Source organism: Rhamphochromis longiceps, linkage group LG15, assembly GCF_057381845.1.
Source record: "Rhamphochromis longiceps isolate RC_006_pf linkage group LG15, R_longiceps_female_GT1.1, whole genome shotgun sequence".
NCBI lineage: Eukaryota > Metazoa > Chordata > Actinopteri > Cichliformes > Cichlidae > Rhamphochromis > Rhamphochromis longiceps.
Window position 1 is genome coordinate 16,205,173 of NC_140571.1, and position 107,319 is coordinate 16,312,491.

Genomic DNA, 107,319 nt, shown 5'->3' on the forward strand with positions numbered 1-107,319 from the left:
ACAGGCTGGCAGGCCCACAGTGTTTCTTAAAATCTCTAAAGAAAGAAGCCGCGATGTGGCTGCTTTTATCTCTCACCTGGATGGGTCGGGCTTCTTTGTCCAGTGAGAAACGTTTCAGAGGTGGTGATCCCCATTTGAACGGTGTCAAAACGTCATGCACACTGCTCTGGTCGACTTTGACCATCAGTCCAGGGAAACTTGGAGGAAAATTTAAAAGTAAATGAACAAACTGTTACTAATCCACAGAGAGACTCAGTAGTGTGTGATACCCAACAGGATTTGTGGAATACAAATGTGCCTGCAAACATATATCCTTGAAGGTCATATTTTTTCCCCTGAGTACAAGCTTTGCATCCCAAAGTACTTTTCCTTGTTTTACTTTTGCATTTTAAGGTAGCTGAAATTTCCATGATTTATTCTGTTGTTTTAGATGTAAGATTTTAACTTTTTCAATGTTTTATGTTCTGTTAACATGCTGTCACCCCTCGAAGCATTTTTAAACAGTCCACTGCTGGGAAGGCCAATAGGATGATTCACTTATATTTTGTACTCTCCATATGTGTTAATAAATTCTGGAAAGATTTCCAGCAGCAGTCTCCAACCTTTTTTGCGCCACGGACCGATTTATGCCCGACAATATTTTCACGGACCGGCCTTTAAGGTGTCGCGGATAAATACAACAAAATAAAACTACTACCTGTACCGAAAAAAAGAAAATTTATTCATAACACACGTAAAAAAGACCCAGGAAAACCAAGTTAACGATAAAAACGATAACAAAATAACGCTGAAAACCGATAAAAACCCTGAAAACCATACATTTCACACCTGAGCCTCTACTCTCGCGGCCCGGTACCAAACGACTCACGGACCGATACCGGTCCGAGGCCCGGGGGTTGGGGACCGCTGTTTTACAGGGTCTGCTTGTGTAAGCATAACCATTATAAGCCATCATTTGCCCCTTTCCCAGTTAAACAAACAGCTCCTGCAGGACAGACACAGCAGTGAGTTTTCTGTTGTCTTGTTTTTATGCAGACGTTTTTCAATCATCCTTTGAGAGGCAATAAAGTAACCTTGACCTTTTTTGCTAGACAAATGTTCCCTTGAGGGCAATAAGTCAGAAACTAAGGTTTGAAATCAGTTGTAGGAAATTCATCACACAAAATATGCAAAGTAAAAGCTTCTAATGCAAAACAGCGTTAGTTATTACCAGACATTTGTGGCCGTAATAAATTGTTGTCACCGCGGGAGCTTTTAGCATGCAGACTTTATTTCTTTATTTCTTTCCATTATTTAACGCTAATCAACATCAGTTTGCTAGGTTTAACTGGATCATACCAAGAACACACTCAGAGGCAGGAATCGGACGCTACTCAGGATAAAAGACTAATCATTAATAATTACAATAATTACAATTTAATGTGCAAATGGGGAATCACGCACACAGGTAGGCAGTCAACAAGGGAAAAACTGAGCAAAGGGGTTGGGAAAATGTGTAGTGCAAAAAAACCTGTCTAAAATACAAAATCCAAGCAGTGCAGGTAAATAGGCAAAAGCAAACTGTCAGGAAAAATGCAAGAAAAATTCTTGCTATGTTCAAGCTATGTTCAATGAAACCCAGTGGAAGGAGAGGAGTTTGCACTTTGGGTTGTTATCCTGTCACAGATCTGACAGGAAAAGCAGAACTAATAGCAATTTGAAAAAAATATTTTCAAAATAAGAGTGTAAAAGCATATGTCATTGCACGTCATCGCACGATCAATTTTCTGAAGGATTTTAGAAGAAGAGACAGGAGGGATATAAGTGACTTGGACCCAAAGAAGAACTCTAATGCAGGTCAAGCATTAACAGTCTCCAATAAATAGCGCTAACAAAGTGGGCCAATTTAAAATGTACCAGAGGTCCAGAGATGGACAGGTAGGGCTTCACAGAATCAGTTGAGGCAGGCTACTATACAGTGGGGCAAAAAAGTATTTAGTCAGCCACCGATTGTGCAAGTTCCCCCACCTAAAATGATGACAGAGGTCAGTAATTTGCACCAGAGGTACACTTCAACTGTGAGAGACAGAATGTGAAAAAAAAAATCCATGAATCCACATGGTAGGATTTGTAAAGAATTTATTCGTAAATCAGGGTGGAAAATAAGTATTTGGTCAATAACAAAAATACAACTCAATACTTTGTAACATAACCTTTGTTGGCAATAACAGAGGTCAAACGTTTACTATAGGTCTTTACCAGGTTTGCACACACAGTAGCTGGTATTTTGGCCCATTCCTCCATGCAGATCTTCTCGAGAGCAGTGATGTTTTGGGGCTGTCGCCGAGCAAAACGGACTTTCAACTCCCGCCACAGATTTTCTATGGGGTTGAGGTCTGGAGACTGGCTAGGCCACTCCAGGACTTTCAAATGCTTCTTACGGAGCCACTCCTTTGTTGCCCGGGCGGTGTGTTTTGGATCATTGTCATGTTGGAAGACCCAGCCTCGTTTCATCTTCAAAGTTCTCACTGATGGAAGGAGGTTTTGGCTCAAAATCTCACGATACATGGCCCCATTCATTCTGTCCTTAACACGGATCAGTCGTCCTGTCCCCTTGGCAGAAAAACAGCCCCATAGCGTGATGTTTCCACCCCCATGCTTCACAGTAGGTATGGTGTTCTTGGGATGCAACTCAGTATTCTTCTTCCTCCAAACACGACGAGTTGAGTTTATACCAAAAAGTTCTACTTTGGTTTCATCTGACCACATGACATTCTCCCAATCCTCTGCTGTATCATCCATGTGCTCTCTGGCAAACTTCAGACGGGCCTGGACATGCACTGGCTTCAGCAGCGGAACACGTCTGGCACTGCGGGATTTGATTCCCTGCCGTTGTAGTGTGTTACTGATGGTGACCTTTGTTACTTTGGTCCCAGCTCTCTGCAGGTCATTCACCAGGTCCCCCCGTGTGGTTCTGGGATCTTTGCTCACCGTTCTCATGATCATTTTGACCCCACGGGATGAGATCTTGCGTGGAGCCCCAGATCGAGGGAGATTATCAGTGGTCTTGTACGTCTTCCATTTTCTGATGATTGCTCCCACAGTTGATTTTTTCACACCAAGCTGCTTGCCTATTGTAGATTCACTCTTCCCAGTCTGGTGCAGGTCTACAATACTTTTCCTGGTGTCCTTCGAAAGCTCTTTGGTCTTGGCCATGGCGGAGTTTGGAGTCTGACTGTTTGAGGCTGTGGACAGGTGTCTTTTATACAGATGATGAGTTCAAACAGGTGCCATTCATACAGGTAACGAGTGGGGGACAGAAAAACTTCTTACAGAAGACGTTACAGGTCTGTGAGAGCCAGAGATTTTCCTTGTTTAAGGTGACCAAATACTTATTTTCCACCCTAATTTACGAATAAATTCTTTACAAATCCTACCATGTGGATTCATGGATTTTTTTTTCACATTCTGTCTCTCACAGTTGAAGTGTACTTCTGGTGCAAATTACTGACCTCTGTCATCATTTTAAGTGGGGGAACTTGCACAATTGGTGGCTGACTAAATACTTTTTTGCCCCACTGTAACTGGCACAAAGGACGAGGCGTCTGATGGTGAGTGAATTACAAACTGAAGCTTTGTACTGCAGTTGAGCAGAAGATGATAAACAGGCACCATGAAATACATATCCACACATGTGCACAATAACCTTTTGAATCACAAGATATTATTTTTCTAAATTGATTTTCTGGGCTTTTCAGCCTTTATTGCAATGGGACAAGAGACAAAGAGATAAGACGGGAGAGCTGAGAGAAAAACACACAGCAAGACCTCAGGGCGGATTCAAACCTCACGCTTCTGCATTAGCCTTACAGCATATGAGTCGCCTCCTCAGTCCAGTGACATCAACTGGCACCCGATAATTTTTGTACTTAATAAGAGCAACCAAATGAACAAGTGTATGGGTGCAAACCGCAGACATACACCCCTCGCATTTTTAAAAAAATATTTTGTTATATCTTTTCATGGGACAACATTGAAGATATGAAACGTTGATACAATGTAGTCAGTGTACAGCTTGTACAACAGTGTAAATTTGTTGTCCCCTCTAAATAACTCAACATACCGCCATTATTGCCTAAACCGCTGGCAACAAAAGTGAGTACACCCCTAACTGAAAATGTCCAACTTATTCCCAATTACCCATTTTCCTTTCCTGGTGTCATGTGACCCATTAGTGTTACAAGCTTTCAGGGGGAACAGGTGTGTTGAATTTGGTGTTATTGCTCTCACACTCAATTCTTTTTTTTGTGTGCTCACACTCAATTCAATTCAATTTTATTTATACAGCGCCAAATCACAACAACAGTTGCTTCAAGGTGCTTTATATTGCATGTTCCACTCAGAACAAACCTCACCATGGATGACCAAAGAAGTTGAGTGCACGTGCTCAGTGTCATATCCAGAGGTTGTCTTTTGAAAATAGATGTATGAGTGCTACCACCGTGGCTGCAGAGGTTGAAGCCGTGGCGGGTCAGCCAGTCAGTGCTCAGACCATACGCCGCACACTGCATCACATGGCTGTCGACCCAAAAGGAAGCCTCTCTAAAGATAATGCACAAGAAAGCTTGCAAACGATTTGCTTAAGACAAGACTAAGGGTATGGATTACCTGTGGTCTGATGGAACCAAGACAAACTTATTTGGTTCAGATGGTGTCAAGGATGTGTGGCGGCAAAGGGTGAGGAGTACAAAGACAAGTGTGTCTTGCCTACAGTCGAGCATGGTGGTGGGATTTCATTGTTTGGGGCTGCATGACTACTGCTAGCACTGGGGAACTACAGTTAATTGAGGTAACCATAAATGCCAACATGTACTATGACATACTGAAGCAGAGCATGATCCCCTCGCTTCAGAACCTGGGCCACAGGACAGCATTCCTACATGATAACAACCCCGAACACACCTCCAAAAAGGCCACTGACTTGCTAAATAAACTGAGGGTAAAGATACTTGACTGGTCAAGCACCCTATTGAGCATCTGTAGGGCATCCTCAAATGGAAGGTGGAGGGGCGCAAGGTCTCTCACATCCACCAGCTCCATGATGTCATCATGGAAAAGTGGAAGAGGACTGCAGTGGCACCCTGTGAAGCTCTAGTCAACTCCATGCCAAACAGAGTTACGGCAGCGTTGGAAAATAATGGTCGCCACACAAAATATTGACAGTTTGGGCACAATTTGGACATTTTCACCTTTTGGATTTTCTCTCTTTTGTGAGATACTGTATATATAGATAATTCCAATAAAGAGGCACCAACGGCACAAACAGAGATGTCCAGTTCATTGATTGTAATTGGCGGAGATGAGGCCTAATAAACAGCTGCGGGCTGCAGCTGCCCGTGTTGTTGTCAATCAATGCAACCCCTCCACCCCCCCACCCTCACCCCCCGTCCTAGTTCACAGTTGTAATAAAGAAGGGAGCTATTAATAGAGGACAAAACTGTGAATGTTTGATATGATTCTAAAAACATCAGCTTAAAAAAAGAAAATTACCCTTGGTGCTCAAATAAATGAAAAGACTTTGTGGAACACTGAGCACTCCTGACAGTCCGGCTTGATTTTCATGAGCAGCACACATGCCTGTCTCAGTAGATGGAAGGCTGACTTCCTTAAGAACTTTTTAAAAAATTCCTCATATTCAGCTCAGACTGCAGCACGCTCACCCACATTAGGTGTTTTGACATATAATTCATAAAATGTGTATGAGGATGCTTAAAAAGGCAGTAGGCTATCATCAGTCCGCATGCAGCAGCATCAGCAGAGCACTGCGGCGTTCACCCATGTGAGACATCCTGACTTCATTGCATTTCATATAAGCAGGAACAGGGAGATAAACAAATGCTGATTCATTTTTTTCCAGCTTGGAGTGCATTATGTTTGCTGTTGTCACCACCAATATGTTTCTCTCTGCCACTTTTGACTCAAGTTCAAGACAAATGAAAAAAATATTCTGTATTGCCTGCATAAAGCCTCCTATATACTAATATAATTAAATACTTTTAGTCTACTGGGTTTCCTTTATGCATTCATTATTTTCACCTTTTGAATATGAAGACAGTTTTTAGTTACAGTCAAAAGAAACTTTTTCAAGAATTAGAAAATGATGAAAGAATGCTGGGAAAGTTACTTTTCAAATGCAATAACCCAGTTACCCTGTTTGTCTTTCTAACATATGTTCAGGGACAAAGCATAAATTTAAATTCAGTACTTTAAACCTTACAGCAGAACTCAGTGAAGATTATTTTAAAACTGAAGGTAAATAAACACAATAGAGAAGGAGGTATTGTTGGTGACTGCGGTCATAATGACTTACCTGCAGACTTTTCATAGAAAACAAGTTTTACAACGCTCACCTTCCTTGACGTGGTTGTTGTTTTGCAGCCTTATTCCGTCATGTTAATAAGATTTGTACACATTAAATTAAATATAAGAATTTAGGGAAAGCATTCATCTAAATGGTATTATTATGAGCAGCTAAGGATGGGTTCATTACTGACCAACAAATTTACCCTTAATGGTCTTGATGTTCAATGACATTGAACTATATGCAAAGAGAAATCATTCCTGCATGGGGTAAAATGCAAAAACAACAGAAGAAATGTTATTATTAACATAATATTTTAAATCATATAATTTGTCACGGTTCTGGGTCCGTTGGACCCAGTATTTTGAGTTTATTATGTTTTGGTTCACTTTTGCATCATGGATTATTCTTTGTTTCTCTGGTACTTTGTGTTTCAGTTATCTTGGTGTTTTGGATTGTTTCTCATTCTCTTGTTGTGATGTTTATTATTATTATTATTATTATTATTATTATTATTATTATTATTATTATTATTATTATTATTATTAGAGTTTCATGTTTCTATTATCCATGTTTTAGGAATGGTGGTTTCATGTATAGTTCAGTTCCATGTTTCATTTTCTGTCTCTGTGTTGAGTCCATGTCTCTGAGTTGTGATTCATGTTTCCTGTTTTATTGTGAAAGACTTTGTCTTATGTTAGTGTGTGCAGCTTTGTTCCCCATGTCTCGTTAGCCCTGATCTCTCCCAGCTGTGTCTCCCTTCTGTGGCCCATTTCCTCATTACTACCCTGTGTATTTAAGCCCTGTGTTTTCCCATGCCCAGTGTCGCGTCGTACCCTCAGATTATGCCTGTGTGTTTTTGGTTTCGGTGTTCAGTCCTCACTTCATGTTTTGTTTTCTGGCCAGCAATAAAGCTGAGGTTTTTGAGTTGCATTCCGTTTTCCGAGTCCTGCATTTGGATCCTCCTCTCTGCCTGCCCGCACACAGAGCCCTGACATAATTAGAATTAACACCTTCACAATCACATTTCAGTTGCTAACTATAATGAAATTGCATATCCTTACAAGGTAGCTGATTAAAATCTTTCTCATTGCCTAATGTCTCCAATACAATTATGTCTATTTTATACTTCAGTAAGATTTAACTATCCAACACTTTCTGTCACAGGGCTCCTCTATGTTGTTTAGTGATTAACTCTGCAAAATAAATGACAGACCATTAATGCAATGCTCCATTTTTATTTAGCACTGTATGTTGGTGTGCAAACAAACATATTCTTTTCTCATTCAAAGACAGACCCTTCTGCTAAAGGAGACACATTTAGGCTGTAGTTTACACAGCAATAATTTAACACAATGATGCACGCAATGTAAGCATAGCGAGTTTTGCATTTTCCCATGGTTCAGAGGTTTTGTGAGACACTCACTGTGAAGGATCTTCTGGCATAAAACTTGAATTTTTTTCAGATGATCCATAATTCCATAACTCAGTACTTATAATATAATTCAATACTTTGCTGGGATTAAAGGCAGATGCTCCTTGGAGTGGTTTGTTCTTGGCATGGTTTAGTATGTTTGTGAGCCTTAAGCTTCTGGAGTTGTAGTGTGCAAACATTAACTAATTAGCACTAATCACAATGTAGGCTGATGCAAATGTTCTTTTGCAGTATCTTCCTATAATATAGCAAATGCCTTTTTGTCTGTTTGTTCGTTTCTTTGTCCACCAACTCGACCTAGATCATCAGGAGTTGAGTAATCAAACTGGGGCCCAGGGTACATCTTAGGCCCCTGAAGGTTCTTATCTATATCAGATATTATGATATCAACGTGTTGCCTAGCAACTGTCTAATAACAGGCTAAAAATACATTTATATACCTATAACACCTTGTAAAAGCATCTCAACAGTAACATCTCATTTCTATCCAGAAATCTTGAATTATGCATGATGTATTATGACACCATCATGTTGCCTGGTAAGTACCCAGAAGTGGGCTAAAATAACCTGTTTTAGTCTTTATCTTACAAAAACATAATGAAAACATCCCATTGTTATAATTTCACAGCAAAAGCATTTATTTTATAACCACATGATTTTAATTTCAATACCTAGCAACCACCTAACAGGCTAAAATCGCCCATTTTCAGCATATAAACAACATCTGCTATGATTGAGCATATCATCATGGGAGTCCAAACAGGCCAAACAAGCTGTAGGATGGATATGTATGAGTTAGCAAAATTTAAACCTTGATCTGATGCTTAGGCTGTATGAGGAGTTCATGCACCTCTAAGGTTTCTACAATTCAGCCTTAGGGTAGTAAAATTGCGTACCACATTTCACTCAGTAACTACGTATGCCAAACTCATAAGAAGAAATATCAGAAACTCAACAAAGCCAGTATGATTTATAACCTGTTTAATAAACTGTGACAGCACATGCACTGAAGTCTGGGCCTTTAGCCAAACACTGCTGCCAAACAACAACCAAAACCCCCTGTTATGATAAAATGTGTACAGTTGTGTAAGAAAGTGAATGCTAATTGTCTTAAATTGTAAAGCACATGCACACACAACGGAGAGGAATAAAAATTTAGATAACCAAACTCTTTTTAAAATTCAACACATTGCCTGTGACGAGAAAGAAAACGTGCAGGAGGATCAAACTGCAATCACTTGTTCTCTTTCCCATTATCAACCTTTTATTTTCTGTTCTGTCGTTTTATTGAAGCAAGGTCACAGTGAAAAGGGTTTTCAAATACAAACAATCACTTCAGTAACGACACAAACAAAGGTGATGTTTGCCTGACAGCATTTCAATGTGGGTTGTCCTTCTGAAATGACAGCGCCTCTCAACGGGGAAGAGCTAACAATGAAAACATCCATCTACCAGTAATGTGAACAGAATATGGCCCGTTCTTCGGTCATAATAGATACAGATGGGATTCACCCACAAATGACCCATAAATAGTGTCATAAAACTAATCAGATCTATTCATCACAATTTTATTTATTGTTTAGCATAAATAAGAGGAAGTTTGGTTATTGCTGCAGAGCTGGAGTAAACTGTAATTTATCATGAACTGATGGTGCAGCTGCAGCTCTGTTACATACAGATTTTATAGCTAGTTTGGGTCTATTTATGGAGGAACTAAACAACGGCTCATTTGTCTCGATAGATTTCTAAGCATATTACACGGAATGATGAGTAAGTGCCACATAGGAAAAAAAATAAGCTCTAAGTTAGTTGGACTGCTTACTGGCAAAAAGGCAGAAGTATACATGTGGCCTATTTTCAGATGACTCATCCACATGTCATGCGATAACCTTACTCACTGGTTTCACCTGTTTGAGCAAAAGCATGAGCAACTGAATGCTCGTGTTTCCCAATGAATTTTTAGGATTCAGATCAGGGGAATACCGCTGGGAGACCAGGATCAGACGAATGCAGGAATGTTTTTATTTTTGATGTTCTGTTTGTTTGTTTTTTAGCTGGATATTGATGAGTTTGTTACTGATGTATTAGTGAGGTATCTGGGATTTTTTGTTAGAACTTCTTCCTAAAAAATTGCAGGAAAAAACCTGCAGGGAAGAGGCAGGAAGTTAGGATGGAGTAAACAGCCTTGATGAACTTTTACCTGACAGCTTCAAGTGCAGTGTGATGCAGTCATTTTTGAGGCTCGCCAAAAAAACGAACCATTAAAAAGTTAGATTTCTTTTGAATCAATTTCCCAGTACATGATTTGAATCTCTTGGAAAACACAAACATATTCTGTGAGTAGTTTTCTCGTTGATTGGTTTCACTCAGTGGTGGGAATTTTAATTTGTTTGTCAAACGCAAGTGAATGAATCTGTACACCTCAGAATGTGTTCAGTTTGCTGCATTCTTAAGCCAGTGGTATCAGAAAACAAAACAATAGTTTGTGCAGAACACTGTCACAATGCCACGATGGCACAACAGAGGGCTTGCTGTTGGGATGCTGGATGCGGACTTGCATGCCATAAGTCACGATTTGCCATCCCAAATCTGATCATTCTTGAGGGAAAACTGAGACACTTGTACTTGTGCGATTCTTGTGATAGCACCCTACCCTGTGGCTTTTTCAGCAGGACAATTCCTGTCTCCATACAAGTTATGCTAGTGTAGCACAGGACTTTCTGGACACTTGTCCTGATACGTCGCCAACTGAACATTCCTTAGACAGGCTGACTACTGCACAGCTGCAGGGTCCAACAGCAGGTGCAGACACGTGTACAGTCTATGTGCAGACTATTTGCATTACATCCAGAAAAGGCAGTACCTCGTATTAATCGTCTATCTACATGTTATAGTACTGGCCTTTTACCGGGTTAACACAGGCTCTACAAAACTACAGCAGCAGCTTATTTCATGCACCGTTTACATAAATAGCTGTTTCCTATTTTCAGCCTATATTATAATGTAGACAGTTGTTTATGCACCTTAATGTTGAAATAATGACTTCATGCGTTCGGTGAGGTAACAAAATTACTTCTGACTAAGAAGGTCGTTTTCCATATACGCTTATTAATGGGCTTAAATGGCTGTAAATGTACCTAAACTGGAGAGTTTGACATTTTGTACTGAATACCAGTTAGTTACTTAAATCACATCTAGTAAGACTTCCTTCCTCTGACTGTTTTTTTTTTTTTAATTTCCCCCTGAGCTCTTTGTCTGGTCCATGGACTCGAAGTGAGTCACTGGAGGACAAAATGTTATGTACCACAACTGAAACGCAGATGGCCGTGAGCTTTGCTTCAGCCATCACTCATTGCTCACTCACAGGTTAGCATGCCAACCAAGTCAGAGAAAACTGTCACAGTACACCCGTCAGTTTGGCAAACCACCCTGCTGGCTAAAGTCTAACTGCTCCATGTGGTGGATATTACAAAGTCTCAGAGATTGGGAAGAGAATAATAAACAGATGAAATTCACATGTTGGACATTTTTGCTGGAACATTTTGTGGTGTCTATATATTTAGAGTAAAACTGCAACATGCTAGCGGATGTATGTTATTTTCACAGGTGTTGAACTCCACATAAGAAGGCAGTTAGTATTGTTGAATATAAGTGACATTTTAGAATTTTGTTGTTTCCAGGTGTCAGTCAAATAGATGTTGATGCTTAAAGGTGAGTTCTGCAGAAATGATGCGTAAAAGAAAGAACAGTCTGCCTTGATCTTAAATTTATCCCCTTCTGTTTTAATATTACAATCTGTTGCTGTTGTTTCCATTCAAGTGGCATCAGTTCCTCAAATGGCCACATGAAGTTGGCTTCAAATGTGAGATGGTCCCTATCCACCTGGGAACCCACTGGCCAGTTTATTGACTTCTCTGATTTGCTTTCATGTGCAGCCACAGCCAGGCCATGATTATAGTTTCTGTCAGCTGGCCATTGTTTTCAAATGCAGATCAATTTTTAAAAAGTAAATAAATGCTTAATCGTCAGCGGGTGATAACTGATCGTTATCTGCTGTTTGTGTTTTGCTTGTCACACAGGTTGTTTACCTTAACCAAAGCCTGCTTAAACCTGATGTTAGATGGAACTCGAATAACAAAGAGAAGCCTGAAAGCATCGCGTAGCAAAAATCCCCTCACAGATTCTTATTATTCATGTGAAGCAATATGTATTCATGATAAAATACCCCACGTTTACAGCCAGGACATGTATCCTAGTCCACAAACTAACGCTGTAAACTTTATACTGACATTCTGCATCCCACGAATACAGTCCACCCTATCAAAACTACCACCTATAGCGCAGAATATCTTAACTCAGGATCAATTGTATCTTTCCCGACCTTTTATATAGCACCGCCCTCACCCTGACGTTTCAGGTTGTCTGATATTTTAAGAACAGCTGCACAGTTAATCATACTGTGCTCATCCTTCAAAAGCTCCCTTGGTAGTGCAGAAGACTTTAGAGTGATCACAAAAGACACCCTTGGGTTGCTAGTTTGATTACATCGTGAAGGATGTGGTGTTTTTCGGTGCCTGTAGCTCAAGTGGCAACGCTAAATGTAAAGAATAAAAGCACTCTGCCAGTGTGTGGTAATAGATGAATGTATCTTGTAGTGTAGACAGTGTTCTGAGTAAAACTAGAAGCACTGTATGAATATAAGTCTATTTACCTGTGTTTGGTACATTATAACCTTTGCTGCTGAAGATGGAAAGCACCTACTGAATGTCAACATTTTGATTAACATGAATATTATGCTTAAAGCACAACTGTGCTTTGTTCCTTATTAGTAATTACACCTGCCAGGAAATATTTTCATGTCCTTAACTTTAATTGCATCAAACTACTTCTGCAGCTATTAAATTGTAGGAAATACAGCAAGGAAGTTGACAAAAAGATGCAGTGAAAAGGTGAAGTACAGCATATGATCAAAACACAAGTGGATAGGATGTACTGCAACATCACAGTTGGCTTTTTAGCAGTGAAAGTGCATCTGAGGGAACCATTCTCCTTTCAGAGGGAGATTAAAAACAGTAAGATCATTACCTCAAGCTTGTGTACCAACTGAGAAACCCAGAGCAGACAACGTGAAGCAGCGTCTCTCTCCTCACACTGCTTTGATGTTTCCTAGAACTAGGCATTTATCTCCCAGTTAGTCTTTTAGAGCTTATCAGTTATCAACAGAGGAGGAAGAGGGCTTTTATTTTGGTCTTCACTCAGGTTTCAATCAGTATGTGAAGCTCAGATCTTATCGAATCTAGTCTGGCTGATTGTGACTGTAAATAACGTGTTCTTTCTCAGTTTTTCTACAGATTATTGAGAATTAGCTTGGAGAAAATCTACGAGTAACTCACAGGCTCATACTAACAACCTTGACCTCATTTAAGCAAAAAGACAAAAAATAATCTAAGTTCTTTTTGGCATTTCTGTCATTTCCTCCCCATGACAATAAATGAATTCACACTTTGTGAAACAGTACACTTTGTTCCCTTCAGACATCACTGGCAGCCATGGCGGAACAATATTAATAATTACACCTGTGATGATGACAGAGGCACAGTCTAATTTCAGTCCCACAGAGCCAGCAAGTTGGTTTTTTTAATTGTCTGTCTGCTGAGGCAGCCTGTGACCAACAAATGTCCAATTTTAATGCATCTATTCTGATTTTATCTGCAACATTACTGCTATCATCTCCTGCCTCCTTGGCCTGCACTGCCAATTCTGCCATTGTGCTGGCCTGAAGCCATGTGGGGAGAAGAAAACATCACTAAAATGTCTGAATAAATGGAAATTACATCATTCATAATCAGTGAACTGAATCTTTATTTATTACGACCATGCACAGGGCAGGGCTTTGCTATTGTGATTCATAACAGGATCTGACTCTTAATTTGTTGGTGAGTAATCTGATCGAATGTGCTGATAACTAGTCGGCCTGTCCAGATGAGAAGGGACACTGGAGCAAATATGAAGTGTACAAAGAAAAAACAAAAACAAAGAAAATGTCCTTGAATCATCACCGATCAGGACTGTGTGTGAAATGTGAAGTGTTTTAATGTTAAATGCGACTAAAACGTACTTTTCTTTATTTCTTTCTCCAATTTTCTTTCTCCAAATCGGGATCTTGAGGTTGTTTTTTAAGCTTTAAAAATAGCTGGAAGGCAGACCCGACTGGATAGGTGGGGATGATGGGGTTCAACAGTTAGAGATAGCCAACAAAATATATGAAGTGTGCTATCTGCGCTCTGAGTTTGTCAATCGTGGTTAATTATTCACAGAATAAACAGGCATGGAGTGACTATCAATGAAGTCTGCAACCTCCATCTGTCTTTGAAAGCATTCAAATTAAAGTTAAGCCTACTCAAGGCAACTGAAACGTGCAGCTATTTGTTCCTGTACAATACAAACGATTGTGATCACAATAACGTCATGAAGTAGGAGGACAGCAAGCTTCTACTAAGCTGCTATTTATCTATTTGTTGTGCTGTGGTGATGCTGGTTCTTTGCCCGAGAACATCCTCTGCAAAGAGGAGCTTTGGGAATTCAAAATTCAAAATCCCTTTTCTTTTCTTTCTTTCTGTTTTTTTCCCCACATAAGAACCCTCTGTCGTCTGCCTTGTTCCTATGCACCGCACTTGACAGCTTCATGGGTTGGGCAGATAACGCGGTATGGAAACACGTGACCGGGCTTTGTGGAAGCTACGCTTCATAAGTGTGAAGACAGAGAGAAATAGATTGGAGAGACGCTGGAGGCGGCAGGAGCAGCAGGAGCAGCAGGAACAGCAACCTGTTTCTACAAAGCAGGAGCGCACTCCAAGAGCGAAAAGGCACTTCTGCAGACACCCGAAAAACTTAACTTGCGCAGAGAATTTGAAAAGCAAACTAATTATTATGATAAAAGTGACGAATTGCGTTTAAAGCTTTCATGGTGGTTGTCTCTCCTTTTATGTAAGATCTGAGTTGGTTGGAGGATGCGTTTCTGACTTGGACTAATGCGCGGTGAAAAAGGGCGATTCTGTGCACTTGGGAAAATTATGTAAGGTAAAAATCAGCACTTTTCTATTGCAAGCGCTACATTAATACTTAGATTAGTACTTCAAATGCCTTTTTAATGTTTCTTCCGCCATCAAAGGGTTGGTTTTTCTTTTTTTTCTTTTTCTCTTAAATGTTACGTATTTCCAAATATTAATTTACGCACCGGAACACAGGTTCCAATATACATTCCCACATTAAATGTTTAAATTCGTGTGGGAGTGTTTAAAACTGTATGTGGAAGTTATTTAATAATTATTGTTCTGTAATTTTATATGTCTCATAGTAGACTGCACAAATTTGCACAATAAGCTTAAAAAATGTATAAAACAGTACTAAGAACAAAGTGAGCTACTGTGTGGGTCATGCCTAACTAACTAACTCAGTAATACGTGTGGAAAAAAATCTGAACTGCACAGACTTTCAGATATCTGCAGTGGAAAATTTGAATTATGCGAGGATTATCCATCTTAGAGAAATTTCAGCCCAAATTTTGCACTGCTGCAAACTTGTTTCTGTTTATGGCTTGTATTTTCTTAGATTTTAAAAAAATATTTCTGAAATTTTGTTGTTGTTTTGTTTGTTTTTAAATCAATTTGTAGGTTGTCCAGACATCTTAGACTGCAGTATAACCCTCAGACGCAGCCATGAAATCTGTGCTGGATGGTGTGGCAGACACCACCTTTCGGACTATTACATCTGGTTTGCAGTATCTGGGCTCCAACGATGCTAACTATGATGACCCGCTCAGTGATGTAGACTTCAAGGGCAGCTTCTCTCTGCAGAAGCCGTTATCTGCTTTCCGCAGCAACTCTTTCCCAAACAAAGTACCTCCAGACGAGGAGCTCATCCTCAAGGGCATCCCCTTCTACCCTACCAATGCCACAGACTTGTTTGGCAACAGGAGTACATTCAAAGATGAGACTAACAATATACAGTGTGGGGAGAACTTTATGGACATGGAGTGTTTCATGATCCTGACTCCTAGCCAGCAGCTGGCTGTGGCTGTGATGTCTCTGACCCTGGGCACCTTCACTGTTCTGGAAAACCTGGTGGTGCTCTGCGTCATCCTGCAGTCCCGCACCCTCCGCTGTCGACCGTCCTACCATTTCATCGGCAGTCTCGCTGTGGCTGACCTGCTGGGCAGTGTTATCTTTGTCTACAGCTTTTTGGACTTCCATGTTTTCCACAGGAAGGACAGCCCCAATGTTTTTCTCTTCAAGCTGGGTGGAGTCACGGCATCGTTCACAGCGTCAGTGGGGAGTCTTTTCCTCACTGCTATTGACCGCTACATCTCAATTCACCGGCCTCTCGCCTACAGGCGCATCGTGACACGGACCAAGGCTGTCATAGCCTTCTGTATGATGTGGACAATCTCCATCATCATCGCAGTGCTACCTCTGCTGGGCTGGAACTGTAAGCGTCTCAATTCTGTTTGCTCAGACATATTCCCCCTCATCGATGAGAACTACCTGATGTTCTGGATCGGTGTAACCAGCGTGCTGCTTATTTTCATTATCTACGCCTACATATATATCCTGTGGAAAGCTCACCACCATGCTGTCCGCATGCTGAGCCGCGCCTCCCAGAAGAGCCTTGTTGTCTATTCAGCAGATGGGACCAAAGTGCAGACCACACGCCCTGATCAGGCACGCATGGACATCCGTCTGGCCAAGACCCTGGTGCTTATCCTGGTGGTGCTGGTAATCTGCTGGGGCCCATTGCTTGCCATCATGGTCTATGACCTCTTCTGGAGGATGGACGATGACATCAAGACAGTGTTTGCATTTTGCAGCATGCTCTGCCTGCTCAACTCCACTGTCAACCCAATCATCTACGCCTTGAGGAGCAAGGACCTGAGGCATGCTTTCCTCAGCTCCTGCAATGCCTGCAGGGGCAGTGGCCAGCAGTTGGACAATAGCCTCGAGTCAGACTGCCAGAACAGAAATACCCACATTTCTGCCAACAGGGCTGCAGAGAGTTGCGTGAAGACCACTGTGAAAATAGCCAAAGTAACAATGTCTGTATCAACTGAAACTTCTGCAGAAGCTGTCTAATTGGCCATGACGGGGAAAACTGTGTAAATGTCATCTCTCCCCTCCCCAAACAATGCCATTCCACAACGTAAAGCAGAGGTTTGGCATTCATCTCCCGAAAATTCTGACTTACATCCTCACGTAGATGCTTTAGTGGTTGCATAATTTACGTTTGTGTATGAGTACATAGTGTGCCAAAGTGCCAAATGGTATTGCAAGGTCATGTAAAGGACTCATATAACTGGAAGGGGTCATTAAAGACTATCATAAGTCTGCTGTTTACCAGAGACGTCATGATATCCAATTAGTGAAGGCATATTATATTTTTGTACTGTGAATTCAGGTTTTGAAAACAATATTTCATTTATGGGATAAGGGGCTACTGACATTTTTAAGTAGAGATGTTTTACTGTGTCATTTAGACTTTAACACGTCTTGCACCATAAAAGTATGAAATCCTCGCATCTTGACTTTCTACAGGCTTCATGTACATGTTGCATATCGACATTTCTATAAGCAAATAGAAGGAAAAAATTGATGCAAACTGTCTTTGCCATATAACATGTTACTTTTGTACTTCTGACAACACTCAGTGAGTGGCAAACGTGTGAGGAGATTTTTGAGAAATCAAAGGTGGTTTGTGTTCCAAGACAGAAAACATTATCACCATGATGAAGCAAACTCTAAGGCAAATAGATTCACAGCTTTTGGCATCGTGAAATCTGAAATGGGATCTTCTGCGGGAGAGTGACTGTCCCCGATGTCTGTTTCTTTACTCGCTGGCTGTTACACCCTCAGAGTAACGTGTCTTTGTTCCGATGTATACCTAACAACTGTACAGTGTTTTCTTGCAAAATAAAGTGTTCAGATCGACTCATTCAACTACAAAGCCGAGACAACAATAACAAAAAAGCTTTTGTTCGAGGCTTGAACAGCTCAAAAACTGAATTTGGACGCAGTGTGCTGGTCACTACTGTAAAAAACTGACTCTAGCTGCTTTCATCAAATGTATGATTTTACTGGATTCAGCCTTGTACGTGTGTGATACCTTGTGACTTGGTGATATGTTTCCAATCCTGAGTCTTTTGATCATTGCAGTGAGGTGTTTTAGTGCTACTGTTGCAGCGGGGCATCATGTTGGAAAATAACCCATGCACGGGGCTAGTGAAGTAGTTTTGGCGTAACTCTACATTTAAAAAAAAAAAGAAGTCTACTTTTATTTTATGTATGAAAACAAAGAAACTAAGGTCTTTTCATTAGCTGGTACTTTGAATGAGAGTTTTGTGTATGCGTTCTGTGGAGCATTGACAACTGACCTTACAAAAGAAGCTCAGAAGATGTGATTTTTCTAATAGGTGATGTAGTACTTTTAATCTAGAAATCTCACAGCACAATTGTTCTGTAGACATTTATCTCGGTGTAAACTTATCCAGACAGCTGTTTATCAGTATGCTTTGCTGCCTCTTGTAATTTTGAGTATTGAAGATCAAAATGTCAACTGTCAAGTGGCTTCTGTACATTGGTGGCATAATGAGGAATCTATGACTTTAAAAATCCCAATCAGTCAAGTGTTTTTAGTATTGCTGTTCTCAAACTTTTGAATAAAGTCGCAGCTGGTGGTCACTTTGCGTGCAGTTTGTTTGTTTGATTGATTAATTAACGATGGAAAACAGGACGTTTTGCCTAATCTATCCACTCAGTTGAGAGGGACCAGACGCTAAGAAAGCACAGCGCTGAGCTCCTGAGCATCTGTGATGCTTCAGTGCCCCCTTGTGGAAGAATCTAATCAGCCTTTTTGAATAACGAGGACATTCCTCCTGTTGGATTTAGCTTTGTTACGGTTACTTATCGCAGCCCTAAAAGTGACAAATTGCAAATCACTGGCTGCAAATCATCTCCTGACAGCAACATCTGCTCTGATCTTTTTATCTCTTGGATTACATGAAGAGGGAAATTGAAACATCTGTTCTCACAGCTATCCTTGGGATTTTGTTTAATGCAGATGCTTCAGTCTTCAAAAGAAAAAAGAAAAAAAAAAGCCATGAGGCAGCATACATGAACAGGTCTCTCAGTAGGCAGCATGGTGATTCAACGGTTGGCACTTCTGTTTCACAGCACACAGGTCCAAACCAAAACAGGACCCGGGTACTGATGTGGGTGAATGAGATTCTTAAAAGTTTGACTTCCTGTTTAAATAAAAGTTAATAACCCTGTCAAAAAAACAATAGCCTTTATTCTAATTACATTTTTCTCCTTTTTACATATTAGATCGCTGATTATGCAACAAGTCATACAAGACTAGTGAAAATAGGTCTTTTCTACACCCTTTAGCACTAATATCAGTCTTAAATCAGAATAATAATAGTTTATCGAGCCGCACAGCAGCACAGTGACACAAAGAAGAAGTGGTGAAATAAACAAAGCTAGCATATCTTGTTGTACAGTTCAAACATAGCATATGTGTACAGAGGTTGCTGAGGAAGTGATGGATGGGAAACGTCTTCAGTGTATCTGTGCAAGAGGTTGAGGGTTATTTCAAAACTCAAACCGCATCTCTGAGAGACAGACTTTTGCAATCTGATTGTTAGAAATGAAAATACCACATTTTGTAATAATTTTTTTTTTATTATTCTTAATATTATTCTTTGCATCAAACAACACAAGGCTGAAGCAAAGAGAACACAAGTCTTTGTGTTATTAAAAAAAAAAAAAAAAAGACTAAATCAAAGTGCCACACCCAAGCTTTAAAGGGAGTCCTACAGGGTATCAAAGGTAGAACAGTTCTCGGCTTTAACATATGCGGAGCATTTTATGGCTTCTATATTCTCAGTAATAAGGAATGAGAAGAATTCAATTTGTACTTGGGGGTTTGGTTTTTAGCAAGCAGCAAGCTGTCTGATATTATATCCGACATAAAACACATATCCTAAAGTACCTTATTAACCTAACAGAGCACTTTGCTCACTTTTCTTCCCTAGAGTTTCTAAAAGTAGAATGAGAGGCAGAGCCTTCAGTTATCAGGCCCTCTCCTGTGGGAACCAGCTTGAGTTTGGATTCAGGAAGTCTTTTTAAAAACTACACTGAAAACTTTCCGTTTTGATGAAGCTTATAGTTAGGGCTGGATGAGGCGACAGTGAATGATCCCTTATTTTAAACTGGTGCTGGGCTTCTTTTGATGCACTCATTTCTTTTTCATTTACCTCTTTTCACTCCCTGTGGATTCATACATCACAACTGCATTTAATCACTAATAATGATCAAACTCTACTTTCACTTATTGTTTGGATTTAGTCTTTTCCCTTACCTCCAATCATCTGCAACAGATTCCTGCCAAATACCTGTAGGGATTATTAAAGTGTTTATTAAAGTGTTCCGATTCTGATGATTCTGTTGGAGGCTTCATGTTTTTTTCTTCCCACTGTCACTAAGTGTTTGCTCATTTCTGGTTGTTGAGTTCTCTCTAACATTTAAGTAACTTTACCTTACAGTATAAATTGCCTTGGGGTGACTGTTGTTGTGATTTGGAGCTATACAACAAAATAAAATTGAATTGGGTGAAACCTTAGGATTAATTTAAACAGAAGCTTTTCTTCATTTGTTAGTAATGACACAAGACGAAAACTCTTTTTCTGAGGCACATTCTCAAGTACATAATTTAAACGGGATTATACAATGTATGGACGACAAACAACATAGAGAACATATTGAAATCGGAGTTCTTCACCATTTAAGTAGCTGAATTTTAACTACTTTAAATATTGCTATTAACCAGTTAATTATGTTAGGCAAGCTAGTGATGATTTCGGTCGATATTTCCTCACATATCCAAGATTTAATGCTTTAAAATGTGTACTTTGAATGGTTTCTTCTAGAAAACAACTCCTAAATGTCAAGTCTGTTGCACAAATACTTTTTAAAATGTATTTGATATCATATCCTAAAGTTTTAGACGAAACTGAAACTTCGAGTGGATTTGGTACGTTTTGTGAACAAACAAAAACAAATTTAAAAAGAGTGCGTTTTCTGTGTTTTCGGGAAATGTAGTTTTCAAAATGTACAACCAAACGGATGCGAATGTGTCTAAAAACTACAATTACCTTCAAGAGCGTGTCTTCTTGCACATGCGCATTACCAAACAAACGCAAACTAATAAAAGGTAGGGCTGTCCAGACCGTTGTAGTCGGTGCTCTCAGCTAATGTGGTAAAATCTGTAATCATCTGCTTTAATGCGACGTTTTTTTATCCTGGTCACGGTAAAATATATTCGTTAACGTGAACGTTGTGAGATTTATCAGTGGAAGACAACGGGAGACGAAAAAAAATCCGTATTTGTCTGCAGCCCGGAAAGGCTTCTACCGATCGACTTAGCTAACACTAGCTAGCAAAAGCGGTACATACCCGGGCCCAGGCCGGCGGCTTTCTCGGATACCAAGGAATTTTGAAGTTTCCTGGCTTTAAATATTTAACATATTTAAGCGTGATGGCTTGTGGAGCGACTCTAAAAAGGAGTTTGGACTTTGATCCGTTAATGAGCCCTGCTTCCCCCAAAAGGAGGAGGTGCGCCCCGGTTATGTCTCCAGTGTCTTCACCGCAGAAATATCTGCGCATGGAGCCATCGCCTTTCGGGGAAGTGTCGTCCAGACTCACCACGGGTAAGAAATGATGTCTACGTTTGATTTCACGGCCCTCTAGTTTTCTATATTTATACCACGCTATATTAACAAGTATTTCCAGTGGCGTACATGATGTAACGCTCCAAACACGATTGTGTAAAGTTAAGACAAGCATTGTTATATTTAGCGCAGCATGTGGTGGTTATTTTGTTATAAATTCAACTTCCATCGAACTTTTATGGCTTTATGAAGAAATATTGTTTGGTATTAATGTGCGGGGAGGGGGGGGGGGGGATAGTAAAAGAATAATCTCTTACAGTTTAACTGATTGATTTAATGTATTTGTCTACAGTCGGGATATACATTAAAATAATGCCAAGGCCATACTTAATGATCATATCTGAATACTGCAGCGACTCTGTCTCCATACAATCACAGCACCTCTATGTAAAGATCTCATTTAATGCTGCTTCTGTCTTTTTCAGAGCAAATTCTACACAACATTAAACAGGAGTACAAGAGGTTTCAGAAACGGCGACACTTGGACAGTGCTTTCCAGCAGGCTGAAGGCTGTCCTCTGGACCTGCAGAACATTCCCGGTGGATCTGCCTTACCAGGTAGCTATACCAGGGTTGTTTTTGAATAGGCTTGTTTTGCTGTAATCCATGAACTTCCTGTTTGAGATCAGGGTTTAAAGGGTAATATAAATGTTTAAGTCAGTTGCATGGAGTGTGGATGAGCTTATTGTGAGGGATTGTTTTGGGTTACAAGCCTGATTTTTCTCATTTTTCACACTAAATCATCACTTTTCTTTTACTGCTTTGTTTTTTTTTATATAACATTGCTTGCTTGCTGGGAAATCCTGCTGCCTAAGGCAACTCCACAAAAAGGCAGAGGGAGAACAGATGACATTCCTTCCTTATCCTTTCACTTTCTTTTGATTTTGTGGGTGGGTGGGTGGGTTTTTTTTTTTTAAATTTTTTTTTGTGTGTAATTATCCCAGATGGGAGTGTACAGCAGACATTGGAGACTACAGATGGTAGAGGCCCTCTGGGTCTTGAAATTACACTTGACTTAAAGTGTATATGCTGTACTAATACTTAACTGCAGTCAACAGTGGTGTTAAGTCTAAAAATAAGTGTCAATGGCACATTTGCGTGACACTACTTCCATACATCAGGGTATTCTGTCATCAGTTCTTTATTTGAACTGTTCAGCTTCACTAAAACATTTATCAAGACGTGCGATAATTGTGTTTAGTGTTGTTTTATTGGTAACATAAATGGCCTTTTATTCTACCAATAACAGTAACAGAAATATACATCTTGGTTGAAGGTTGGGATGTAAAAAAAATAAAAATAGACAGCAATCACAATTGGTGTATCACAGATAATTTTCTTTTATATGCTTAAAATGAGTGACAAAACCCATAAACTCACCAAAACAGTGTTTACATAGGAATGTTTGGGGGGTGGACAGATCATAAAGTGAAAACCAGATGTGTTTTAGAGTAAGATTAAGACCTGACAGCAAAGCATATGCACTTGTTTGTTTTTTAACAAGATTTAGGGCAGATGAAGTGTTTTAAACTGTAATTACAGTATGAGGCTCAGGTTAACGTATTCGACTTGACAGCAGGCCTGTTTTGACTATATTTTAGTTTTTCTCATCAGTTTTAAGTTGCTTTGTTACAACCCTCTTTTCTATTAGCGATTTGTGGTTCCTAGCTATTATCAGACAGATTTAAAACAAACTTATAGAAAAACATGCTGGAATAAAACTATTGTGTTGCTCTGTTGTGTTTAACAACGAGAACCTGCAGCCTGCTCGTCTCCTACTTTCCTGAGTGTAGAGAAAACCACCACGAAGTATATGTGTGTGTGTGTGTGTGTATATAGATATATAGATAGAGAGAGAGAGATATCTCTCTCTTTATCTATGTATCTCTCTATCTATAAAAAAATTAATTAATTAATTAGAGGTGGGAATCACCATACATCCCACGATACGATATTATCACAATACTTGACGTACGATACGATATTATTGCAATTTTTAAAAAATATTTTGCAATATTCAGATTCTGTACACAAAGGTAAACTTTATCAATATTCATTTTATCTAATATCAAAGTCTCACACTCAGTCTTTCTCTCATTTCAGTTTTATTGTTGACAAACTGGACGGTTTGTATTACAGTCTAGTCCAACTTAACTGAATGCAACCATCTGGTACAATTATAGCTATTCTGAACTAAGCAATTTATGAAAACTATGCAGCCCCTTCAGCAACTGAAGAATTTGAAAGTAAATTAAAACAAAATATAATTTTACATTAAATAAAAAAGTTTTAAACTTAATTAAAATAAAACATGTCTTAAATTAAAATAAGTAAACTCATGTTTATTGCTGCAAAAAAATAGTTAAACACATTTGGACAGTGAAGGAATGTCAGGATTCTTGCTCAGAAAAAGGATCAACATGCTCTGAAGTCAGAGCATGTTCCAGTCCACAAAAACTTTTTTGTAACAAAATATCGATTTCTGCTGTCCCTGTATCGATACATTATTAGCAAACAAAATATCACGATACTGTGCGTGTATATGGGAGATAGATATAGAGAGGGATAGATAGATAGATAGATAGATAGATAGATAGATAAAACAAACATGACTGTTTTATGCTTACTGCACTGCCACACTTTCTGAAGTAGTCCACTGGTGCTGCTTTTATACTCTTGTCATTAGCTGGTCTCATAGCCCACCATGAAATAGTCTACTTCCAAAAGGCATTTGCAGTAATGGTTCATGATTATGGACACTGTGGCTCTTCTTTTTTTCCCCCCTTAACTCGGCACAATTTTGTTAAGTAATAGGAAATATCTTTGGCCAGAATCTTCAGTGGGGAGGTGTCACCATGGCAACCAGGAAAAACAAGCTTAAAAAGAGCATTGTATTATAAACCTGTCATCTGTCTGGCATGACTCAAAGTGTGGCCTCTGGTGTCAGCAGCGAAATGGTTTACTCTTCCACAAAGCGTGCCAGCCTCCAAATGTGGACGTTTAAAAAGTGGAAAAATATTAATATATATTAATTTTGTGTGGCTAGTATTGTGACTAGTCAATAGATTAGGGGTTGTGACTGTTTCACTAACTGCCGAGCGACTGCGTTGCATTAATTATGAACGTGTAGGCAATCTGTCACTGTCTGTGACATAGCCTCTCAGCAGAGTGTCTATTCACACAGTGAGGGCACGATTGATGCAGCACATCACCATGCTCACACTGTTTTGGAGTGGTTCCAAAAACGTACAAGCACAACACGTTGCAGCTTGTTAGCCCAAACTCTATTGTTAGAAACAAAAGTTAGAAAAATAATGTCGGCATGACTTGAGACTTGTAGGCCGTTTTGCTGGCAGCAGAAATACCTGATTCGTGGTGCAGTGGTATCAAATTAAGGCAAGACTGACTGTGCTTCCTTTGCTTTGTTTGAAGCAGGCCTTTGATTTGTTAGCATGAAGCTGGCAATTTTTTTTTTTTTAAATTTCTTTCTTGCTGCAGGCTGATTCTCTGGGCTATATTTTGCCTGTAGTGTTGTTGTTTTTTTGTTTTGTTTTTTTTGATATATATATATAACTTACATGTGAATTACTGACTCTTTCAACAGGTACATCCTCAGGTGCTTCATCTCCTGCCAGGAAAGAACAGCCTTTGTTTTCCCTCAGACAAGTTGGGATGATCTGCGAAAGACTACTGAAGGAGCGAGAGGACAAAATCCGTGAGGAGTATGACGAGATCCTGACGACAAAGCTTGCAGGTATAGTTTTTTTTTTTTTTTTTTTTTTAAATGTTATGTTCACGTGCAAGTAATCCAAACTGATTTTTTTTTGTTTTCTTTTAAATAATATTTGATTTATTCCACTAGAGCAATATGATGCCTTTGTCAAGTTCACCCATGACCAGCTGATGCGAAGGTTTGGAGAGCAGCCTGCAAGCTGTGAGTGTATATTTTTGCTGTTAAACATTTCTGTCATATTAGCCATAGCTATGGTATTTGCCTCTTGAGAGTGCAGCCTTTTCAGTGTGCCCAGGCATATCAGCTTATGCTGATAAAAGCCTCAGAGTCAAGCCAACATGAATGAAATTCAAATCGTAGGTGATGTTTTAGCTTCTTAGGGCTATTTGTGTGAAGGAAGAACTCACATTTTAAGCGGTAGCAACCAGAACTAGTTAGTTAGTGCTCGCTCATTTTTCCAGAATTTGGTTACAACTGACACCTAGTGACTCATTTTCTATATTCAGGTGCTGCAGAGGTGCAGTGTTTTGTGGGGATGTCATTCAAACAGCCCACCAATCTTAAACGGCAAACCGATGATATAACTGTGATCGAATAAAGAGGAACTGGACTTTGCGATATTTATTTAAACTTCTTCATCTGCAAACATCTCTCAAAACCTACTTTTGAAAAATGTTTGTGGTGCATAAACTGTATATAAATATTCAGTCCCTCCTTGTCCACCGAACCCCTCTATTGAGGGCAAAGCCTGCAATATTTGGCCCCCTTAGTGGTGCTGGTGACTTTTCCCACATCTGCTGTGTGGATTGTGATCAGTTGATCAGTTTCTTGTAGACGTGGTAGGGCTCGACTTATTTATTGACAGGTTGCTGTAGGCTATTTGCAGATGTATCAGTATTTGTATTTATTAATGGCCAGTAAATGGTAGTGGGTAAAAGCAGTAGAGACAGGGCAAACACCCTTCAACCATGTTATGAATATTGACTTTGCATAGTTTGTCCACAAGAGGACGCTCTGTAACTTCCATGTTCCATATTTTGCAAACACAACAGCCAATCCTGTACTGGTCAGGCTTTTATTATTAGCTTAATCATTTACCAACATGCTACAATTACTTTTTTTTTTTTTTTCACAAATAAATATTCATAGAAAACAAAGAAATCTGTTTTTTGCGTGTTAATATAGAAGATGTTAAATTAAAAGTAATATTGAAAAGTAAATTTTTAAAAACAAAATGCAAACAAAATTTTGAGCTCTGCATGTTTGCACGTTGAATCCCATTTATGAAGTTGTCAGTGCAAACATTTTTGGCTGAACTTTTGTTAAATGTCTTCTAGCTTAGACAGGATTTATAAACTGTCTTATTAAGAACAGTTCCTGTCTGCCATCTCTTATGTGTAATCGTTTATTCCTTTTTTTTCTTCCATAGATGTTTCCTGAGGTTGGCGCCCAAATGGAGTACCATTTACTGCAAACTAATCCAGGGCCTCACTGGGTCTAGTTGGACTTTTCTCCTAGCTGTGCCATATCGCCTCTATGTGGACTCTCTGCCTCAGGCATCAGTTAGTGGCACTGATGTTTGCTGTTGCCTCCAGAGTTTGGAGGGCGCCCTGCTGCCTTCATGTCTGAGGACCCGCTGTGGCTCCACCCGTGGCCTCTCCACTGCCGCATCGATATTTATTTGGCATTGTTCTGATGCCTTTGTGAAAGGCTGACTGCCACCACTCATTTGACCTTTTGATTTCACTTTATTCTTTATCATATTGAGTCGTTCCACAGAGAGGATGTTACTGTCGCGGCTTTTCTGTATGTACTTCTTTGAAAAAAGGAATGGCTGAAGGCAGCTTTCAGACTGACTTGAGGAACAGTTGTCTTGGCTTGTTTCAACATAGTTTAAACTGTACTGGTGATTACTGCTTTTACACTTGTATACACTGTATATTTTTATTTTTTTGCTTGATGTGTGTCCATTGTACCATAATTTCATGGTTTTATTTGCTGTAGGTATAAAGGGGCTTTGATTCAAGAAAATCAAACAAATAAAAGTCTTTACACAAATGTTTAGATTGTCGGTTGTTTGTGGGGGTGGGGGGTTCTTTGTTTGTTTGTTTTCTAGCCTTTTACTCTTACTATCACTTGGTAATGGGCTTTGCCATTGTGATTTGTTACTTGGGGGTAGTTGTTGCTCATCTCCCAGGCCACAACCACACTCAAGTCATTCATACGTTCTGTAAATGTATTTAAGGCTTGGGGCGATAACATTCATTAGGATAATAAATGTGAACGCTAAACACAAAATGACAATATTCAGCTGAAAAGTTTTGTTTTTTTTAAATAAAATTCGGCTCTTATATTCTAAGAGCCATAAAAATTGCAAATCTTGCAGTACAGTAGCAGAAAGCTTAAGTAAAAAGAAAATTACATTTGGTAATGAAAGAAGTAAAATCACTGCGATGCAGGGATTATTGAATCATTGTATGTTTATATAGTAGTTATGGTGGGGTATTCCATGCTTGAATTTAACGCATCAATTTGACATTGGTCTTGTTTATATGCATCAAGTTCAGAAAAAAAGCATAAATTTTGACTTTGAAAATCACGCAGAAGCCCTGATATTGATCGGATGTTATCTCCTCAGTAATTCAAAGATGAGAAGACTCGAAAAATGGAGAAATGTAATTACCCAACTTCTCCGTCCAGAGATGGTATTTGGAATAGATCACAAACTTTCCAGTAATCCGCGGGACTATTTTTCCTCCATATTTCTAACTTTCATACCTCCTGTTAAAGGTCATTTAAAATCACCAAAGATCTCGATTATCAATAAATTTGAGAAACCGTACAAATATAACTTAATCCTTCCCTCAATCTTTTTAGTGAGGATTTATATTTTTTCGACTCGTTACTTATGGAAAAAAGGTTTTTCTAAGCTTTAAAGCTGCATTTAACGATATGAAACTGAAGTCACGTGAGTTCTCGAGCCAATTGGACCCTCTGTTACCAGGGAAAAACACTTGACTCAAGCTCCTCCATTCAACGGCTCTTGTTTTAGGACTTGCTCAAGTGCACAGATTTTATCCAGGGACTTGAACTTTTGTCTCTTGTAGTCAATAAAAAGCTACAATTAATAATAATAAAACTTTTTTTCCGCAGGAGCGTTGTTGGTCATTTTTAAATTCACCAGCTCCCTCGTTTTAAGATGGCTGGCGATGATAAAACTAACCGCAGTCATATTATTGTCCGCCCTTTCCTCTCCATGCCATAATATGACCGGGAGCAGCCTAGAACAAATTCGAACAAACCCTTTCTTTTATTTACGCTATTTTCTAAAGCGAAGCCTGTGATTGGCCGAGGAAATCGGAAGTAGTAACAGTAATACGGAAGTGCAGCAGCAATGTGTCAATGTGAAAGCACCCTGCAAGGGTTTTTTTTTAATTTATGCATAAAGGTTAAGTTAAGGTTTTGTTCGTGTGTTTAGAAAACATGGCTTGCTTTTTCAGGAGAAAAATCGCGGAGAAGGTAATGCGGCTGGGAGTCTCAGATTTTCACAAACCTGTGTGCTAATGCTATCATGTTTTGACCCTGCAGGGCTGTGATTGAACACTTACAATGTTTATCTGGTGTTGTGTTTTAATGTCTAGCTGGGTAGAGCGCTGCAGCAGTCAGAGGATGTTTTCATTCCAGCTCTGACAGCAGTTCCAGTCCTGAAGAAACAGTTAAGTCTGTTTGTGTCGCTCACTGCTAACCTGTAGGATGCTATAAGTATGTTTTGTCCTCTCACCTGTTAGTCAGAGACTTTAAAAAAAAGTTGTGATCCTCAGGCAGGGAGCCGATTTCAGGCTTTTAATTGGAACCCTGAGAGCCAGTGGGATTTTACCATCCAGTGGAGACATTCAGGTGCAGACAGAAAACTTGGCCACTCAGGTGAGATTAAACCACCCTTAGACAGTCACCATTCCTCTTCACGTGTAACTCCACCGCATGTATATATTTTTGGTGGAGGTCATGGTAATACCCGCGGCTTAAAGTGAGGCCCTTAAAGAAATTGTTTGCTCCAGACAAAGAAGTTAAAGAAGCAGACTGGTTTAACCTGAAGCCTAACCTGTAACATGAACTGTAAGACTGTGACAGGCTGAGCTGCCTGTAGCCGAAGCTCTCACTGCTTGAGATCTATTTCATTCCTCATTGTTCCAAACAGGCCAGTCTTTCAGCTTAATGTGCATCCAAGTTTATCAGTTCCTTTAAGCACCGTAACCATGTGTTTATGACAGTTGGACATTGCAAGACAGTCATATAATTGTATAATCTGTTCCTACAGATTATACAATTAATCTTCCTCAATTCAATGAGTTCTAGTTTGTGTTTGTCTCATATACATTAGATGAAGCTTTAATTTGTTTTTAGTAGGTAATTCACACTTTATCTTTCAGTTGAAGCAGGACAATGTGGTGGAACACATCTCAGCTGCACGTGGAATTATCAACTTTAAAGTTAATCGCAAGCTTCTTGCTCAGGTTTGAGTTTCCACTCACACAGTGACAGCTTAAGCAAACAAAACAAAATGAAACAAAAAAACTTCCACAGCTTCTGCTGTGATCACAGTCCCTCTCCACTTTATCTGTTCCAGAAATTGTTGGAGCCATTTGGAAATGGGGAGAATGATAAATTTGGGTTAAATAGTGAACTTTTCAATACTCTCACGACAGGAACGACGTTAGTGGAGTACAGGTAAGTTTGTTTTTCAGTTTTATTTATATGGCGATAAATTTAAATGCGGCCTCTTTGTTAAAACGGGGGAAGGATTCTGTATGTCTCCCCCTTATTTTAACGTACACACCCTGACTATGTAACTAGGTACGCCTGTTCAACTGCTCATTAGTGTAAACATCTAATCAGCCAATCACATTACAACAACTTTGTGTATTTAGCCATGTGAACATGGCTAAGGCAACCTATGGAAGTTCAACCTAAGTGTAAGAATGAGGCAGCATAATAACACAGCTTGTCACAAAGCTCAAATGATCTCAAACTGGTCTCTTGAACATGACAGTGAGTTCACTGAAATGCCCTCCACAGTCACTGAACTCAATCTAATAAAGCAGATTTGGGATGTGGTAGAACAACGTGGATGTGCAGCTGACAAATCTTTAACAACTCTGTCATGTCATTGCTTAAATATGGACCAAACTCCCTGAGGAATTGTATCCAGCGCCTTGTTCTTTGGAATAAGAAAAAGTGGCTAATGTAGCTATTGAGTGTATTCATTTCCACTTAACAGACAGAGTTGATATGTTGATATGCTTACAGCTCTCCAAACATTGCCAAAAAATTCCATGCTGGACACTTGCGGTCCACAATAATTGGTGAGTATAAACTAAACTGATAATAATAATAATAGTACAATTATTATTATTAACTGAAATGCATGTGAGCTACATATTAAATCGAGCCTTACCAATGAACTTATTACTGATTACAAAAATGTGCACAAAAGGGTTTAAAATGATTTTTATTTTGTCATCTTGAGCAACAAGTTTCGTTTTTTTTTTAACCGTGAGTCCGCACAGTTTTACCTTTTTAATTATCAGGAAATCTTCAAAATATTTATATTGTTAGCTTGAAGAAGAAAATTAAGACCCGATGTGTCATTACTAGATTTTCAAATTCTTAAATAGCAAATAGTTTTTCAGCAAGTGTAAAAAAAAAAATATAAACTCTATCTTCAGGTAACTTCATTGCTAACCTTAAACAGTCACTTGGAAATGATGTCATTCGAATGAACTACCTTGGAGACTGGGGGATGCAGTTTGGTGAGTTGGTCAGAAAATTACTCCACAGTGAGGGATTATTTTTTGTTTGTTTGTTTGTTTGTTTGTTTATTAAAACGTCAAGGACAAGTAACCTGTCTTGGATTTCAGGTTTGCTGGGAGCTGGATTTGGGCAATTTGGAAGTCCGGAAAAATTAAAACAGAATCCCTTACAGCATTTGTTCGAAGTGAGTTTGGATGTTTGGAGAAAGACCCAATAGATGCTCTCTGACTCTCAAATTTATATTTAAGCACTGAATGAGCCTCAGTTGCATGTTTAGAAGATGTTGTTTTAGTGTTATATTCTAAATGCTGTTTAAAAAGGCATTTTTAAACAGCACCAGTGTTTGTTTTTTTTGCTTTTCAGGTTTATGTTCGAGTAAACAAAGAAGCAGAGAACAATGAGGATATGAAACAGGCTGCCAGAGACTTCTTTAGACAGCTGGAGCAGCACGAGAGCCATGTTGTCTCCTTATGGCAGCAGTTCAGAGACATCACAGTGAAGGAGTATCAGGACATTTATGAGGTTAGAAAGCTGCCAGGCATCTTGGTAACAGCTTGAGTCTCTAAAGATAGAAACTTGAAATGAGAAATAAAAATGTTTAACAGTTGACTGCCATGGAGCACGACTGAGATTGATTTAAAATCTCTCCAGCGGTTGGGGGTCCACTTCGACGTTTACAGCGGGGAGTCCTTTCACCAGGATCAGGCCCAGGAGGTGGTGCAGCAGCTGCAGAGCCGGGGCCTGCTGAAGACATCTGAGTATGTGGCGACCTTCGATTGGTAACTGGTGTGTCTAACACCAAGTAAACATGTGCTAAGAGGCCACTGATTAGTCAGAGTTCAGCTTCCCTACAAACAGAATACAAATAGATTTTAACAGATGGGGAAGTTTATTTGCAAAAAGTGTGTCCATCTTTAAGCAAGGCTTTAAACTGCGAATAACATATATTTAATTGTGAAGGTGTCGTCGATCCCCGATGCATCAGTCATTCATTTTGGAGCCATTTGGAGATGTCACAGAACTTTTTATAGCTCTGTTTTTGATCTCGTTCAGCTCTACAGGGAAATATCTGGCTCTTTGGCTAATACATTCTCCTCTGTGCTCACCTGTGTCTGCCAGCTCTTTGGTGCTCAGCAGGTTGTGTCCTGTTGGTTTTTAGAGCTTTACTTTGAAAAACGAGAGCAACGGCTGAACCAAAACAGTTAAGCTGGAAGGCAGAGAGATTAAATTTGAAAGGAAATACAGATTCACATAGTTATCTACCAGTTTATTGCTACATGCCACCCCTTGTATAATGATATTGTTAAAATATTTACCTAAGCCCAGACTTCTCTCACCCCATACACCTTTTCCAGCTCTATCAGATAACCAAAACACTTCAACTGGCTCATTTTACTGTGCAGGAGCCAGTTGAAGTGTTTTTTTACAATACACTATGTTGACTTAAAAAAAAGATCAAAGGTCCAGTTTACCCTTTCCTGTACAGGATCACCCGCATCACAACCTAGAATCAGGCCCAGGGTACCGGCTCAAGGCAGAGGGTTTGGAAGCTACTTGGGTCTGCCCTCCCGTGAACTCACAGGAGGAGTGTAGGGATTCAGTGCTTAGTAGCTTAAAAATGAAATACAGTAAAATATGCATAGATTCAACAGCTGAGCCTGACCCTATGTCTTCTGGACATAATGATTTTTTTTTTCTGTTGACAGGAAGGGCACTGGTGTGGTGGATCTTTCCCCCAATAGAGACATGACCAACGTCTGCACAGTGCTCCGCAGCGATGGTACGACTCTCTACATCACCAGGTTAGTTAGCAAGAATTGCGATCGGTACAAAATGGTGAAAGCTTTTAGTCCTTGGGATTTAAGTTTATGTGAGCCCACTGAAATTGTTAGCTGCTTTACTCTGAAAAATCGAGTGCACCTGGTAAATGATGTCTCTCCCTCTGATTTGACGCCATAAGCACTTATTTTGTATTTTCTGTTTTAGAGATATCGCTGCAGCCATTAACCGAAAGGAAAAGTACAGTTTTGATGAGATGATTTATGTGGTAAGCACACCCAAGCTCTCTTTTTTTGCCTGCTGCTTTATGCCAATAACAGACGAGGAATAGATAGTAGAAATTGAATGACTTTAATAATCATGGAGCCCAGTTTATTTTCTGCATTATAATTTTTGTTTTTTGCCGTTAATTTTTTTGAGCTGAAAACGGAGCAGAAAAATAAACTACTTTCACAACTGGTCATTTAAGTAACTTATAGCCAAGCAATCTTTGTCTAATTTGCTTTTTTAAAAAAGCAGAAGAAATGTATTGAGAAATACACCTGGACTTTCGTTTTAATGAAAAATAAATAAATAATAATTTTCTGGTAATTTTCTCAAAACAAGTAGTAAATAATCGAGAACAGCAACTGGCAGATTAACTGTTTATGGTTAGTCTGTATGATATTCATATTTTGTATTTAATTCAGTATTTAAACTGAAAAAAAAAGTCTTTATAAGACTTAATATGAAATATTGTATTAGAAACACTAGCAGGACTTTTCTATGGAAGCTTGGAGTTATCTCAAAATTGTAACTCAATAACTTGACATTTGAAATGTTTCTTTTTCTAGACAGATAAAAGTCAAGAGAATCACTTCTCCCAGTTATTCCAGATCTTGCTTGCGATGGGTCACTCTTGGGCAGATGGGTAATGTAGCATTACATAAATTCACCCATAATGCACCGGTTTAATGAAAACTAATGTCAGCTCTCAATCGTATTTTTGCACATTATGTTTATGAAAGACTTGAAATTAAAGATGCATTTAAGGCTGGAATGACAGTAAACCTCGGCTCAGTAATTACAGGATTTCCACGGTCTCTCTTGTAATTCAATGAAGATAGATTCAGCATTACTTTACTCCTCCCACCCAAAACAGGCAGCTGTTGTAATTAGAAACAGAATGAAATTCTGCTGTCTCATGATGTCTGTGTGATGGTGCTGGCAACTTTGTGTTGGCCTTAATATTTAAGCCAACTTCAGGCTTCTATTCCACATTTCACTTAAATTTTCTGCCACTTGTAGTTATTGCTTTTTTTCTTTTAAAGTTACACTTAGAAAAAAATAATAGGATACATTTGTGAATGTACATGCATATCATGAGTTTATAAAGTGCTTAAAATGAGTGCTTCTAATAGTATTAAAAACATGATTTTAGGTGTCGGCACGTGTCCTTTGGTCTGGTGCAGGGCATGAAGACCAGGGCCGGTGAGGTGGTGTTTCTGGAGGACGTGCTGGACGAGGCTCGGGCCAGGATGCTCAACAACATGAGCCAATCAAACAGTAAGCCTATCACACATTAGGCAGTTATATAACAGTAAAAGAGTAAATAAATACTTATGTGTCCTTTAAGTACTGTTATGTGCCTTTCTCCAAAAGTTGATTCTTTTCATCTGGGCAAAGTGTTTTCAGTGGGAGAAACGTTTCGTCACTCATTCAAGTGACTTCTTCAGTCTCAGCTGACTGCAGGTTTCCCCAGTCTTATAAACTTGGATGAGTGACGAAACGTTTCTCCCACTGAAAACGCTACGCCCAGATGAAAAGAATCAACTTTTGGAGATTTACTTACCTGGATGATTGAGAATGCATCAAGACGTTATGTGCCTTTAAAAACAAAATCAGCACTTCAGTCCTCAATCGACTGGTGTGCAGGAGTTTTGCTTTTATCTGTAATTGTTGTCAATTGCATTTTGCAACAAGAAGATGGCGCTCTTCTCTAAAATGAGCTTGATTTACATTTTTATGTGATGAGCAGGGATGGGTATTGATAAGATTTTCACGATTCAGATTCCATTTTCGATTCTGTTTAACGATTCGATTCTTTATCGATTTTTTTTTTTTTTTTTTTTTAAAGGAGAACACAAAGGTCGAATAGCTTAGAACTTTGTTTTATATCTTCTCTTTGAACAAGATAAAAATTTAGGAGTAGCATGGCCTTACAAACCCAACAGTGAGATCTTAAGAGATCCTTAAGAGATCCACAGCCTATAGCTCTTCCATGGGGTGTCACAAGGTCCCCGGGGGAAAAAATTGTAAATGTAAAATAATAAAATAAATACTCTTCTGTAGCAATAACAAAGTATAACATAAATTATTCTGTAGCAATTACACAAGAATATCCAGTAATGTCCCTGCCGACAATTAAACACATTCACTCAAAATAGGGGCATCTGCTGTGGCAAATGGGTGCAAGCCTTTAACCACAAACTTAGTCCCTGCTCGGTGACATTCGTCTATCCTGGCCTGAAAGGAGACGCTACTGGTAGACTGCAGCGAGAACTGCCAGCATCTGAGCCAGACTCTGTCTCTCTCATCATGGTCACCTAAATGCACAGTAATGGCAGGTTTTGTAATAAGGCAGATCGCGCTAACATAATATGCACTGTTAGTTGATTATTTACCTGCCGCATTAACGGGAGAGGACGTGCAAACGTTACCGCTGCTGCTGGGTTGAGATTCACGAGTCCGGAGCGGAATTAAAAACACGACATTGATTTAAGGTCATCGCGTGTTTTGTGAGCAAATGCTTTTGCATATTCGTAGTGTTTCCTCCCTTAAATGAAATATCTACTTAGTATTGCAAGTTGCCCTGTTGTCATCCGTTCTCGTAAAGTTATAAACAAATTTTTGAGCGTTTAAGCCGCTTACGCGCTGTGTCTCCTGCCAGGTAAATGACGCTACGCAACGTGGTGACGTCATTCGGGGCGACTGGAATCGATAAGGGAATCGTTTGCAAAAATGGCAAACAATGGCAAACAATAAAAAAGAAATTGAAACAGTGGGAACCGGTTCTCAACAAGAACCGGTTTTCGATACCCATCCCTAGTCTGAAATCTATCCTCCTGTAAGCAGCTAAGCACATTTTTCTCCCACAATGAACTACACATGCCAAAAAAGGGGTGGTCAGAGTTGATAAGAGCTGAAACTACTTGTAGATGGTTAAGGCCTTTAGAAAAATGCCTCCTTAAAAAAGTACAAAGACTGGTATGTATTGTGACATATTATTGAACTGAGACACATTCTTATCGTTGACTCAACACTTACTTATTCCATGATTACTGTGGGATTGGCACATGTCAGAACAAGGGCTGTTTTGTTGTGTCACTGACTAAATTTAAATCTTTCCACAGCAACAAAGGAATTGGAAAACCCAGAGGACACTGCAGAGAAAGTAGGAATCAGTGCCCTAATAATCCAGGTTTAGTATTTTTATTTAATAATACTGCTAGTATTCAGCAACCAGCAGCTTCATTCATTGATCTGTGTGTGTGATTAATGTTATGATTGGGAGTTTCAGGTCTTTAAGTCAGACCGATAATAACATATTGGCCATTAACTGATATTCTAAGTTTGCTAAATGTTCAAAATTAGTGGTCATAAAGATCTAAAAGAATGTAAATCACATATTTGTTAAATAATTAAGACTTTGTTTCAATAGTACAAAAGAAAATAAACAAGATTATTACACTGTCAAGTATAATATTCCACCACTGGCTGCTTCATTTCTCGGTCTTAGTGATGATGCGGTGACTCCTCCTTTCAGGAGTTTTAGCATTAAAGCAACATTTTTTTTTCTTAGTTTCTGGCCTTCATCCGGCCTATCACAAGCCAAAACCCATCAGTTAAGCAGTAAAGTCCTGTTGATGCATTACCTTTCTCACACCTTTCCTCCTCTCTGTGCACTTTGCAAGTAGGCGTTAACGTGCCTGAAAACTCTGTTTTAGGACTTCAAAGGCCCCCTGCAGTCAGACTATAAGTTTAACTGGGACCGGATGCTGCAGGCTCAGGGTGACACTGGTGTCTTCCTTCAGTACACACATGCTCGACTCTGCAGGTCTGAGATTTCTAGTATTGATACGTTTTCATTTTGGATCCTCTATCCATTAATCTATTCAGTCATTTATTTTGGAAATTGAGAAATAACAGAGAAACATTTGAAAGACTTAACACTTTAGATGCATGTCTGACATCCTTAATTCCAAAAGGTCAACAGGATATTTGTCATGTGATTCACATATAATCCTGTTATTACAGTTTAAAGCAGACAAACAAAGGTGTAGAGGCAGTTGCCTTCGACCCATCTCTTCTATCTGAGCAGACGTGTACTGCCATCCTACAGCACCTCCTTCGGCAAGCACTTTCTGAACATCTGTTCATTTGTCAATGTCAATATTTGTTCTACGTTTACAAAACTGTCCCTTCTTTATTTGCAGTTATGACGAGGTATTGTACCAGTCAGCTCAGGATCTGCAACCTAAGCACCTTGTCAACTTCTTGCTGAAGCTGTGGTAAGGGACAGGATGCCAGTCGTGCTACTTGGCAAGCCCTTACAGTCATAAGTTAACATTAGTAGTAAATATGTACAGAGGTGTGTCCTTACTCTCTTTCGTGTCTTCCAGCCACCTGATTGCTTCAGCGCACAGAGAGCTGCCGGTAAAAGGAAGCCCTGAGGCTGTTGCACAGGTACAAAGAAAACAGAGTTAAGCAAACTTCTGTTTCTCCTCTTAAACCTGCCAAAAATACTACATTGAACAGCCACAATGGAGTTGATTTTTGTATAGCCTTTTAATGCATGGTTCTATAAGTTCTTATGCAACAACCTGTTCTTCTCACACATGAACATATTAAGAGAAACTGGCTGGGACATTGTCTGAAACTGCCAAATTAGCACAGTCACATGCACCACAAGCTTTGTACTGAGGAGGTGACAGGTTGAGGGGCATTTACTGTCTGATTTGACTGTTTTGGAAATTTTTCAAGATTTTAAAAGGTCTAGAAAATTAATTATAGCTACATTCTGGCAAGAATACCCAAGAGATTTATACCAAGAAAATTACATGAAAATGAATAACAGAAGTGCTTATTAGTGGGGTTCAAAGATGAAATTTGGACAAAGTTAAAGATGCCTTACCCCTCACGGGACTCTTCTTTGACTAATCAAACATTGTGTTTGCTTGTAGAAAACATTGGTCAGCCAATAGAATTTCTGTTTAATAGTAGGAGCACTGCTTACAGATATCAGCATAATGAAAACATAGATGGTCTATACTAATATCAGTGGTAGATACTTAGGTTTGTCAGTGCAATTGTAAGCCTGACAAATGTTAAAGTGTAAAAAGCTACCTTATTATCAAGGGATCAACACAGTAGCTTCACATATTTTGGCTTTTTTTTTTTTTTTTTTTTAAATACCCTTCCTGATGTCTTCTCTCTAGAGTCCAACTCATTCACATATTTGACTGATAACCAAATGATCCCCATCTTTTGGTAGCCGGTCAAATATGTGAATCACTACATGAGTCTTTAAAATATGCTATACTGATCTCTTTGTTTCCCTGCGAGAACTGATTGTATTTGCAGTCACTGTTACATCTGTCACTACATATGTAAGGGCATTGCTAACAACAGTTTTGCAACCTGAAAACTGCTTCATTCTCCTCATATCCACAGGCAAGGTTACGACTGTTCAGCGGAGCATGCTCAGTCCTGGCCAACGGGATGAGAATCCTGGGCATCACACCAGTAAACAAAATGTAAAAACCACATCGGTGTGTGTCAGTGTTCTTTTCAGTGCTGCAACTATTGTTGATTTGTATTCTAAAAACAGAGCCTTATATTGTCAAAATAAAATTATGCTAGTCTGTAGGATTGGGTCTAGTCTGTATTCAGAAAAACACTTCTCTGCTAATAAAAACTGTACAATTACCTTCATTACGAGACAACACTGAAGTGATTAAAACAAACAAAAAAAATATTAGAAAACAAGATGGGGGAGGTGGATTATGCATGCAGTCTGTGATTTGGGCACATTCAGAGTAAGGACTAAGTGATTTGGAGTTAAGTCACTCGTATTGCACAGTTTAAAGACCAATTATTAACACTGGATTATTAAATAAAATAAAGACAATATAGTACTCCCAATTTAAAAAAACAAAACACACAGGGAGCATAATAGTAAACCCCTTATGCTACTTATTGTGGCTGAAGATTGGATTCCAATTCCAAGAATTCACCGGTTAGGGTATAGATTCGCGAGCTTACTGGTAGCTAGCTATAAGCAGTTTCCAAAAAAAAACTACAAAAAACCCAAACTCCCCCACCCCCTTTTTATAAAAACAAAAAACCCACTAAGATTCTTCAAAGTATTCAGAGACTCAGTTCACGGTTCCATCTGATGATGTCGACACAAAGCAGATCCAACTCTAACCTCAAATGAGGAAAGGCTTCCTTCATCCTGGTCCAGCATAGAAATGTCTGATGTCAGTCAGCACCTCACACAGAAATTAGTTTCTGTTTGTCTTCTAAATTTGTATCCTTCCAGGTTAATCTGGATGTGTCTTGCTTTGGAAGTCCATACAGGTATATGGAAATGCAGACAAAGAATGCTCCAGAGGCAAACGTCATAGCTGCACAGGAGGGTAAAAAAGCAAAATGACATTTCCATTATTAAAAAAAAATAAAAAAGGAAGATTAATGGTTTTAATGAAAGCCGGTGTATACCAAATCATTTCATATAAAAACATAGTCAAACCTTCTGTTAGTTTCAAAATGGAAAGAAAACATGCAGGGAGGCTGAAAGGTAGCACTGACTGTTGCCAATATTTTTAATTATGTGAATCTAAGCTGCTGTGCACAGTGTTTTAAGCTGTTAATGTCAATAATAGAGTATAATTGAGGCTTTAAGCTACTTTTCAAAACTTTTCTAGAAAGTTACAGGAGACTGTGGGATCTGCAAAGTGTTACTGGATGTTTTACACAGATAAAAGAGGGACGAAGCAACACGATTTTGACCATTAGTAAAAATTTGTGTTTATATATTTAATATCTGATTCCAAGAGTGATCTACTCTATATTTGACCCACTACTTTATCAAGTACTAGAGAGGTTTACAGTTCAAATAAAAGAACAAATCATTAACCACAATATACTCTTACTTAATGAATTGGCTGGATTCAAACTGTGGTTATGAGAAACTTACTTATTTGTAGTCCAAACAAGATTACAGATGCCACCATTGAGAGGACAATTGCAGCTGCAGCAGAAAAGCCTTTCATGATGTTATCAGTGTACTTCACTACCACTGATGTGTACAGGCCACCTACACTGGCCAAGACTGAAAGCACAAGCAGAGCAGAGTCAGACAAAAGGTACAAGGAAAGTAAAAGAAAGGTACTTCTTCCTCAAGATGTCATACTTACATACTACAAAGAACACCCAAGGTGTGTAACCAAAGAAGAATCCTTTCTCCATGACCCTCTCTCCATCAGTCATGTAAACACCGATCAAGGTGATCACTATGCCGGACAGGTACATCTGAATGTTTCTCACCCACAGGGATGTCTCTGAGCTCTTCAACACTTTCTCAAAGTACACACCTTAAAGTAAATACCAGACTGTCAGATTCAAAAGTTCAAAGTACAGCAGCGGTAAAAGTAAAATCCATCTACTTTAGAGAAAATATCATCAGGCATGTGTGCAGATCGTGGGTTTTGTTGGCGTTTTCTTAGTTGCCAAACGTATTTCTGGATTTTACTTGACAGTTAAGCCAATACTGAAAGTCAAATCATCAGCACTGGTCTTACCTGCAAAACCAGAGCAAAGGACAGCAACTGCAATGGCAATGAACCCAATAACAGGATTCTGTTCAATCTGTGAAAAAAGGATCAATGATGAACTACAGAACAGATGATACAGCTTGTAAATTAAAGAGATTTTTAAAATGAATGTTAATTTACTGCTAGTGGTATCACAGGAAATTAAGAGTGGTTTACTGAGTAACCAGGATAGTGTAACATGCCGCCCCACCTGAACTTTAGTGGCCTCCGCAGGTTTCCACTGAACCAGTGTAACGCCTCCACAGAGCATAAAGACGGAAAACCATTGCAGCCGGTTGAGAGAGCGGTTCAGCATGAGCACTGTACACAAGGCTGTGCACGGGATCTTCAGCTGATAGGTGACCTAAAAAGGATTTTGAACTAAATATTATAACTTCACACATAGATGTAGAATTTGTTTCCCTAAATATGTTGTACACTATTAGCATTTCAGCCTGAAAAGCAAAAGCCAAAGTGATCTTAAATTCACTGCCTACAAATCTCTCTCAAAAATGTGTCAAAAATGCAATTTACTGAACGCTTTCTGAGGTATAAACTGCACATAAACTGAGCTTCATTTTGCCACAAATACTTGTGCAACAAACCCTTTGACTATAAGGGGAAAGTCCCACTTGGCATAAGGAGGATATCAAACTTCTTGGATCCAAAATATACCAAGTACTTAAAAAATATAAAACAAAAAGGAAACTTTATCAAGCAGTTATCTATAGAATTTAGTTGCTACTGATATAATTAAATGCGTGTAACAAGACCTGTGTAAATGATGACGTGGACTGTCTCCACAAGAGCCACACGTCAAACCCAGATTCACATAATACCTGATAAACTGCTACATCCAGATTACTCAGGGCGATGAAAGCCATATTATTCTGAACTGCATACACCACCGAAGGCACGCTGAGTTTTAGCAGTTCTTTAGGGCTGCAGAAGATGTGTTCCTGTAAGGTGGCTTTTAGTTTGATGAGACTTGCCGTTTCCCTGGGAGAGGAAAAGTGAAAAACAACAGATGAATGGACGAAGAAGAAATTTTTGGTAAATGATCAAACCATTGTTATTTGTATGTTCTGCATGACATGATATGTTTGTTTTGTCTGAGGGGTTTATTCATGAAACAAGATTAACAAGTCTCTTAGTATGTGGTGAAGGTGTGTCTCCATTTGTGTGGCTACAATGGCACGACAACTTATGACAAAGACAATCTGCAGTTAGGTTCAGACTGGAAATGGCACATATTTTCTTTTCAGAATCACCTCCAATTACTCTTTGGAATTTCTCTTGAAGAAATCCAGTTTATACGTAATAAGTTACTGAGGTGCATTTTATTGGCACTGACAAATGAAAGCACGCAACAGGAATTTATACACAGTCATGTGTTACAGTGCTGGAATTGCAGCTTATAGAAGACGGATCAGTTTATTTGTAGTGCAAATTACTTGCACTCTCATTTGGACAAAACGAATATAATTTCCATATTTTTTTTTATAGCCTTATTAAAAATAAATCTCAATATTGTGTTTCTCTGACAAATTCTGACTGACATTGATCTATTTTGTGTGGAAAAAGTTAGGTATAGAAAAAGAAAATGAAGCAAAGACCATTAATAACCACTCTGCTTCTCTTTGACTGGTTTTGTTGAGCCAAAGAAAGTCTGGATATGCTGAGCCTGAGCTCTGTAAATAAAGTTACAGATTGAACTACAATGTGTCTAAAGATGTTTTTCTATTATTAAAGTCTTCTTTGCTGTCTCTTTACAACTTGTCACTTGTGAGAAATTTCTGCTCTTCTTTTTCTTGGCAGCCTTTAGTTTATTATTTGGCATCAATCTGACAAAATGAATATAAAATGACAAAATGAAATGGAAAATTATAAAGGCAAAATACTGGGCTTAAATGAGCTGAAAAGGTACAAGTTTAAAGGAAATGTTATACACCAAACTATAAATCGATTTACTCGGAAAATGAGTGGCAAAGAAGATTATCTTTAGGTAAAAGCACACACATATTCTTAATGAAGCTAAGCATCATCTATTATATCTTCTAGACAAAATCTATTGGCTTATTTATCAAATGAAATTTCAATCTAGGCAACCTTAATTTATTAATATAAAGATTTATAGAGAAACATTTTTATGTACACACACACACACACACACACACACACACACACGCTGATTACTTTATTAGGTAATTAAACTGCTTGGCAACAAGTGCATTTGGAAAACACAACTAAGCCAATCTACTCAACTTTAAACTGAGGAATGAGGAATGGTGATTTACTTGACTCTCAACATGGCATGGCGGTTGGTGCCAGACTGAGTATTTCAGAAACGGTTCATCTGAAGGGATTTCCATGCACAATTATCTCTTGTATTTACAGAGAATACCTCAAAAAAGAAAAAGAAAAAATCAACGAAAATGCCTTGTTTGAAGTCACATGTCAGAGAAAAATGGCCAGACTACCTCAAGCTTACAGGAAAGAGACATTAACTTAAATACCTATTCATTAGAGCCAAAGTTTGGAAAAGGTGTCTCTGAACACACAAGATTTTGAACCTCGAAGCGCGCGCGCGCACACACACACACAAGGAAAAATGTTTCCTGTTATGAATCTGAGATAGCCAGAATTTGGCATAAACAACATGAAAGCCTGGATATATCCTGCTTAGACTGAGGATATTGGACCCCTTAGCATCAGCACAGCCTATCTGAACGTTATTGCCAACCGTGCCCACTACGTTATGACCACACTGAACACATCTTCTGAAAGTTGCTTCCAACAGCATGTCATAAAGCTCAAATCGTCTCAAACGGAATTCTTGAGCATGACAATTAAATGACTTCCACAGTCACCGGCTTTCAATCCAATAGAGCAACTTTGAAATGTGATGTGCAGCCGAAAAATCTGCAGCAACTGCGTGATCCTATCATGTCAACACGGACTAAAATGTCCGAGGTATGTTTCCAGTAACTTGTTGAATCAATGCCGTGAAGAATAAAGACGGTTCTGAAGGGAAAGCGGAGTCCAAACCCGCATTGGCCAGTCATGTGGGTTTCTTAATCCCATACCTTACATTCTGTGGTCACTAAGGAAATAGCGGGTAGCGCTTCAAACACTTACTTTGTGAGCATCCCCAAGCTCAGCACTAACTTAATGACCTCGGCGATGCACACTGCAGTTGTGGAGAAATACAGCTCCTCTGTTGAAATGGTCCTGGTGTACCGCAGTGCCACTGTGTAGGTCGCTGCCACCAGTGTCATCACCGTGAGACAGTACACTTTGAAGATCACGCTCACATTTTCTGAGGAGAGAAAGGGGAGAAAATATTAGCTACCGCTCGTGGCACAAAATGGTATAAAGCTACATTAGCGACCGCTTTAATAATTACTTTAAGAGCAGAAACGACGCGGTTATGACAGTTTATCTGTAAACTGTTCGGTTTTGCATTTTAATGTTTTGCTACCTAATGTTTTTGTCGCTCTAACGGGGTCTTACAGCTAACATTAACCAGTTGTGCTAGCTTGTGTTAACAAGTAAACTCACCTTTGGCCATAGTTGCTTCGTTCATCTACCGTCCGAGTGAATGGAGAAGTAATAATGCCGTTTATGTTACATGTCATCAAAACAACGCGTATTGCAAGCCTGCAGTCAGTAGGGGAATGCCTCTCGCAGCACGTGAAACCCGTTTTCTATCTTATTCCCAGCTCCTGTGTGTAGTCATTCGTTCCGTATTACCCAGAATGCAGCGTAAATCGAGTTTACAAATGGTGCGTTTGTTTTCTACACATTGACGTCAAACTGTTAAACACAAACCATAACAATATTGCTCAATAGAATAAAGGCAATTGCTCAATAAGGTAAAAATGATTGAAACAAATGAGTATTATTAAAAAGAACATAAATAAATAAATAAATAAATAAATAAATAAATAAATAAATAAAAGAGCATCACGTGACCCCCCTTATTGAGCAAGCGTTATTTTTCTTTTGCTTTTTTCTAAGTTTTTCTAAGCTTCGGGATTAGTTCTCTAGACTTCCTGAGGTACATTAAACGCTCTTCCTTGCCCTTTGTTCTTTATTCTGTAAAGATCCCCTAGCAGTGCCTAAAGATACAGTTTAAAAAATATTTATTTCCTGTTATGTGTAGACGTAACACTGGTTCATCTACTTGAATAGATTAGTGTTACAAACTTTGGAAAGCCTTTCAGAAAGCCTGGAGAACTATTGCTCAAGAGCACTTTAAAAATTATAAGACACATTGTGTTTCTTTGAAGCAAAATATTGGCGGTATAGTGAAACATATTTTGCTTTTTTGAAACATAATATTAAGAAATGAAGGGTAACTCGACACTTCCTGTAGGTTCCTAGTAGTTAGCTGTGGTATAGTGAGAATAGTATGTAGGATTTTACTTTGGTGCCTTGAGTTTTCCATTACGACTGATATGCAACCAAACAGGTATGTCTATATAAAGTTCAATATGTTACCTTATTTGAGCTATGAGACCAGTTTAGACTGCTTTCAAACCTAGAAATTTGAACAGTCTAATGCAATATTTACAACAGTTTGTCCAGTTTATATTAAACGATGTGTCTCCTTTGATTTAGTCGATGTCAAAACTGAGCTGATAGTCTACAAAGCAAAAAATAATCTAGGATTTTTCTGTTTTATAAATGCGGTGGCATAGGGGTTAACAGGTAACCAGTTTAGGAAACTATACTTTGGTCATGACAGTAAATATACTTCATTTTACTGTGTGGCAGATATAAATATACAATATCATTAACATCTGCCAAATAAGAATTTATAATGCACATCATTAAATTTGAGGAAGAGTCATTTCAAGTAAGTATGCATAATTGTTTCCCCCTTTTTTTTCAGATTGATTTCACTTATATCAGGTTAGCTTGTCTACGTTGACTTATGAGAAAGTATTCAGTCACAAAGCATACCAAGAACTGCTTTCACTGGCCAAAATTGTAATAAACACAAGGTCTAAGCCACTGGTAATGACAATATTTAATGATAAAATGATTGTTTAAAAAGGCAAATAAACTCAGCACATTAAAAAAAGAAGAGAAAACTAACCAGATTGTGATTATTTGGGCATATTATGTAAATCTAGATATGCACACACAATAAAAAAGAGAATTAAATAACTGCATATTTGAAATCATTTATTGTTTTGCAAATAAACATATCACAAGTCTGAAATACTGAAACAAAAACATGCTTTGTTAAATAAAGGAAAATAAACTGGATAGATTAGTAGTGATGTAGTGAAATATTGGCATTTCTAACTCTGTAGAACATGTCAAATCAACTTTACTGAATTTAGGTTTATTTATATTTATAGAGTCAAATAAGAGGTATGGAAAGGTAAAGACCCCACAATATTGTTTTTGTCATTTAATAGATAAAATAAACTAAGTGACAGGCTTAAATTGCTAACCTGTCTGAATGAAAATAACCTGAATTATAACATTTTATATCAACTAATAACTCTTTTAAAGGTAATTCTCTAGCACAGCTGAGCCCATAGGGCAAAGCATCACATTGAACACTTTGTAGAAAATGATTCTTTTGCAGTATAATGTTTAACAACTCACTCTTAAAGCAAATTAGACCCATTGACAGCCTCAGCTTTCAAGATTCACCACATTATCTTTACACAGAAATCTGAGCCTCCTGTAAGGCTGCAGGAGCCACGTCTCTTCGTCTGACAGCAGCCACCATCAGCTACACCTGCTCATCACATATTGGACATGAAGATGATTTTTAAATGGGAAGAAAAGCAACTTTATTTGCCCTTTGAGGAATAATCCCCATCAGAATTGAAAAATATCTAACACCTTGTTGTCAGTTGTTCCCACAAACACCCAGCCTGTGATATTTTGGTGTAGCTGTAGGGAGAAATGGAACACCATCAATGCAAGTCCATGTTCTGCTGCTGCTGGAGGGAAAGCTTTGGTATCCACAGATGAATATAAATGAACTCAGGAATTGTCGGTCGGGACGTGCTCGAAGCCTTCGCTCTCCCTCACCAGCGCCCTCTCCAGGATGACGCGGCCCTCCTTGTAGCGCTGGCTCTCCTCTGTGGCGAATTCGTACATCCAACCGAGTTTGCTGTTGCAGTTCTTGCAGCTGACATCACGCACCATGTGCCTCCCCGTCAGCATGACTCTGTCCTGCACCTCGCTGTGCTGCAGATTCACAACCTGGAGAACACCAACCACACGTCACTGTACTGCATAATTGCTTTTCAAAAGTGATCAATACTGAGATCATAATTATTCAACATGATTTATTCCAGGTAACTGGTTTCAGTAAATTAGAAAATATTAAAGTAGTGAAATTGGACTTTTATAGTAAAGCAAATATGAAAGAAAGGGATGAGCTGAAAGACAAAGTGAGAAAATTGTTAAAAAACAAGACAGTGATAATTTTATCTTGATTATAGTGTTTTGTTTGGAAGCCAGAATTGTAACAAACTACAGCTTGAATAATTGCACCAACTTTAAATCTCAAAGATAATCAACAAAGATTGATCCAATAACAACAATTTTGGTTTGAAACTGTTATATGTATTTTGGGTTTTACCTTCATGCAAAACATTTCTGAAAGAAAATCATCTGGACTATAATATTTATAAGTTTTGTTCACTCAAGCATAAAATATGTTTGTTTTTTTTGTTAATGGAAATAACATAAAAATGCCATCTGTTATGTAATGTACCACAGACTCTGTGCCTTAGCTAATCACAAACCAATTGTGCCTGCTTACATAGAGCTTTTCTACCCTAACACAGGACTCAAAGCACATTTTACTACAAGCCACATTCACCCATTCATATACAATTTCATACAGTGCTTTGTTCTAACTGTAACAAACACAACCAGTCCAATGCATGAATCAGCAGCAATTAGGGCAGGATAACATGCAGACTGGACGACCTGGGTTTGAACCTTCTGGCCAGTGGATGACCATCTACCTCCTGAGTCACAGCCACCCTCATTTAGGGGCTTAAGGAATCCAAAAAGAAGGAAACAAATGTGGTGACTTTAAAGTTTCCTAATTTCAGTTAACCGCTATGTACTTTGACAGACTTTAACTCTTCTAATACTTCTTAATATGAAAGTAATTATTTACATAGCTGCATTAAATATACTAAACAATCACTCTATTGTTTAAGTTAAAGTATTTTAACTAAATAACATCAATGTTGTCCATCACATGAGAAACTGATGTACCTTGTTGAAGAGGAAAGCCCGGCCAGTGGCTCCGGTGAAGCGGGTGGAGATGAGCTCAGCTCGGTTGGTCAGGATGGTGTCACAGTTGGCACAAGAGAAGAGGCGAGTCCCACCGATGTGGTCCAAGAAGATACGCCCCATTTTGAAGCTTGGCCTTCATAGTGAAGAAAACAGCCCTGTTGGAGTATGCCTCTCACATCTTTCTTTAGATTGCTCTCACACATACAGTGGGTTTTAAAGTGATGAACAGTGTGAGACTCTTTGATTTTCTTTTCAAGTTTCATGTGCAAGAAACTGACAAAAAAGCCATGTGTCAAATTGGCCACAAATAACAGAAAATATTTTACTGTCTGAATGAACACTGTCCTTTCAAATAAAAAAATAATTGAAATACTAACATCACAAAGAGATAAATCAGAGGGGTTTAAATATAAAAAGAAATCTTTATGTGCAAGAAAACTTCCTCTTTGTTGGAGTTGCCAGATACATTTCAATTTGGTACTTTTATACATTAACAGCTGAGTCATTCCATCTGAAATCACAGTGGGCCTTTTGCTCACCCACCTCAGATTTATCGAAAAATGTCACACTCCAATGACTGGACATAGATAATGATTGCTGTGGAATATACGCGTCATATAGAAAAAAACAAAAACAGAGCAACCCACCTATTTTCATCCTTCTTTTCCCCCAAATGAAATCTGAGGCCATGTTTGAAAATGAAACAACAACAACTGGTCTTCCATAAAGTTTATCGTATCACACTACTATGATAGTCCACACAATATCTGAAAGACTCGAAAATATGTTGATTAGCTCCTTTAGGTGCTTTTCGATTGTTAGCTTGTGTATTGGTAGAAAAGGGAACTCAAACAGCTTGTTTTTATTTGAGGGGGGGGGTATCCAGACAGAGTAATCAAAAAACAAATATTCACCACTTACTTTTAAAATAAATAAATAAATATGATTTTGTACCGTACTTGTTGTAAAATAAACTGTGGGGTTTCTGTTTTTAAAGGGACCCCTTAAAGGCATCATCAGGCCGAGAGCTTCGCCAATAACAAGGTTAGGAACATATACAAACTACGTTTCAACATCGACATCGTAAATTATAAAAAAGGATAGTTTTTATAATAAACAAAAGATTCAGCTGAAGCGGACTTATGCCAAAAACCTTCTCGGAAAACTATATGATGCCAAATGTAATGCCAAAGTCACCCAAACAATAGCTAAATAAGGATAACCTCAATAGGCCAAAGAAAACCGTTACGTGTGCTCCAAATTTCTCACCTCGTTGCGTTAGCTGAAGAAAACTCAAAAAACTACGGACGTTTCCCTTGTTTTTAGTCGCCGGGTCGTCTTTATATTCGAGTATTTTCACGTTTCCTCTATTGTTATTGCCGTCAAACTCAGCACAGAGGGCAGCGTTTGATGCGATTTCTGTTTTTTTTACCCAAGCTGCCAAGAATGATATGACAGCTTCCGTTCAGGGGCTTAAAAATAAATCCGAATCGAAACTTTATTTTTTAATACTGAAACATTTGTGTAAATAATATTTAATTATAAATGTTAGTGCCCTGTAAAACATCTTAATTGGAACAGTAGTCATAAACCTACTTTCTTTCAGCATCTTCTTAAAATAAAGGCTTTTATTTTGAAGTTTCGTTCTCTCCAACGTTTTCCATACTATTTAGTAGCTTGACGCAGCTCCTACCTTTGACCACTAGGGAGCAACACGTCATACCAAAATAGAAACCCTTTATCAGACCCACATGACTGGATGTTGTGGTATATTTCGTTCCTGCCAATTGAAGCATAAATCCACCAGTTCATTGCTAGATAGATTACCTTCTTTGATTTTTTTTTTTGATACATGAAGTACAACTACCCTTAAACTGTACAGAAAGTGTCCTTTGTAGTAAATTTCTCCTTTGTTAAATGTACTTTTCATATGTTTTCTTCATTTTAAAGTAAAGGTAAATATGTCAACGAAGGTTGAATCGCGTGCTTGTGAGCAAAAACTGCAGACCGGTTTATTTTTAGTCAAATTTTCCATTGTGCTAATCTTGCAGTAAACAGTCGGTTTACCTTACAACCAAGATTAACCAATGGGATTTACCCAGGAATGTGTCCATTCAAAATAGAACCACAGCATACTTGCACCACCTGCACCAGCTTTCATTCTGTAGCCTCATTCTCCTTCCATGGCACTTTATATCTCTTCGTCAGACTTTCGTCAGCCCCCTAAAACCCATTTCCTATGTTATAGTGAGTCAAGCCAGTTTTCCAGAATAACACGTGTAGCTCTTTAATCTCTGAGAGGACTCGTTGCATCTGCTGTCACGTTAGACTAATGTGCTCTGAACAGCCAGAAAAACAATCAGGAACATTGGACTGATTGTCAATCATTCCACTTAGTGTCATATGTGAAGGCAGTCATTTCTCCATGCATTGTCTTTTTTCCTTGTTATCTATTTTTGCCACTCTCTTGTTTTGCCACTAATCAGGGATTTGAGGGGTTTTATTGTGACTTTTATGAAAACTATTCCAATACTTCCCCGTATTCATGGGTTTTTCAGTAGATTTACTACTTTAGTGCAATCTGCCAGTTTACTTTTCTCATTTCAGTGCCTGATACAAAGGCTCCGAAACTTTGTGCATTACTTCTGAAGTTGCTTCTTTTCTCCGACAAGTCCATGGTGGAGAGTCCCAGTATTTAAGCCCTATCTGGGACTGTCCACCAATTGCTCTTAGAACTGAAGAAGCTTTTTGGGTGAGAGGGGAAACATCTTCAAGGAAACTTAAAGAAGTCCAGATGCTTTTCTTTCCAAGCTCCTCAGACTACGATGACCTGGATGACTGAGAACCTTCACAGACATATTCTCTGACCTCTCCTTTCTGCCACTCTGCCATAGGTGCAACACATAGAGATAGGCAACCATTCACACTCACACCTACAGCCAACAAATTCATTAGTTAACCTAACAAGCATGTCTTTGGAAGCCACACAGGTATACTCCACACAGAAAAGCAAATTCAAACCCATTACTTTCTTACTTTCTTTGAGCTTATCAGTGTCATTATATCATCATATATCATATATCATCTTCAAGCTGTGTCCTTTGAACAAATAGGATAGTCCCTTCCCTGCATGAGGATTTATGACAGCTATAATTAACTGACTAAGTATAACTGATAATAACAGAGAAAGACAGCTTACTGTAAGCTGAGAGAGCAGGCAGGAAAGAAAGCCATACAGAAGATAAATGAAAACAACATTAAAAAATAAGATGCTTCAGCAGCTGCTTCTGATCTCTCTGCTGGGTCTCACGTGGACATCAGGTCTCCACTGTTACTATAGCTCAATCTAATGCTCATGTTTCATGTTTGTTATGATGATGTTTTGTTTCAATTTGACAAATTATAAATATATATTTTGAAAAGGTTCTGCATGAAATGTAGGAATTATGTACGATTTACCTAAAGTAAATTTTGCAGAAGTCAGGTGTTAAAATAAGCTATTTTTAACTCAGTCTGTTAATACTAACATTACTACTTGTACTATTTATTTGCTTATTTTGGAGGTTTAGTTGAAATTATTGGATTTTGATGTATATTTGCTGCTATAGTTATTTATATAGTTACTATAGTTATTAAAAAAATAATTTAAGTAAAATTAAAATATTCAGTATATGACTGTCCAGTTGGTAAGAGTGATAGCAATACAGGAAGAAGATGTTTGTGTTTGTTGTGCTCCTCTTTTCCAACCAAGAGTGGATTTGAGCCAAGTCTGCAATTGAATAAAGAGTAATACTTTTGCCAAAAATGCTCCTCAGGGCCTTGAACTTCTGTACTTTGAAGCATTTTTATCATTTGTTATCTCTTCACGTTTTCTAGCAGTCGGACTGCCGTGCTCTCAGATGATCCCTTCGCAGGAGCCTCCTTCAACTGGTAAATTAGACAATCATATGGTTTTATGAACAGCCTTCGAGGAGAACAAAGCTCTACAGCTGACACTATAATACTGATCTTTATGATAAACTACAACTCAGCCATGAAGTGTCTGACCACGCAAAAGTACAGAGCAGGGTCGGTGAGTGCTGAGGTACATAGTGCATAAAGCTCTGCTGACTCATTACTGTAGTCCTAAACATCCTCTTGCATTAACAACAACAACACAAAAGCTGCACTGGGAGATCGATGTAGGTGTAATGATTAAGTCTGAGTAGAACGTTTAGCATGATTACTAGATTTGATAGTTTTAGTAAACTTTCCTGTTATCACACTTTTTAAAACTTTTACTGGGATATAAATAAATGTAGGTTATAATAAATGTATATATATAAATAAATAAAACAACTTCCCTGCTGCACACACTAATGTAACACCATCATGGGACGATCGTGGCTCAAGAGTTGGGAGTTTGCCTTGTAATCGGAAGATTGCCGGTTCGAGCCCCAGCTTGGACGGTCTTGGTCGTTGTGTCCTTGGGCGAGACACTTCACTCGTTGCCTACTGGTGGTGGTCAGAGGTCCCGGTGGCGCCAGTGTCCAGCAGCCTCGCCTCTGTCTGTGGCTACAATGTAGCTTGCCATCACCAGTGTGTGAATGGGTGGATGACTGGTTGTGTGAAGCGCTTTGGGGTCCTAGGGACTAGTAAAGTGCTATATACAAATACAGGCCATTTACCATTCATACCTTTACCCAGATTTGGTAACTAGGCTAATCAGCTGCATCATTTTATTTTTTGCAATTTTTTCAGTTAATGTTGTTAGGCCCTCAGATGTGGGTCTGCTTTCCGCCATTGGACTTCACATGCGCAGGTGAGCACAGTTTACTGTTCAGCTGTGATAGCACAGTGAAAACCTACACAAAATTAGAAATTCACACTTTGGTCCTTTTCTACAGCACTGAGCTGTCCTCAGTTGTATCAAGACTTAGAGGTAAGTATATATCTTTAACAGCTTCTGACATTATATGTGTACCTAATAAAGTCGCTGTTGTTTTTCTGGGCTTCCCGTGGGACATAATGTGAGAGCTTCAATGTGTTCAAGTGTCTCTGGGATAATATAAAAGTAACCAAATGGCTTGATCCAAGCTTTACCCTCACTAGAATTACAGCACCTTACTAAATACACTCATGTCACGAGGCTAATAATTTTTTCCTGTTATACCACAGTGCTTTATCTATACAGCACTGATATGGACACAACGTGATAGTTACTGTTACAAAAACACTGCTATCATGTTCACGTCAACTTGGCAGGGCAAATTAATTTTTATGATTAATCTGCAGTCAGAAAGCTTAAACCTAAACTAGTTTTAACAGCCACACAGAATAAAACAAAGATACTGTACTGTGATTGAAGGTGAGCAGTAAACTCTTGCGTTTAAGAGATTTAGGATAGTAAATATTGGCCTCTTTTTCAATCTTTCTACTCTTGGGCCTGTATGATATTTTAATACATAGATATTATCTAATATGCCCATCTAAGACACATAGTTCTAGCTGTGAGCACAGATTTTTCAGCCCACATGTTGTTCAAACTTTCTGTTTATGAGAGGCAGCCATTTAGAAAGGAAGTTGGCTTAAAGGCAGAAGAGTTTAAAAAGTGTTTCAGCTCTTGTAGCTCTAGTTCAGTTCAATTTAATAGAAATGAATTTATCTAGCACTAACACACAGCCACTTCAAAGTGATCTACTGCAATAAGGCCCAGTACAGGGGACACAATTCTGCTTTTAGAGCTTATTTTGAACTGTGAATCATGCAAAGCTACCCTATGAGTTCAAGAGTGAAAATAGGGTAAAAATAAGTGCTAATGTTAAACTTGTGTTACCTTCTCTCAACCAGAGCTGATGGTTCTGTTCAATCCTGAACTGATTAGTCACCTCTCAGAGGAAACAAACCTTTACACCTCTCAGCCTATACAACACAGGTACAGTGTGTACTTTTTGGCTCATGAGGAAAAGCTATGATTGCATATGATGGCTTAACTCCTTCATGTTATTTTATTTTTGTAGCACTCTGGTGGATCAGGCAAAGAAACTGTCCCTCTATCTACAGAACAGTCAGGTATATTCTTGCATTTTCCAACCTTAAGGATAAAATTTGATTTTATGCTTTCCATGGTGAATCAAGAAGATATAGCTTATTTGGAAATGAGGGAAATATTAAATATTCACAATAAAAGTATTCTAACCAACCTTCTCAGAAAAAATATATATAATTCAGTGTTTGTTAAAAAAACACACACCAGAAAACAAAATATATTCTCTCATTATTGATTTAATTATTAAAAACTGGAAATTTTGCAGAACTATATGTTTGAACAGGTGTTGTTTTAACCTGCTGTGCCCTGAGAAAAATATCTAAAGATCATACTTGCCATACAATTTACTAAACATGTACCAGTGCATGGTGTTTCTTACAGGTTCAAATTAAAATTATTTCAAGTTCAAAAGTAACCAGCAGTGACTTCACCCCCAACAGGCTCCCAATGTGAATCGGGACTGGAAGTTGGTGCTTCTCTTTGTTCAGCTGGATCAGTTTTGTGCCTGTGAGGACCAGCAGGTAAACAGTGAAAGACCTTACTGAGGTTCCTTAATCTTCAAGAGCTCAATGCCCAGAGTCCAAATCCCTTGTTATTCATGTTTTATAGACTTTGTTGCCTTAATACTGTAGTTACAGAGCCCAAGCTATCAATTCTTATCAGTTTCAGACTTGCACTATCCCAACTTTCCTTCATATATGCAAATAAAATTTGTTCTGTAGATATGTTGTCACTGTTGCTATTGCAAAGGTTGCCTTCTATAGCGTTTTTTGGCTACTTAGCATTTCCTATAATTTGATTCACATAACACATTAAAGTATTAGCCGACAACCAAACAAACAAGTGACTGTACTGGTGACTCTCTTGTTGTAAAAAAGTAGCATTAAAGTCACTAGGAGTTCATGGAGTCTGTTGTGTTTGTACTGCAGGTCTCATCAATTATCGCGGCAGTGGTCAAAGAGGTGGATAAGGCTCTGCAGTTGCTGCATTCTCGGGTATGTTTCATATTATACGCAGGAAGCGATTTTACTTACAATGTGTTCATAAAATTTGCAAAAACTGTGCTACAGCTCAAACGGACCATTGTCAGTGTTGCATTATGGGATGGAGAGCATGACACTATGCAGAGCAAGTAAGTTCACTTTTTCTTCCCTGACCTTTAGAGAATGACATCAAAACAGATGGCGTGCATGTGTTGAAGATGTAAAAGGAATTAAGATCTTTTTTTCCCAGGAAAATAAATTAATTAGATGACATGATGATAAGTCAGTGTGGCAATACAAAATGTCACTGCTGTCAAGTTAGAGAATGTTATGTTCTTAACCCGTTTACTTGTTTCCTTTAATAGTTTTATTTTCATTTTTTAATTATTCACTGTTGGGGTAGATTGTTTTCCTTTAAACAGGAGGATCCATATTAAGTTTTAATGAGTAAATGTGTTTTACTGACAGATCAGGCCAGTGTTTGGAAACAAACAGTGAAGGGGAGCTCAGGCTCCTGAGAGCCGTGCTGACTCAGTCTCTGCAGGTTTGTCCTTATTTCAAATAGTGTTTGGATTTGCTTGAGGGTATAGCTAACCTCTTGCTGATAAATGTTGTTCCTAAACTCCCTTTTTCCAGGAATCTTTGGATGAGCTGTTGGTACAGAAACACTGGTACAGTGACAGAAAAGACTTCACTGCTACCCTTCAGGATATACCTTTCATCACAGACCCATCATTTATTGCTGTGAGTTAAATTCAGATCATATCATCCTTTTATTCTCCTATAAATCCTTTCAATTGCACTATTTTGCAAACCCAAATCTTTATTAGTGCCTTAGTCACACCTGCAGTTTACTGTGATCATTTCTGTCATCAAAAAAAAATGCTAGAGCCTATGCTGACACATTTTTACCGGGCAAAACCCGAACATTTTTATTGTGATTGAAGAAATTCACCCAACCTTTCTCTTTATAAGGCTTGAGAGAGCAAAAATTTATTAAATAGTGACCTATTTAACTTTTCTTCATCCATTTTGTTGCAACAGCAGTTGGTCAAATTGAACATGAAGTCAACTTCCTTTTCTAACAGTTTTTTTTTGTGGATGTGTATCTGTGAGGAGCACTTTAACATTAGCTTCTGAATATACAAGCCCCAGCCACTATCTCTTTAGACCTTCTGTTTATGAAGGGAAGCCAATCAGAAAGGTTAAAGGGATGTGATAGGGAGCTAAAACAGTTAGTGTAGTAAAACTAAAGGGCTTCAAGAAGGCCCATCAGGGTGATATTAAATCGAGTGTTGTAGTCTATTTGTATGCATTATATAAAAACTACTTTCAGGTGCTCCCTACGTCACAAGGGATCACCACAGCAGGTAGTTCGCACAGTGGTTTAGCAGGCGTTTTTATGCAGGATACTCTTCCTGATTAAGTCCCACAGGGATTTGTGTCTCATCCCAGCATCTGTGAAAATCGACTCCCAAAGAGTACAAAGACTTTGTCTTCTCGGTAGATGATATTAAATGTCTGTGTTTATCTTCCTGAACTGAACTGAAGATATTTTTTATGCACTGTACATTGTCTGTCTTTCTTGCTTTTAACAGAGAGGGAAGCATCTCACTGAGTCTGAAGCATTACAGCACAAAGATAAACTGTTGGTGCAGATGTGGACAAACCTGGTGAGGCTTGGGACTCTCAAAGTCGAATGCACTGGCACTTTCACACTCAGTTACTCTTCTCGGTATCCCAGACATGAAAACAATGAGCCTTTTGTCTCTTAGCTGCAGGTCACAGTTGCCCAATATGAACCAGAGGACAATGGTAAGATCTTCACATTGCCATGTCCAAGCGAGGTGAGTAATTTTACAGAAAACCCACTTACATATATGGTAATCACATTAGACACACTGTATTTACAGATGATGATTCTGTGCAGCATATTCCTCCTCCTTATCTGTCTCCCTCCCTTAGGAACGACCCTACCTGAGGACAGAAGGAAACTCTCCGTCATATCACCACAGCAATAGCTCTCCTCTCCTGGAGCCTGTGAGTTTTGTCTACAGCCAACCCGAACCAGCTTTGGGCCAGCTTTGCACGCTTCCTGTCAATTTCTGATTGTGCTCTGTGTGACTGCTCAGTTTACAGGGACAGATATGCCCTGTGAGGACTTAAGTCCCTCACCTTCCACACCCACTTCAGGTAAGATGACATTAAAGGCTTTTCTTGAGCACTTAGGTGACCTTAAATGAGCAAAAAAGTAAAACTGATTTTATCCAAGATCTGGCTTTTTATATAACATATTGAAGGTTATTCATTTATTCCCCACTTTAGCACATGGGACTAAAAACTACAAAGTAATACCTCTGACACTGTACAAACTTCAAGTCACAATCTAAGATGCTTTATGATGGAGCTTTGTTTTTGTTGTTTTTTGTGAGATGTCTTGGTTTCCTCAGTCTGTAAAATGTAAAGTGTTCTTTAAATCTGCCCTTTCAAATCATCCTAATAGTACCTCCCAGTACATTGATACTAGTATACAATATTTGTAGGAAGTTTAATTTTATATATTTTGTATTTATGTGTATTCTAAATACAATATTATTCTACACTTGTCTTATTAATTTTATTTATTATTCTGACCATTTCTTCTGTTTTTTGCAGTCCACAAACTCAGACCTGGAGACGTCAAAGTTGTTGCTGCTGTTGGCGATTCGTTGACAGTGAGTCATTCTTATCAACTTCTCGTTATTTAGAATTGAATAAGTTGATCCTAAAAGTTTTTAAAACCTGCTGTTTTTCAGGCAGGCAATGGCATTGCATCCAGGCCATCTGATATCCTGGATGTCTTGCGTCAATACAGAGGTTTATCCTGGAGGTGAGTCAGGACTCTTCAGGTATCCCTTAATGTTGCAGCAAAATACTACTATTAAACTTCCTGGGCTAGTGTGTCACATCATTCATGTATTTAACTTCATGTCTATTTCCCAGCATTGGTGGAGATGAAAACCTGACTAGCGTCACCACTCTGCCCAGTGAGTCATTTAGATAACCAAACACATTGCTCAACATTACGTGTGAATTTTTTTTTCCTTGATTGTTATTACTATTCATTGTTGTTCATTATTATTGTTATTACAGACATCTTGAAATATTTCAGCCAAAACCTGACGGGCTACTCTGTTGACACGGGTCAGCAGGACACACCTCAAGCATTCCTTAACCAGGCTGTGGCGGGAGCAAAAAGCCAGTGAGTCCTTTTAGCACAAATACCTGCCTAGAGATTTGTTACAGGTGATACATGAGTGATCAGCTTGTAGAATATGTTTTTCTATACTGAATGAGTACAGCTGTTGTTTTTGCTGTTTAAAAGTTTTGTTGATGTTAATGGTTCAACTTCGATAAAATGACTCTTTAACCATCAAAGAATTGTCTTTTACTGTGTTTTTAGTGATGTACCAACCCAAGTGCGTGCTCTGGTGGAAAGAATGAAGAATGACTCTGTATGTTTAAAGATATTTGATCTTTAACAATATTTTTACTTACCAACTCGATAGATCGATCTATCTATCTATCTATCTATCTATCTATCTATCTATCTATCTATCTATCTATCTATCTATCTATCTATCTATCTATCTATCTTCACATTTGTGCATGTTGCAGAGGATCAACTTTGAATCAGACTGGAAGGTGATCACCTTTTTCATTGGAGGAAATGACCTGTGTGAGCACTGCTACAACTCTGTAAGTACTGGCATGTAGTAAGAACTCATAGGTCATTTTTAAAGAGCCAAAACGGTCACCAAACCCAAAAATGTTATATCTTGGTTTGCAGCTACGTTACTCTACAGAAAATTATGTTCGCAATGTCCGAGAAAGCCTGGATTATCTTCACAAGGAGGTAAAATCATCAGGCAGGCTGTCACATTTATATAGATGCAGTATGTATGCTGGTCCTGGTCAGTGTTAGCATTAGTATTAACTTAGCTAATGTCTGATAGGTGCCTCGGGCTCTGGTGAACTTAGTAGAGCCTCTGCAGATAACACAACTAAGAGAAATGCACAAAGATCCCTCACTTAAATGCCCAACCTGGCTGGTGAAGTGAGTATCACTTTTTTGTATTATGAGATATAAAAAAAATATGTAGGTAATGCATTGCTCAGTTGCTCTTTTTATCGTCCACAGTTATCATTTCATAAATAATCTTAAACTGTTGTGTAACCCCTTGTTATCTCTCCAGGATTATGTGTCCTTGCGTTATTTTGCCAAAGTCCAACTCTGAGGCTCTTCAAATGTTGGAAGACCTGAACAGAAGCTATCAGGTAGAAAAGTCCAGAAAAAGGAAATCTCATTAAAAAAGGAGCCCTAAAGTCAGTCCCCATTGATCGTCATTGTTTTCTCTATATTTCAGCGAGCATTACATGAACTCGTGGAGTCCGGCCGGTATGACACTCGCTCAGACTTCACTGTGGTTATCCAGCCTTTTTTCAGAGACATCATTTTCCCCAGGCTGCCGGTCAGTAATAAAGCACAGAGCACAGGATTTACGGGTGTTTATCCACAGTTCACCTTATCCAGTATGTAACAACATGGCCCCTGCAGCAGTACACAAGGATTTTGTCGTTATTCCACTATAAAACCACTGAATCAATGGCTTCCACAGAATCTGTTCAAGCAATTCTGTAAATTATTCTGCAAAGCATAAGGTCTAATTTTGATTACCTTAAATCATCAACAAAAGATGTCAAATTTTAAATACTAGCTAACAAGAGAAAGGACTATTGAATTTCTGTAGAAATTCTTGTGAGAAATTGTTTGTGTCACGGCGAGTGGGGTGAGCCGTGTGGAGATAATAAAGGAGGATCCAATCGCAGGCACTTGTAAAGGTGTGAAGGTGGTTTATTGAAAATAAAGTACAAAATAGTAAAACGGCAAATGGGACTGCAGACTATCTAAACTGAGAACAACTAAACTACAAAACACGAACCAGAACACGAACATGTACATGAACATGAACATGAACATGAACGACGATGGACAGCAGGGAGAACACACAGATGAAACACGGTGGATACACAGACGGACCAGCAACTACTACAACAGAAGACCTGACTTAAATACACTCAGAGAAACACAGGCAGATTACACACAGGTGGGGGACACAGCTGGAAGTAATTAACGAGATGAGACAAGGGAAGTAAAACAATACACTCACATTAGAAGCAGACCTTCACAATAAAACAGGAAACACGAAATCACTACACAAAGACACAAACTCAACACTGAGAGGTAGACAGAAAATAACACATGGAACTCAAACTATACATGAGACAACAAATCCTTAACCACGAATAAACAGAAACATACTAAATATACTTGTGATTGATTGATTGATTGACTGATACTATTCCAAAGTTAAAAATCCACCTCTAAAGGTCACTCTATTCTGTCTGGTTTCAGTGGTTTGATTTAATCTGTATAATGATCGTGTCTTTATGTGATCTTTATCATTTTAGAGTGGATTGCTCCTTAGAACAGTTCAGATTGTGTATTTTAAAAGTACATTTCTCAAAATGACAAATTGCTCCCTTAACGATTAAGGTCAATGTTAAATCCTAAGTTCTTACAAAAACAGCTTTATTGACATTTTAAAAAGAAAAGAAAATACTGCAGATTCTTTCTTTTGTTTCTTTTGTTTGTTTTTGTATTTTGAAAGATCTCCTGGTCCTGATCAGATATCTAACACAGTAGTTATATTCTGACCGATGCAAGTAGTCCAAAAATCTTAACATTTACATATTTATTGTGCGTTTTTCTCAGGATGGCCGCCCTGATCGCTCTTTTTTTAGTGCTGACTGCTTCCACGTCAGCCAGAAGGCCCAGACCATGATGGCTCGCTCCCTTTGGAACAACATGGTAAATATATGGCAAACAAAAGGGACTCTTTTTGTAAAACACTTATTCTGACCCGTATATATTTTTGCTATTTGATACTTTTATTACTACAAAAGCAACATAATATGACATGAGTATTTGATTCCGACTGAACATGTGTTTGTCAAGCACCAATAAAGACGTAGTTGCCACACTTCAGCTGTTTCATGTGCTTCTAATTGTGCCACATCAGCAAGGATTTTTATATTTCTTTTGACATCTCTGCCTGTGCCACTGAAGAGCCTCAGTGGGGTCAGCCATCACAAACAGCAGCACTTACCTTCTTTCGTAAACAAAAAGAGGCTGTTACAGTATTTTGCACACATGCCATTTTGCTGTTGACTGCATTATTAATGACTGTTGGGGATGTTGTTCTGCTTCATGAAAATATTAATAAGTGGGTCACTGCATGGAAAACAACAGTGTTTCACCCCCCCACCCAGAATCAGAACATTATATAATAACTGTATTATATCTAATGGAACTAGTACTATGGAGATTTTCTGAATTACAGGCTTTCAAAGTACTTAGTGGTGGGTAAAAACCACTATGTGCTCCCTCAACAATGCCATTATAGCTACTGATGCTATGTGTAAAAGGCAGGAACATTGTAAATATCAGCTGATAAAACTACATTACTAGTATGAGTAGCTGAGCTTATAAAGAATAATATATATTTTCTGTACCCTTGAGACACAAGGATATAAGAATTTATACCGACTAACAAAACTGTATCTGTTAGACGTAATCTTGACTATTTAACAGACTGTTAAACTTCCACTGACTTATTGGTACTGAACATTATCCTAACATGATTATAAACACTATAAAGCTTATTTGCTCTAATCATTATACTTAACATGCTGTGTGCACAAATCACTTTTTTTTTTTTACTCTCAAAGTTGGAGCCACTGGGCAACAAGACTTCTTTACAGGACTTTTCTGTATCCACTGGCCTGAAATGCCCAAGTAAGGTAGGAGACAAGTCAACATGTCTTTGTAAATCCTCGTTGGAAAAATTGCTATTCAAACTTAGCTTAGATTACAAATGTTGTGGTTTCTTTGTCTAGACTCTAGCCTCTATAGATACGCATCTCTTTGTAATCACTATACATCACATTTAATTTAAGTTCTTTTTATCCCCAGACTTCACTTTATATTCGGACCTACAACAACAGCAATTACATCTATTCCAGTCCCTCCCCAACACCTCAGCCTAATACAGTGAGTATCTAACTTCCAGGTTTTTAAGGTCTTTATCCAAAAAAGAAAACCAGCAACTTCTATCACGATTAAAATATTTTATTGTTTAAGAGCCAAAGACCTGAATGGGCCATTAAAATTAGCAACCTACCTATTATCAACCTACCAAGTGTCAATCAGAGCTTTTGAACCACCCAACTTCTGTCATTTATCTGGGTTAAAGTTACTAGGACAGAAGTCTAAGCAGAAGTGTCCAGACCTCTCTCCCCCTAGCTACCTCGTCTACCTCATTCAGGTGTTAGCTGTTCCCAAGCTAGCCATCTTTCCTGTGTGTTCTGGTTCTCTCCTGGGGCCTTCTCCTGACAGGACATACCCAAAAACACTCCCCTTGGAGGCTTAAAGGAGGAATGGTCAGTTGCCTGAATGAACTCATATGCCTCCTTTCGATGTGTAGTGGTGTGGACTGAAATAGTAGTAGGCTCTGCTCTGAGCTCTTTTTGAATGACTGAGCTCCTCACCTGGAAGATCATTTCGACTGCTTGACCTAAAGCTCATCTTTTGGTCAACATACAAAGCTTGTGATTGTCATAAATGCCAGGGCTTGTCTCAAAGCACACATTCAAATTACACACAACATTAAAGCTATAAGATTGTTTAAACCCTAGTAAACAGACTCCCTTTTTTTAGGGTTTGGGCTTTTTTAGTCATGCACCAGAGTCTGTTGGGTCTCAGAGGAAGCTCAGAACTGCTTAACACTTATCTAGATAACTAAAATAGATGCCAGTAATGAGCAGCCCGAGGGCTTATGATGGTTTATCTTGTGCCAGGGACTTGGGTTAGACATGTGGATATTTTGGAATTGGTTTCCAGTATTCTCCTTATTTTTAATTATTTCTATAATTCAGCTAGTATCTCTTATTATTGTTACAAGCTTTATGCACTTTTGTTGTGTATGTGTATTTCCCTCATTTACAAATGCTTGCTTCAAGGCCGAATAAAGCAGTGATTCTCCAGATCTTAGCCCCAATGATAGAAAACCACTAAAATCTAATTAATGTCTGCTTATTTTCTTTGGGTAAGCATTAGATAGAAACCGGTGCAATGCTTGGGCAGACTTTCCATTTTTAAAGGTTAAAAGACACAAATATTGTTTTTAAGAAATGTTATTATACTGATGCTTCACGAAAGCTAAATGTTCTGATTAATGAGGTCTGATTAAAATATTTTTGGTATTTATTCTTTCAGAACTGGGGAAGTGACTTTTCCTGTGTAAATATTGGACCATCTGACACTGTGCCAACTTCAGGTAAGATGGACACCCACATACACACAGACACACACACAAGACGTGTCCACTATCATCCACTTAATGCAATCCCAATTTCAAAAAGCTGGATAGATTTTGGAACCAGGGAACTTAAAAGCCAAAAACTTTAAGCTAAAGTACCAAACTTTGCAAGAACTAAAACTATGATAACCTATAAGGCTAAACTAAAATTCAATTTAATTCAATTTTATTTATATAGTGTCAAATCACCATAACAGTTGCCTCAAGGTGCTTTATATTGTATTGTAAAGACCCAACAATAAAAGACCCACTAAAATGTAAGACATAAATGTGTCACTCCATCAACACACAGAGCTATCACACATTTGTTGGTTTTGTTCTTAAGATGAATTATTCTTAAATGAAGACATTGATTTGACACAAGTAAAAATATGGTTGATTATATTTATTGTTAGTTAAGAATAAGTTAAGGGAGGGTGAACAAAGAAAAGAAAAATGATGAGGAAGGGAGGGGAGAAAGAAAAAATGGGGAGTGATGGAGAGGTGGTAGGAGAGAAAGGGAGAAGAGGGGAGGTGAAAAGAAAGGGATATAAAGGAGGAAAGAGAAAGGAGGAGAGAAACTCCCAACAATCCCCTCTGAGCAAGCACAAGGCGACAGTGGTTAAGAAAAACTCCCTTTAAAGGAGTGATCAAGTGAAGAAGCAGGAGGGTCCCTCCTCCAGAAAAAACAGAAGCGTTTCTTCTTTTTTTGCCTTCTTCAGCAGGCACTGTTCCTGGAGCTCTTTTTTCTGTAGGATGAGGGTTTTCAGTTCTTTGATTGTTACTGCCATTTCCTCCTCAAGTTTCTTGCATTTTTTCTCCAGTTCTTCTAATTTTGCTTGTTTTTCTTCAAGCTTTTCCTTCAGATCTTTAGATGCCTCCTGTAATAGCTTTGCTTCTTACATGTCTGTATTCCTCTGTTGTACTTTGTTGTACATGTCTTCTAAGTCGTGATTTCTGCTCTGGATTTCTAGAAGCGTACACTGCAGGTCATCATGTGTTTTCTCCAGTTCTTGCTCTTGAACCTGCATTTCATTGTTTTTGCACTTCAATTTCTTACTAAGTTTTTCGAGCTCTGTGTTTTTCCTGAGCATGCCATTGTTCTTGCACTCCAAGTTATTATTAAGTTCCTTGACCTCTGTGTTCTTTCTCAGCATTTTAATCCATCCTATGCTGCATGCCCGAGCATTGTTTTCTTCAGTTTTTCCTTTTCTCCTTCTAGTAGATATAAATTCCTGCTTTATATTTACATTTAATTAGAAAACATTTATTTACAAAACAAATGACCTTTCTATACCTTGTTCATCTGAGAAATGTGCTTTGAACATAGATATTTTATACTGGTGAAATGAACCGAATGGCCGCTATTGACGACATAATAAAACATCCACCAGTAAAAAGTAATTAATACTCTGAGTAGTATTTTTTAACACCAGTACTTTTACTTGTAATTTAGTACAATTTAACCAATGTAACAATACTTGTACTTAAGTACAAATTTTGAGTACCCTTTCAACCCTTTGAATATCCTAGTCCACAAGCTGAGGCCAGCAGACATTAAGGTGGTGGCAGCACTAGGAGACTCTGTGACAGTAAGTGCAATAACATAATTATTCCCCCTTTTTAAGCAGAAAAACAAACTTTCTGCATCTTTAAACTGCTGTGTGGTATATTTGTTTTCATAGACAGGCACTGGTGCTAAAGCAAAGAACATATTTGAGCTCAATACAAAGTATAAAGGAGTATCATGGAGGTATGATATATTCCCATTATACAGGATGCTGACTGTTATAAACCAATGTACTGCTGATTGGCTTTTTTCACGTATATCTTAAAGCATTGGAGGTGATGATACTCTGGACACAGTCACAACACTACCAAGTGAGTTTATGCCACTCGTTGGGCAAAAACCAGTTACTTTATGGGACTGAAATAGCTGTTTCTATGGGGTATCTAAAGTCTTTAGACAATTCTTTCTGTTATACGTATGTCTAATAATCTCTGATTTACTGTTGAAAACATCCAAAAATATAAAGCCTGAAAAGAAATGTTACAGGAATTTGCCTTTTTAAAACAATTTCTGATTTGCTGTTAAAGATTTTGATTTGAAATTGCTATACAACTTAATAATAAAGATTACATGATACCAAACGACATCCAAGTTAAATCATTACCCCACTGTGTACAAGGAGAACGCCATTCTTGCATATTCTCATTACTCATTTATTTGTATTTCCTCAGACATCTTAAGGAAGTTCAACCCCTCTCTGAAAGGCTTTTCCAAAGGTCAGGGGTTATTGCAGAAACACTTCAACATGGCTGAACCTGGAGTTAAGGCATCGTATGTACACCTCAGTGAAACAAACCTTTCACCAACCCTCTTTCATTTTCTGTAACGTGTTAACGGTCTGTGTATTCACTTGTTCACAGAGATATCCCATCACAAGTCCAAGCTCTCATCAAGGCCATAAGAGAAGATACGGTACATGAAAACCGAGTTAGATTTAAAAATGAGTTACATTTAGCAATTTGTTTGTTTTTGATAATCAGTTTTGGTACATGTGCCCCACAGGAGGTGAATTTTGAAAACGACTGGAAACTTGTGACAATATTCATTGGAGGCAATGACCTCTGCAATTACTGCTTTGATCAAGTAAGTGTTCCCCCAAATTACTGCATTGTACACAAACAACAGTTATGGAACAATAACACAACATGTGCTTGACCTCTGTAGAATAATCTATCGCCCAAGAACTACAGCCATAATCTTAAGATCAGCTTGGATATGCTTTACAAAGAGGTAGGTTATATTTAAAATAGTGAACTATACTGTTATCATGAGTTTAACTAAGTTACATTTCTCTCCATGTATCTTTAGGTACCGAGGTTGTTGGTTAATGTCGTGGAGATCATGCAGATAAATCTGTTGAAATCAGTTACGAGGAACACTCTGGGCTGCTCACTAATCCAGAGGTTGGTTTTCTAGTGCGTGTCTTTTCTGACCTTTTCATAGAATGAAACTGGGATTTTACATATGTCATGTAAATCACTTTTTCAAATGTGAACAAATAAATGTTCCTTTGTTTTACAGATGAGATTGTTCGGAGATGATGTTTGCGTTGACTGTATCATTTCGACTGTATTACCATATTTCAATTGGTCAGCTGATAATGTTATTCCTTCTAAGGACAATAAAACACAATATTAAAAGGATTTTTTTCCAGGACCAGCTGTCCCTGTGTCATCAACCCATCAGAAAAGTCTCCAGAGCTTGAGGAGATGAAACGAATCAATCACGAGTACCAGGTCGGGAAGCCGTTTGTTTTAAAATCATTTCAATAACTTCTTTATTTAAAAAAAAAATCCTTTCTGTTATATTTCTTTAGTCTGAGCTCCAGTATCTTGTATCTGGAGATCTCTATGACGGAAAAGAAGACTTTGCTGTCGTACTTCAGCCATTTTTACATAATTCCTTCATCCCTAAAATTGGAGTGAGTAACTGAGAAACAAACCAAACACGAATTATCAAATGCACCCATATTGGTACTTTTTTCATTTTTTTCACCAGGAGGGTGAGCCAGATACAAGTTTCTTCTCTGTAGACTGTTTCCACATCAGTGAGCGAGCACATGCTGAGATGGCCATTGGTCTGTGGAATAACATGGTGAGCTGCGGGAAATAATGAACCAAACTGAAGCAGGGTGGTATACTCTATGCAAACTTTTAACTCAGTAAAAAGTATTAACTCCGTGCAAACGTTTCTTTTGGCTTGCCATTTTAAAGATTTCAACTCTTTTTCTTTCTTTCTTACAGTTAGAGCCTATAGGGAGAAAGCAGGCCTACAACAACTTCACATATGACCGCTCCAAAATTCACTGTCCTTCTGAGGTATTTAGGAAGATTTTAGAGAAATTCTACTAATCATGTTGCTACAACTATTTAATAATTAGTTAATTTAATTCCACTTACAATCTATGATTTCAAAAAGAGTTTTTTTATTTTAAAAAATACCAAAAGTATAAAAAAAAGCAAAAAATATTATAAATATATATACATATAAATATAGGGGCCACACCTGTCAGCTAAGACCAGGAAACTGAGGCTACAACTTCCACTGATTCACCAAAACTGGACAACTTGGTGTAAACAGCCTGACAGCAATGTCCTTTTTTTTGTTAATAACAACAGTATAATCATCTTCTGATGGCTGTTTCCAGCAGGACAGTGTGCCATGTGACAGAGCTCAAATAATCTCAAGTTGTTTTTTTTGTTTTTTTTACCATGATAATGAGTTTACTGTACTCAAATGCCTCTAGTCAGCAGATTTCAATCCAAAAGAACACCTTGGGGATGTGGTGTAATGAGATTTTTTTTTTTAACATGGACGTGCAGTCGACAAATTCTGCAGCAACTGTGTGATGCTATCATGCCAATATGGACATGTGAAGATGAATAGGAGAAAATATTTCACAATATGTCAAACGATTTTAAAAATCTAGTGGATTATTCCACAATGTCACCCAAAATTAATTTTTATTTCCAGTGTTTCTCTAAAGTTCAGAAATTCTTACATATAGACAGCTCTTGAGCTTTTAACCATTTTATCTTTCCCATAGGCCAGTCCGTTTATCTTCACAAAGATCAACAGTCTTCCAAGTCCATCAGGAACCACACCTACTCCATTTACAGACTCCACCCACAGTTCCAGCTCTGCGTTAACAGCCCCTGTGCTCAACTGTCCCTCCTCCACCCCTGTGTGGGTGCCTGTCCTTGTGGGAATTGTAGGTTTAGTGGTGGGTTTTGCTGCCTGTTGGATAATTCTGTCTCTCGGTCATCGGCGCAAAAGCAAGGCAGAGAGAAAAGAGCTTGAAATGAAAGGAACAGCTTTTTAATGTTGTCTAAAATCGTGTCAAGAATCAAATCAGTGAGCTGAAATCTGGACAAGACTTCATGATGGAATTTAGGTTTGAAGCCATCTCTCAAATATTTAATTTTACTATTAAAATGTTCTTTAAAAGTGCTAGCAGGTGTGTGAAATGTTTGTAATTACTTTGTATTGCACAGACATTTTGAACTATTCATAATTAAATAAATGTATGAATCCTGACAGTTTGTACATTTCACTCTCATCATACCCATTTTTATTTATTGATGAAATAAAAATGCTACAGTATTTGAGTGCGGTTTGATTCATTTGTTTAAAACAGAGTTGAATTTAGTGTTTTTAAATCTTCTAGTAGTTTTTTTGTCCAACAAGTGAAGCATTAACTTTGTATAAATATGCAAATATTCTCTAGAGAAGAAATCCCACTGGCTCTGGTGATCCCTCTAACCTTTTCATAGCACCCAGCAGCAATTTGATATTTGTGGTTTGGATTTATATAATGAAGTTGCTCAGCTTATCAGTATTGTCATACTGTTATTCATTATCATGCTACTCTCAGGGTGAACTGGAGTAACTTTGAAGATCACTCATTTCTGGCTGCATCTCAGAAAGCGCTCAATTGGGCAAATTAAGAAAATGTAATGTGACTCCCACCTTACTCATTAATGTCAGTAAGCAAATGTTGCACACATGGAAAACTAAGAAGGTGAACTGGAACATATTGATAATGTATAGTATGTCTATATCACATAGATAAACATTATTTATTGGATTTGTTTATGGAAATCACATCTTTTTCTTTTCTTTGATGGAATTTTCTCAATAAAAGACTTGAATAAACTATGATGAAGAGTTTCTCCCAGGGGAAAGTGACTTATTTTCTCTAATCACTTTGGACAGTCCCCTTTCACATCTGAGACAAATATTATGACTTCACACCATGTGCTGAAAGATGCATTAATACAATTTAAGGACAAAAACAGAGAAAAGTGGATAGAAAACAACAATCAGACAAAAGTTGAGATTCCTCCACTGCCTTCTCTCTCAGACATCTCGATACCTCCACAGGTTTGCCGCTTTTCATCCTTATCATAGCTCCCCACAATCTCTCCATCTAGCTGTAAACATTTAACTTTAGTAATCACACCATTAAATGGATACGGTCTTATCTGTCCGATAGAAAAAAATGCATACAAATAAAGAATAGTAATTCACCCTATCTTTACTGTATGCAAGGTGTCCCTCAGGGTTAAATTCTAGGCCCCCTGTTATTTTCACTTTAATTAAATGACTTGCCCAATGTGTGCAAAATGTGGACACAATTATATATGCTGATGATACGGTAATTTTTACACAAGCCAAAACTGCTGATGATGCAGCCCATCAGCTTTCATTGGCATTACATTATTTTAAAAATGGCTGAATGACTCATGCCTGTGCCTTAACGTTAAAAAGACCGTATCAATGTTTTTTAGTTAGTGTATTTACAAAAAGGGAAAAAACTATTAGTGTAATGGGTCAGTGCAATATCAGGACAGTCAGGGCATGTGTAATACTGGGGTTTGTGCAATATAATTGAGGTGTTTCCTTTACTGTTATCTATATTGTCCTCTGTTGTCCACTCTTCTTGTCATTGTTTGTTCTAATATGATGTGATCACTGTTTTTGTCCTTGTCACATGATCTGTGAATAGTGTCTCTGTATGTTTTTACTAATTTATCTGTAACACCAACCTGCCAGAGAGTCTGCAGATGGAAATGAGCCCAAGCCTATAATCTGGCATATTTACATTTGTTAAAATGTTCATTAATATGTATTGTCCCTCTTTCTAAATAAAAATAAATTAAATTAAATTCTATTAAAATGACCCTCATCCAGATCGCACTGCTTACAGGCATTTTCATAGCATAAAAAGATAGAGCTGGAGTCATTTAGATACCAGGGGAGGTACATTAAGTCTATATACTGTATAATTGAATGCAAAATTTGAACCAGGTGTGTGAATTTCTCCTATATTGGCTCCCTGTTAAATTCAGAATTAAATTCAAAATCCTGCTCCTCACAACGTCGTGAATCATCAGGCTCCATCTTTGTCTTTCCTGCTTCTTTAGTGCTCACAGTGAAATGAGTGTGTTCAGTTGTACGCCTGAAAGGGTGAGCATTCAACTGAGTTAAAGGAGTCTAACCATAGTAAAAGTATTTCCTTTGCAAACCCAGCATTTCATAAAGCTTTTGTATCAATATGTTTAAGTTCACAGGGTTGTTGGATTTGTAAATATATTCTGGCATATAAAAGATAAACATAAAGTAACAATAAAAATGCCCTGCAAAATGCTACCTAGCATTAGCACAACGTCACTACCTGTAGCTTGTGCAGAATAAAATAACATTATTAAACTTTTAATTTAATTATGCTAAATGTATATGGTGCATTTGAAATTGTGAAGTAGTTGATGACTGATTCAATTTCAATTGATTTAAATTATATTAGTTCAATAAGGATAAGGTTTATATGTACATGTGTATATGTGGCGGATTTTAATCTAAAAAAGGGGAGGGTAGGTAGGCCTCCCAGCACTCCTGTCTACTTTCTTCATCTCTGTATCCCATTTTTCTTCCCCCTTTTTTCTTTTCCTAACCTCTTCATTTAAATACTTTTTAAGACTCTGAGTCAAGTGCTTGTACTGCATTACTGGACTGTTCTGAACGTCTTAAATCCCCTTATTGATGAAGCAAACAGCGAAGTGAAGCTTTACAAAAGTAAAGACTTAACAAATGAGTTGGGGCAAACTAAACTGAATGAAAAACAAAAACAAACAACCCCCCCCCCCCCCAGAATAAATAAACAAATAAAAAATCGAAAGCTATAATACCTCTGTTCGTCGATACTGTGTCTTGATAATGCTCTCTTGCCTTATTTTATATCCATAGCTTCCGTACTTTTGTACATTTAAGTGTGATTTTACTTGAGTGAGCTTGTCCACTCATCGAGCCTACAAGTCATCACTCAGGGCCAGTGTTGTCCATTAACCTGCCTGTGTGAGCATCAGAAACATGGCGGAAAGCGAGTTGAACGTTGACAGCCTCATCTCTAGATTACTGGAAGGTAGGTTAGCATTTGTGATCTAGCGTCTTTATGTAAATTTATTCGGGGAGGAGAAAAAGGCTATCTGGAGGTTCTTGTTTGTAACCAGGAACTTCACGACATGTTTCGAAAGCATTTCGCCATCGCATCCTTAGCTGTCTGTTTTTCATCGGCATCAAGCCTTAAGCTAACCGCCGCGTTAAAAAGCTACGGTAAACGTTCGACCCAAATAGTGTGGCATCACTCTATCTGTTCGTTATTGCTGGTTAATGCTAGTTTTGAGATTGTGTGGAAAATAAGAGTGATGTCAAATTGGCTTGCTGTTGCCCGATAGGGATAGTGAAAGCTAATTAAATTAAGTAGTCATATAAGTTGAGGGTTTAACAGCACCTCTTTTGTTGTAGTGGGTGCTGGTTAATATTTTTCTTATGTTGGGGAACGGGAAGAACTGTGAAATTTTATGGTTTCTTAGTAACACTAATTGTTCTCGTTCCCAAGGCAGGTAACTAAGTCGGCTACCTCTGCGGACACACCCCCTTTACGTAGGGGATCACTAAAGCCTGCACGGCTAATGAGCCTTTGCTAATTTAAACAGTAAACCAGTGTATTCCCTAGGCTGTACCTGGGGTGGGAATCAACTCAGTCCACTAGTACTGTTCTGAGGTATTAGTATTTCCCACAGTACCTGATACTTTTAATTAAAGCAATTCCATAACATTTAAGAAAACGAGAATCTTGAGTTATTAGTTGCTGTACAATGCATAATTTAAGAGCTAAAATAAATGAAATGTATCAATAAAAATGACGTATTCGATTGATTAAAAAAGTGTCTTAAATGAAAACAAAATAAACAAAACTTAAAATTTAATTGTATTTTTGGTCCAATTTCTAAAAGCTGAAAAAAAACCTGCGTATGATACCCAGAATTATAAAGTAGTTTAAATAAACCCCACACCCATCAGTGTAAGTAAAAGTGAAGTGAACTTCTTTTACCTTTCACCCTAATCTTTTCATTTGCTCATAACAATTCAGTATTATTTTTGTTGTTGCTTGCCTGAAACCAAATAAAGAATGGTATACGGAAAACAATAAATAATATCTGGTTAAACATCCTGCTTATTGGCAGATGCACTTTGTGGTTATGGAAAAACCAATGATATGCAAAATCATTGTTACTGTCTTTACACTTCAAAATTTATTAAATCCTTCAATTCCATCTACTTTAATGCATGTCATGAACTAATTTTAGATGTATTTGTTCTGCACATACTGAAATTTGTGCATTTAACATCTGCAGGAAGAATGATAGTATTTAACATTACTAGAACTCCACTGTAATTAAAAATCAGCATCATGCTAATTTATTACAAATCTTTATTGTTTTTAATCTGTGGTTACCATTATGGGTTTAATGTGCAACTTGTACCTACTGTCAGTTTTTCAATAACATTTGTGAGTAAGCTTTCAGCTTTGGCTAGCGCTACCACATTTCTAAACAACCTTGTTTTTTTTTCTTCATACATTAATCTGCCCTCTAGACTAGACCGCCTGCGCTCACTCACTCATAAACTTCCAACTGAGCCAACAAGCTGTTCATTCCTGATCTTGCCAGTTCATAACAACCCATGTTGACTGGAGTAAATGGCATATTTGGCCAGTAGCAAAGCAAAACTTGGTGATCAGATTTCTTTCATCTGTGGTGCAAATGTAAATAAAAGACAAAACTTGTGACTTGAACATACTATTTTTTTTAATTAATAGTTTTGTTTAATATAAATGTTTTGGGAATTGGTGATATGAATGAAATGTTTTTCTTTTTCTGTTTTAATCACAATAATGATATGTGTGTTACTTTTTACCTTGTAGTGCGAGGATGCCGTCCAGGGAAGATCGTACAGATGACAGAGGCTGAGGTGCGGGGGCTCTGCATCAAGTCCAGAGAGATTTTCCTCAGTCAGCCAATTCTTCTTGAACTTGAGGCTCCACTCAAAATTTGTGGTGAGAACCCACCTATATCCCCAGAGGGCATTTATATACATTGTTTTTATTTGTTCACTACATTTACAATGCTTATGGGTTGAATTGAGCAAAAATCCACTTGGATTTGTCTTATATGTTTTAAGTCCCTTCACAGCAAGACAGTCCACCCCACAATGCTGTTATTTTTGCTCCAGGTTAACCATATTTAGATTCACAGTAGTTCACTGTAGCACAGAAACTGCATTAGTGAAGATTATGAATAACTGCCTTATTGCCTCTGACACTGCACTTACCTGTGTGCTTGTCCTGCTTGATCTCAGTGCAGCATTTGATACAGTTGAGCTTAATATTTTACTACACATTTTATAAATATGTTTATAAATATGCCATTCTTTTTCAAATATATCTGTGTAATCACATGAGATCAATAAACTGTAGGTAAAAATTTTAATTTCAGGTGATATCCATGGGCAGTACACAGACTTGTTAAGGCTATTCGAGTATGGAGGTTTTCCGCCAGAGGCCAACTATCTGTTCCTGGGAGATTACGTGGATAGAGGGAAGCAGTCATTAGAGACCATTTGCCTTCTTCTCGCTTACAAGATCAAATATCCAGAAAACTTCTTCTTGCTCAGAGGGAACCACGAGTGTGCCTCCATCAATCGCATCTACGGCTTCTATGACGAATGTAAGTTGAAAAATCAGTGCTTGCCTGCATCTGAATACTGTTAGATTTAAATTCTGTTAATTTAACTTGATGGTTACAGTTTCATAGATGTAAAGATTAGCTGCTTCTGTGGTTTGTATCGATACAAACTGAAGAACTATTTTCCTTTCTCTTTCTGTTATTCAATGGAAATAAGCACTATGGCAATAAATTATGTGTAAAAGACAAAAATGTTTGATCAACATTGGATTTAATCCTTAACATTCTCTAGTGCTTACTGCACTAGAGAATACAACTCATGATTATTAAAGTAATCTGATAATGATTAAACTTCAAAACACATATTGAATTTTCTGAAAGCTAAAAATGTGAAAAGTGAACATTTCTGGTTGTGAGATAACGGAGGTTTTCATGGATGTAAAATAACACACCTGAATTGGAAATTGTTTTTGGTTAAATTTTCCTCAGGCAAACGCAGGTTCAACATAAAGCTCTGGAAGACATTCACAGACTGTTTTAACTGTCTGCCCATTGCTGCGATTATTGATGAGAAGATTTTCTGCTGTCACGGAGGTTTGTGAAACATCTGTTATGTGGGAGGTAACAAAGTACGGCTGAATAATTTGTCTCCGTGAATTAAAAGTGTGCCTCTAAATAGGCAGTGAGTGATCATATAGAATTACTCCATTTATCATTCTTAGATATTTAAATGCATTTGAGGGCTCAGCTAGTAATATATCTTGTTACTATTGCATTAACTTAACATATTTTACTAACTACAGTAAATACTTGGTAATTCATGACATTAGTCAACTTTGTTTTTGTCATGTCTAAATTTTTTACTGATGCATGTAGTAAATACTGTCTTCTTTTGCTCAGGACTGTCACCTGATCTGCAGTCCATGGAACAAATCCGACGTATTATGAGACCCACTGATGTCCCAGACACAGGTCTGTGTTTAAGTTAATAGATTCATGAAGATCATCATATATATCTGTAGTCATTTCCCACTGTGTAAAATTATGAATACATTGCCACCTACTGCTTTAGCATGTAGACTGTATATAAAGGATGGACATAGCTTTGAGGTTTAAAGAGTAAAGCCATTGTCATAGTGCCTTAAGCCCCATCCAGATATGAAACGATTTGCTCATGGTGCCTTGCTTTGTAGCTGACAGATGCTCATTACAGGACATTTTAGGCTCTGGTTGTCTAGGTAACTCTCTTATGTTTTTACCACCCCCTTATGTCAGTCAGCACTTTCTTTGTTCCCACTCAGAGCTGTTTGGATCACTCACCTCAGAGATGAGGAAAAATGTAACTCAGGAGTGGTCCACTTCATGTCCTTAAGTTTTTTCATCTGTTGTCATTTGAAGCATCTGACTGTTAATGGCATTCCTGGATCTTTGCTTTCCATATCGCTGTTAGTTGTTCCATTTTGAACCCCCATTTAGACTGAATTTTTACAATGGCCAGTCAGGGTGACCATACCCATCACTTCTGGTAATTCCATCACATAGCCACGCCCATTTATGGTCACTGTCACGGTACACGTAGCTACCGCCACATCAGCACTGATATATGAGAGGACAAGTCAAAACCAGAAATTTTAAAACCTTTTTTTTTTTTTTTTTTTTTTTTTTTTACAAAAAGTGTCTTATTCCAGCTTCAGCAGCTGGAGGGCTGTGCTGCTCAAATCAACTAGTAATGTCAATTTGAGGTCGACTTTGCTGGATGGTACCATAAACACTTTTGTGATGAGGTTATGGTCTTGCTGACTAGTTTCAGTTATGTACGGTTTAGGGTGAGCCTGACTTGTGACTGACAAGTCTCTACTGTATCAGTGCATGGTGACAAGTTTGGATTTAAAACACCAAGATGTCGCTCAGAAACAAGTCTTCACAACAGTTTCACTAACCAACAGGTGAAATGTCAGTTTTTTAAACACACAATTACATGTAGAAGTTTACAAAAATAGGCACTTGTCGGTGGGTAACTGCTCAACTCGACTGCACTGCTGACCTAAATGTGCCACATTCCAGGCTTGCTGTGCGACCTGCTGTGGTCTGATCCAGACAAAGATGTCCAGGGCTGGGGTGAAAATGATCGGGGCGTCTCCTTCACCTTTGGGGCTGATGTGGTCAGCAAGTTCCTCAACCGCCACGACTTGGACCTCATCTGTCGAGCACATCAGGTAACACTCAAGCTACTTGATGACATACAACTGTATTAAAATGGCTCAGCTGATAATTAAACTTCCATTTGTTAATGAAAACAAGTTTGGTCAGTTTTAATTGAATTAAATCATTTTTATTTATTACAGCTCGAAAGTGAAAACAGAGCTGATCATTTTGTATGCAAAACATGTTCCCTAAATATTCTTGAATGACTTACAACCACCAAGTAGAAAGTATTTTTGGCTTACTGAGTGGAACATTAAGCTACCAAAACAATCTTTAAAAAAAAACAAGCCTTAAAAATAACTGAATTGAATTGATTACCAAAATAGGTGCCAGTTAATTTTCAGTCAGTCATCTTGTATTAATCCTGCCACACCACAGGTTGTTGAGGACGGTTATGAGTTCTTTGCAAAGCGGCAGCTGGTGACCCTGTTTTCTGCTCCCAATTACTGTGGGGAGTTTGACAATGCAGGCGGCATGATGAGCGTGGACGAATCACTCATGTGTTCTTTTCAGGTAGAGCGTGTTAATTTTGATGGCACATTAAATCTCCCTTAAATCCTCTGTAGGCTTATGTCAACACTGCTATCTGTTCTTTTCAGATCCTGAAGCCGTCAGAGAAAAAAGCTAAGTATCAGTATGGAGGGGTGAATTCAGGACGCCCTGTCACCCCACCTCGTACCACTCAGGCACCTAAAAAGAGGTGAGCAGCTGGCCCCGACTCTCCTGCTCCTCCTCTGGCTGGGCTTTGGCCCACATCCCTGCAGGCTGCCTCAAACACTCCAGCCTTCTCAGTCAGTTTATTCATGTGTAAATAAAAACTCAAAGAGAGGGTTTTTTGTTTTGCTTGTTCTGTGGGTATTTTTATGAATATGTGAGTGATTTTTCTTTTTTAATGCTACAGTATGTATTTACTCAGCTCATTCAGGAATATTAACACCAACCTTTTTTCGAAATGGGCGAGATGCTTCTTTGCCTTCAGATTTAAAAAAAAAAATAAATCGTGGTTTTGTAAATGCATGCACGCTTGTGTGATTGAGATGAGCTCTTTGTTTAAGCAATGTGTAAAATCAGCACTCTCCCAGCCTACAGGTCCAAATAATTCCAGTCTCATCTCGATTCCCACTGTGTTATCTCAAGTATTACACTGGTTAAATCGTTAAACATTTTGGGAAATATGCTCCTTTGTGTTCCTGCAAACTATCAGGTAAGACTTCTCACCTGTTAAATATGGCTTTCATAGCTTAGCACAAGGGCCTGAAATCACTCTTCAGACTTCCCAGTATAAAACTTAAATTGACAGATCTCTTGTTAAGGACACATTGCATCTCAATACTTGTCACGCTTTCAAAAGTATGGATGTGCTCTCAAGGAATGGCTGTTTGTTGCATTAGTGCATTTCCCACCATCACGGGTGTTAGTTTGCAAAACAGATGTGCCATGAGCACAGATCCATTAATTAAGACACAAATTGTTGTGCTTCCAGTCTGAAAGTGCAAAAGACTCTGGAGACACTCAGGACTAACAATTTTAAGTTTTCCTAATTGATACTTTGAGGCTTTAGTTGTGCTTTTAGGTGTTGGTTTGGTTTAGGCAGCAAAAATATTTGGTTAGATTTAGGAAAAGATCATGGGTTGGGTTTAAACAGGTGTAAATGGTAAATGGCCTGTATTTATATAGCGCTTTACTAGTCCCTAAGGACCCCAAAGCGCTTTACATATCCAGTCATCCACCCATTCACACACACTGGCGATGGCAAGCTACATTGTAGCCACAGCCACCCTGGGGCGCACTGACAGAGGCGAGGCTGCCGGACACTGGCACCACCGGGCCCTCTGACCACCACCAGTAGGCAACGGGTGAAGTGTCTTGCCCAAGGACACAACGATCGAGACTGTCCAAGCCGGGGCTCGAACCGGCAACCTTCCAATTACAAGGCGAACTCCCAACTCTCGAGCCACGATCGCCCCAAATGTTGTAGCAAATGTTTTAAAGCAGCGCATGTGGGCACAAGAGGTACTTCCAACTGAAGTGCATTAAATTCAGTGCTGGGGTAAGTGTCAACAAAAAGGACAATTTGTGTTCACAATTAGTCGTTTGTCTACTCCTTCAGGTTTTGCAGTGAGACTGAGCTGCAGGGTAGCATGAGCAAAGTATCTACCAGGTCGATTGTTAGATTTAGCTCCTCGAGTACTATTTTGTTTTTTTTTTAGGTTTATTCACAAATTAAATTTGAATTTGATTGCAATCAAATTTGGACTACCTTCTTAAAATTCACATACTATATAAGTATGTACTGTACATGGTGTACAGCATTAAAGTTGACTCAAAGAACGCCTTTAAAATTAGTGTGGGTTTTTTTTTTTGTTCGTCCAGATAAACCAAATATTGTTAACGTTCTTGTTAATATTATTGGGCTTTGGAGGTGCTGATATGTTGATTTTGTTGTATTTGATCTCTGCTAGTCATGCTAGACACTTGATTCCAGTCTTTATGCTAAGCTCTGTTAGCTGTACCTACAGTCCCAAACAACACAACAAACGAACCGTTAATCAATTCACCATGAATTTCACACTTAGCAGGTACGGCCAAAGCATATTTCCCATAATGTTGAATTTTATCTTTAAATGTGACAGCTAAGACTTTTCTTACGACTCAAGAATGTTTTCTTCCTATGGAGATGCCAATAAAATCCAGAGACTTTTATGATGTTAGTGCAATAAATATTGCTAGAAATTTTGCTGTATGCAAGCACAATTATGTGAGAGGGCTATTAAAGCCTCTTAATTTCAAAAAGATGCCAACTTGTGCTAAATCTTTAGTTGGGCATTTGTATAAAGCCGATGCTCCTCGTAGTGTTTCAAGTCCATTTTTCCACAACTCATACTGTACTGTGTACATTTTTAATCCCTCACATCACTGAACAAGCATTAGTGGGTGTTTCCATTGTTGGTATAAAATATCGATAAAGCAACATTGTAAATGGTTCCTTTTTTGCTTCTGAAGTAAAAATCCAGACATCATGGACCCACACCGCTCAGAGAGCACTTTGAGTGTGTGTCCTTTAGTCTGATAAATACAGTAAATGTGTAGAAAAGTAGACAGATGTGCCAGTGTGAAAAAAGAGAAAAAGAAGGTAAGAAAATGAAGAACACGGCATCTTGTTAGATACAAGACGAGGTTTCAAATACAGGATTAACTAGTCGTTGTCAGTTTATTTTTAGTGTTCACAGCTCAGTTGTATGTTTGTTCTTCACAGCAGTGGGGTTTGACCATTGCCCTCTTTCACTGTCCAGAATGCATTTTCTGTTACTGTGTGTAAAAAGAGGGTAAAATGTATCAAGTCAAGATGCCTGCATTTTGTTTGTTGTTGGCATTGCATTACGTATAGACTGTTCCGACTTTGTGGTTACCGAATCAAGTACAGTACATCATTTCCAACTCACTAACCAACATTTAACCTTCAGATCTTGCCTTTTGCCTTGTAAATCTATTGGTCTTCAAGTTGAGAAACCGTATGTTAAGATGTTCTGAGATTTGTACAAGTTTGTTTCAAATGAGTGAAATAAATGGAAGTGCTGTTAAGCCTGCTTTAATACTTGTGTCTGATTCATTAAATTAGTGCAGATCATAGTGGTAGTTTGGTTAGTCTGCTGACACTCAGAAATCACGGTGATTTGTTTTAGGCACAGGAACACAGAATACCCTCAATACTGCTGTTACTAGTTACATTTAAAAATTAGATACACCAGTCAAATAATGTGGTTAATAAAAAAACAAAACAGTGATTTTACACTGTATGTTTTGACAACATAAAGACAGACCTCAGTCTGACTTGAGAGCTTGCAGCACTGACTGTGGTACTCTGCTGACGTAGTACTTGTGGTTACGGAGTGTAGCAAGAACCCCGGCAGAGTTCATGTGCTTTACACTAGCATCATAGCGGTATGCATTTCCATGCATATCAGTCAGTTTACCTGCATTAGAAAAAGAGATGATCAGGAAATATTTGGGAAACGATTTTAGAAAGTGGTTTAAACCCTAAAAAAAAAAAAAAAACAGTGTCTATACATGACATTATGTTGCTATATGATTAAACGTTTTCACCTCCAACAGCATGCAGGATTGCTTCAGGAGCACAAGTGTCCCACTTCTTGCACCCTGGACTAGCAAAGACATAGGCAGAAGCTTTTCCTTCAACAAGCTGGATAATCTGCAGGTAGAGAAGCACGGACAGAAAAATGTACGTTCAGTCTCTCTGTGTAGAATTTATCTATGTACAGTGGGGCAAAAAAGTATTTAGTCAGCCACCGATTGTGCAAGTTTCCCCACTTAAAATGATGACAGAGGTCAGTAATTTGCACCAGAGGTACACTTCAACTGTGAGAGACAGAATGTGAAAAAAAAAAAATCCATGAATCCACATGGTAGGATTTGTAAAGAATTTATTCGTAAATCAGGGTGGAAAATAAGTATTTGGTCAATAACAAAAATACAACTCAATACTTTGTAACATAACCTTTGTTGGCAATAACAGAGGTCAAACGTTTACTATAGGTCTTTACCAGGGGCCTGTTCTTCGTACGTCGCTTACTACATCCAAGATCAAATGACACATCCAAGACCAAACCATCGCGCTAACCGTGAGCTCGCTAATCCGGTTCCCCGAACACACCTGCTGTTGACGATTAGTACAGCTGGACGCAGTAATGTGACATCACTGGGTGTCGTAAAAGGGGCTACGCATCGATAGTAGAAACATTGATCGGCAACCCGCTGATTGGTCGGCGAAAATGTCGAAGGAGCGCGCTCGGTATTTTCCGGCAGCAGAGCAAGAACTCATGAGTGAGGGATTTCAGGAGTTTCAGAGTTTAATGAAAACGCAAGAGAACACTGCAAAGGCTGCAAAAGCAAGGAGAGAGGGGCTGGCAGAAAGTTGCTGACAAATCAAACTCGTAGGTAATTTAATAATAATGGATTGGGTTTATATAGCGCTTTCCAAGGCACCCAAAGCGCTGTACGATACCACTATTCATTCACTCCCACATTCACACACTGGTGGAGGCAGCTACGGTTGTAGCCAGGCTGCCATATCGCGCCATCGGCCCCTCTGGCCAACACCAGTAGGCGGTAGGGTAGATCTATCATATGACACTATATTGTCCAATATCATATGGCATTATATTATATTATAATATGTTATATTATATCCCCTTTCACATTAGAGCCACAACAGGACCCACAAGAACATGGGAACAAGTAAAAGTGGAATACAGGAGTATTCTACAGAATGGTAATATTTATCTCTTAGATTGCTTTTCGTCTCTTGGCAAGGTAATACTGGCCTGTAATACTCTGTTAGTTTGTTCATAACAGCAACCAAGAAAAGGGCAGAGGAAAAAAAGACAGGTGGTGGTCCTGCACCCCCTCGTCAACAAGTTGGTTAAGTAAATAATACCCTCACGGGAATATCGATATCTCTCTATGAGCACACTGTCGCGCTGAGCTAAAGGATCCTGTCTATCCCGCAATATACGCTGAATTCTGAGGACTCTCCTTATCAATCTTGCACCTTCCGCAATGGGTGGCTCGCGTATACGGACAGGACATGGCTGCGACAGACTTCCCAAATCCACCTTCACTTTTATAGCCGTGGTCTCTCATCTTGATTACACGAAGTAAATTGCAATTACTACTCTGAAATCTGAATTACATCTGTAATAATCAAATACATGAAATAGAATGTTAATAGTACATTTCCCTTTTTTAGGAAATGACCTGTATGTATCTGTGTGACATCAATAAAAGGATCAAGTGCTGCATTATCTTTAGTTACATTGATAATATTTATTTATGGTGAAACAGTGGTGGAATATCGCTGTTGCTTTCGTATAAATGAAGCGGACATACCTGCGTGGCCGCGATCTAATCCTGTTTACATAAAGTAAACCTGCTCCCGAGCAGGTTTACGCTTACGGCTCTGTTGCTATGACAGCAAGTCCCGGATGAGCTTCGGGGAACCGAACGATCCAGGATCACGCGAAATCGTCAACAATCTAATCCAGCTAACTTACTTAGCGAGGTACGAAGAACAGGCCCCAGGTTTGCACACACAGTAGCTGGTATTTTGGCCCATTCCTCCATGCAGATCTTCTCGAGAGCAGTGATGTTTTGGGGCTGTCGCCGAGCAACACGGACTTTCAACTCCCGCCACAGATTTTCTATGGAGTTGAGGTCTGGAGACTGGCTAGGCCACTCCAGGACTTTCAAATGCTTCTTATGGAGCCACTCCTTTGTTGCCCGGGCGGTGTGTTTTGGATCATTGTCATGTTGGAAGACCCAGCCTCGTTTCATCTTCAAAGTTCTCACTGATGGAAGGAGGTTTTGGCTCAAAATCTCACGATACATGGCCCCATTCATTCTGTCCTTAACACGGATCAGTCGTCCTGTCCCCTTGGCAGAAAAACAGCCCCATAGCATGATGTTTCCACCCCCATGCTTCACAGTAGGTATGGTGTTCTTGGGATGCAACTCAGTATTCTTCTTCCTCCAAACACGACGAGTTGAGTTTATACCAAAAAGTTCTACTTTGGTTTCATCTGACCACATGACATTCTCCCAATCCTCTGCTGTATCATCCATGTGCTCTCTGGCAAACTTCAGACGGGCCTGGACATGCACTGGCTTCAGCAGCGGAACACGTCTGGCACTGCGGGATTTGATTCCCTGCCGTTGTAGTGTGTTACTGATGGTGACCTTTGTTACTTTGGTCCCAGCTCTCTGCAGGTCATTCACCAGGTCCCCCCGTGTGGTTCTGGGATCTTTGCTCACCGTTCTCATGATCATTTTGACCCCACGGGATGAGATCTTGCGTGGAGCCCCAGATCGAGGGAGATTATCAGTGGTCTTGTATGTCTTCCATTTTCTGATGATTGCTCCCACAGTTGATTTTTTCACACCAAGCTGCTTGCCTATTGTAGATTCACTCTTCCCAGTCTGGTGCAGGTCTACAATACTTTTCCTGGTGTCCTTCGAAAGCTCTTTGGTCTTGGCCATGGCGGAGTTTGGAGTCTGACTGTTTGAGGCTGTGGACAGGTGTCTTTTATACAGATGATGAGTTCAAACAGGTGCCATTCATACAGGTAACGAGTGGGGGACAGAAAAGCTTCTTACAGAAGACGTTACAGGTCTGTGAGAGCCAGAGATTTTCCTTGTTTGAGGTGACCAAATACTTATTTTCCACCCTAATTTACGAATAAATTCTTTACAAATCCTACCATGTGAATTCATGGATTTTTTTTTCACATTCTGTCTCTCACAGTTGAAGTGTACCTCTGGTGCAAATTACTGACCTCTGTCATCATTTTAAGTGGGGGAACTTGCACAATCGGTGGCTGACTAAATACTTTTTTGCCCCACTGTAACTAGACAAAAGCATTCACTTTTCCAAGTTTTAATTTTAATAATGTAAAAGAAAAATCTCACTGCTTCATAATTCATTGGTCACTAATGCAAAAAAGTGAGTTCAATTTGTTAGCACTTTTTTTTATATTGATTTACATCTTTCTTTTATTATTTATATAGTAACAACCTTCACCACCTTCATAATGGGGTGCTAAACTAAAGCAAAGAGCCTGCAACAATAGAGAGAAAACCACATTTACAACAATCTTCTATGAATGCTACTTTGCAATACTGGCAATCTTTTAATATAAAGAGAACGCCGGTTGGGGTGAGAGGAAAGAAGAGCAGAGAGAGCTGATAACCAATAAACTAAACAAAGCACAAACTCCAGGACGATACATAAAATAAAGCCATGGAGTAGTGGGATATAAATGCATGAAGGGTGCATTTGGTAGATTATGTGAGGTATGCCTGCAGACAAAGCCCTATGATAGCATAAGAAGAGCACAGGACCCTACTTTAACAGAACCTGTGGATTCAAAGCTTGTGATGGCACACGGGGAATCAATCAACTGACTGTTCATTCTATACGTGCAGTTTTTCTGTCTTGATGATCTCTGAAATTAAAGATAATGTTGATAAGTTTTAAAAAACCCTGCCCGAACAAGTACACAGAGTTGTTACCACTGTCAGAAGAAAATTTTAGATCCATCTTACCTTATTTCCAGCACCACCCACTCGTACAACTTCGTGAGGCTCCATGGCATCCACACAGTCTGTTACCAGCTTGTTGCTATGGGAACGGGTGGTGGTGACAATCCGTCTGTCACCTGGAACTTCCTGGAGCTGGAACCCAAAAGCGCCCAATCCCAGCATCCCCCACATGGTTCTTCCTAATTGTGTTCCTGCACCAAGCTGATGTCGAAAATGTCACAATTAACCTTACTCACTCAACTACTACAGACTGTTTCTGTTACATATATGTGCAGCTGCAAGAGTCCTACTGTGATATCATGCTTTTACATTCCCTAATGTGCACAACAATGAGACAAGCCCAGATATCAAACGGTGGAAAAGCAGGGGTTCAAGCAACTGGTTAAAAAGCTTAACGGAAGTGACGACATTCCAGGTAGAAAATATTTTTCAGTTTCAGTTTTATTGGGTGTCAATATCGTGCAGGTCCTGGAGAGTTACAAGGTTAGATTACTTTAGTTATTCTAAATTTAGAAGTTAAAAAGTTAATCATCATTAATATCATCATTGCAAATTTCATTGAACTATTGTGTTATAATTTTAAAGCTATATTGCTCACTCAGATGCTAAGCTGCTGGCCTATTGTTATAGCTTGCATGTAGATTTTTAATAAGCGAGCTATTCTATAATGCATCTCTAAGATGTACAATGCAATTCAGCAACTGAAGACTAAAATATGGCTCTAGTCAGCGTTTATCAGGAGAAGATGGGCCACAGCACAGCTGAGACTTCTAATTTTGCCTCTGAGAAGCCATCAAGCTCACCAGGTACAGCATGCTCAGTGGGTAAGAAAATCACATTATTTCCATCTCTGGTGACTCTTTCATCTGTGCAGCTTTTGTGCGCTGTTTTTAGTGCGTCTTGTGATGATTTTGTTGTGTACTATAAGGTGAATGATGTTTACAAAAAGTACTACAAAATAGCCGACACACTATATAGCAAAGCTGTTAGACAGTTTGAACACAGTTTTGATTTGGCTTGTACCTGGTAGTTGTAGAACGGCTGGTTGATCACGCCTGCGATGGCTTTGCCTCCATATGCAATCCCAATGAGCACTGTCACATTATCCAGGAGCCCTGAAGTCAGGAAGCAGCAGGATGTTAGCTGGAAGCCACTAAACGACATTACTGCACTTTCACTCATAAATATTTCTAGTGTGGCCATAATAATTAATATTCTGCAAGGCCCGGCTTAACCGTTGCCTTCCCATACAGAGAGCTGTGCTGTGAGGCTGAGGGGTGTCCAACCCTTTGTGTGGTGCCTGGGCCACAGCTTGGAAATGGAAACACCTCGATGCTAGGGTCAGCAGAAAGACAGCGGACAGGTGGATAAGCAGGAGCAGGGATGAACAAAGAAGAGGCAAAAAAAGTAGCAGTGAAGTTCTGAGAGCTGAGAACCAGAAAGCAACCAAGCAGGCTTGTGCACAGAGAGCTTTATGCAGCTGAATACACAGAGATGGGAGGAGATTTTTAAGACATGCTTCAGAAGAGCATACCTTCAGTATATTCCTTTGTGCCATCAAGAGGATCTACCCACACAACTATCTGAAATTCAGATAGACACATTCAGAACAAGTACGTATACACCGTAGGAGGTAAACAGTGTCCAAGCAACAACTGTACAACACTGATTTGTAATAGCAGAAAATACTTTTTTATTCAGGTGCTAAACCTCTGAAACTAAACCCACATGTGATTACCTCTTCTTCTTTCAGCTGGCTGTACTCAGGTGGACAACTTCTCTGAAGAATTTCCTCTGACTGGCCAGTCTCAATTAGATCTTCCTGTATCACTTCAGAAGGAAGATCCTGAACAAAGTATATAAATATTCATGAGCTTTGTCATAATACGAGGATGTTTTTAGGTCTAGGTATCCACAGCAAATAATTTGGCTAAATATTGTTGACACTTACCTCCTCTCCAATTATGGTGATTTTGGGGAAACGTTTGGACAGTGAAGCACAAATGCTCTGCTGTGCTAGTCTGTCTGCCAGTGTTTGCAGATCATTAGCGCCTGTCTGTGCAAAAGTAGAAACAGAAATGTTAAACTTATATGTTTAACCATGAGTGCAGCTAGTGTTGTTAAACCACAAAATGCACATAGTGGGGTCATACCTTTTCCACAATACCAAGTTCTCCACTGTGAAGGACCTTCCGTACAATGGTCCCAGCCTTTTCAGCCACAGCATAGGCTGAGGCCACCAGTCGCATAACAACAGCAGGACTTCCAGACATTGCTTTCTGGTTGGTGTAGGGCAGAAGAAAGTAAAACTCATAAAACTAGGAGTGATTTTGTTCATTATGCCAATCTGCTATAGCCAGGTTTAAAAACTCAAATGCATAGTACTCCAGTTGATAAATATAATATCTTAAATAAAAGATAACAATGATGACCCTTAAAATTAACAAAAAAATAATTCCTTTTTGGATTTATTCCTTAAAAAATAGCTGAAAAATACCAAATACTCTGGATAAGCAAATAGCTTTTACAATCCCCCAGTTAAATTAAAAGAATACATAGGATACTGCAGCTACAAGAGTTAATGACGAAGTTAAGCTGATCACAACACACTAATATCAGAAAAATAATAGTAGCTTCTTTTTGTTGTACATTTTTCTTATCTTAATGTACATCAAAAAAATATTTTTAGGTTATTTTAATAAGATTTACACATTCAAATGAAAATATTTAGCTAAAGGCAGTTGTCCCATTAATTCACAACAACACTAGTGCCATCATCTGCCAATATTTTTTAGCAAAGTGCTACAAGTCGAAAATGTCACTTTAATGTGATATAGATAGATAGATAGATAGATAGATAGATAGATAGATAGATATACATACACACACAGGTCAGACTGGTCTAAAAACAACTACTCAAGCAGGTCTTTCCACTCTCCACTCCCTATAATGCTAAAGGATGTGGATATCCCGAATATGGTCATCTGTGGCATAGGTTATGCTGTGGGTGCAGCAGCTGATTAATTGACTAATCATTCAGCTGTACTTTACTGTGTAAATCAATAATTTCTAGTATACCTTGTACTCATATGCATAAATTTGTAAAGTAATTAAACTGTTACACAAACATAAACATTACTCGCTGAAATATAGTGCAGTACAGGTATAAGGTCTCACAAATAGACAAGACTAAAGTTTAAGTATGTTAAGATTGCATTTTAGTAAGTACAGTACTAAATGTACTTAATAACAGCCTAACATTGATAGTTTAAAACTCAGTGAATGCCGTCTTTCGATAACCAGCTTCGTAGCTTAAATATTAAGTAGTTAACTTTGCATTTTAGAGTGATTAGTTTAGCTAAGTAACTAAAAGTCGGGTGTAAACGGAATTCTAAGTAAGCTCGTGCAGTTAAGGCTAATTAGCCACCATGCTATAGCTCAAAGCTAGGTGACTAAAAATCTAAAATGAAGAATAGTAAAAAATATATCCTCTTAACTTTTATGAGTACTTACTGATGCTAACGCTGTGCAATAGCCAGTTTTCCTGGACTGCACCTGGAGATTGTGAAGAAGGGAGATGCAGGAAGTGGTAGACCTTTTATCCCCACAAGATATGTACCCCCTCGCCCAAAAGACAAACTCTCAGCAACGTTTCAGAATGAACCCGTCAACAAATAATAAGAACGCCGACACGGATTAAAATACAGCGATTATCTCTCATATATGAATGTGTTTAAGTAATTCGAATTTGTATTACGCAAAACAACGTTAAATTTTGCTTAAAACTGGTCTAATCACAATGTAAAACCGTTACGGAAGTACCGGAATGTGGAGGTGAACCATTTCGCTTTTGCTCATGAAACACGTTTTCTCTGTAATGACAGATGTGACGGGTCAAAGTGCCCGCCGGTTTCGTCGAAGGGGAGGAAAGGAAGGACGGCCGTACAGTTTTTTGTTTAAATTTTATTTAACATTGTTTTCTTGACCGTAATTCTGTTTTCAGTGAGAAAGCTGTGTTTTGCATTTTAGAACTCCACTTCGTGAATCGCAAACACAATTTGTTATCGGACATCTGTACTTTTTTTCCCTCCTTCTAATTTTCTGTCATATGCAGCATTACAGTAGTGGATGTTCATGTGTCTGCACAAATAATCATTGAGAACCAAAAGCTGCTGCTTTAAATGCAGGGTTTCAGCACTTGTTGTACACTTGACCCTGTGTGATATCAATAAGACCACATACTTGGTCATCTCTAGTGAGTGCCCACATGCTTTTTCAATCATCTGTTTGACAGGAGCAACCAATCAGCAGTAAGGTCGCTTAAAGGCCTAGAATACAACAGATTATTTTGAGCTACTCTAGTAGCTAAAGAAAAAACACAAAGATGTAAAGTTAAGAAATTAAGATGTAAACCTAAAATAAAATAAAATAGCCATTTACTGAGTTAAATTAAAAGCAGTTCATTTGACTCAGTAGAGGCTTTTTTTTTTCTTTAATCCTCAATATGGCTTCTGTATTTTCAAATAAACTCACATTGATCAGAGAATTAGGAGTACATCCATGTTTAAATGAAAAAAAAAACTTGTATTACAGACATGCCAACCCACCATCATGATTTAGCCATTATATATGACTGATGTACACTATCAAAATAGTTTACAGTAGAAACAGAAATAAAACTTTTGGCTGACCAGTTACATTTTAATGTGGCATACAGAAGCAGCAACTAAAAAAATGGGAGAAAAGTTAACATTTTTCAGATGAAAATTTAAATATTTGATGTCAATGTGCATATCACAGGCAAGTCATCTGTTTGCCAGAGGTCTGTAGCCCATCTCTCCCTCTAGCTGCTCTGCGGTTAGAGCACCCAGCAGAGGTTGACAGTCTGGATTGAACACTGAATAAGCACTCAGTTCACCAGGCTTGCGCGGCGCTGGGCTCCGGAGTCCTTCATAGAGCCAGTAGAAGAGAGAGATGACAAAAAAGGGGAGACCAAACTCCAGTTCGGCAAACAGACCCAGCAGAACCAGCCATAGCAGCACTTTTAGTAAAGTGATGTTAGAAATGACAAACTGTCGGGAAGCCAGCCACTTTCCCAGAGCGCTATCCAGCAGCCAGTCTCCACGATCCTATAATGAATACACAACAGAAAAAGAAGAAGAGAAGAATAAAAACATGTGATGCTACAAATACACCAAACTGGATAAAATAAATAAACAATAGGATGTCAGTTTTCTTAGAAACAAATTGTACATGACTTAGTGGGGATTAAATAAACATATACAGTACAGTGAGTATTCCTTGGCTGCTGAGAAAAAATATGAGCTTACAAAAAATAGCTTGGATCTCCAAATCAATACATCGCAATCAATACAGCTACTTTATTATTTTTCCCACAAAGGCATTTATTTCTAATCTTTAGAGAGAATGGTTCAAAAAAGAAAAAATATCCAGTGGGTAGCAGTTCTCTTGTAGATAATCCCATCAAAAGCCAACACTTTTTTGGCAACAGTAACTCAACCAATCGTTACAACCAAGGTACCCAGAAGTGCATACCTTTATGACCACAGTTTACCTATCTTCTAATGGCTCTATCCAGCAGGGTAACATGTCAAAACCACAAATCATCTCAAACTGGTTTGTTAACAAGACAATGAGTTCACTGTCCTCGAATGGCCTCCACAGTTATGAGACCTCAATCCAATAGAGCACCTCTGCGATTTTGTTTGTTTCCAGCAACTTGTTAAATCTATCCCACAAATAATATAGGCAGTTCTGGTGGCTAAAGGAGGTCCAACCTGATTTCAAACGAAATACCAGAAGGTGTATTCTGGTACTTGACAAAAAAAGGACTGCTTATTTTACACTGTTGTAAATACTGTTGGCCTATAATCTGTCAAAAGTATCTAAAACATATCTTTTTGTGAATTATATCAAGTCATTTTGAGTAAAAAACAAAGCAAAACAAAACACCCCAATAACATTAGAAGATATTTTAAATGGCCAATGTAGAAAACAGGGTAGGTGAAATAACGTCATGGAAATACCTTCAATTCATTTTCTTTATTTAACTCTTTATTTTATATGTAAACCCTTCGTAAATCCTGTTGACTACAGCCTATTTACCAGTGTGGGCAAATATATTAGATATGAAAAAATAGAAACGATGGAAATCACTTTTAGCAGGTGTAACTAATGATGTGGTCTGTGCGTTTGTTTACTGTTATATTTGATGGTTTACTTTGTCATTGTTCGTGAGTGTGCTTTTTTAAATTATTGCCAATTGTAAAACAATACTATTAGTGCAAAGCAGACGAAGCACTCTATTTATCACGCACAGTCCGATCTTTAAAATAACAAGCTAAATCGGGAAGTTCATGAGCTTCCCGATTGAAATTATCTCTTACGCTGCTTTGAGAGCCGTCGGTCGCAGTCTGGTTGTTTCGTGCCCTGTCTTCAGGCTGCAGACTGTCAGCTGTGGGTGTTTTATCACACTGAGCAGCGGTGTCTGCTGCTGTCTCCCCTCTGGATTGTGAACCAGTAGTCTCACTCTTCTGAGCAGCTTTTTCAGCCTGTCGTCTGGCTCTGAACTCTGCCAGCTTTTGCTCCATGGATAATTAAGAACCGACAGCAACTCATTCACAACTTCTATAAGCTTACGTTAAAGTTATAAGCCCTTCGAAGCACAGTAAATCTCTCTCGCACACACGAACTTTCAGTCTAAGTTTGATGACTTGCTACTAGCTTAGTAACAGGTATGTTTACATTTTACGTCGACGTCTACCTGAAAGCAGGATGGTGTGTCGCAAGAAGCCTCCAACAGTCCCCGTTTTACGACAGTTTCACAGTTCTGTTGCTAGCTTAGTGATTGTTTTCAGTAGAGGTGAGTTCCCCAAATGTTATACTGTTTTATGTTCATTTAGTTTGGTAAATAAATAAATGGATTTTTAGCTGCTGTTGCTGTTGATAACCGTCAAATTTTAAGCTACTGAAGCTACTGAATGAACGATCGGAGACAGATGCTAATCACCACATAACCACCACGTCTCCTTTATATATACGTGTCGTTGTGCTATTATTGCGGTTTCTATATTTTTTTTTATTGGTTTATCAAGCTAACAGTTATCATTATGTTATACATTAAAATATATTTCAATAAAACAAAGATGCTTCATATTCTTGAAGCTACCTCGAACTTCCTTTAATTTTCCTACTTTTATTATTACAAAATGTAAATGTTTTTAATTTTGTCTACATCAGTGCGTCTACAGTAGCTTTATTTTTTTCGTGGCTTTCTGTTTTCTCTGCAGACATGGCCACAGCTCCAGCACAGCAGCCCACTCTGACAGTTGAGCAGACCAGAGGTGAGAGGAACAGCTGGTTTATATATATATAAAAGCTCCCGTTTCTACTTGTTTACTCTTCCCCAGGTGGTCCATATTGTTGCTGAATAAATACTGGGCAAGTACTCGTACGTTGCATTTGTAAGACCGAGACCTGTACTTGTCAGCAGGATTTTGGATTATCCAGGTAGCTTCAGGGTTAACCCTAGGTTTTCTGTACTACATAGGTGGTTCACTTTTTACCGAGGTAAGTCATCACGGTAATTTATGCTGTAGACTTAACCTGGAAGACCCGGGAGAACTCTGTGGGGAGAGTTGTAGGATGTAAAGTTTCTGTGTTTCCCTGATGAGCATCAGTAATAAATACAGATTTTTAGACACAACTTATTCCTTGTTTTCTGTGTTGGCAGCAAACAATTTTACAACAGCTTTTTGTTTTATGAGTAATAAATAGTAATATAAAATAAGTAGTAATATATAAACCTAAAACAGGACGGCTACACTGTCCTTAATGACCTCATATCAAATTTGTAGTAATCCTGTGTTTGAATTCTGTTTTTATATTTAATATTTACTTTCAAGCCCTTAAACAGCACTGAGTCTGCAGCTGAGAGAACAAAAACTTACATTTTTAAGAGCGGGTTATGTTCTGAGTTTAAGTTTAAAATCAACTGGAAGCGGCGTGATTCACTGATCCTTTTATTCACAGCACGTTTTAATTGCAACATAGATTGTATGCTGGTCTATGCCTGTGTGTGCAGCTTATTAATGTGTACCTTAGTAAAACCACTGAATGAAGCACAACCTGTGAGTCATATTATAACGGCAATGTGCATGATTAACTTGGTGATTTAGAAAATGTATAAAATGCTGTTATGCTTAATTCTAATCTTTTACTCTGGTGGTATTACAGCTACTAGAACACAGGACACACAAAGAATGCCTGTTCAATCAGTAATATGGTTTTAACTTTTATCTGCAATAAACTATGGCAATGTAAACATCTCCTTTATTCAGAATAATATTATTAATAATAGTATTAAGCTGTGGGACAGTAATCTTTAATATTCAAATGGATCCAGTTTAAAGTTTCAGAGCTCTAATGCACAGCCATCACCTTAGAAATAAACAGCAGGACTGAGAGCGCACTCAGTGTTAAAATAATCAACTGGAATGAAAATATTTATTTTACTGTTTTGTGTCCGAAATCTAAAGCTTTCATCCTAGACTTTTAATCACGCATTGATAGTTTCTGGATTAGGTGACACTCATAGGGATCATTTTGTGTGGAAGAAGAGTCATATGATCCGTGAAATGCCTCTTTTAGATTGGTTAGATGCAGCCAATACCACCCTTCTTGTGTTAACGCACAAGAGAAACCCTGGGTTAACTTATTGAGCTGATAACCAGCTTTGTGTGACCTTTTATCCTGATCGCCAGTGTTAGCATAAGAGAATCTAGATAACGGTAAAATAGCCTGGGTGTTGTGAACTTTTTTTGTAGTATAGGGCCCTGGAGTTGGATGGGGTGCACTTTCTTTGTTCATGAAAAGTAAGAAGAAGAATTAGTGATGGTGATTTTCAGGCTCCAGATTAGTTACTGTACTGCCATCCATCCTTCTTCTTCTGCTTATCCGGGACCTGCGGGGCAGCAGCCCAAGCAGAGAAGCCCAGACCTAGCTATCCCCGGCCACCACCTCCAGCTTATCCAGAGGAACACCAAACCAGGCCAGCTGAGACATATAATCTCTCCAGCGCGCCCTGGGTCTGCCCCGGGACCTCCTCCCGGTGAGACATGCTCAGAACACCCACGAGGAGCTCAGGAGGCATCCTTGTCAGATGCCCGAACCACCTCAACTGGCTCTTTCAATGTGGAGGAGCAGCGTCTCTACTGTGAGCCCCTCCCAGATAGCCGAGCTCCTCACCCTATCACTAAGGGAGAGGCTAGCCACCCTTTGGAGGAAACCCATTTCTGCCACTTGTATCTGCAATCTTGTTCTTTAGGTCACTACCCAAAGCTCGTGACCATAGATGAGGGTAGGGACGTAGATCGACCAGTAAATTAGGAGCATCACTTTTACACTCAGCTCTCTTCACCACAATGGACTGCTACAGCGTCTGCATCACTGCACCAATCCGTCTGTCGATCTCCCGCTCCCTTCTCCCTTCACGCGTGAACAAGACCCAGAGATACTTAAACTCCTCCACTCATCCCTGACCTGGAGTGGGCACTCTACCCTTTTCCAGCTGAGGACCATGGCCTCAAAATTTAGGGTGCTGAATCTCATTCCCACCGCTTCACACTCGGCTGCAAACTGTTCCAGTGCGAGCCAACAGAACCACATCACCTGCGAAAAGCAGAGCTGAGATTAATTAAGTTGATAATTTCTTCTAAAATGTGCAGCAATGTCAGGAAAAGGTTGGGTTTTTTTTTACTTTGTGGAGCAGCTACTAAAAAAGCTTTTTTTTCACAGTGGTTTTGAGCGAGGTGATCCAGGCATTCTCAGTACCGGAGAATGCCGCACGGATGGAGGAGGCCAGAGAGAGCGCCTGCAACGACATGGGCAAGATGCTGCAGCTTGTGCTCCCTGTGGCCACCCAAATTCAACAAGAGGTTATCAAAGCCTACGGATTCAACAATGAGGGGGAAGGTGAGCTTTTTTGTATCTTAAAACTAAAAATGTGCTTGGTTTTGCTCTTCAAGTCAAGTCAAGTCAACTTTATTTGTCAATTCTGCCACATGTACAGGACATACAGAGAATAGAAATTTCGTTACTCTCAAACCCTAGATGAAATAGCAAATGAACATTTAAATATAAGAGAGTGATTAAAAAATGCAAATAAAATAATTAAAAAGTAAAAATTTAAATAAATACAATACAATTTTACGTATAACAAGAAAGCTATGCAATATACGATATACAATATTCAAGTAAGGGTAAATGACATTGAGTGTAAACCAGGCAGAGTAGTGCAAATAGGCAAATAGTGCAAATGGAGATTTAGTAATATACGGTAAGAGATAGTGTAACAACAAAGTCTTATGAGGTAATGGCAGTCCAATGCTCCACAAAGTGACTGGTAACTGGTGCAGGCCAGTGAGTGAGTCAGAGAGTGTGTGTGTGTGTGTGTGAGACAGAGTTCAGTGAGACCATGGAGGAGAAGAGGGGAGAGGGGGCAGAATCGGAAGGGAGTTAAGCTTCCTGACAGCCTGATGGATGAAGCTGTCCTTCAGTCTGCTGGTCCTGGCCTGGAGACTCCGCAGTCTCCTCCCTGACGGCAGCAGCTTGAAGAAGCTTTGCATTGGGTGCGTGGGATCAGCCGCTATGCAAAGGGCTTTTTTAGTGAGACGGGTGCTGTAAATGTCCTGGAGGGAGGGGAGAGAGACACCAATGATCCTCTCTGCAGCCCTCACTATGCGTTGGAGGGTTCTATGACAGGACGCATTGCAGGCTCCAAACCACACAGTGATGCAGCTCGACAGGATGCTCTCGATGGTGCCTCTGTAGAAAGTGTACATGATGGGGGCTGGTGCTCCTGTTCTTCTTAGTTTGCGGAGAAAGAAGAGACGCTGCTGTGATTTCTTGGCCAGTGCTGTGGTGTTGTATGTCCAGGAGAGATCCTCTGTGATGTGCACACCCAAGAACTTGGTGCTGCTCACTCTCTCCACAGACGCTCCGTCAATGGTCAGAGGAGCATGTTGGGTGTGCATTCTCCTGAAGTCCACAACAATCTCCTTCGTCTTCTCCACATTCAGAGAGAGATTGTTGTCAACACACCACGTGGCCAGGCGTCTCACCTCACTTCTGTAGTCGGTCTCATCCCTGTTGCTAATGAGACCCACCACCGTTGTGTCGTCCGCAAACTTGATGAAGAGGTTGGAGCTATATGATGGAGTGCAGTCATGGGTCAGCAGAGTGAAGAGGAGGGGGCTCAGCACACATCCCTGCGGGGCCCCCGTGTTTAAAATGATGGTGCTGGATGTATTACTGCCGACCCGTACTGCTTGAGGTCTTCCCGTGAGGAAATCCAACAGCCAGTTGCACAGTGAGGTGTTGAGCCCCAGCTGGACCAGTTTTTGAGTGAGCTGTTGGGGGATTATAGTGTTGAATGCTGAACTGAAATCTATGAACAGCATTCGAACATATGAGTCTTTTTTGTCCAGGTGTGTGAGTGCTGAGTGGAGTGCAGTGGAGATGGCATCATCGGTTGAGCGGTTGGGCCGATACGCAAACTGGAAGGGATCCAGGGAGGGGGGCAGGACAGTCTTGATGTGTTGCATGACTAGTCGTTCGAAGCACTTCATCAGGATGTGAGTAAGTGCAACAGGACGATAGTCATTAAAGCAGGAGGGAGATGACTTTTTTGGAACCGGAATGATTGTGGTGGCTTTAAAACATGTGGGGACGACAGCCTGGATGAGTGATATGTTGAAGATGTCTGTGAAGACATCAGTGAGTTCCACTGCACAGTCTCTCAGTACACGACCAGGAATGTTGTCAGGACCCGGAGCTTTACGTGCATTGATCCTGCTGAGGGATCTCCTCACGCTGTCCGGGGACAGAGTCATCACCTGGTCACCAGGAGGGGGTGGGGTCTTCTGTGCAGTGGTGCTGTTTTGGACTTCAAAGCGAGCAAAGAAAGTATTCAGCTCGTTCAGCAGGGGGATAGTGCTATCACAGGTCTGTGGTGGGGGCTTGTAATCTGTGATGGTCTGAATGCCCCGCCACAGGCTCCGTGAGTCTCTGCTGTCTTTGAAGTGATGAGATATTTTCCTGGAGTACTGTCTCTTAGCCTCTCTGATGCCACGGGAAAGGTTGGCCCTAGCTGTTCTCAGGCTCGCCTCGTCTCCATCTCTGAAGGCAACATTCCTAGCTTTCAGCAGCCTGTAGACCTCTCCTGTCATCCATGGTTTTTGATTTGCCCGGACAGTTATGGTTTTCGTGACTGTTACATCCTCAATACACTTGTAGATGTAGGCAGTAACAGTCTCTGCGTACTCCTGGAGGTCAGTGGTGTTGTTATAGGTGGCAGCCTGCTCTTTGCTAGGTTAGAGAAAAAGTGCAAACAGTGTACTGTGAAAATAAGCAGCTCGCCCACTGCTGGCCTCCCATTTAGTTTTTGTAGAAAAAAAAATTATTGTAATCCCCCCGGTTTTGAGATGATTAGGGATGAACTCTGTCCAAAGAGCCAACCATAGTAGTAAGATTATCTGTGGAATTTTTTTCAGGACAGCAGGTTCCTTTCTCTGAGTTAAAGTACCAAGTGTAAGACATTATTCTCTGAAGGCTTAAAACAATAGAAACTACTCTAAAGTTCAAATAATTTTAAGACACCGTTCAGACTAGAACAAATGATCCCACCGGTGCTAATTAGTGTTGGCTGATATGACGCAGAGTACTCATATAATTTAATTTGGGTCTTAAATGTATGAATTGGACATTAAACTACTCAAAGAAGAACAAATAAATGCTGCATTTATAAATCATATTTGTTTCTCATCTAAACGTTTCTTACCGTTTTCTATCTCTAAAGACATCACCTTAAATCTCCCACACAATGCTGTTACAGAAACCAAACTTTGCAGGGTTGTAGTCACTTTAGATGTATACCAGTCACACATTGGAGAGATGTCTGATCAACTACCCGAGACATAAAGACAGTTATAACTAGGAGGCTTGCAACAGATTGCATAGCTCAGACAGAGGCTCGATGGAAAAATAATGAAATTGTTATGGGATTAGGTACAAAGACGGCAGCAGATGAGACCGCCTGAATCCACAGAGGAGCTTTAAGATGCAACAACAAAGCCAGACAGTGTCTTTAAAACACTTATATTCCACCTACTGAGTTCATTATTATCAAAACTAATATCATCCTCACTACAGTGTCACAAACATATGCACATCACTGTTTTTTATAGATACTAAATGACATATTTTAAATGGGCCTCAATTTTTAATCACACACAGGGAATTTTTTAAAATTAAACATGTCCAAAGTTTTAAATAATAAAATCAGTGTATGTATAAGTAATCCCTGGGAGCCCAAGGCTCGGGTTTAATGAGGTCAATTCAGGCACACAGCACAGATGCCCCGCCTACTTGTGGTTTAAATTTCCTGTCTGCAAGGTGCAGCCAATCAAAAGGGAGTTGCTTTAAAGGAAGACGAGTTGAAATAGAAATCTGTTCTAGGAGAATCCAAAAAAGTCAGTAACAAACTGTAATAGATCCCTTTCGATGGAAACTTCCAGTCTGTACTGGTTACAGGCTGCATGTCATTCTGGGGAGATGATATAATTTGTCATGCTGATCATCTGCTTCCCTTTCAGGTGTCCTTAAATTTGCCCGACTGGTCAAGATGTATGAAACCCAGGACCCAGAAATCGCAGCCATGTCTGCTAAACTGAAATCTCTTCTCCTACCGCCACTTTCAACACCACCTATAGGAGGCGCCATTCCAGCTTCATAGGAAATATTACTTCCATCCATTGTTCGCAAGGATACTTCCATTTAAACTTTGGAATACAGTGCAGTTATGAGCAGATCCAGCATGCCGTCAACAGTTCTGTCTTTATGTGGAGCGGTTATTGTTTAAAAAACACTAAATATTCCAAGAAAGACAACACAACTTTTCCAGTTTAATCTCAAGTACCCTTGCTTAATTATTGCTTTTCTTTACTGTTCTGTATTTATTTGTCACATGTTACACCATGACCACTTTCTTAACCTTAATCATTTCCTTTGATGCCATGTTTTGTACCATTTTTATATGCTGTCAAATGTCTTTTTTGTTTAAATTAAAATGTTTTCTCTGAACCTGTGTGCATTGTTAATGCAGAAAATGTGCAAAAAAACCCCCAAAAAACCTCATTTCCATTTAAATGCTTTATTATTGCAGTTAATCTATATACCAGTGTTTACCATACTTTAAAAAAAAAAAAAAAAAAAACAAAAACTAAAAAAAAACTTTAAAAAAAAAAAAACCTGAATCGATTACATGTATTTACATATATACATTTCATTAAAGGCAATTTTTCTTTTACATATAGGATTTGGGGTTAAAAGATCACTATTCCAGCATATAAAATCTGAATACATATCTACCTTATACAGCTCTTAGGCTTTGATGCATAAATACATATTGTGGCAGAAGAAGTTCAGGATAAAAATATTAGTCGAGATAAATAAAGTGACCCAGATTCTGGAACCTACACTACATTTCCAAAAGTGCTTTTTTTCCCCTTCACCAAGGCAAACTGTGCAAAACCAGTGCAGATGGCACCCAGTTTATGTGGAAGTAGTTCAGTGTGCAGTCTTTCTGGCATATTTAGATTTGTGTCTTGTGCACATTCATCGAGCCAGGTATTCAGATCCAGAATAACTTCTGTGCATGTTTAAGATTTTTTTTTTAAATGGCTCAGATAGTGAAATGCTATTTAGTTTCTTCCACTTGTTTCTGTGAAAAAGATTGTTCTGGTACCTAAACTTAAGTCATGGAGTCCAGTATTGCCAGCGTGTTTTAGTTTAGAGAGCTGAGCTCCGTCTTGTGTCTCCGTGGTTCAGCTCCTGATTCATAATTATAGAAATAAAAAACGAAGGCGGAAGACTTCACATCTCAAAGTGGCGGAAAATACTTTCGACATATCCCAAGACCCTCTGCCAGTCTGGTCCTTCTGCCTTCAGCATCTCCTCCACTGTCTGCCACATAGGATAAACAGGAAGTTTTAAAAAGCAGATAAAGAATAATAATGTTAAAGTTGAGCTATTTGTGTAAAACACACAAATCTGAGTTGAACAAGAAGAACAAAAATGTCTCACTAGTGTGGCAGAGATCCCGACACTCTCTCCTGTCTTAAAAGCAAGCTTCAGGTTTGCCTTCTGTAAAAATAAAGACACGTTTTATATGAACATTTACAGACATGAATGTGTAAATGCAAATATACTTCATAGCCCTTATTTTTGCATTTTAGATGACAAGTAGGATTAAGATAGCACATATGGACTATTCAGGTTCCACATGTAGAACCGCGTGTCTGTCACACAGAGAGCTGTAGGAGGGTCATAAAGGGCACCAAACCATCAGATGGACTTGTATCTACTCCTTTGTGTGAGAAGGAACAGAAGGAAACAGACTTCCAGCAACCCTTTGTATACGTTTCTCACCAAACTTACAGAGACCGAGACCATGGAGGTGATTTGAACGCCCGGCGTCCTTTAGTGGGACTCGTGTCCAGCACAACAAAGACCTATTGAGGCTCGCCATTTGCACCCAGTTCTCTTCAGAGATGAGAGTAGGTTCACACTGAGCACATGTGAAGGAGTGTGAAGATAAGGTAATGCTGCCAGTCATTGACTGGAGGTCTTCTCTGTGGGTCTGTGACTGTGCGGACAACCTTGTCCAGCTCTCTTCTCCACTGTTTCCTTCACATTTGTGAGACTATTCTGAAAGACACAGGAAACCTTCTCGTGGCGGCACATATGGTTGTGCCATCCTGGAGTAGCTGGACTAACTGTGCAACCTGAATAGGAACAATAGGTACTGTCTTATGCTACCAGTAGTGGCAAGGACATTAGAGAAAAGAGAAGAAAAAAAAAAAAAAAAAAGGTAACTAGAGAATAATTGGTCAAGCGAGAGCAATGTTGGCCACCACAATCATTCCCATTTGTGGGATCGGTCTTTTTGTTGCCTTTCCAGTCCACCTTGTGACTTAATTTGCACAGAAGGAGGTGAAATGGATTCACAGTGGTTTATGTTTCCTAACTGGACAGATTAATATCCCTGAAACTTTACAGACTTTGTGCTGTATTGTGTTAAGCATTGCACATTTGAGTTTACTATTCAAATTTAATCTGGTGTCTTTGGTATGTATTTGTATTTTATAGGTCATTTAATATTGTGCTTAACTGTCCGGGGACAGCAGATGGAAATTAAAGAGTGCTTTCTTTTCTCTCGTGAGATCATTGCGTTTTGAGTTTTACCTTATCAGCTGGGTTCAGGCTGTCATAGGGGATGAGAGTTGGTAAATAGGTGTGATAAACAGCACAGAACGCCAAACCATCTTCCCAGCTGCTGCTGAAGTTGGTGATCTCAATATTCTGCCACAAAACATTATTTGCAATTTGTCTGAATTTAACTTGTTACAAAGAGTCACATGACTTCATATAGCTCAGCAATGCTCAAGTTCTCTTCTCTGACCTTATAACCTTGAGTGCGAGTTTGGCACCAGCGCAGCAGGGAGTTTCTCCTGGAGCCACCATGGCGCCTCAGCAGAGCACTGAAACCATCCCGAGGTCTGAAGATGGAGAAACATTTTAACTGCGAATTGCTCATTCACTGCAAACTGTTTCAGTCATTTAACCTGAGAACACGAGTGAAAAAAAGTGTAATCGGACAAACACACAAATCGATTCTAAAGTCATACAAATATAAAAGTCATATGGGTCAGTTTTAACTGTTTTTGGCTCAAAGACTTGAAAAATGCCAATTGTATCAGTGTGTTTTTGGTTATTTTTCCACAAATGCTTGCCAACCTTTCTTTCCACACAAAGACATCAGCATCATCTTTACCAACAATATATGAGGTTTATCAGCCACTCACTTGAAGGAATCTGAGCTTTGTTCGTCATCCTGTTTTCCTGCATCACACAAATGCAGACAGTTGTAATAAAACAAGATGCTATGGTTTGGTTAACGGTGATTCGGGAGACTGAAGCACACCTGTGTAAAAGCTCGACCAGCTGTCCTGCCTCTGTAAAATTCGGTCCATCCGCCTCCCTTTTGTCGGCTCTTCTTTCTGAAACAGTTAAGTAATGGCATATTTGACATTTCATTCGACATGGGATGACATCGATCATCTCAGTGTCTCCCAGTATATCACAATAGTGTAAACGTGTTATACCTTGCACAGTGGCAATGTTGTACTCGAGTTTTTTGAAGCCCCATTTGGATTTAAAGAGTCTGTTGGAAGCGGGAGACGAGAGAGACTCCTAAGAAGACAACAATTTTGTGTTGGATTAGATTTTGTCGCAACAAGGAGACCACAGTTTGAGCTTTTATGCAGACTCACCAGGATCTCTCAGAGAGCATCACAATCTTTCTGGGATCTTTCTGTCCACGTCCGTCACCTTTCTTCTTCTCCAGGGCAGTCAAACTGCGAATGTATGCCTCTGCCACCCCTTTCCCTTTCAGCTGCACATTTTCTGATTCCCTCGTCTCCTCAGGATCACAGCCTTTTTCTGTAGCATCCACCTCTTGATTTGTTTCATGAGCTTCTGTCCCTGCTTCAGCTTCCTCTGTAACTTCAAGCATTTCCTCCTGCTGCTCCTCAGAGTCTGGTTTATCTGCATCTTTATACGTTTGACCTCTGAGGGCATCGAGCTCGGCTCGATCCTGCTGCTGCTGCTTCTCCAGTTCAGCCAGTTTGCAGCAGGCGTCTTTGTGTTCAGCTTTGAGCCTCTCTAGCTCTCGGTCCGTATCCTGCTGTTTGCTGAGGGCCTGTGCCAGCTGCTCCTTTACAGTCCTGTGGCTCTCCTGGAGTGAACCCAGAGCCTGCTCTGACTCAACCCGGAGCCGGTCGGCAACAGACACAGCGACCTGTAGGTCACACTGGAACTGCTGCCACTCCAACCTCTCTGTCTGAGGAACAAAGAAACACTGTAATTCCACATTAAGGCTTGCTCTCCATTTGTCATTACTACATAAATATCTGTCTACTAGTCAGTACCGTGTGACTGAATTTAAGTCTGACCAGAGCTGTTGGAATATGAATGTTGCAATGATGTCACATGACATTTAAAACAGAAATAAGTGCACAGAATTAGACAAATGCAGTACTAAATGCTGCATGAAAACACAGCTCTGAATGCTAAATAATTAGCAAGCTCACTGTCTGCAACCTGTAGACCAACAACTCACCCTGAGTGTCTCCTTCAGGGTCTCCACCTCTTCAACCAGCTCTTCTCTTTCTGCTATCAAATGCCGAAGCAGCTCTGACACACGAGTTAGAAAACAAAACAACCATATCACAAAACTGTCCCTTTAAGTTACTGCATATTATGCTGCTGTTAATAATCAATTTTCCACATGACACTTAGTAGGTGATGATGATATTTAAACCACTTATAACTATGATGGATAGCTCCTGGAGTCATACCATTTTTTTTTTTTGGCCATATTCCACGTTTGAGTTTCAGTTCCATATTTTATCCTGGGACTAGGTTTTTCTTTTTAAGTCAGCTTTTTCTGATTTGCTGCTTTTTATAAACACAAGGTTTTAACAGTAGGTAGGTGGGGCCTTTGTGCTTACATACCATTGTGCTGGAGAAGACCATATTGAGGATATTGCATCTCTTTAATATCATACAGATATAGAAGTGGAGAAAAAAAAACTGCCTGAAAACAAGTGTTGGGAGGAGTGTGAAGCCTGAGCTTTTTTGATCCTTCGCATGCAGATTTCATTATTTGAAACTTTTTCCACGTTTATTATGAGCACGTACTTCTTTAACAATATATATGTAATCTTTAACTACAAAGACTTTCTGCTTCCTTTCTCATCACCACACATCTCTGATGTGTCAGTGACAGCACACTTAAAACAAACAAACAAACAAAACAGGTGATGACAGAGGGCATACCTACTGCTCCTGTGGTAATATCAGTGCTGGGTGTTAGGCCCAGTGAGGCCCTGTAGTGCTCCATTAGACTGAGTAAAACCAAGGTCATCTCCTCTCCAGCTCTCTCTGCTGTAGCCTGTGGCTCCAGCCCGCTGTCTCTCTCATTCGAACAAGGCTCTGAAGGCGAACCTCTGGACAAAGGCAGCGGTACTGGAGTGGCCGGACTGCCCACCGCTGCCTCATTTCTCGCTGCTGCATCGCTCACATTTGTCTCTAAGGCAGCGACGCTGTCAACGCTGATTACAGCCCATTCTGAGGGAGCCGACAGCCGCTGTGTCCACTCTGTGAATGGAGAGGTGGTGGAGGGGGTGGTGCTGCCAGCTGCTGGAGGAGTTTGTGCCTTATCAGAGGAAGCTGCAGAGGATAAGGCCATGACAGTCAGCTCTGCCTGTGAGGGTGTGGTAGGAGGCGTTTGGAAGAAATCTAAAGGAGAACCTGAGAGGAGGGAAATAAATAGGTAAAGGAGAAAAATGGCACTGTCCTGAAATCTGTTGAAAAATGTGCCGATTGCAAAGCCACCCCTCTTCTTTTCCTCACTGCAGATGTAAGCCTCGCTGCCTGCTTCCTTATTTACTATCCTCGGCAGACTGATGCAGCAAAAAACCTCCCCTGCCAATATCTTGGCTGGCAAATGCAGGCTGTTCCCCCATGTGGCAAGATCCAGGAAGAGAGATAATTTTTACCCTGATCATAGAGCTGCTCCTCACTGCAGCCAAAATGTGACTATATTATAAAGAGCTGCAGAAAAAAAACAAACCAAAAAAACAAAACAAAATATAAACACATTAAAAAAAAAAAAAATCTCTAAAAAGACACCTTGAGAGCAGAATGATGATTTTGCTAATGCATTATTAGCATTTTAGTTATGTGTCAAATCAGGAAATATCCACTAGTGTGTCATCTGTTGCTGATAACTAATGTTAGAGCTACTGGATTTCTCTGTGATGTTGATATTATCCTGTTTATGGTGTGGAAATTTTGGCAGGCTACATGGATCTTCGCCTCCTTTGACTCTGATCTTTTTAAGCTTTCCCCTCCTTGTCCTTGTGTTGTGCTGCAGGATTCTGCAGACTCATCATTTCCCTGGCAGCAGCATGATGTAGTCTGCTCAGCTACCATGGGGAAGCTATTCTCATCCTCTAGCATGAGCTGAATTCCTGCATACCGACAGCCAAGAGACAAAAAGACTAGACCTATAAAGTTGTAAAGTCAAATTTCACACATTAGCTCAGCCAAATGTGACACTTTGAATTCAAGGATACTGAAGGGCTGAAGAAGCTAAAACTCTGATCCCAACTTTTACTGAATCTTACTGGATGTGGTTTCTATTTCACTGTCATGCTGATTCATCATTTTGTTTGCTGAAATATGGTTTTTGATCATACAGGGCCCGACACCAGAATTTAGTTTGGTTTGAAAAGAGTGAGTCTATAAAATGCAAAGCATCCTCACTGACACATTTACATTTTTTTTTGTAAGTGGTTGTCCTTAAATTAGTATTTATTTTGAGTTTACTAAAACAGTTCCAAACACATTTTCTGCTGCTTTAGACAAAACATTGAGCTTTGGTTAAAATAATAACTATAAATAAATTAAAATGGTTACTGGGGGAATATAATGGAACATTCTTTGCCTGATCTTTGTTTAACGGGAGTGTTAAAACCTGTTATAGTGAGTGAATGGCACAGAAAATGAACTCCTTCATGCAAATGTCTCCATAAGCGTTCACTTTCTGTAGTCACCCTGTTTTCATCCTTTGGTAATGTGGAAGCACAAATGTTTTGATTGACGCCCTCTTCAGTGCGAGAGCCCCAGCTGCCGTGCTGTCTCACAAAGTAAAAGTAACCGACTGTCTTTCTCGTGCCGTCTCTTTGACAGTTTATTTTTCACACTTGGAAATACAGAGGAGACAAAGAGATGAAGTGGAGCTGACAGTTTCCTGGACCTGTCGTACCAACAGTCTAAAAATAGTCAGACTTAGAAATAATGATCAGAAGAAACAAGACAGTTACAAAAAAAAAAAATACAAAGCCTGAAACTTATACACAGTATTTTATAAATAATTTCTCTAATGTGTTTTGAAATTGGACTATTGGATGCTGAGTTACCTGTAGGGACATGGCTGTCTTTGCCATTGTGGTTACCCATGATCCAGCAGGGGTGGATATCTTGATAGGCTATCCCAACTGCCCTCACTGTGTCCTGCTTTGTGAGGCTCTCTGTTGACTGGCCAAAAATAAATAAACACGGTTTTCATGAGTATGACTCAGTCCTGACCATTTGATGAGCACAACAACAGAAGTCCAGGAATTCTAGTCCCAAGCCCTTTAGTAACAGTTTCCAAAAACTACAGAAGCTATTACATTTGTCCAATAAAACTAGCCTCCAGTAAATTTGCCTTTGCATAGCTTTCATTATCCTGGTCAGCTGGCTAATGTGAAGTAAGGCAACACGAATGTGTGGTGCCCAAAGCATAGCAGCATCTTGTCTGTCAACTCCACGGCAGCAGAATGAGGTTGTCATGTTTAGCACGTGGCTGCGTCTCTGCCATGAAGAATGAACTAAACCCCATTGAATAATCAAGCAATTTAAGGCTTCCTTGGAGAAGGGGGAGGAGAACACACACGAACCGAAAACGGAGATTTGTTCACACACTGGAACACTATTCAAGTTTATTCGGCATGCAAGATATAATGTGACAGACACGGTCCATTTCAAATGACTCACACAGCTGTATTACCCACAGGGCTATACAGGATAACTAACTCTACCAGCCCGACCTATTAAACTCCTAAATCATTGCGCAGCTTAATGAATTGTGTGCCGTGTTAAAGAATGAAGCCTCTAATTGATGAACGTGTCTCGAAAATTGTCTGTCTCTCAATCTCGTTTCTAAAAAGCTTCGCATTTTTGAATAGCTCTGTTTATCAGTGAAGTTTGGCTCATGTTTTTCTGCATCCATGGAGAAAAAAAACCGTGCAGTTTATCAAGCCATTTTGGTTGTTATATCTAACCAGTCGCCTTTCACACGCAGTCATAGCTCCAGTTTCATTCATCCTACCTGCTCAGCCTACCAGCTGGACGCCTTCCAGTTTGGCCCCGACTGTCCGTCCGGCGGGTTTCTTCTTCGGGTGTCTCGGGACAAATTTGCCTTTCTTCGTCCCGTATCCCAAATTTAACGAAAGGCACAGAGCCAATCAATAACAGTCATTTCTTCTTCTTCTTGGGTATCCTACATTACCAAACAGCTACAAAAAGGCAGCCATATATAACTCCAACTCTAAATCTAACTCCGCTGCTTCGCCTTTAAATCCAATGCGTCAAAAAGGAGGCAGAAGCAAACTGATTGCGCAGCAGCCGCACGCTGGATAAACAGCATGAATGTTTGTTAATGGGATTATTTAGATCTCAGTTTTTTTCAATCGCACAATACAACAAATCCAAACACCAAATAGTGAGTAGAGTGCAGGATAAAATGCGCTTGCTGAGAAGCAGACACACCGGCTACGGGCTAATTATCTTTTGTTAAATGCAGGTGTGGCGCCAGGTAACAGGTTATACTTTCACACGGTCCGTGGGTGCAGTGTGTCACATTGCATCTGTCGAGAGAATGGAAACCAGCCAAACAGCCCAGGAAATATTTAGCGGACACAACTTTAACCAGAAAGTCCCCAGAGTGGTAGCTATCGATCCACAGACCCCGTTCGTGGGCGGAAACTCCAACTGTTCCGACACTGAATAAGTCACTGCATACTAACGAGTGGAATTTATTTATTAATGTTTCTGAAAATGCACACCAAGGCCGTTGCTCGTCTCCACAGAAAGGAAACTATATAAAAACGTAGATAAGGACACCTCGAATGAAACTGAAAACCCAGACACGCATTTAATCAGGA

At 39.1% G+C, this 107,319-nt stretch overlaps 11 protein-coding genes across 14 annotated transcripts; 6 read left to right on the forward strand and 5 right to left on the reverse strand.

Moving 5' to 3' along the window:
- Positions 1–14,564: 14,564 nt before the first annotated feature.
- On the forward strand, positions 14,565–18,498 carry cnr1 (cannabinoid receptor 1). The gene is made up of 2 exons (XM_085383062.1): positions 14,565–14,855; positions 15,449–18,498. Exon 2 carries the CDS (start codon positions 15,494–15,496, stop codon positions 16,901–16,903), a length of 1,410 nt encoding a protein of 469 aa, XP_085239188.1. The 5' UTR covers positions 14,565–14,855; positions 15,449–15,493; the 3' UTR covers positions 16,904–18,498.
- Positions 18,499–21,028: 2,530 nt separating this feature from the next.
- akirin2 (akirin 2) lies at positions 21,029–27,345 on the forward strand. Its single transcript, XM_085382324.1, has 5 exons — positions 21,029–21,534; positions 21,981–22,112; positions 25,159–25,308; positions 25,417–25,488; positions 26,717–27,345. The coding sequence occupies exons 1-5, from the start codon at positions 21,363–21,365 to the stop codon at positions 26,725–26,727; spliced, it is 537 nt and encodes a 178-aa protein (XP_085238450.1). The 5' UTR covers positions 21,029–21,362; the 3' UTR covers positions 26,728–27,345.
- Positions 27,346–28,646: 1,301 nt separating this feature from the next.
- rars2 (arginyl-tRNA synthetase 2, mitochondrial) lies at positions 28,647–38,850 on the forward strand. 2 transcript variants are annotated; one of them, XM_085381880.1, is made up of 20 exons: positions 28,647–28,806; positions 28,929–29,002; positions 29,109–29,211; positions 29,718–29,801; positions 29,915–30,015; positions 30,595–30,650; positions 31,014–31,097; positions 31,206–31,282; positions 31,462–31,620; positions 31,750–31,856; positions 32,805–32,900; positions 33,085–33,145; positions 33,711–33,787; positions 34,298–34,422; positions 36,270–36,337; positions 36,864–36,973; positions 37,174–37,269; positions 37,353–37,427; positions 37,539–37,602; positions 38,590–38,850. In XM_085381880.1, the coding sequence occupies exons 1-20, from the start codon at positions 28,771–28,773 to the stop codon at positions 38,674–38,676; spliced, it is 1,740 nt and encodes a 579-aa protein (XP_085238006.1). In that variant the 5' UTR covers positions 28,647–28,770; the 3' UTR covers positions 38,677–38,850. The 2 variants fall into 2 exon arrangements, with proteins under 2 accessions (XP_085238006.1, XP_085238007.1); XM_085381881.1 differs by having other exon boundaries at positions 36,270–36,310.
- slc35a1 (solute carrier family 35 member A1) lies at positions 37,686–44,494 on the reverse strand. The gene is made up of 8 exons (XM_085381882.1): positions 44,295–44,494; positions 43,872–44,052; positions 41,573–41,732; positions 40,945–41,097; positions 40,722–40,788; positions 40,338–40,514; positions 40,118–40,252; positions 37,686–39,545 (listed from the first exon to the last, which is right to left on the reverse strand). Exons 1-8 carry the CDS (start codon positions 44,317–44,319, stop codon positions 39,412–39,414), a joined length of 1,032 nt encoding a protein of 343 aa, XP_085238008.1. The 5' UTR covers positions 44,320–44,494; the 3' UTR covers positions 37,686–39,411.
- Positions 44,495–45,793: 1,299 nt separating this feature from the next.
- LOC146652455 (protein yippee-like 5) lies at positions 45,794–49,451 on the reverse strand. Its single transcript, XM_085383030.1, has 3 exons — positions 49,290–49,451; positions 48,000–48,153; positions 45,794–46,967 (listed from the first exon to the last, which is right to left on the reverse strand). The coding sequence occupies exons 2-3, from the start codon at positions 48,138–48,140 to the stop codon at positions 46,746–46,748; spliced, it is 363 nt and encodes a 120-aa protein (XP_085239156.1). The 5' UTR covers positions 48,141–48,153; positions 49,290–49,451; the 3' UTR covers positions 45,794–46,745.
- A 1,838-nt stretch (positions 49,452–51,289) lies between these two features.
- Positions 51,290–68,424, forward strand: LOC146652456 (phospholipase B1, membrane-associated-like). The gene is made up of 42 exons (XM_085382275.1): positions 51,290–51,341; positions 51,897–51,950; positions 52,761–52,821; positions 52,907–52,941; positions 53,850–53,934; positions 54,020–54,071; positions 54,489–54,569; positions 54,978–55,043; positions 55,119–55,180; positions 55,500–55,575; positions 55,668–55,775; positions 56,630–56,704; positions 56,807–56,878; positions 56,997–57,071; positions 57,164–57,224; positions 57,687–57,745; positions 57,827–57,900; positions 58,014–58,057; positions 58,164–58,272; positions 58,474–58,525; positions 58,689–58,769; positions 58,861–58,926; positions 59,027–59,127; positions 59,267–59,348; positions 59,438–59,542; positions 60,847–60,942; positions 61,863–61,934; positions 62,107–62,184; positions 63,409–63,469; positions 65,024–65,082; positions 65,176–65,243; positions 65,328–65,371; positions 65,732–65,831; positions 65,921–65,972; positions 66,063–66,143; positions 66,225–66,290; positions 66,369–66,463; positions 66,715–66,796; positions 66,877–66,981; positions 67,059–67,154; positions 67,304–67,378; positions 68,107–68,424. Exons 1-42 carry the CDS (start codon positions 51,290–51,292, stop codon positions 68,380–68,382), a joined length of 3,294 nt encoding a protein of 1,097 aa, XP_085238401.1. The 3' UTR covers positions 68,383–68,424.
- A 2,947-nt stretch (positions 68,425–71,371) lies between these two features.
- LOC146652457 (serine/threonine-protein phosphatase PP1-beta catalytic subunit-like) lies at positions 71,372–77,289 on the forward strand. The gene is made up of 8 exons (XM_085381369.1): positions 71,372–71,481; positions 73,327–73,458; positions 73,898–74,128; positions 74,576–74,680; positions 74,987–75,058; positions 76,151–76,302; positions 76,670–76,804; positions 76,891–77,289. The coding sequence occupies exons 1-8, from the start codon at positions 71,430–71,432 to the stop codon at positions 76,993–76,995; spliced, it is 984 nt and encodes a 327-aa protein (XP_085237495.1). The 5' UTR covers positions 71,372–71,429; the 3' UTR covers positions 76,996–77,289.
- Positions 76,269–88,238, reverse strand: bpnt1 (bisphosphate nucleotidase 1). Of its 2 annotated transcripts, none has more exons than XM_085381371.1 (10): positions 87,920–88,238; positions 86,560–86,685; positions 86,358–86,462; positions 86,145–86,252; positions 85,941–85,989; positions 85,430–85,521; positions 84,410–84,607; positions 80,396–80,501; positions 80,113–80,265; positions 76,269–76,286 (listed from the first exon to the last, which is right to left on the reverse strand). In XM_085381371.1, the coding sequence occupies exons 2-9, from the start codon at positions 86,677–86,679 to the stop codon at positions 80,114–80,116; spliced, it is 930 nt and encodes a 309-aa protein (XP_085237497.1). In that variant the 5' UTR covers positions 86,680–86,685; positions 87,920–88,238; the 3' UTR covers positions 76,269–76,286; position 80,113. The 2 variants fall into 2 exon arrangements, with proteins under 2 accessions (XP_085237497.1, XP_085237496.1); XM_085381370.1 differs by lacking the exon at positions 76,269–76,286 and adding an exon at positions 77,294–79,600.
- A 130-nt stretch (positions 88,239–88,368) lies between these two features.
- On the reverse strand, positions 88,369–91,165 carry saysd1 (SAYSVFN motif domain containing 1). Its single transcript, XM_085382232.1, has 2 exons — positions 90,814–91,165; positions 88,369–89,535 (listed from the first exon to the last, which is right to left on the reverse strand). The coding sequence occupies exons 1-2, from the start codon at positions 91,015–91,017 to the stop codon at positions 89,212–89,214; spliced, it is 528 nt and encodes a 175-aa protein (XP_085238358.1). The 5' UTR covers positions 91,018–91,165; the 3' UTR covers positions 88,369–89,211.
- Positions 91,061–98,566, forward strand: grcc10 (gene rich cluster, C10 gene). Its single transcript, XM_085382234.1, has 4 exons — positions 91,061–91,289; positions 91,717–91,770; positions 94,223–94,399; positions 98,080–98,566. Exons 1-4 carry the CDS (start codon positions 91,202–91,204, stop codon positions 98,217–98,219), a joined length of 459 nt encoding a protein of 152 aa, XP_085238360.1. The 5' UTR covers positions 91,061–91,201; the 3' UTR covers positions 98,220–98,566.
- Positions 98,567–98,652: 86 nt separating this feature from the next.
- On the reverse strand, positions 98,653–106,988 carry LOC146652461 (uncharacterized). Of its 2 annotated transcripts, XM_085382230.1 has the most exons (12): positions 106,485–106,988; positions 105,532–105,649; positions 103,385–103,858; positions 102,666–102,739; positions 101,818–102,386; positions 101,650–101,737; positions 101,469–101,544; positions 101,350–101,386; positions 100,947–101,043; positions 100,730–100,846; positions 99,569–99,628; positions 98,653–99,448 (listed from the first exon to the last, which is right to left on the reverse strand). In XM_085382230.1, exons 2-12 carry the CDS (start codon positions 105,569–105,571, stop codon positions 99,359–99,361), a joined length of 1,722 nt encoding a protein of 573 aa, XP_085238356.1. In that variant the 5' UTR covers positions 105,572–105,649; positions 106,485–106,988; the 3' UTR covers positions 98,653–99,358. The 2 variants fall into 2 exon arrangements, with proteins under 2 accessions (XP_085238356.1, XP_085238357.1); XM_085382231.1 differs by lacking the exon at positions 105,532–105,649.
- Between the last annotated feature and the right edge of the window lie 331 nt (positions 106,989–107,319).

What these genes read in the sequence shown, in the direction of transcription:
- cnr1 (XM_085383062.1), top strand. Translation starts at nt 15,494, where the DNA reads ATGAAATCTGTGCTGGATGGTGTGGCAGACACCACCTTTCGGACTATT.
- akirin2 (XM_085382324.1), top strand. Translation starts at nt 21,363, where the DNA reads ATGGCTTGTGGAGCGACTCTAAAAAGGAGTTTGGACTTTGATCCGTTA. An exon ending in GTCGTCCAGACTCACCACGG is followed by an intron (nt 21,535 to 21,980) that starts GTAAGAAATGAT and finishes TGTCTTTTTCAG; the next exon opens with AGCAAATTCTACACAACATT. An exon ending in CCTGACGACAAAGCTTGCAG is followed by an intron (nt 25,309 to 25,416) that starts GTATAGTTTTTT and finishes TTATTCCACTAG; the next exon opens with AGCAATATGATGCCTTTGTC.
- rars2 (XM_085381880.1), top strand. Translation starts at nt 28,771, where the DNA reads ATGGCTTGCTTTTTCAGGAGAAAAATCGCGGAGAAG. An exon ending in ATCGCAAGCTTCTTGCTCAG is followed by an intron (nt 29,802 to 29,914) that starts GTTTGAGTTTCC and finishes TATCTGTTCCAG; the next exon opens with AAATTGTTGGAGCCATTTGG. An exon ending in ACACATGCTCGACTCTGCAG is followed by an intron (nt 36,974 to 37,173) that starts GTCTGAGATTTC and finishes CTGTTATTACAG; the next exon opens with TTTAAAGCAGACAAACAAAG.
- slc35a1 (XM_085381882.1), bottom strand. Translation starts at nt 44,319, where the DNA reads ATGAACGAAGCAACTATGGCCAAAG. An exon ending in TGGATGTAGCAGTTTATCAG is followed by an intron (nt 41,098 to 41,572) that starts GTATTATGTGAA and finishes AATCCTTTTTAG; the next exon opens with GTCACCTATCAGCTGAAGAT. An exon ending in TTGGGTGTTCTTTGTAGTAT is followed by an intron (nt 40,253 to 40,337) that starts GTAAGTATGACA and finishes TTGTGCTTTCAG; the next exon opens with TCTTGGCCAGTGTAGGTGGC.
- LOC146652455 (XM_085383030.1), bottom strand. Translation starts at nt 48,140, where the DNA reads ATGGGGCGTATCTTCTTGGACCACATCGGTGGGACTCGCCTCTTCTCT. An exon ending in GGGCTTTCCTCTTCAACAAG is followed by an intron (nt 46,968 to 47,999) that starts GTACATCAGTTT and finishes GGTGTTCTCCAG; the next exon opens with GTTGTGAATCTGCAGCACAG.
- LOC146652456 (XM_085382275.1), top strand. Translation starts at nt 51,290, where the DNA reads ATGCTTCAGCAGCTGCTTCTGATCTCTCTGCTGGGTCTCACGTGGACA. An exon ending in GCAGGAGCCTCCTTCAACTG is followed by an intron (nt 51,951 to 52,760) that starts GTAAATTAGACA and finishes CAATTTTTTCAG; the next exon opens with TTAATGTTGTTAGGCCCTCA. An exon ending in GCTCCCTTTGGAACAACATG is followed by an intron (nt 60,943 to 61,862) that starts GTAAATATATGG and finishes TTACTCTCAAAG; the next exon opens with TTGGAGCCACTGGGCAACAA.
- LOC146652457 (XM_085381369.1), top strand. Translation starts at nt 71,430, where the DNA reads ATGGCGGAAAGCGAGTTGAACGTTGACAGCCTCATCTCTAGATTACTG. An exon ending in CATCTCTAGATTACTGGAAG is followed by an intron (nt 71,482 to 73,326) that starts GTAGGTTAGCAT and finishes TTTACCTTGTAG; the next exon opens with TGCGAGGATGCCGTCCAGGG. An exon ending in GGCTCCACTCAAAATTTGTG is followed by an intron (nt 73,459 to 73,897) that starts GTGAGAACCCAC and finishes TTTTAATTTCAG; the next exon opens with GTGATATCCATGGGCAGTAC.
- bpnt1 (XM_085381371.1), bottom strand. Translation starts at nt 86,679, where the DNA reads ATGTCTGGAAGTCCTGCTGTTGTTATGCGACTGGTGGCCTCAGCCTAT. An exon ending in AACTTGGTATTGTGGAAAAG is followed by an intron (nt 86,463 to 86,559) that starts GTATGACCCCAC and finishes ACTTTTGCACAG; the next exon opens with ACAGGCGCTAATGATCTGCA. An exon ending in AGCCGTTCTACAACTACCAG is followed by an intron (nt 84,608 to 85,429) that starts GTACAAGCCAAA and finishes TTTCGACATCAG; the next exon opens with CTTGGTGCAGGAACACAATT.
- saysd1 (XM_085382232.1), bottom strand. Translation starts at nt 91,017, where the DNA reads ATGGAGCAAAAGCTGGCAGAGTTCAGAGCCAGACGACAGGCTGAAAAA. An exon ending in CCGACGGCTCTCAAAGCAGC is followed by an intron (nt 89,536 to 90,813) that starts GTAAGAGATAAT and finishes TATTCATTATAG; the next exon opens with GATCGTGGAGACTGGCTGCT.
- grcc10 (XM_085382234.1), top strand. Translation starts at nt 91,202, where the DNA reads ATGGTGTGTCGCAAGAAGCCTCCAACAGTCCCCGTTTTACGACAGTTT. An exon ending in GACAGTTGAGCAGACCAGAG is followed by an intron (nt 91,771 to 94,222) that starts GTGAGAGGAACA and finishes TTTTTTTCACAG; the next exon opens with TGGTTTTGAGCGAGGTGATC. An exon ending in ATTCAACAATGAGGGGGAAG is followed by an intron (nt 94,400 to 98,079) that starts GTGAGCTTTTTT and finishes CTTCCCTTTCAG; the next exon opens with GTGTCCTTAAATTTGCCCGA.
- LOC146652461 (XM_085382230.1), bottom strand. Translation starts at nt 105,571, where the DNA reads ATGGGTAACCACAATGGCAAAGACAGCCATGTCCCTACAG. An exon ending in AGACAGCCATGTCCCTACAG is followed by an intron (nt 103,859 to 105,531) that starts GTAACTCAGCAT and finishes CCCTCCTCTCAG; the next exon opens with GTTCTCCTTTAGATTTCTTC. An exon ending in CTCGCACTCAAGGTTATAAG is followed by an intron (nt 100,847 to 100,946) that starts GTCAGAGAAGAG and finishes GTTTTGTGGCAG; the next exon opens with AATATTGAGATCACCAACTT.